This window comes from Lacerta agilis, chromosome 12, assembly GCF_009819535.1.
Source record: "Lacerta agilis isolate rLacAgi1 chromosome 12, rLacAgi1.pri, whole genome shotgun sequence".
Classification (NCBI taxonomy): Eukaryota; Metazoa; Chordata; class Lepidosauria; order Squamata; family Lacertidae; genus Lacerta; species Lacerta agilis.
In genome coordinates, this window is record NC_046323.1 from 22,017,812 (window position 1) to 22,161,990 (window position 144,179).

Consider the following 144,179-nt stretch of genomic DNA (forward strand, 5'->3'; position numbering starts at 1 on the left):
CTGAGAAATATTTTGGTACTGAGTACAAAAGCAAGCAGTGACCCAGGTGGCGCTGTGGGTTAAACCACAGAGTCTAGGGCTTGCTGATCAGAAGGTCGGTGGTTCAAATCCCTGCCACGGGGTGAGCTCCCGTTGCTCGGTCCCAGCTCCTGCCCACCTAGCAGTTCGAAAGCACATCAAAGTGCAAGTAGATAAATAGGGACCGCTCCAGCGGGAAGGTAAACGGCGTTTCCGTGCGCTGCTCTGGTTCGCCAGAAGCAGCTTTGTCATGCTGGCCACATGACCCGGAAGCTGTCTGTGGACAAACGCCGGCTCCCTTGGCCTATAGAGCGAGATGAGCGCCGCAACCCCAGAGTCGGACACGACTGGACCTGATGGTCAGGGGCCCCTTTACCTTTACCTTACAAAAGCAAGCAGGCAATTTCAACTGGCTTTTTCTGCACATCCCTATATTCTTAAATAGTAATATAAAAGGTGTATAACTTCCAACCATTTGAAAAGTTCATTTATTAAATATTCACACAAGAGCATATTTGCAAGTTCCTATTTCCAAATAATACAAGCCACATGCAGAACTAGCAAGTGTTAGGTACAAAATCAAGATACGCTAAGAAGTGTAAAGGAAAGGTGAGTTCTGCTGAAAAGTTTCAGATTCTATAGTTGACTTGTGCCAATGTGAAATTAGACAAACAATTAATGAAAACATCTGAACACAACTACTAATTATTTCCCTCATAACGGTGCCGTGACCATCTCAGAGAGAAATGCTTGGTTTTAATCCCCCCCCCCCCCCCGAGATACAATGGACATTTTGGATTATAGCAGCAGTAAGACTAGACGAGGGACCCAGGTGGCGCTGTGGGTTAAACCACAGAGTCTAGGGCTTGCCGATCAGAAGGTCGGCGGTTCGAATCCCTGCGACGGGGTGAGCTCCTGTTGTTCGGTCCTAGCTCCTGCCCACCTAGCAGTTCGAAAGCACGTCAAAGTGCAAGTAGATAAATAGGGACCGCTCCAGCGGGAAGGTAAACGGCGTTTCCGTGCGCTGCTCTGGTTCTCCAGAAGCGGCTTTGTCATGCTGGCCACATGACCCGGAAGCTGTCTGCGGACAAACGCCGGCTCCCTCGGCCTATAGAGCGAGATGAGCGCCGCAACCCCAGAGTCGGACACGACTGGACCTGATGGTCAGGGGTCCCTTTACCTTTACCTTTAAGACTAGACGGGGTTACACAGAGGAGAAAAATGTGACCATTCTCTGTGTATCTCTCTGGCTATTCTTTTAGTATAACATTTAACAGTTAAAAGTTACAGGTAGGTACCGGTATCTGAATAAGTCTGCTCATGCCAATAACAAACTTAGTTGGTCTCTAAGGTGCTACTGGAAGGAATTTTTTATTTTTTATTTTGATTCAACAGTTAAATCACATTGTAGTTACGTAACTTGGCTTGAACTTGCACTGAATCTAAACCCGAGATGGTTGGACAGTGTTCTCGAAGCGACTAGCATGAGTTTGGCCAAACTGCGGGAGGCAGTGGAGGATAGGGGTGCCTGGCGTGCTCTGGTCCATGGGGTCACGAAGAGTCGGACACGACTGAACGACAACAAAATATATATATTGGCTGAAAAGTAAGGTAAATTTTATGCACTGGGAAACAATAACAGTAAGCACCCTCTGGGATTTACTTCTGAGTGGACACATCTATTATGTATTTTGTGATTTTATGTTGTGCACAGCCCTAAGACCTGCAGGTATAGGATGGTATACACTTTTAATAATAATGTGTAACTGGGGGTAGGCAGACTTCATACTGTAGAACCCAGCCATCTACCAACTGCAGACACACACAAAATGGTGGCTGAAGAACCTAATTTAGCTGTATTGTAGGCAAATGAATGGATGGCAAGACCTGACTCTGATGAAGTGTGCCACCTGCTGGCACTAGCCTCCATGAATGAATCTGCCATCATGGGGCTGAAATAGCTCATTGCAAAAGATAACAAGCAACACGTTCCAGCCAGCTTTCCAACATTGACAGCAAGCAAGACACATCTGGATGAAAATGCAGCTCTCTTTCCTCAAAGTGTCAGGTTTTTCTGTTGAGCAAGCCTGCTTTATTGCTTTACTGCGGGTGGTGTTGTGGTCTAAACCACTGAGCCTCTTGGGCTTGCCGATCGGAAGGTTGGTGGTTCAAATCCCCACACAGGAGTGAGCTCCCGTTGCTCCGTCCCAGCTCCTGCCAACCTAGCAGTTCGAAAGCACGCCAGTACAAGTAGATAAATAGGTACCACTGCGGCAGGGAAGTAAACGGCGTTACCGTGCGCTCTGGTTTCTGTCACGGTGTCCTGTTGTGCCAGAAGCGGTTTCATCGTGCTGGCCACATGACCCGAAAAGCTATCTGTGGACAAATGCCGGCTCCCTCGGCCTGAAAGCGAGATGAGCACCGCACCCCATAGGCACCTTTGATTGGATTTAACTGTCAAGGGATCCTTTACCTTTTTTGCCTATTGCTGCAGTAGTAAAACTTTGAAGCTTTTGCCTATACAGTAATCAAGTGGTATAGAAATTTTTTGAAATAAAATAAATATTCTCCACCTCCCTGGGCTCCAGTTGCTGTGTCACAATAGTTCAGCATAGATTTCTGAATTAAAATTGTAAATGGAATTTTAAAGGATTTTGTATAAAGCATTTTGAGTCTGAACCAATGCGGTGACCATGTTGGTACTGGAAATAAATAAATAAAAATTGTCCAGTAGCACTTTAGAGACCAATTAAATTTGTTCTGGGTATAAGCTTTCATGTGCATGCACACTTCTTCAGATACACTGAAACAGAAGTACCAGACCCTTATGTCAAGTGGGAGGGTGGGGTGGGGGTTTTCTCAGAAGGGTAGTAGGAGATGGGTGATTGACTCAGTGGGTATGGTAAACCTGTTCGACGACTGGTTGGTACTGTGCAAGACCCAAGATCTCACTTTCATCCTATTGGGGTCTGTAGCAATAAATTTCAAAGGGGATATTTATTGTCTCTCATCCAGTGGGATACGCTGGCTGCCAACTGAGGAAAGGTGAGGGGGAGAAACATGAAACCTTCCCTCATAGGAAAGTTTGCCATGTTTCCTCGGAGTCCACATTATTTATCACCGTCCTTCAGAAGAGGACCATTCCTTATCAGCGAAACACTAAACCAAGACAGCAGCTCTCATCAGTGCCTGCCCTTTTAAATCCACATAAAAGTAAAACAGATATGCTCCTTGCCTGTAAGTTGCAATTAACACTGCTGAGTCAACTCTTTAAAACTGACCAAAAATGAAAATAATCTAAAATTAGAGCAAAAAAAGTTTGCATTAGCAACTAGTGTAGTGTAGTGTAGTGTGTTTAGTAGGCCTTTTCCCTTGCTGCATTGTAAATAATTCTCTGTAAACTCCAAGCTTACAGACTCTGAAAGCACCGGTTTTGACCTTTAAAGCCCTTTGCAGCCTTGGACCCTTGTACCTACAGGACCGCCTCTCCTGGTATGCCCTGCGGAGGACCTTAAGGTCTATAAATAGCAAAACTCTAGAGGTCCCGGGCCCCAAGCAAGTCAGATTAGCCTCAACCAGGGCCAGGGCATTTTCAACACTGGCTCCAGCCTGGTGGAACGCTCTGTCTCATGAGACCAGGGTCCTGCGGGAACTGATTTCTTTCCGCAGGGCCTGCAAGACAAGAGTTGTTCTGCCTGGCCTTTGGCCTGGGATCAGCCTGATCCCCTCCCCCTCTTTCCTTTTCCTTCTGTGATGGAACCCCTTTTTGGGGGACTTCCCTGGCTTTTTTCTGGCCCACGTAGGACCAGTCTGGAAAAGTTGGCCTTGGTGAAGTTTTGACATTTTCTCCCGCCCAAACAGTTTTTGATCTGGGCTTCCACTTTAAAGAGGCTGCATTTTAAGTTGTATTTTAATCAATTGTTTTTATATCTGATGTTAGCCGCCCTGAGCCTGGTCTTGGATGGGGAGGGTGGGGTATACCGGTAAATAAAAATTATTATTATTATTATTATTAGTTGATTCAACAAATGAGTCACCAACCTTTTTTGGACCAGTGGGCACATTTTGAATTTCGAGAATGTATTATGGGCACCAGTCAGAAAATGGCTGCTGGGGGGAGGGGTGTGGCATGACACAAAGAGCAGGCAGAGGGGCATGGCATGATACACTATCAGGGAGAGGGCTCTCATTGCTGTCCCCCCACTATGAGGAAAAATATACAAAACTATGCCAACAAACAAGGTGGCAATAGCACAGATAGGCTACTCCCTGTCACACACATAGCACACTTTCACTGGACACAAACCAATGGCTTCAAGTTAAAAGAACACTAAAAACATAAGGAAGAACTTTCTGACAGCAAGAGCTGTTGCAAACGGACTTCTTTGGGAGGTTGTGGACTCTCCTTCATTTGAGGTTTTTACCGTAAGCAGAGTTGGGATGGCCATCTGTCGTGGATGCTTTAGTTGAGATTTCTGCATTACAGAGGGTTGGACTAGATGACCCTTGGGGGTCCCTTCCAGCTTTTATAAACTAAAATATGCATGCCTGATCCTATAGAATACAACTTGACTCAAATGCTTAACTGCACTTAAACCCACGAATTTCACAAAAGACAGGAGACACATATCCACAGCGGAGCACATGAAACCCTTCCGAATCCCTGTTTTTGACATGGAGTGACTTGGTGTTTTATTTATTTTTTACAAGCTTAACCAATTGAGTTACAGGCCAATGTCACACAGCCCATTTTAACCCTTTCCGGAGTGGGTGGGTGGGGGGCTTACCAATGAGTTAGTACCGTATTTTGTTGCTGGTGTTTCTGCAGCATGAACAAAAATAGATAAAAGCCATTATTTCGAGTCAATGGTTTGCCAGGATTAAACTGCCGTCCCCTGAGTCCCGTTCTGCCTTTGCTTGGTGCAACATTAAAAAAAAAAAACAATCCAGCCAGCTAGGCTTCTTCTGGCTCCCCTATGTATATTTACTTGGGAGTAGGCGCCACAGAACTCGGTGTCTTTCACCGCTGAGCAAACGTGCATGGGACTGGGTTGCATGGGAATTCAGTGAGGTCTAGGAAGAGAATCGGGAGCTGGAAGAGAACGGAATATGGAAGGGACCGACGACTTCCTGTCATTGCAAGCGATCTCTCATTGGTCGGGCTCGCGATGGAGCAGCCGCAGAGGAAGGAGCGGTAAGCGTAGATTGCGCATGCGGAAATGCGGGCGCTGCAAAGAGCAATGGGAGCGGGGGGGGGTGTGTGGATTGGTGGGGGAAGAGGTGCTGGAAATCTGATCATTGGGTCTTTGAACTTGTCAGATCAAGAGATCTTCTTTCCAAAAAAAGAGAAAACATTGCATCTTTTAGAGCATGCAGTCTTTCCAGCACTGCGTGGGCGATCAAAAATGAAGGCTGGTTTGCCTTACGCCTATCTCATTTCCTTATAAAATCAGCCCTTGACATAAAAGATGTCAGGATGGGAGAATATCAAGAACGTCACACAAATACCGCTCCCCGCTCCCAAATCTGAAGTGTGCAACATTTAAAAAGATTTGGGCATCTGTAATGAAGGCACAACAATTAACAGCTTCCATGTATTTTGTATGATAAATACATATAATGCAGTATCAGGGGCAGATCCTTGCTTTACGAAGAACAAAGCTGAACAAAAATGAACCATCTTAACAAGGAGGGGGCGGGGATTCAGATGCCAGATGCATGATGCCATGAAATATTTTAGTTTAAACCAGGGTTTCTCAAACTTGGGTCTCCAGCTGTTTTTGGACTACAACTCCCATCATCCCCAGCTATCAGGACCAGTGGTCAGGGATGGGAACTGTAGTCCAATAACTGGAGACCCAAGTTTGGGAAACCCTGGTTTAAAACAAAAATATATTTTTTTAAAAAAAAAATATTGGTAATGTAATTTAACAAATAAGGCTATGTTCTTGGATCTTATTCTGCAAACCACATTCTTCTTGGTTGCCTGTTAGCATCCTACAAGGTACTATTTGATAAATAACCATAAAGTTTCCCCAAACCTGCATGATCAAATGCAAATCACTTAGCCGAGTAACATGCACAAATGAAAGCTTGTCTGCATGCACAGAAAGCAGCAAGTGTGTAGCAATTACCATTTAATTCAAAGGCTAGAGGGGAAGAACCGTAAATTATCCGGTGTTGCAGAAATAAGTCTTTACCAATACAGCTCAAGCCTATCTCTGCAATAACCGCTCACCTGTGTAACTTTCAGCAAAAAATGCTCATCCAAAGATTGAAAAGTATAGATGCCGTGACCAAGATAGCATTTCCTTTCCATGTTCACAAAATGAATGTGATTTTTATTCATGTACCCTGCCACCTAGAAATGTGAAGCCTTCCTTGTCTGTCTGCCCCCCACTAGCCAGGTTTGAAACTGCAGCTGCTGAAGTGGAACAAGACTTTTGCATGACACTAAAATATGGGAGGAGATGGGAGTGTTTTAGGAAGCTATCCTGTCCAGGATGGGTGGAATTAATCTTTGTGCACACAGCAAGCAGTTACTCACACACAACTTTCACCTGCTCACTTGTAAAACTAATTCATTCATACACTCTTAAGGTTTGGGTCCCAAAGCATATATATCTGCAACACCAACACTGTTCGGCAGCACCAAAAGACAGGGAAAAATAAGGATGGGAGCAACAACAGGAGCAAGGAAATGTTTTATTGAAATGTAGGGAGTAAATTCCACATATGAAAACCTTATTTTTTCAATACTATATTTAGAAGACTCAATTGTCTCATAAATGAAACGTTCCATTCTAGCCATTTTATCACTTCTGAGATACTTGATGCATTATAGCTCACTTTGACCAGTTTTGAGAATTCTTGTTAAAACAAAGCTCATGTACTAACCCGACAAGGGAAAGCACAGTAATACTTAAGTCAGTTTAAAAAAAGCTCACATTTACCACCTTGTATTCCAAGGGGCTTCAGACTGTTAAGTTTACCATATCTCCAGTTACAGTAATCTTCCCATCAAGCAGTAACACATCAAATCAATAAAAAGCTTTTCTAAAGATAAGGAATTGGATGCATCCTTGCCTTTTCTGACTGTAGCAATGCAGATGAAAATGTCTACTAGGAAGCTGGTATTTAGTCCAGGTAGCTCAAAAACTTTTCACTGTCCTGTGCACAGCTTCTTTTTAAATTTAGTTGCTATTGTAAAGGTGGCATCTTGAAATTTAAAAACTCTCATTTCAGCACTAGTGATTTTTTTTTTTTACATGAATTTATTTGTTGCTTATTCTATCCTTACCAAGAAAATTATGTGCATACTAGCAGGTAAATCCCTGACATCCTAGTATGCATTTTGGTCCTAATATGCTACAGTATTATTTTTTTAAAAAGTTGTTTTCTCAAAAGATAATGTTGATTTAATATTATCAAGATTGAGATTGAAACAAGTTTTATTTCAGAAACTGCCATTTACCCACCAATCCTAAAATAGTTGAAACCCCATTTCTATGGCTAATGGTTTTGCTGCATTTTATGGAATGCCATTTTAAAAATAGGAGCAGTACAACTCCTGTAACAACAGTGCATTGGGGAACCGGCTCAGTAAAGACAGCAGTTGCATTCATCCCATAATACAATTATAATCATGTAAAGAAAAGGACTGCACTGGTGTTGCTCCATCATCACATCTCTATGCCATATTCCACACTGGTGGTGTCTGAAGAGGTCAGTATGATTAAGAACCATAAGAACACAGGGTTGAAAATTATACCAGAAATCCACATGTATACAACAGGTTCCCCTCTTCAGACTTTTCACTCCACTGTGGACTATGTCAAAGATGTAAAAGATAGTTGAACCTGCACGAGTGCAATCTTGCTCTCTTCTTCACACCATTATAATCATAATATTGGAAGAATACCCTCATATGGACAAGAGAGACTGGCAGGGGATATAATGATTCAGCCATTGTGTGCAGCCCTTTTGCTGTGATTACAATTTAATGAATTAGAATGCATAAAGCAACTGTATCAGTGGCTTGAATGGCCAAATTATAAATTTATACACGTATAATACATTGCTAGTATTTCCATGTGCATGGAAAGGAACTATTCAAAATTGCTATTCACATATACTGACATACCTTGGAAGTGGAACGGAATCCGTTCCGGAAGTCTGTTCGACTTCCAAAATGTTCGGGAACCAAGGTGCGGCTTCCGATTGGCTGCAAGAAGCTCCTGCAGCCCCACTGGACGTTCGGCTTCCAAAAGAACATTCGAACACCAGAACAATCATTTCCGGTTTTCAATTGTTTGGGAGCCAAAACGTTTGGCAACAAAGCCACTTGAATTCCAAGGTATGACTGTACTGTGTAAAGGCCATATGTGAACTTAGGTATACACTTCTTCTGTAATGCAAGGCAAGATAGCATCCAGAAATTTGCTCCACCTGCAGTTAAAGCAGCAGCGCTATTATACATACTGGGTTGTTTCTCATGAAGTCACTGCACAAAATCAACAATTTGTATGTTTTTAGGAACTAGCCCATATTGCATAGAATCATAGAGTTGGAAGGGACCCAGAGGGTTATCTAGTCCAACCCCCTGCAATGCAGGTACATGAATCAAAGCTGCAACCTTGGTGTTATCAGCACCATGCTCTAACTAGCTGAGCTATGCTGTTGTGTTGCACAAATCATGCCAGAGCAGTCTGTAGTATGGCCCTAGGTAAAAACATGGCTTTGTATCCTCTCACACACTTATGCCAAACTCATCTCAATTCGGCATATACACCTTAGAAACCAAATTGCTTTGACTGGAGAAATGGCAATCAAGTCTGGACACTGACCTTCTAGAAACTGAGAAATGTAATATTGCTCATGATCCAGTTGGGTCAAACTTAAAAGCATGCTACCGGAGATTTGTATGGCTGCCTGAAACAAAAGTTAGTTTGTTCTAAGACACAAGCCAAGGAAAGGTGTGGGCAAAACAGTAGGGGCCATGCAAAATCTCATTGCAGTAATTCTGCTTGGTGAACGTTGTGCCAGTGCTTTTATTGGAGGATGCTGTTTTTCTGAAGATTCTTAAGCTTATCGCTGTTTGGAAAACAAGGAACAATAATATAAAACTATTTTATTGATAAGTGTTCACCAGTATTTACAATAAAGTAAATAATATACAGTCTGCACCTTCCACTTACTAAAGAGTTTTTACCTGGTCCCTTTAGAACAAAGTACCCACAAATACTAAAGACTTTAAAGGGTTAAACCGAGGGAAAGATGCATGCACAACAGTCGTATAGAACTACAAAAACACTTGTGAACTTGATCAATCTGCCGTTAGGGTTCACTATTAACTAACAAGTTTTATAAAACACTTTGCCTAAAATGAAGAAAGCAGTACCAAATGCTCTCCTGTAATAAAACAAAGCAAATAGCACAAACTCTTTTTTCCTTTCTGTTTATGCAAAACACATTACTTCAAAAATAATCAAACTTGTCTCAACATTTCTGGTAAGTTATAATCATACATATATAAAAAAGGGGGAGGGGGGATAACCCAAACAATTATTGCGCTTCATCCTCTGGGCATGAATGCCAGGTTAGTCGTTCTTCATAAAAAGCAATTACAATCTGAGGGCATTTAACATTTGCTTCTTTGGCGAGCACCAGGTCTGCTTCATCAGAATCTTTCCTGTTTAAAGAAAAGAACATGCATTCAGGATTTCGTGAGCCTCCAATCTGAAGTACCACTACTTGACCTTTTCAGTAGTAGTTATGCACACAACTCAATCCTAGACATATTTATGCAAATGTTTGTCTGGTATAACGCAGCAGACCTTTTTTCTCAGGCCAGTATGTACATGATTATCATAGACTTATCATTAAAAGGGTCAAAGGAATTCAGAATTCCTGCTCCAATTATTCAAAGTTTGCTTAACTGAGAATCTTGGACAGTAGCAGCTCTTCAAAGGGGGGGGGCATACTAAGTATCTCTTCCCATTTGTAACAAAACCTTATTTGCTGTTCACTTAGTATCTTATACCATCAGTTATGCAGTCAATTGTAACTGAGAAGTAAAGTACTCAATAGTAACATTCAGATTTCTGAATGTAGCTGCTAATGCTGCAGAAGTAAGTAGGACTTTGTTTCAAGAACACATGAATAAAACTGAGCTGCATGTGTGTACCTATGCTCTTTGGAGTAGAAATTCAGCCTTAAACTGTAACAATTTAAATAATCATACATAAAAGTATAGTTTTTAGTGATAGGGCTCTCTGCAGTTTAAAGCCTAGTACTAGTTAGTTTGGTACTAAACAGCAACAAGAGTGCCCTTGAGTTTTCTACACTCCTTAAGTAGTAAAGGACCAGAATTATCAATGCTCAGAGTGAGGACCAACCCAACCACCAATAGTCTTTACTATCAGTCAGTTTATAACAGAAAAATTATTTTCTTTATCAAGGTCAGTCTAAGACACATTTTGCACTGTTGCTGAAATTTCCATTCCACCACTTACCATTTCATAAGAAACATAAGTTCCCCACTACTGTCTGTGGCTCCAATTATTCGCTCAGGATCAAGACCTCTTGCAAATCCCCTGGGTTTATCAACCTGTTTGATTAAATATGGAGTAACATTTAAATACATTCCAACTATTGTAGAAAAGCTGCCACAGAACACATAAATCTCCTCAAAGGTCTTCCAGAATGTCAGGGAAAAAATTACACCAAGCTTTTAAGTTCTTTTACCCATCAATTGTTTCATTTCACTTTCCATGAACATACTGATAATTTCACAGTACTAAAGAATTAACTTTCTGCAGATTAGAAGACATTTTAAGAAACTTTTCAGACTGAATGTTAAAGAGGCTACCAAGATGTAACTTAGTACACGCAGCTTGCAAAACTGGGCTATAACAGCCCTTAGGAGATACTTAAGTTTGTGTTCATCACATGTTAAAAGCTGCATGGCTAACCACTATATGATTTTATACCAACCTTTGTTCAAGGAACCGAGGATACTTTACATCAGGAATAGGGAGCCTACAGCCTTCCAGATTTTGTCGGACTCAAAACCCGTGTCAGTACTGCCATCATGACCATTGGACAGGATGATAGAAGTTGTATCCCATCCACCAGGTCACCACCATGTCTAGCACACCTGCTCCCCCACACATGCAGGGTATCTTCCAAACTCCATGAAACAGGTTGGGATGAGTAGCATGGCTGAAATGGCATTTGAACCTGGGTGTCCCTGACCCTAGTCCAACACACTAACCACTACACCTCATCAATGTATTTTAGGAGAAATCCAAACACCAAACAAACTTACAGAATCTCTTTTTTTCTTTGATTTGCTGTCATCAGACTCACTATCTGAAAGAGATTTTCTTTTGGCGCCCTCTGTTTTTTCTTTACCAGCTTTCTGGGAACTCAGAAAAGCTTCTATTAACTCTGGACAATCCAAGTTTTCTTCTGGTTCCCATGTGTTATCGGCACTGAAACAAAATTCGTGAAAAAAAGAATGGAAGTTATTAGAAATCTGGATCAGGTGGCCAAACACTATAAAGTAAAACAAACCACCTTAACAAAATGCTAAATTGTGCTCAGCTATTAAAGACACTGAAGTCATATTTCTCTGCTATTTAATTTTATGTGGGCCAATGGTTACAACAGATTCTGTAAAAATATTTCCAACCTACTTGTGCACAATCATTTGGACTTAAGATTATGGTTATAAGCCTGAAAAATTGTCATGGGCTACCCAGGTGTAGACAGTAAGGTTTGTTAAATGAGCTGAATTATTATTTCAGAGTCCACAAATAGTAACATAAGCAATGCTATATAGGTCAATTGAGCCCTATAATAATGTTCAGTTTGCAAACATGCAGAACTGCACACAAGAACAAAGATAAGTTTTGGATGTTTCTAGACTTAGGGTGAGTTTCTAGTCTTTCACAGTGCCAGAGAGAAATGAATCAATATTCTTCTGTTCCTGGTAAACTGGATTTTTGTTTTTAAAAACCATGGAATGCTTACTTTGATCTATGCTGCTATATTGCTATTTATAGTAAAGAAGTAGCATGTTTAGCTCAATAAATAAATACAGTCATACCTCGGGTTCGCAACCTGAGTGTCCACTGTAAGTAAATAATTTTTTATTTGTACCCCACCCTCCCCGGCCAGAGCTGGACTCAGGGTGGCTAACATAAAACTAACACAGTATACAAAGAACATAAAAACAGGCAATCAATTAATTAAAATACATCTTAAAATTAGTTCAGAGCAAATTAAAATCTGGACAGATGACACTCCATGGGTAAAATTGAGAGTGGACAAAGCAAGGTTCTAGGAAAACATATGCTTGTTAATTATGCATAACTAGGAGAGACTATGTTACACTTTACACAACCTTGCAAACTAGATGGGGTGAGAGAAGAGGTCTTGCACTCAACAAGAACCAGTACACTAAGAAACATTTTCAACAAGATGTACAGAATTGACTGAGAAGAAAAAAGCAGATTATTTTTGTAGTTAAGATTTGTAACCTTTTCTAAAGTGACTAATGTGTGTTAACAAAGATGGCAGCATGGTTCTTGACCACATTAATTCAGTTTTAATTTCTAGTTCAATCAGCAGCTTTTGGATTAGTTACAGTCGGGTGTTAAATGACACATACTGCCAATAGTGTAGGGAGGCATTGCCATTGGTAGCATGGGCTGAAGAGGCATCCACACAGCCAGAGCTGTTTTTATTTTTTACTGCAGCCCACCACACGGCTATTATTAATTTAAATCATTTCTAAACAGGCCAGTCAGAGTTTTACAGGGAAAAGCGATTCTTTTTGGCTACGTGAGCCTTTCAAAATGTTTTCAGCTCTACACATGGAATTGTGGCCTACACCTCCAACCAACCAAGCACTAAAAATAGTAGTTATGGATGAAGCTCCTTACTCAGTAAATCCTTTCCATTTCAAGAAGTACTCAACCTTGCCATTAACTACACGCCTGTCCAGGACTTTCTCCACAACGAATTCCTCAGGTTCTGTTTCTTCAACTTTTTTGCCTTTGCCGTTCTGCTTTTTCCCCATTTTATGCTACAAAACAAAATCATTTGAAAAGATGTATTTTAATAGTTATACTGCTATTCAATTCTAGGTCTATAGGAATTAGATCCTCATGGAAAATTTCCTATTTTGCTCAGTGAGAGAACAAATTATTTTAAAAAGAATCCTTCTGGGTAAATGAAGTTAATTCCAAATATCTTTTGCAATGAATTATAAATCCTTTGGTTTGAAACAATAGTTTGCTATTTTGTTCCAAATAGCTTATTGCCATTTGCTTTGTAAGGATGGTTATTAAAAGAGATTGTATAACAAGTAAGCTTTAAAAATGAATTTGGGGAAGGCACACAGAAGATAGAAGGATGAGCTTCTTTAGCTTTTTAAATTACTTGCATACATGTTAGACCAATAGTCTTCAACTTTTTCAGACCTGGGACCTACCTTCATCTGAAACATGCATTTGGGAACCCATTTCCTAAATTTTACTACATATGGCAAAATTTTCACTTTATATTGTGGTAGTGCTGCTGCTGCAAGCCACCTTCAATTAGTTAGCAACCCAGTAGTGGGTCTTGAGCCATCAGTTGAAGACCAGTGAGTTATATATGCCTTGTTAATAGCAATTCAACAACAACAGTTAATAGCAGCTTGAGCATTTTTCAGATGCTAAATCAGAAACATTTATTTAACAATTACATCCATGCATGATTTTGACTTTCATTATGGACAGCAAATCATACATGTGCAAAAACATACTTGTGCAAAAGTTTCAGAGTTGCTCGTGATAAAGCTAGGTTGAAACTTTGTGTTTACCATTCACTAATAAAAATGCCTATTGCATTGCTGGAACTTTATAAATCAAGCACAGCACACTTTAAATATTTAAAGTTTGAAAATCACTTTAATTTAAACTCCACTTAACAGCCAAACATTCAGATAACAAAGTATTACATCCACATCATCCTCAAAGCATTCCAACTTCAATAATGCACAATTTAGTGTAACAGGATTATTTTTCCAAATTTCCCCTATGCATTGGCTTGAAACCAGTATGTTAGTGTCATGCTAGAAGTGCTGCAGTTCAAGAGTCAAGTGCAGAATAGTGGACAGAGTTTTGGAAGCACTCCTTAGGCAGTGTTCAAAACTCCCATTGTCCTAGGTGCATTTTGTGACAGGCAAGTTCATTAGTGCATGCAGTTTTTGAGCTCTGGGCACAGTACTGCGCCTAAGACTTCACATTAAAACTGCAGAGTGGAAGGAAAGAAGGACCTTTTTCTGCCTCCCCACTTCCAGCTACTCTCTGAAGATTGGAGAAGAGACCCTCTTAAGAATATTAGGGGGTGGGCAGGGGAAGGACTAGACCAGGGGTGTCCAACCGGTCAACTGTGATCGACAGATCGATCCCCAGATGATTGTTGTTGATCAATCGCAGGATCCTTATTGCTCGCGTTGTTTAGAATCATGTCTCCGCTGTTAGCAGCTGTGGTATTGTTGAGCAATTTATTTTAATTTTGCACACACAGAAGTCTGACCTACTCCTCTAAAAAAAAGCTCAACAACTTTGACCTGCCCCCCTAAAATGGGTATATCACTTCCAGTGCACCCCCCCAGGAGTAGATAGCAGTGTCTTGGGAGTTGGACGTCCCTGGTCTAGACCATGTGTAAAATTAATGTAATATTTTAGCTGCAGTTCATTCATTTTCAGCTTTGTATTATTGTTATAAAACGTGACCTAGATATTCTGTTGTTGTGCCAATAACCTAAGATGCCCTTTAGCTCCTAGCTCTCATTTCTCAGTTTCTAACACTGTCCTCAGGCATTCAAAATAGCAAACATGGGGTGAGAGCCCAGAAATGCAGGAATATCAACTCTGGGATTTAAAATCGGATTTGAAGAATGGACTAGAGTAATTTGGAGATAATGTACAAGGTGTTTGGAAGAGTTCAGCAAAGATACTTGGGGACAATGTTTTGGTTTTTAGGTACCAAGGAAAAGGTGACATTCTGCAACAAGGAAAATGTGACATTTTGACAGAACAAATTGGTGTGAGGAAAGAAAGACCTGGACTGGGAATTTGCTGGGGGCAAGACTGGTGGGAGATTAAGATGGGAGGAGGGAGAAAGGTGAGGAGGGGGGGTGGGGTAAGGGAATCTATTTATCAGGAAGGCTAACCATGGTACTCCAACGTCAGAGGGTAATAAGCGATTTGGAGAAGGGAAGAAATATTTAGGCTTTTTATGATAATGTGTTGATTATAATTTTTATTTTTAAGGTAGGAATTAGAAGTAATAACAGCAATAGTTTTACTAAGTTAAGAGAAAAAAGGATATAAAAAGTTAAGATTTGAAATATGATTTTATGTGATAATAATAAGTTGAATGATATAAGTTGTACAAGAGGTTTATCTGAAGATTAAGAAGTATGGTGAATGATTGTTAAACTAGTTACAAAGTTACTAAAGTAGATTAGAAATTGAACGCAGAAGAGAGAACGGGGGAAGTCCCCCTAAATAAGATTTGAAATAAGAATTTAATTAATAGATGTTTCTGTGTTGTGGAGGTATGTATTAGTTTTCTTTTTATTTTATTGTTATTAGTATTGTTTATTGTATTTGTTTGTGTGTTGATTGAATGTTTTTATCTGTTGTTTTTTTGTGGAAACACCAATAATATTTTTTTAAAAAGCAAACAAAAAACAAAAAAGCAAACATGAGGAAACCATGTTGTATATTGATTACCACAAACAATCCTTTGGAGAAAACTAGATTGAAGGAAGAAATGGCCACAATTCAGAAATCCCAAATTCTGTCAGCTCCATAATAATATACAGTGGTGCCCCGCTAGACGAAAATAATTTGTCCTGCGAAAATTTTCGTCTAGCGGGTTTTTCGTCTAGCAAAGCGGCAATGCAAGCTGCGTTTTCGCTAGATGAAAAAAAAGACGAAAAATTTTCGTCTTGCGAGGCAGCCCCATAGACTTTTTCGTCTTGCGGGGCTGCCTTCCGCTAGACGAATGCCTTCGTCTAGCGAGGCATTCGTCTAGCGGGGCACCACTGTACTTGCTTTACTTGAATGCCAGATGGCAAATGTCTTTTGATACTCATTTAAGTGTCAAAAACAGCTTGACAGAGGTATGATACAGTGGTACCCCGCTAGACGAATGCTTCGCTAGACGAAAAACTCGCTAGACGAAAGCATTCGTCTAGCGGGAGGCTGCCCCGCTAGACGAAAAAGTCTATGGGGCTGCCTCGCAAGACGAAAAAATTTCGTCTTTTTTTTTTTCGTTTTGCGGAGCGCGGCTCCCATTGCCGCTCCGCAAGACGAAAACCCGGCTAGACGAAAATTTTCGCGGGACGAATTATTTTCGTCTAGCGGGGCACCACTGTATAGGAAATCACCTATTCAAAATGAGTATGGCAGAAATGAAAAAAAATACATATGTACAAGCACCTTGCACATAATATGCCCAAACAGGCAATGTTAATGTCTCTTTCCCTCCAAGTGCTACCAAGATTACCAATGGAATGTGAATATGTGGAGACAAGTTTCCAGCAGACAAGACTGCCAGTGTGGGGGGGTTGTTTCCTCCCTAACTATGGGAATTTCAGAGATAGTACAAAACTAGCAACCTACTTGTGCAGTTATAGTCATATCCCTGAAAACATTTGGAATAAAGCACAAAAGAAATCAAAAGAGTTTACGAATAAATGCATGCCATATGACTAATTAAGTCTCTGCATTGACACTCCCCACATCCAAGAGAGTATTTCCCACCCACCATTTGAAATTCAGCTTTATGAAACGACGTGAAAAGACATTTGAAATTGAAATCAGAGGACATTTAAGGCTACAGTATTATCAGAAGTTAGGTTAAGATAGGATACAAGAAGTTTGAATTGTGTTATGTTTATTTGTATTAGGAATAAGATTATAGGTATGTGATGTTTATGATATACTGTATATAGATTAAGATTAGTGGAGAAGGAAGAATTTACAATGTTATAAAGTTACTATAGTTAATTAGAAATGTACGCAGAAGAGAGGACGTGAGGGGGTCCCAAAACAATGTGATGAATAAGATAAGAATAGGTAAATAAGTGTTTGTTTATTATGTTTTTTGTATTTGTATTTTTGTAGTATCGTAGTTTTGTTGTAGTGTTTTGTTTATTTTGTATTTGTTATTTTTTGTTACATTTTGTTAAAATTTAATAAATTCTTATAATAAAAAAAGAAATTCAGCTTTATGTAGCTTTATACAGCTGACCATTTATGTCCAATCTTGCATGTGAGGAGGAGGCATACACCAGTCTGTCAAACAAACCTACAGTATTTTAAGCTCTTGGCGGGAGTGGAGGGATATGCAATTCATGTTATCCCTTCCTTAGAAACCATGCACTGATACAATGAGTTCTCAATTTTCAAATTGCACCCTCAGTTAAAAGCGCAACTGTTGATCTAGATTTATTTCTTTTTAAAAAAATACTCCCAGCATATTTTTAAGCAACTGATGCAATAATTAAAATTTATGCATACCAATAATGACACACCATTGTACAATGTAAATATATATTATGTAAGACCTATACTGTAGATCAGTGTTTTTCAACCACTGTTCTGTGGCACACTAGTGTGCCGCGAGATGTTGCCTGGTGTGCCGTGGGAAAAATTGAAAAATTCAAGAGAATTACTTTATATATAGTCAATATAGGCACAGAGTTAATTTTTTTAACATTTTCTAATGGTGGTGTGCCTCGTGATTTTTTTCATGAAACAAGTGTGCCTTTGCCCAAAAAAGGTTGAAAAACACTGCTGTAGATAGATAGGTGAAAGCAAATGGAAAAAGCTGAAAATTACTGAATGGGGACATTATCTGTTTCCTCCTTCCCCCCTCCCAAAGGAAAATTTTGGGGGAACACTGAAAAAAAATCTATTATCATCGCTTTGAAATTAGTTAAATGCATCAATACTTTTACAGGTGCAATCCTATGTGTGAGCAGGAAGCATCATGATGAGCCAGAAAAGGAATACAATACCCAGTGCTTACTAGGGCAAGAGTATGCATTGTTAGGAGTTAAGCACTCCTTCAGGAGCTGTAAACACTTGCAAATTTCTAGGTTCCCCAAAAGCACTGTTTTGTGAAACTCAGAATTTTCTTTCTGCATGGAATACTGCTATCACGAATGATGGGAGAATCATGCAGACACAGAAATAAATTTGTTACTTTACAACCTTCACAGCCTGTTTGAAACTGGGTTTTTTAAAGCTTTAGTTCACAATTCAATGGAGATCCAACTTTTTTTACAGCTCCTGAAGGAGTTTAAAACTCTGAAATGTGAAGAGCAAGAACAAAATAAATAGTGCCAGAACTATATCCTTTCTCCTCACCTCGGAGTAAAACCAAATGGGTGTGTTTTCTGCATAAACATTCATTGGATTGATATGTAATTTAATAAATACACTAAATAGGACAACTGATAGATCAATGATGAATTTTATGTTCTTAATAGGCTGAGGTTTGATAGCAAAGCCAGTATTGTGTCCATATTTAACCCATCCCCACTGAATTCCATTTTTTCAAACAATAAAATGAGTATTTTTCCTCTACAGTTCAAATTTCTAGAAATGCTACATCTCTAGATTTACTTATTGAATCTTACAGACACAACTAATTTTACTCTTGAATTCCCATTGCCACCTGTCTTAAGAGATCACTTTCCTCTCTCAGGAACTATTTGATAATACTCCTAGTTCAGCACCTTCTAAATTGCATGCCAAGGGCGAATCCTGCTTCAAGAGAGGGGCTGACGTGTACCTTGAAACATGAAGCTACTATGTTGGCTGCATCCTCCATGCTTGGTGGAATGAGGCGGGGCAAAGTCATCAATGATTCTCTCCTCTCTTTAGTATGTGCAGCAAAACATTATCCCAGGGAAAAAGGAATCGGACTGCATGATCGCAAGTCCCTGAGTGTTGGCTGGCCTGGCCTCAGTTACCTAGCAGAACTCTAGGATTCAAGAACCTAGCCATTCTACTCGCAGGTTAGCCACAATTTTATGCAGACTTGCATGGAAGTTTGCCTCATCTAAGTCAGTGGGACTTACCACAGAGTAGATCTGCACAGAACTGAGCTGTTGGTACCTCACCTTGCACTGTAATTCTGCTTGAGGCCAGAAATTATCCCTAGTGCTGCTTCCCCAGCTCCAAAAAATGATGGGGACAAGATACCGGTACCCAAAAATGCTTCAGACGCCCAGTGCTACTCGGGGACACTGACTTACCTTCCCTTCTGGCTGCAAATGTGGAAGGGAGGAAAGTAAGAATCCATTTGGGTGCTAGGAACCAAGGCACTCAGTGTACCTTTGTTACCATGTAAATCATTCTAGTTTTCTCCAGCTCCAGAGGTAAAAGGGACTAATTTGTGCAGAGGGTGACACACACTACATCTTGGAGGGCCATAGCCATTCTAACGATCACCTTCAACTAGGAGCTAGAGAAGCACATGGATCTTCCCTGAAGTTGTGTTAAGCTTGCAAGAGTGAGGAAGGATGTCCATTATGTCAGTGCTTCTCAAACTATCTGGTGTGGTGGATGGGCAACATTTTCCATTTCCATGTGCCAGGGACCAAGAGCTGATCAAGGACCACCACTTTGAATAGTACTGCATTATGCTACAAAGTTAACTAAAGCATGGGAATTCCCAAAAATATTCCTACTGCTTAGAAATGCAGCTTCATCCTTGACTGAGTGAACACAGGTAACAAGGGGGCAGGCCACCATCCTGTAGTTGCAAAAAACATGTGCCAAATTTTCAAGGTGCGGATCCAGGAAGCACGTATATATTTATCATTTTAAGTGTAAGAATGAAGGGTGACAGTTAATTCAGAAGGAAAAATATAATTAAGCCTAATTTATGCATTGAAACTCTGGAAATTAGGGGGAACCAGGGACCTGCCTCTTCTGCCCTGTCCCCACTGCCCTCCACACATTGGAGGACAAAGGTCTGCAGTACTTGTGCTCCTCATGTGCAGGTTTCTAAATCACATTACACCTTACACAAGGTGTGGAGGCTGTGCACCAGTGCAGGTATCAGGGCCAGCAAGTGTCTCACTCTTCCCTTTGCATGATTCCATCAATCAAAGGGTGTTAATGCCTGTCAATTAAACCAAGACCTACAAATCTGACCTATGTCAAGTGTTTTAGTATGTACTGGAATCATGATCAGTTATATTAATATAAACTGGAACTGGCACTAGATGCCACCACATGCCCTCTTTAATAGATTGCAATCTACCACCCACTCAATACTATTTCTTCAAGTGAAACATACGTATTACCTTTCTAAAACAGAGGTGAGGAATTGAATCATTTATCAGGCTTCAATAACACACTGCTACAAAATTTTACCTCAAAGTGGTTTCCAGCAACCTTACTTGTTGATATCCAATGTAGCCATACTCAGAAGATGCACTGAAATCAATGGATTTAAGTTACTTGAGCGAAATGAGTCCAAGTCATTTGGATATCACCCACTTTCAGTGTCTGGCGTTTTTTGGAAAACAATGCTGGGGAGGGGAGATGTGGATGTATCTTTTTACACAGAGATGCCAACTTAATAAATCTGAAGAAATACGGTGGTAAAATCCTTACATATTTTAGGTGTTCATGAACTTACCAATGTAGATTTATTGGTGGCCATTTTTATTGCAGACTTGCTGAGCTTTTACTAGAAAAATGCATGACAAAAGGAATGTTGCATTACTCAGTGAAAGGCATCTCTGTACAAGTATGGTCCTTCTTCTATCCAGGTGATGGGGAAAAAACTATTTCAAGTACATTAATAGAGTATGAAGTTAAGCCTCCATTATGCTAGGTATTATTTGGAATAGTTACCTACAATACATGATGTCTTTTCACTAGTCAAATCTCATACATTCTGAGTTAGCACTTAAAAAAAAGTTTGAATGAAATTGTTATTTTGAAAAACTCTAAGACATGCTATAATGAAATAAAATCTTAAACTGTAAGGTATATTACAGAATCCTGAATCCATTTGTATGTACTTAGATCAGTGGTAGATGCAACCATTCAAGAAGATTCAGGATTAGTCTATTAATCAGCAGTACATCTACTATATAGGCACCTTTTGACACATAACTTTACACATAAACTGTATAATAAAACATTTTGCCAATTGCAAAACAAACATTAGATACATAAATACAAAATACTTTCTCAAATCCTGCAGTTCTGATTCATGGCGTTTCCTCTGCAGAGCTATAAAAGTAGCATCACAGCCATGAGATTCAGCAAAGCAAGCGAGACCAACCTCCTCCCCCGCAGCTCTCTTGCACTCAGCAATCCTGAGCGTCTCCCACCCCCACCTTGCAGGAGATAAGAAATCATAGGATAATTTCAAGACAGGCCGATCGTGCTTCCATTTAGGAGAAAGGAAAGGAAAGAAACCCGGAACGCGAGAGGAACAAAGGCCTGTTGCAAAGAAATGAAAGCTAAAATAGGTCTTAATAGCACGAGGTGAGCGCGCAAGGCCAGGGCGAGCGCGCATGGGGGAAGGAAAGCAGACCCAAACGGGCCTCTCCCATCACCAAGAACATGAGAAGGCAAAGATGCAGGATCGTCTGCGGTGGAAAGCGCCATATCACGACTTCCCGCCGCCTCCTCCTCCTCTCTCTTCGACGAGCTTGAAAAGACACCGCCACGCTTTGACCCCCACCTGCAACCCGAACGCCACCCCCATCCAAGGCATAGAACCTTCATCTATATCTATAGATCTGTATTTAAAGAAGTCCACGCCTCTAATCTCTGCTTTGTTCGCGGCCTATGCCTCTTCCTCCCCTCACCATTTGCTGACTGTTTGTTGGATTTTTTTTGAGGGGGGAAAAACCGGGAGCGAAGTAAGAAACAGCCCCTGGCTACAATCCACATTAAGACACCAACTAGGGAGCAAGCGATTTTTAAACTCGTGTGAAGGCCCGAGGCGGGGTGGGGATGCGTGGTCATCGTCCTCTTCCCCCACCCACACCTCAACCTACAAACAAATAGCCCCCAAAGCGGGTTCGCGGGTCCGAAAGGCCTAGCTAGTTAGGAGCACTTGTGGTTTTTTTTTTTTTTTAAGGCCCCACAAGGCGGGGAAAGAAACTGCGGCGGCCAAAACCTGAGGCGGGAGGAGCGGGGTGGGGAAGGCAAAGCGGCCACGCCTGAGCCTCCCTCAGAGAGTTACATAAAACATAATCCTAATAATGAGGGAAAGGGGAGGAAGAGAGGCGCCCTTGTCCCCCCCCCCTGTCCCGTTATTCCGAACGGCCGAGTTAGAAGAGGGGAGGAGGAGAGAGGAAAGTGAGGGGGGTGAAGAAAGCGAAAGATACGGACTTCCAGTGGTGTGCACAGCGGCGCTCTGCTCCCGCGAAGTCTCCTGGCTCCCGGCGCGCACTGAGGCGGCGGCAACGGCAGCAGCTACATCTGAGGGGGCGGGGAGTGCGCGCGCGAGGCGGAAGGGCAGGGAGGGAAGGAAGGAGGAGGGGGGCGGGGAGGGAGCCGCAGCCAAGGGCGGGAGCGCGGAGGGGGGGGGTGTTGGGCAGGCTTTTTTTCCCCTCAGCGCCGCTGCGCGAGGAAGCAGAGGCTCCGCCCTCTTTCGTTCCCGCCCTTCGCTGCTGCGCCGCCGTCGACGTCGTCACCGCCGCCGCCGCCGCCCGCGCAGTCGTTAGCCGCTTCACACACTTCCATTGCTGCTGCTGCCGCCGCCGCCGCGCCTGCAGAGGGGGGCTCGCCTCAGGCCGCTTCAGAAAAAAAGACCGCAGCGATTTTTGTTTTTTAAAAAAATACCCTTTCGCTTCCTCCCTTGCTTCTCTTTGCTTCCTCAACCGGCCGAAAATGCCTCGCGGAGATCGGGAGAGCGACTGGGTGAGTGAGGTAACGGACGGCGTGGCTCAGTAATGGCCGACCTTTTTACACTCATTGTGTCCTTACGGGGTTTCCGAGCGGGCGAGCCTCCTGGAAAGCCAAGGCGCTAGAGAGAGAGAGAGAGAGAGAGAGAGAGCGGGAGGTGGTGGTGGAAATGGCGGGTGCTGGGAAGAGGGTTAGATTTGGTCTCGTGGGTTTTTTTTGAAGGGGCTCAGGAGGATATTAATGGCGGGCGCCGTTAGCCGCGCGCTTACGTTAGATACTTTTGCCAGGACCTGTTTAATACAGCACTGAATTTGAATACCATTAGCGACAGGGCTTTTATTTTCCCCCAAGCGACAAAGGAAGCGCTTGAGGGGGCGGGAGGAGAAAGCGCGCTCTTTTATACCGTTTGCGCCGCTAGGTTAGTGCTAGTTGAGCTGATTTAAAAGATAGAAAGCGGGGTGGATGGGGCCTTGGTTAATTATACTGTACTCCCCTTTTTTGGCGCGATTATTAGTCTTCGTGGATCTTCGGCCATTTCCGGACAACAGCAATGGGTGGGCTTTTGTTGCCTTCATCTCTTTCCGGAAATTATCGAAGGTGCTTTTTCGAGGTTCGAGTACTCTTCGGCCGAGGCCGGACGTTGCCGGCTGCGTCCGGAAACAGTCGGAAGGCCTCTCTGGAGATGACTGCGCATTTTGGGTGTCCCTTTCAAAAACATCTCTCGCCATGATAAAACGGCTTTGCGTTACCTCAGGTTAACGATTGTTTAAGCAAAAAGCAATGCAATGTGGAAGAGTGCTCGATTCCGGTTACGTCGCCCCAATTTTGTGGTTTCGCGTATTTAAAAAAAAACAACCCTGGGGCGGCAAGGATGTGTGAATTTTTTACTACGTAAGAATGAGGTCCGCCATTACCAGAAAGACGGGATGGCATTCTCCAACCGCGTTACGCAAAGCACGTAGCTCCGTTACGTTAGCGGGAGAAACCTAAAGCTCGGATGTTAGTCAGTTTGCGTGGAAGGGATTGCGGTGTAGTGGTGCTGACGAGTGCGTGGACTAACTGCGGCACAATACGCCAGTAGCGTAGATACTTGAGATGACGCAGAGTCCGTTAACTGGAATACACTTGGTGGCGCAGTTGGCGGCGCTTGTTGCCTGCTACTGAAGACGTTAGTGTGGAAGGTTCTGGAAGGGGCGACAGCACTTGAGGCGGGGGGAGGCTGTGGCGGCTAAGTAGTTACGACAAGTTGGGGATCTTCCCCCCCCCCCAGATAGGATAGGGAGAATTATGGAGGTCAGTAGTTTTTTTCCATTTCCAATCTATCGGAAAAGGACTGAGCCGTATGTACAGTACGGAAAGGAGGGAGCGAAAGCCTACAAAGTGAAGGAGCGACTAAAGACAAAAGGCGGGTTCCCTCGCCGTCCTCCCTAATCTGATGGGGGAGAGGGAAGCGCGCGTGCGCAGCAGAGCGGAATGCTGTAGCCTTTCTTGGCCTTCTGGGAACGAGCCCCCTCCCGGTGGTGCTCGGCGCCATTTTCTCTCAGCCCGCTGTGCACCTCGGGTTCTCGGAGCCGTCACATGGCGGAGCCATCCTTGCTGGAGAGGCGGAGGAGTAGCCAACCCTATGGCATTCTTAAGTTCTTGAAGGGTGAGCAAGGCCTATAAACTCGAGTCTGCCTTCCTCATCAGGTGTTTCAGATCGTTATATTAAAGTCGATAAATCAAAAGAGTTTGCCTCAGCAGACATGTTGCCGCTTTGGGTCTTGAAGGCTTAAACGCAGCGAAGCGAAGCGGCCTTATCGCACTTAACAAATAGCATTAGTTTGCCTCGGGAACTTTTTAAATAGTACTTCTGGGAGTGTAGTAGAATCTTAAAGGGTACGTGTTGGGTAGTAGCGCACACTCCCTGCCAATATCCAGTGGCATTAGTTGCAGTTTTTAGGTACGGGGCTAAATGTAATGTTAAATCCCCATGGCGACCTTTCTAGGTCTGACCCACAAACTGCTTGGACAACCCTTGTTTCTCAACCCTGTTAGACTTTGAACAAGTCGATAAACATTCTTTTTAGGGATTAAATGTAAGGAATGCATAACTTAACTCCTTTATTTTCTAATCAGTCTAGAATATTTTGTCGACTTCTATTCTGTTGTAAAACCAAAGTGTGGTAAAGCTTTAAAAGTATGAAAAACAGTTATCTTAACAGTAATAATTTTTTTCTTGCTTATGGGGTCCTTGAAACACATCGAGAACTGAAAATAGTTCACATTTTGTAAAAATATTTAAAAGATATGGGGCTGACTATAATGCTGTTTTTCTGCTCAGCTGGCGGTTATTTGGCCCACCAATTAGTTGAGATTATCATCCCTTATTTTATGACAACTTTTCTACTGTAGTTATGATTTATTTTAGTATGAATTAAACATGGTTGCAGTTTTAAAATAAAAATAGGACAGTTTTCCTCACATACTATCTGAAAATTTTCATTTCAAATAGGCAAATGGGGAGAGGCAGCAGGTAGAAGGGAGGAAAGAGTAAATAGATGACAATGTGGCTGGCCAAGTGTAAGGGAAGGATAAAAAAATGGAAGGCAGCAGGCAAAGTGGACAGTTGTACAGTACTGTATTGGGATTGAGAGAGGAAAAGAAGCACCTGGGATGTTCCTGTGCATTCTTGGCTCCTCCTCTAAGTGTGCCGCCCCCCAGCTATGAGTTAGGAAGCCTCTCCAGAAGCTTTTAGTAGAAGAACACTTCACACTATCTCAGAATATCATACTGCCTTTAGGAACTGGACAGCTGCCCTGTGTGCATGTGCCCATGTAGGTGGAGGAAGTTTATTTTAAATTTGTATATGGCCCTTCATCTGACAATCATAGGCAGTTCACAGCATAACAATACAAAACCAGAGCACAATATACATATTCAAGCAACAATAAAAACAAACAAATAACCTTCATACAAAACACATTTAAAAGGCCACAGAATGTTCAATCGGCCAAATACCTGGTTACAGAGAATTGTTTTTGCCTGCTGCCTAAAGATATATAATGAAGGCATCAGGTGAGCCTCATTGGGGAGAGAATACCCCCAAATGGGGAACCATGGTCTGCTCTTGTGTTGCTGCCCTTCCAAAGCTGGTGGGAAGTTTTCAAAGAATGGTTGGGTGGTCATCTGTCAGAGATGGTTTAGCTGTAATTTCCTGCATTTCAGGGGATTGGACTAGATGACCCCTGGGATCCCTTCCAACTCTATAGTTCCATGATTATAGGACCTCGTGGAAGAGGCACACAAAGAAGGGCCTGAGATGTTATTGTAGGACTTAGGTTGGTTCTTATGGGAAGAGTCAGTCCTTGAGGCTGTGCACCAGCAGCATATTGCTGGCAATGTACTACAAAGCTCTGTATGACTCCACCCAGAAGTTTTGTAGATGTTATTAAACACTATAGGGGATAAAATTGAACCCCAAGGAAATTACCATCCAAGTAGGAGCCAGAACCACTGCAAACCGGTGCCAGCTACCCCATCCTGGAATTTCACTCAAGAATACTATGGTTGATGGTACTGAAAGCTGCTGAGAGGTGAAAGCGAATTAACAGGGAAGTCTCCTATCTCCTGACAGAGATCATACAGGGCAACAAAAGTATTTCTTTGCTGAAAGTTGGCCTAAACGCTGATTGAAATGAATCGAGAAAATCAGTTTCCTGCAAGAGTGCCAGGATCTAGTCTGCAACCACCAGCTCAAGAACCTTGCCCAAAAAGGGGAGATTTGCAGCTGGCCAGTAATTAGTTAGATTTTCTGAATCCAGGGAGGGCATATTAAGTAGTGGTCTAACCACTGCTTCCTACTAGCAGGTAGGGACCACCCGTTTTCACAAGAAGGCATTAATCACCTCCCTGAATTGAGTAAAGATGGCGGGATGAAAGATGAGTGGGTTAATATTTATTAATTTGAGAATAGAGAGCAAGGTGATTAGAGAAGGAAGCTAGTGTTGGAGGAAGTAAGTTTATAGAGCAAGGAGAAGTGATGAAATAATACTATTCTTTACAAACTGATGGATATATGAATACTTTGGGAGGCATCTTTTTTGGGCCAGGAGATACAAACTAATGTGGCTCTGTTTAGAGACTAAATCAGCAAATCCTGCCTAAAATGGTAATGCTAGGGCATGTCAAATCCAGAGCCAGTGTTTTTGACTTGAGGAAAGCTGAACTATGGAACTCAATCCCACAAGGAAATTACTGTGTCAAAAAGTATAGCAAGTATACCAAGAGGATCACATGTAAATAAATAGTGATGTCAATAATTGCCAGTTGATTATGGCAGCCTCTTAGAATCATTGAATTGTAGAGCTGGAAGGAACCACAAGGGTCATCTAGTCCAACCCCCTGCAACTAAATCATATAGGACAGATAGCAATCAACATCTGTTTAAAAACATCTAGGGAAAGAGAGTCCACCACCTTGTGGGAGTCCATTATTAACTACTCTTGCTCTCTGTTCTTCCTGATGTTTAGTCAGAATCTCCTTTTTTGTAACTTGAATCCATTGCTTTGGGTTCAGGTCCTAGCCTCCAGAGCTTGAAAAAACAAGCTTGGTCCATCTTGTGACTGCCAGTCCTTAACCATTTTGCCCTCTCGAGTGGGACATTGGGATAGAAAGAACCCCTGAATTGGCAGCTTGTCTTGTACTAAATATCCACATAATAATTGTTGGAATAGCATACATAGAAACACAGTACCATATGTATAAGTTTGTAGTGTGTGCAACTATGTAGCAGACTTCGAAAAAGAGTAGAGAAAAATCTGGCAGTGTTTCTTACTGCAGTTTTGAGAAACCAGGAGTATGAATGGTTACATCATTGTGAAATGGGGAAGTATTCTAAACTCCTGAATGTTATTCCAGTGTCAGGGTGATGGAGATGAGAGTCAGACCTTTGTTTGGCCAGAAAGGCGACCTCATGTAGTGCTGTTTGGCAGGGAACAATAAAAATACAGTGGTACCTTAGTTCTCAAACTGAATCCATTACGTTCCAAAACCAAAGTGTTCCAAAACCAAGGCACGTCTTCCCATAGAAAGTAATGCAAAATGGATTAATCTGTTCCAGACTTTTAAAAACAACTCCTAAAACAGCAATTTAACATGAATTTTACTATCTAACAAGACCATTGATCCATAAAATGAAAGCTGTAAACAATGTCCTGCAGTCACACAAGCAGTAGCTGAACTGGGTTCCACACAGTAACAAATACAAAACAAAAAGGCAAAATAAATAGCAAAAACAGACAGACCTCGGTGTAACACTAAAAACGGGCGTGTGGTGCTCAAATCAGAAGCATAACACTCAAAACAGAGCACGGTTTGGCTTGTGAAAAAAGTTTGCGAACTGGAACACTCACTTCCAAATTGTTTGAGTACCAAGGCATTTGAGAACCAAGGTACCACTGTACATTGTTAGAGTTCACGTGGTTGCTTTTGAGGAGGTTTTTATTTGCCACAAATGACATAGTGTGTGTTCCAGAGTAGAATTTCTGAGTCTTAGAATACATACTGATCAGCGCTTGAAGCCATATTATCAGAATGTTAAATTGTGAGGTCTATAGGTTCACATCATACCTGGAAAATCTTGCATGATTCTCAGCTCTCAATATCCCCCCCCCCCGGGCTGTAAATAATCAGAAAGATTAGCTACGACTATTTTCTAGTTTGTATTAAATCCTAGGTTTCTTTGGTAGGCATCAAGTTAAAAAAGGCTTCTCTCATTTGTTTCCTAGCAAACATAGAACCTAGATTATGTATTTTGTCCAACTGAAGTGCTTGACCCACATAGAAAAGATAGTGTCCCAGTTATTGTTGGATATATAAAATCTAGTATTAGAAAGTGTTTAGGAAGAAATTGTATGCTATATTACTGGTTTTTTCTTCTTTGAATTAGAGGGAAAAAGAGCAGTTCCGCAAACTATTCATTGGTGGCTTAAGCTTCGAAACAACAGAAGAAAGTTTGAGAAACTACTATGAGCAATGGGGAAAGTTAACGGATTGTGTGGTAAGTTGTGTGCATTAATCTTTGTTTGCTTTTCGATAGCTTTGGGTATGGGGGAAATTAATCTGGGGGGAAATAGGCAATATATTCTGGTTGCTAGTCTGGTCCTCTTTGAATCCAGATGCATTGGAAGACAGTATGTTGGATGAAACCATGTTTGGTTCATTAGCAGCCATAACTGTCTGAAGAAGTGTGCATGCACACGAAAGCTCATACCAAGAACAAACTTAGTTGGTCTCTAAGGTGCTACTGGAAGGAATTTTTTATTTTATTTTGTTTTGACTATGGCAGACCAACATGGCTACCTACCTGTAACTGTCCTTAAAAGAGCAGACTACTTTTTCCTTTGTGCTGAAGTGTGAGATACACTCTTCAGTGGTTATTACTGTATTAATAGGCATTGATCACCCATAAGAACAATTGCATCTTTTCTGAGATTAAGAAGTTTAGTTCCTCCTTGAAGCTAATGGTGCTTGTATACTATTTTTAGCTTTAGGTCTAGAATCTCTTTTAATAATACACATAGAAAATGTTATTTTCAGGTAGTGACAGGTTAACGTTACAAAGCTTTCCTGATTCAGCCATTGATTAACATAGCTTGTGATTTTTAAAATCAGAAAATGGAAACATTCAGTCATCACTATATATGAAGCCTATAATTTCTCTTCCATGAAATATTGTCTATAACTTAGAATATAGGGGAGGGATGCAAACACCTATTTTTTGACATATCAAAAAATTTTCCCATTGATATGTTGACTGTATTTTCTTTATAAAAGTTTTCATGGGTTGCCGTGTAGTATGACAGACATTTTAGAAATATAAACCCATATCCACATAAAATTAGAACTATTAAATTGTGCCATTGGGTATATTAGTGTTTCTTTTTTGTACCTATGTTGCACAAGTACTTATTCTGAAAGAGGAAATGTTTCATCTTTTTTTTTACCATTTCAGATGGGTGTTGTGTGTATTATTGGTTGTTTTTTCTGAGCCACAGCAGCCATCTTTGTCATCTTGACAAATATTTTTGCAGCACACCATGTTGTGGGTCAAGGGGTGAGGAGCCTGTGACCTTCCAGATATTGTTAAAACTACAATTTGCATTAACTCTGCCATTGACCATGCTAGCTGGAGTTGAAGAGAGTTTAAGTCCAATAACATGGAGAGCTACAGATTAGCAATCCCTGTTAGCGGCAGTACTATATGGTGACAACCTTTGATAGTTTCCAAACTCTTTCCCTCGGCTATTTCTCTACTCAGTTATTTGTTCAGACTTCAATTCTCAAACTACATTTTTTAGGGTACAGTTGTATTTCTTCTTAGCAACTGCTTAGAAAAGTAATTGCTAAACAGAATTATTGGTGATAGCAAAATGTGTGTGGCAATAATTGTATAGTAATTTAGAACTTAATAGTTGAAATGCACAACCTTCATCTTGTAGGTTATGAGAGACCCTGCAAGCAAACGTTCACGAGGATTTGGTTTTGTAACATTCTCTTCCATGGCTGAAGTTGATGCAGCAATGGCTGCCAGACCTCATTCCATTGATGGAAGAGTAGTTGAGCCGAAAAGAGCTGTAGCCAGAGAGGTAAGTTTTATTTTGTTTTAGGTCTGTGATATTTTTATCTCTTATCTGTGTCTCTTAAAGCAGACAATTTTATATTATTCAGAAAATGTTTTTGCTGCTGGGTGTAAAATACTGCAACTTGGGAGGACACACATGCTCATTGGCCTAGACCCATTTAGCAATACTTCCTTAATCTGTGCTGAGGTACGGATTTCATGCAGTGACTTTTCTGTGGCAGGTCTGAAGCAGTTTATTGAATGTTGGCAGCGTGCAGCTGAGGAAAAAGCTCAGTTGGTTACAGCATGGTGTTCATAATGCCAAGGTTCGCATGTTTGATCCCTGGATGGGACAGCTGCATATTCCTGTGCTGCAAGGACCTGGACTAGATTATCCTCAGGGTTCCTTTCAATTCTGTGATTGTACAACAAAAGCCAGGGATCTAAAGTTAATATATTTGATGATAGAAACTGAGCGTTGGCATGGCATATTGACTCAAACTTACAAATGGGGAAACTCCTAGTTCAAGTCTTGCCTCTGCTGTGAACTCAATTAGGCAAGCCACTCAAACCCCAATATATAGGGATAACGAAACAATTTCACAGGATTGTTCTCAGCATTGCAACATGCTAATGTACGCGAAGTGATCTGAGCATTCTTAAAATGTTTATGAATGTTACATTTTGCCAAAATTATAGGTCATAGCGATAACAAAAAAAGACAACTGCTGAAACGTTCCTGAAATAAAACAATAAAAATAATCCGCCTCATACTGCTTAAGGTGTCAGTTTCCTACACTATTATTAAAATTTTCTTGTGTTTATTTGATGCAGCAGAAATGGAAATTGACAGTTTTCTCATTTTTAGTTATTTATTAACACCAGCAACTAGAAATTCAGGGTTTTGTTTTTGTTTGACCAACAATTAACTAGGCAGTTTTGCTAAACTTATTTTTCAAGGAATCTGGAAAACCTGGAGCTCATGTAACTGTGAAAAAATTGTTTGTTGGTGGAATTAAAGAAGATACTGAGGAACATCACCTTAGGGACTACTTCTCGGAATATGGAAAAATCGACACAATTGAAATAATTACAGACAGACAATCTGGTAAAAAGAGGGGCTTTGGATTTGTAACTTTTGATGACCATGATCCAGTGGATAAAATTGTATGTAAGTAAATATTATTAATAATCTTTGTCACTGTTAAATATGTACCCATGTTTGGGCCTGGTTCTATATATCTGTATCAGCAAGCAAGTCATTTCAGGATGTAGTGTAACCACTGCAGACTGCCATTTCTTCTTACATGCATGTATGTAAATTGTATACCATGCTTATACTGTGCAAGAAAATGGTTGTCACTGTTTTAAGCTGGCCTTGGTAGCCAAGTTATCAGTGTTGCTTGCCAGATTGTGATATGGCAGAGGTTTTTGGATCTCTTCTGCTGAGCAGTGGCAAGAACATCTTCCACTTTCCTGCAGGAAGGTGTCATGGGGGACCACACACACCTTTCTTGTTGAAAGTATTCACTGCCTGCTGAACAACAAACTAGAACTGGGCTCTCCTGCCTCTCTAGGAGGAAAAAGTGGTGTGGAGTGTTCCTGACCTCAGGTTTATGAAAGTACTTCAAGTTGCATGTTGAGCAAGTAATCACATCATTTCCCTTTTATTCTGGGCCGAGCCACCCCTAACTTTCCTTTGAAGCTCAGAGATTGGGAGTGGCAAGGATCTCCACACAACTGCTAGGACGATTACTGTCTACCTCTGCAGCTGCAACCTCTCCAGAAGGCAGTGGCTATTTCAACCTTGGCAAGCCCACTGAACAAAAACGTAGAAGGCTGGCTGCAATCATATACATTTTTTTTTCCTGGGAGTAAGCATCAATGAAGAGTGGGATTTCTGAGTAGGCATACATAGAATAATTTCTGGGCCGGGTTTATATTTTGTACTAGTGTAGAAAGTCAGTGTATAAAATTGAATTTCACCATAGTGTTGCAGTCTTTGTTAATGTTTTATCTAATTTTGAACTGAGACTGCTGTGAGGGATTAGATTAAAGTTTGTATCATTTGTTTATTCCCCCCCCCCCATATTTTGTGAACACAGTGCAGAAATACCATACTATTAATGGTCATAATGCAGAAGTAAGAAAAGCTTTATCTAGACAAGAAATGCAAGAGGTTCAGAGCTCAAGGAGTGGACGAGGAGGTATGTTTTTCAAATTGCATCGTATTTACATTAAATGTTTTGGAAATAGTATTGTAGTTAACTTTAGCTGATGAACATTTTCAGGTAACTTTGGCTTTGGAGACTCGCGTGGAGGTGGTGGAAACTTTGGACCTGGACCTGGAAGTAACTTCAGAGGTGGATCTGGTAAGTCAGTTCATCAGTGATCTTTGTAAAGCACTAAATAAGCCCACCTCGCCTAATCTGTTACAGTTTTTATGGCCCAGGGTTCCATAAAAAAGAACACTATCTGTTACGGTGGTCTTTTCCTTATGTGAATATGATATGACCAGCAACAATTAATGTTTTCATTTTTTGCACTAGGTAAACTAATAGGAAAAACTTTGTTTTTAACAGATGGCTATGGAGGTGGTCGTGGATTTGGTGATGGATATAATGGATATGGCGGGGGACCAGGAGGTTAGTCTCTTTAATTTGCTTAGGAAGACATAGTATGTATGTGTGGTCTAGTGGAAATGGTATAAGCAATTAAATTTTCTTTATGGTCCAATTAGGTCTAAAAATACTTAAAATCAATGTAATTGCTATCATACACCCATAATCCATTGTAAACCATATAATATGCTGTAATTCAAATAGTTTTCGTTTGGAACCAAATAATTCCTCCAAATTAGTGATGGAGGACCTCTAGCCTCCAGACCCAATAAGGCCCACGAGGCTTCCATGTACATGTGTGTGTATTGCACCTTGGCAAGCATTGCTGATTATCGGCACTAGCAAAGCCATGTGCCTTTGTAAGCACCAGATTGTGGCTTTATGGTTTGATTTCCAGACATGCGCATAATTTTATTGCAAAGTGCAATTACATAATTGTATCAAGTGGCTTGCAGGATAGCAGCATATATTGATGTTTCTATCAATTAGGGTTTTGTCAAGCAGTAGCCCCCATACTATGTCACACATTACTTTATAGAGGAAAATCGTGGTATAAAAGTTTGTTTCCAACAAAAATTATTTCTTTAAAAGGATATGGTCGTGGCCATAATACTCTATATAAAATATAAGTTCAACTCTGGTATAAGCTGCATGTTTACTGAGACTTATTTTGCAATAGGTGGCAATTTTGGAGGCAGTCCTGGTTATGGCGGAGGAAGAGGAGGATATGGTGGTGGAGGACCTGGATATGGCAACCAGGGTGGGGGCTATGGAGGCGGCTATGACAACTACGGAGGAGGTAATGTTGGAAGGAAATAGAACACTGGGCCTTAGCTTTAGTCCTCTCTGTCATGGTAGGAATTCGGAAGTATTTCTGGTGGCAGAGTATGTCTTTTTATCAAAAAATTATTTTAGGTGCTGTGGGGGATAATAATTGCCTGAAAGGCAAGATAAAAACACATTGCTCTTGAAACTGGAACACAAAAGGTGTTCTGAAGTGTTTGATAACTACACTGTCTAAAAATGTTTATCGTGGCTGATCTAAAGGCTTGAGAGAGTATTAAAAAAACATTGCAGTCCATGTGACAGCCAACAGCGTTCTATATAAGTCGAAGGCATGTTTTGTGTGTCATTCTATATTCAAAGCTAGCATTTTGATTATTCAGCATAAACTTTTTATTGATTCAGGCAATTATGGAGGAGGAAATTACAATGATTTTGGAAACTACAACCAACAGCCTTCAAACTATGGTCCAATGAAGAGTGGAAATTTTGGTGGAAGCAGGAACATGGGAGGACCATATGGTGGAGGTAATACAAAAAGTTAAATAGAAAAGTATCTACTCCCCCCTTCCCACAAATCCTGGATTTGCCTTTAGGAGAGGAAGAGGGTCATTGCTATCTTTTCCTAATAGCATCCTGGTGAGTGATGGTTGGGCTTACATAGTGTTGAGATGGTGGGAGGGTTTGCACCCTACAACCCACTCCCATTGTAGTGCTTTATTTTTCCCTATAGGCGTGAAAGCCGTTCATACATAGTAGAAAGTCAAAAGGTAACTTGCAATTGAAGTGGACTGCCCCAGCAATTAAAAATCAAACCTATTCCTACCCGCACAACCCTTTCTGGAGGCCTAGTTGTGGTCATTCCAAATTGTAGCAGATTTCTGAGGAATCTGTTTTGCCATTTGCATACATTGGTCTTTAAACTACAACTTCCCCCACCCCCTATAGCCATACTGTCCTGGGTTACTGGGACTTCTATTCCAAAATAAGTGGGAGTGGATCAGGTTGTGAAAGCCTGACATACAGTGATACCTCGCCAGACGAGTGACTCGCAAAACAAAAACGTTTTGCATTTTTTTTGTAAGGCCGTGCTTCCTCTGACCGCGCTCCACAAGACGAAATTTCCGCTATACAACACTCGCGGAACGAATTAATTTCGTCTTGCGAGGCACCACTGTACGTGTTGTACAGATTGATCTGTGTCTCCTTGAAAAGGGCAGCTACCCCACACCCCTGTTGAGACAGTTCTAAGACGGGAATATACTTTAAGAGTTGTGTTTGTTAGATTTAATTAGAACTGGTGAAAGATGTTGAGAGCACTAATTGACTTGTAGAATTGAGCAATTTGGGTGATTAAAAATAAGATTTTGATGAAGCTTGAGAATGGCTGTTCATCTGTTAATTTTATGCTTTCCATTTTAACAATACAGGAAACTATGGTCCTGGAGGAAGTGGAGGAAGTGGGGGATATGGAGGGCGGAGCCGTTACTGATCTTCTGTAAGCTTTTCATGGGTGAGTGTACATTTTTAAATGCTAAAATTGCAGTGTTTCTTGACTTTAGCTGCAGGGGTAAAAGCTTTTTAGGATATTATCTTTCCTTTAAAAAAGAAATTGGGTAGATGGATAACTTCATAACCTATTTTTTTACTCTTTACTTCTGTTGAAACAGGCTTCACTGTATAAATAGGAGAGGATGAGCCCAGAGGTAAAAGAACAGCTTCAGGTTTTCGAATAACATTGTTAAGGAAACTTATCTCAGTCATGCATAAATATGCAGTGATATGGCAGAAGACACCAGAGCAGATGCAGAGAGCCATTTTGTGAATGGATTGGATTATTTAATAACATACCTTACTGTGGAGGAAGGATTGTAAAAATGCCTTTGAGACAGTTTCTTAGCTTTTTAATTGTTGTTTCTTTCTAGTGGTCTTTGTAAGAGTGTAGAAGCATTCCTTTGATAATGTTAAATTTGTAAGTTTCAGGTGACATGTGAAACCTTTTTTAAAGAATTTTCTCAAAGTTTTGAAAAGCTATTAGCCAGGATCATGGTGTAATAAGACATAACGTTTTCCTTTTAAAAATTTAAGTGCGTGTGTAGAGTTAAGAAGCTGTTGTACATTTATGATTTAATAAAATAATTCTAAAGGAAATGTTGTGTAATCTTAGATTTATTTAAAATACGTTGTAAATTAAGGCAAGGAGTGGGTAGTAGAAGGTCCCACAAATACTACAAAGTCATTGTTGTACATGTAAATGTGGTCAGATAATGTTTTCTGTAAATCACCAGGTTTAAAATACCTAGATAACTTAAGGGATATCTCTGCAAGGAGAAACACCTTTTTAGATCTTTTAGATGCTGCTTCTTCAATGGCAAGGAAAGGAAATATCCCCAGCGAGGTACTCTTCCAGGGACACAGGTCTAGTGCAAGAGAACTCTTGAGAACGGCACTAAGTTCAGCCAGTCTTAAAAAGCTGTGCTGTACTTCTGCAGAGCTTTAACTACAGTAGTTTTATAAGGATGCCAACGAGAGCTGAGGGTGTAGAGCAAAATAGTTCTAAGCTTCAGTTAAACTTCTTTAGGTAAGATCTTATTTACTTTTCCTTTCTTAATATTCCAAAAACAAGAAACTAATACTATATGACAGTGTACTGTTTCAGTATAGTGGTATATTATCTAGTTTAACATAGCAATGAACCAAGTTAACAATTGTGGTTGAAAAATTTAAGATTGCTGTTTTTGTTTGTTTCTTGGGATATGGGTTTTTGTTTTTGCTATTATATTTTCATTTATTTTAACTTCAGCTGCTTAACCTATCTTTCCCCCTGCTGGAATCTAGCTTTATGCACCATGGACAAGCAATAGACCTGCTGAGCAAATGAACCAGCCAAGTGTCCATTAAAACTTTGCAAGGGTCCCATCCCTGCTATGGTTAGTTAAAATGGTATGTTGCAGCTCACTTACATGGTACAATTTCATGTTTTTATCCTTCAATTTTTTAAAAAATAAACACCTTAAAGGTGGGTAGGAAAATGGTGAACTCTTAGGTATTCAGGGCAGCTGAAATCTTATTTTTAAGAAAATTGTCTACTGTGTTGTCTGAAGATGCTTATTGTAGAACTTAAAATGTAGGAATAATTTTACTCATTGGTTTATAGCACCCATTCTTGTGTGAAAGTTGTATACAAGAAATTAATACATGAGGTGGAATTTTTATGACTTGGGCTAGGATGCTAATTTGTTTTTCTTGCATATTTGTTGAAGATGTGTTAAATGTCAGGTTCCTTTGCCATTATTTAATACTGTTTGCTATGTATTGTTGCTGCAATTTAAAGAGTAGCATATTGTTTAATTCTGCCGTTGTAGCCATAGGCATACCAGCCACAGCTTTTTCAGCTCAAATATTTGTTTTTTAAAGTTTGTCTCTGGTACAATCTGTACACTAAAAGGTCTTGACTTGCCTCATCTGGATTATAGCCATTTGCTGAAGTTTTCCTGTAGGTGATACAAAGAAGCATACATGATAAACTTCTTCAGATACTTTCTTTTTCTTTGGCAGGAAGGTGCCAGCTGCAGGTAACTAATGAAGAAGTGGTCAACCACAGAAACTTCAAGAAATAAGATTTTTCTATGCTCATCACAAAATAGATGGTTTTGCTGGTTTTATAAACCCTTTTTAGGTTAAATTAATATTAGTGCAGCCTATTGTAATGCTTTTTAAAATATATAAAACTATAGTAGCAACTGTTCTGAGAATTCAGCCTGAATAGGAAATCAAAATTAATGTTTTAAGACAGCACTGTGTCATATTTTTTATAAGTGATTAATAAACTTTTATACAAAAATATTTCTAGTCTGATAACATTTTAACATTTCAAACAGTTAAAATATAAACCATACTACTATATGATGCTTCAGCATAGAACATAGGAACTCTTTGAGCGAACACACAGCATATTTTATGGTATTCTCATAGTCAAGATCCAGTTTGGGTGCTGATTTAAAATGGCTATGTAGCCAAAAAAGACAGCTGCAAGTAAGAGGGAGGTATCAATATGCTGTGGGTACAACGTCAATATCTGTAGAAGTAATTGGTTAAGTGGGTCAACCCCTTTTCTGCACTCCATTCCCCAGTGTGGCCTAAACATGCTCATGGGTTGCAGAATGTGGCGTGGTTGGCTGAAGCACTGAACAGAAGCGAGCATGGGTAAATGGTAAACTTGGCCAAGAGTCATTTTAGGGTCTGAAAATATAGACACTGATTTACTGAACCTTGCATGCACAGAAACACATTTGAACAACTAGAATGTTGTTATAGATACAGTTCTTAAGCACTGACACAATGTTGGGGAAAATTATTAAAAAGACATTGCCTGTGTGAATCTTGTTTTTAACACTATATATTGCAGTAAAGCCCATGGTTTTCTTTAAAGCTATGTATGATCTCTGTCTGAATATTCTTGCATATCTGAGCAAGGATTTATTCAAAAGGGCATGTCTTATTTTTGTGGTTAAGGGCAACACTCTGACCCTCTTCAAAAACAAAATCAAAGAGTACTTTTGCACGAACATGGTGTTGGAAAAGTTAACCTACTCTATTTGTTACACTCGTTATTTTGATTGTAAATAAGGAGCTGAATTTAACGCAGCTCTTTTGTAGAGTGAAAAGTTTAAATTCCAGGACTCTGCTACCAGGTGTACTGTGTAATACATGGCTGGTTATACTGCAGAAGTTCATTGGCATGTTCCTCTAAAAATAAAATAATTGCAACATATCAGAAATCGCTAATAATGACAACAGTAAGCAAACAAACACTTTATACTACTATACAAAGGTAAAAATATCAATTTAAACAAGTTATAAATTTAAGGAGTCCATTCAAAATTCTATAAAGTGCAAGCTCTACTTGCATTTCAATGCATTCAGTTAAGTGGTCATTTTACATTTCATGTGGCAATTAATTTGCTGTTTTGCTTGTAAAATTGCAGGAAAGCAAATCTATTGATTACTTTCCATTTCTATCCATTGATAGGGCTGCATTTGTTTTCCAGAACACTCTGCAAGTATAACATTTAGTACTGGACACAAATCAAGACAGTAAACATAAATATACTTTCTTGAGCACAAACCCTATTCAACAGATTTCTGAGTAAAAATTAATAGTAACACAAGAACCCAGATAAATTATGCAAAGATAGGCTTGATGCATACATTCAAATAACTACCTTATCAAACCAGATTAGCAGGTCAGTACAGAGTTTCTGTTTCCATTCACTGCTCTGGTTCGCCAGAAGCAGCTTTGTCATGCTGGCCACATGACCCGGAAGCTGTACCCTGGCTCCTTCGGCCAGTAACACAAGATGAGTGCCGCAACCCCAGAGTTGGACACGACTGGACCTAATGGTCAGGGGTACCTTTATACCGTGTCAAAAACCTGTTTGCCAATGGGGGGAAATGTGTTATTCACGGGACTTAACCATGATTTAGTATTTGCCTGTAGCGGGTAGAAGGATTGTATACAAGGGTGGTCCATAGCCCCCCTTGTCATGGTCAGATCACTTTTTGGCGAAGTTTGGACTTCTGGCAACAACCTCAACACTGCAAATGTGGGGAACCAATTTGGATGGTGCATCTGTGTAGACTAAGGGAACCAAATAGGTTCCTGACTGCTCTGGGGATTTTCCAGTGGATAGAGCCAGTGATCCTCTTGAGACCCTGGTCTCATTGTGGAATGGGGATATTCATTCCCAGGGCCTGCACTACTAGGTTCGCTGAGGAGCTGCAGGCAATGAAAGAGGCTGGAGCACAGACGATGGAAAACACTTCAAAGCTGATCAAACACTTGTAAGCTCACAGTTTTGTCTACCAAGTAGCAGTGAAGACTGCAAAGAACTTCACAGCCAGCACTGTGTCCTTGAGCTGTTACTGCAGGTGAACTAGAGACTAGCTACCAGAAGTGGTGGGTGGTTCTCAGAACACTCAGTAGCACTTTGTCCAGCACTTCAAAGGTAACGTCACTTGCTCCGTAGTGCCATAGGTGTAGCAGTTTTTGTGTCCAATGCAACACCACATTTTATGGGATTGATTTCAATTCATGTGCCTTGTGGAACTGAATAGGCCTTGGTCGCCCTGAGGGGATGATCTGTATCAAAAGCAGGTGTGTGGATATGGATAGCTCTGCTCCATCTCGGTCTGTCAGCAGCTGTTGGTACCAGTGGCCACTGAAATGGCTGCCAGTTTCCAGACCAAGCTCACAGCTCTGACAATTTACAAGGCCCTTGACAACATGGTTACAGGTAGGTAGCTGTGTTGGTCTGCCGTAGTCAAAACAAAATAAAATAAAAAAATCCTTCCAGTAGCACCTTAGAGACCCAACTAAGACCAACATAGTTGCAGGATCTCTCAAGCACTATCGGATCCATTATAACCCGGCCCAATCACTGAGGTCTTTGGGAGAATCTTTGCTGGTGGTTCTCTATTTTTTGGATGCATGGCTTGTGAAGTTGTATTTCGTGAAGCGGGCACAAGCCTGCGGAAATCACAACAGATTAGACTGGCATCCTCCTTGAGAAACTTCAGGCACATTGTTAAGACTACCTTGTTCTAACAGGCATTTTTAGGTAGTGTTTGGTCTTATGTTAACTATTGCTCGTGGATTTTTTTATGTACACCGCTTTGGATTGTGAGTAATCAAGCGGTAGATAAGTTTTAGGAATAAAGATAACTCATTTTCAGCATTTAAACTGTTGTCTGGTTCTGGCTCTGAAAGAATGAAGTTTTAAGTTACAAGAACTCCTCTGCCTCCCCTCATAATTAGCAAAGCTGAATAAATTATGCAAAACAAATATGCAATATGGTTTAACCAATAATTTATTCAGATGAAGAGAAATCTTTGGTCAAGAACTGATTCTATTAGGCCTGTGTTCAGACCTAGAGCTTGGACATTTTGTTTATAGTACAAAATTATTATTTTGGTGCACAAGTCTTAAAAATATTTTGATAATGTGGGTAGTCAAGGTAGATCCTTACCAAACTTTATTTTTCCCTGTGTAAACTAACTGTGAATGTCACAATATTTAAGAATAATTAAGAAACATCCCTTTCCATTTCAATAGCTAAAGAGAAATATTTTCTATCGTGCCATTTTTTTGGTTGGATTATTTTGTTTCAGTTCCAGTTTGATGGCTTTTCCAGGTGCAACCAAAACACTGTAGAGAGTATTGGCTTGGGTTAACAGGTCTTCCTTGGTCATCTCTTAATCTACTCAAAATGTCCCAATAAAGATCATTTAGTTTTTGTTTTATATTGCTAATTGATCTATTACACTGGGCTTTTTCCTTCTTGAGCTTTTCCTTTTGTGCTTGAAGGTGACACACCTGATTTTCAAGGTTCATAATTGCATCTAGTTTACGTTTGCGGCAGTTTTGAGCAGCGACTTTGTTTTTTCCTCTCCGCCTTATGTCACGTATGAGTGATAGCTGGTTATCTGTCAAGTAGTATTTTGATAACATGTTATTGAAGGAATCAACAGGCAGAGTCACAATATCATTTACAGAGAATGGAATTCTCAGGGCTTCTGCACGGTATTCGTCACGGCTTTGGTTTCTCTCTGTGTTATCTCCATTTCTACTTCTGGCTTTATTTGATTTCTCTGGCCACATGAAGTAATATTCTTCTGGCACACAGTGTGCCAGCTGTTGTGGGATTTGGCTGTACGTGTGATCATGCAACACATCTACAAACAATTCTGCACTGAGATCATAATTGCTTTGATAATCTGTGTGGTAACATTTGCTGTATTCTACGCAGCAGCCTCCTATAGCTAAATCATCATAGGTGGCAGATTCAGCATCACTGTCACAGGTAAAAACAAGGGATGAATTGCTATGATTTAAATCCAAAGACAGTCCAGAATCTGAATCCCGTTCTTCAAAGAAACAGGAAGCTTCAAATCCATGTCCATCCAGGCTCAAGAACAGATCCTGGTTTGTTAGATATGTACAATTATCAGATGCAAAAACCCCAAGCATGTTGACACCATTCATTAGTGATGTGTGAGAATCTGTTAATGACAGATTCTCCAGTATCTCCAAATTCCTTCTCTCTGCATTTACTGTTGTATTGTGTTCTGATTTCACCATTGTAGCATCATGAAGACTAACATCACGGCTAATAGCCTGAGTCAAATTAACTGTATTGTGGAAGTTTGACAGGTTCATACCTCTGCAGTTGGTAACAGGCATGGTATTTCCCAACCAGTGTTCCTAAAAGAGGGAGCAAAATGAAAATGTTTTCTAGGTTATGTTGACAAAACCTTGCAACTCTCTCTATGGTTAAATAGTTTCTAGCCAGTTCAACAGCAGCCTTTGTATAATTTAAAATGTGTTCCCCCCCCAATACTTTAAACACAGAGAATGCTTTCTGCAAATACCAGCTGTTAAGAAAGCATGTGATCACTAAAATGGCAGCCTGAAAGAGTATTGGGGAAAGCATAAAAAAGAACCCAATAAGATGCAGTAGTTTGTCTGCTATCTACTGCAATACAAATTGGAAAACCACCACTACCCACCTCTGCTGAAACAGGAGCAGCTTGAATTGTTTTCCTAAAAATTAATTGTGCGCAACATAGAGGCACGAGTTTCACAGCCTACACCGTGGGTAGGCAAACTAAGGCCCGGGGGTCAGATCCGGCCCTATCGCCTTCTCAATCCAACCCACAGATGGTCCGGGAATCAGCGTTTTTACATGAGTAGAATGTGTCCTTTTATTTAAAATGCATCTCTGGGTTATTTGTGTGGCATAGGAATTCGTTCATTTCCCCCCCCCCAAAAAAATATAGTCTGGCCCCCCACAAGGTCTGAGGGACAGTGGACCGGCCCCCTGCTGGAAAAGTTTGCTGAACTCTTTAGTCAAATTGAGGGGAAATGAATGCACCCCTAAGTCAAATGCTACATTTCATTCACTACAAATTCATTTTACTACAGTACTTTAGCTTCCATGGTGTAAGCAGAGGCTTCTGTCATAAACCTAGAATGGAGTCATAGAAATCTGGGAAATGGTTTAAAAACAATTCTTCAGATTCTACTTCAGCAAATCACACTTTTTGAAAGCAAGTAAATGGTAAAGGGTGGGAAATGGTGCAGTTCAGTTGTAGAATTTCTGATAAGATCACAATCTGAGAGTTGCTTTTACTGGGTTATTGTAGAAGCATGCTTCCAACTGTTTGAGATAGTTTACAAGCTTATGTGCAAATTGCAACTTATTTTCAGTCAGTGATGCTGGCAGTGGAAAATAACCTTCCAACGGGAAAGTAGAACCAGTAGTGCTTCTGTAAGCCTGTTGTAACCGCCCCCCCCAACCCCCCACAATTAATAGACATTTCTCAATTGTTAATAGAAAGTTGTACCGGTAATTAGAATTGTAAGGGGGACCAGGAAAAAGACACCACTTCAAGCCACAGGAGATTTATACATCTGCAAAACTCAAAATTCTAAATGTGCCCAGGGGCCTCAAAGAGGCTGACAACCCCTTTATCCTGTTCTCAACTGCCCTAGGAACCAACTGGCTGACAGGTGGTATATAAAATGTATTAAGTAAATATGCATGTCAGTGAGTGACAGTAACATTTGCAAACAACAAAGCATGCTATCTTCGTACCAAGTTAACTGGCCAGCAGTACATGCGTGAAGAAGCACTATAGGATAGCACATTCTGAGATGTTGTTCGCTGCACACACACAGTGGATTCAGACAACCAGGAGTTCATGTGACAGCCAATCAAAAGCTTACAACAGGACCCAAGAACTGGGCTGCTGTCTTCCATCTAGCACAGGGGTCGGCAGCCTAAGGCCCATGGGGGTCATTTAACCGGCCCATGGGCTGCCCCTGAACTGAGCCGGCCACTTGGCGAGCCGTTGTGCTAAATCAGCGTGGCGTGGGGACTCGCTTTCACAGCGCCGGAAATCGCATCTGCGCAGACACTTGGCCCACAGATCTCTGCTGGAGTGAACCAGACCAAGCGAGGGAAACATTGCCAACCCCTGACTAGCAGTTGAGGCTCACCATTCCATTAGATTTTCATGCAGCTACAGAGAAAGTGGTAATACTTGCCCTAATAGTTTGATAATTACAAGCTGCCGCCACTAACGTGGCTTTTTGTTTTTTTTAAATGACAAATTGTAAAACTTTAGTAAGCAGCAGTTATCTGAACATGCTTGCCTTCATAAATTCATTGTTTATAATGGTCAGAAGTGGAGTCTTTTCATACTAAAGCTCTTTTATGATTTAAAGCAAAACGACGTCAACTTAATAACAAACAGACGTTAAAGAGCTGACCACAAATTTGGGGTTGGGGAAAATAATAACTGGTGCAGCAAGAAGTTAACGATCTCTTTTAAGACATGGCAGGTAATTCTCACAATGGTATTTGCGAATATATACATTTCAAAAATGTTCATAAAGACTTGCCATGAGTAAATCAATATTTGAATCAGTTTTCAAAAGCACTAATATTGATGGCTGGGGTTCTAATTTTCCTTCTGTGAATGGAACAGAAGTCTTGTTTGTGGAAAGAGACTTTCCTCCCTCCCCCTTCTTTCTGCAGCCCCCTGAAAATGTACCCCAGGGAGTTTGAGGGCCCTTGGGATATGAGGCAGGGGACTTGGTGAGAATCTCCACCATCGTACATGAATGGAAGAGCGACTTAGGATCCCAGGCAATGGACTGAATTCAACGTGAGTCATACTCAGTATAGAACCATTGACCTTAATGTGCAAGACTACCAAAACACTACTAATTTCAATGGGTCTATGCTGAGTAGAACTTAACCGTATACAGCCCAATACAACTTCTTTCATGACTCTCACCGAAGAGCTGGAAACTGGACTCAGCTTCTCTTTCCAATCCACTTGGTCACTTTTATCAGTCTCTTTACCCTCTTCCTCCTCTTGAGCTTCTGAGTCTTCATCTTCCATAACGTAACAGTGTCCCAAACATTCCTGGCTCGCTTTTAAGTCTACCTCCTGTAAATATCGGGAGAAACAGGAAACAATAATAATTTTCAGCACTGTAATGTGTCAGCAACCAGCATACTAGGAAATGACACACATCAGAGTAGTATTTTGTTTCTCTAGTAGTAGTTCATCAGTTGCAGCCCCTCAACCCCTAACCCCTTTCCTGGTAAGTCAATGACACACACACTGTCCAATAAGCTCTTTTGCATGTGGCCACCAGCCCTCAAATGTACATTTTTCAGGCAATGCTGTAACGCCAGACAGCAACAAAAGATTGGAAAAATATATATTCACTCTGTCTTGCATATAAAACATTTAAACTTGAAAGATTTGGTTCCATCTGTGCTCCATTATAGTAGGCATATGTTTGTATTATTGTGGGGGGGGGGGAATAGTACGTGAAATCCCATCTCACTGTTCTTTATGCACCTGTTTCCATGGTTAGACCACAAGGGTGTATGTCAGCTGCAGTTTTAAAAAAGTTTTAAAACCATGGTTTATCGTACAAACTGCACTTAAGCCGATGGACATTCTGCATATGATCACAGTAACTATGGTATGTTTGGTCATAGGCTGCTTTCCTCCATCCTGTCTGTCAAATCAAATCAAATTTTATTAAACGGTCACAGACCAAATCGTCCAACGGAGCACACACAAGACAAACACACGAAAAAACAGCATTTTGAAATTAAGATCTTAATAAAATTAAACGTTTGCCTTTGCCTGCACATTGTCAATGGATAGCTTATATTTCCTGCGTCTAATAGCAGAAACGCAGAATTTGGCAACATTGATCGTAGTCTCGGAGACCCTGTCTTCTACTAGGGCTCTCAAGCGTTGGGATTCTGATTCATTTTTAAACTTGTGAAGAACTGGGGTAATAAAAGTCTGTCGTAGATCCTCGTAGAAACTGCAGTGCAGCAGTATATGCAGGTTTGTTTCCACCTCCAAGGAGCCACATGGGCAAACACGTGACTCATACGGTTTGCCTTCATACCTACCTAGCAACAGGGCAGAGGGCAACACATTGAATCTGACCAAAGTGAAGGCATGTCTATACTTGGGTATTTGTAGTTTGGTCAGATAGTCTGCGGGTGAAAACCCTCTCCCGAAGTCTCTTATTGAGGTAAGTTTTTCCATTTTGCTCATGTGACACTGCAGCTCTGTGTCCCTAATGCGTTGGAGCACTTGACTTTTGGCTCTCTCATAACCTGCTGCTATCAGAATCTGCGGGGAAAGTCCCAGGCTTCTTATCTTGCCAGAAAGGGAAGCTTTCCAGTTGGAATGAAAGGTGTCTACTAGTGTTAAAGGTGCCAACCCAGCCGGGAAAAAGATGAGTTTTAACCAATAGTGTATCCTCATGATCCACATCCGCGCATCAATAGGTAATTGTCCGACTTCAAGGCGGACAGCTGTGTTAGATACACAGGGAGGGACTCCCAATAAGGAACGATAAAATTTTGTTTGGAATGCCTCCATAGGTGCGAGATTTTTGAAACTGCAGATCTGGGAGCCATAAGTAAGTTGTGGCAGTATTTTTATGGCAAAAACCTGAGAGGCTGCCGGAACGTATTGGCCCCCTTTCCCGTAGTAGAATCTTATTAGGGCTTTGTTAGTCCTACCTGCGTTGGCAATGGCATTATTCATCTGGTGAAGCCATGAGCCCCTTTCCTGAAAAGTTATTCCCAAATATTTGAAAGTTGTTACTTGATCAATAGGTTGGTTGTCAAGTCTCCATTTGTGTTTTCTTCTCTTTTTTGAAAACACCAAGATTTTGGATTTGCTGTGATTTAATACTAGTTGTTCGGCTTGACAGTAATTGGAAAGTGATCTCAAAAGTTTCCTTAAGCCGACGCAGGAGAAAGAGAGTAGAACGGCGTCGTCTGCATATAAAAGCACCGGGAGGGACACATCTGCCAATTTAGGTGGATGAGCATTTTCTTTCACCATATTTTCTACTAGAGAGTTAATGTAGAAATTAAATAAAGTTGGCGCGAGAACGCATCCTTGTTTGACTCCATTGCAAATATGAATTTCTTTGGTTAGATGACCTAATCTATCGCATCTTACCCTGGCCCTTGTGTTTTCATATAGGCCACGAATAAGAAGCAATAATTTTTTATCTATATTTGTAGCGTTAAGCTTTTCCCAGAGTCTTTCCCTTGGTATTAGGTCAAAAGCAGATTTGAAATCTATGAACGCTGCATATAAAGATCCTCCTTTTCTTGAGTATTTGTCCGCCAGATGTTGGAGTATCAGAGCCTGGTCTATGGTTGATCGGTTTGCTCTAAAACCAGCTTGTGCTTCTGACAGGATGCGTTCTCGATTCATCCACTCAACCAGTTTATCACATAAATGGGCAGCGTACAGTTTGCTAACAATCCTGTCTGTCTCTCCAGCTTGACATCCCTTAAGACAGAGGTTGGCAAGGTTTACCTTGCCTGGGCCGGTTCACTCCAGCGGAGATCCCTCCGTGGGCCGGATTGCGCACCCACCCACCATTTCTAGCATCTGTGCAGACGCAATTTCTGGTGCCGCAGAAGCGAGTCCCAGTGCAGCACTGGTTTAGCACAGCGCACAGGGACTCGCCAAGTGGGCGGCTCGGTTCGGGGCCAGCTCGTGGGCTAGTTAAACGACCGTCGTGTGCCGCTTGTGGCCCATAGGCCTTAGGTTGCCGACCCCTGCCTTAAGACTTTGTAGAAGCCAAATGCTGGCATTGCCTCATTGTGCCAACTTAGCAAGAGCAAGGGTGTGGCATTCTTCAGCAGTAGTTGTCAAACCCATTCCCATGCCGCTAAAGAAAAATCCACTCCCTTTTGCAGCTTGGAGGAGGTCTTCCACTCCGCTCTGCAATCAGGGTTTTTTTTTTTTTGGTTTTTTAATTTCCCTTCTCTCCAGCATGTGAATTTATGCTTTGAGTTTAGTAGGCATTCCTCCTCCCTCTCCCCAAGCCCTCTGCTGTTAGCAGGGATTTGAAAGGACTGCTTTTAGAAGTGCACGCTTAAGTAGCTTCATCAATTAATTGCAATGACTGTAAGGAACAGAACCTCATTTTGAACCGCCTCCCGCCCTACCTTGACACCCACTCTCCTCTTCCAGGCTTTTATTCCTGTGCTTCATTGTTAAAGTGCAAAGTTGCTGCTGCTGTGAGTCCTACCTAATTGGAGAAAGTATGTTTGCTTCAAAACAACGCTTCACCACCCACATCTCCTCCTCCCCTATATACTCCACAACCCTTAATGTTTCTGTTTCTGTTAAAAGACAAAACCTTTTGCAGCAGTGCAAGTTGGTCTGGTACATCCCCAAGCCCTTCTCAGCTGCTCAAGCCTACAGCACTGTGAACACACTCAAAATGTGTTTTTGCAAGAATTGTACATGAACATCACATAAGAGATGTTGCTTAAAAGAAATTTACCAGGAACGGATATTGCATCAAATGTAAGCAGAGGAGAAAATGTATGTGTGTCTGGTTTGCACGTCACACTAAGCCAAACCTTGGTCTCCCATTCTTGGTTACAGCTTGTGGTTAGCAGTGAGTCCCAGTTCAAGCGGCACCCGAAGCCAAGCCATGGCTAGGCTTTGCAAGGTGCAGCAGCAAAAAGAACCAGGGAGGAGCAAAGTAGATGCAAGTTCCTCTCTGGAAGCCCACACATTCAAGTTGCAAAAGCAAAGCAATGGCTTGGCTTAGTGTGCTGAGTGAACCAACACCTCTCAAGCAAGTGTGCTTCTGGGTGAGCAGTGCTGTCTGCTTCAGGAACACACACCAGTGAGAGAGACCTCACTTTCCACCAGTTCTCACTTTGCATGACCTCAACAAAACACCAGTATCAGAATCAGTGGCAGCATGCCTTGAACCAGGTGGTTCTTCTGGCCCAAATTGCACTGGTGGCCAGCAAACTTAGTTTTGTGTGAAACAGGCTGGGCAAATCTATAATCACAGTGTCTAGATAAGAATGCAAACAGCTTCTAAATAGGCATTTTGTTTTCTCCAAATATAAACTAGGGTCAAGCAAAAGCACACGTCACTGGTGGGGAGAAGTCATAAGGGCTGTGGTGAAGGAATTTTAACCCATACTTAGTTTATATGTTTAAAAAATGCCCTGCTCATCCATCCTACCATTGTGTCTAGCACTGGTCCAGGGCCTGCACAGCCTCTCCTGATTCAGATGTGATGGAGAAACAGAGCTGAGAGTCATCAACACATTGATGGCACCTTGCCCCCAAATGCCCAACCACCATTCCCAAGGATGTCAAATGGATATTATAGAGCAGCACCCCATAGCATAATTTCCTGGGAGCCAAATAGCACTTTCCCAATGCTGCTTTCTGGACCTGGTCCTGTAGATAGTACCGGAATCACTGTACCACAGTGACCCCATTCCCATTCCCTGGTGCTAGTTGAGGACAATGCAGTAGCGAATGGTACAGAAAGTTGCAGTGAGGTCAAAAAGCAGGAGGAAACTCACACATACCCTGTCCCTCTATTTGTAAATGTCATTCATTGGGGTAGCCAAGGCAGACTTAGACCCATGGCCAGGCCTGAACCCAGGAAATCAATCAAAATAATGTGTGTTAACCACAAATGCTTGCAGGTTCCCCACCACAATTCTCTGCACCCACTCCCCCAGCAAGCAGGTATTTGCAACTGGCTGATAGTTATTGCTAATGCAATGAAGCATTGGCCATGCTCTAGGCCCAGATAATTAAACCCCCTCTGCTAGATTTAATAAGCCCAGAAGGGTTAGGGGTCAAGAGAATGCAGTTTCAGCATACGACCTTGCCCACGTTAGCCACCTGCATAAGCTGAAACCAATCTCACCAACTCTGGCACTGGGTACTTCATCTGGAACTGCAACGACCACTGAATCAAGGCCACTCCGAAGTCAAGTAACTTTATCCACAATGAAAGCTGCAAAACGAGCCTTCGCAGCTCACACTGCTACATGGTAGACACAATTATGTGCCCTAGCCAGTGCTTGGTCGGTTTCAGAATGAAATTAGGAGAGCACTACTTACGCTCTAGCCTGAGTCTAGCTTGTACAGCCTGAAGCTCCCCAGATTACCAAGGAGGCAGGCAGGCTCCGCAATGCTGGAGAAGCCATTCTGGAAGTTTTGTGCCAACTGCACATCCGATCTCACCATTCCACAGTGAGAGCGTCAACAGGATCATCAGCTTTTTTCACTGGAAAATCCCTGCATTCAGGAAGACATCAGGATCCATTAGACTGAGGGCGGGCCATCTAAACAGGCCCACCACCTCCCTTACACCCTGTGCATCTTTTAGACACTCCAGCTGAAGTTCTCAAGAGAAGTTCGGTGTTAACTAGAATTGAAAATTAGTCATCTTTTGCTCCAGTGCTCAGATCCCTCTAGGTTAGGGTGGAGAAACTAGTTTTACAACTACCTACGGAAGTAACAGATCTTGAATCATAGCCAAGTAAAAACAAAATTCCATTACAAGGGGGGGGGGACATTTATCAAAACAGAAACAGTAGGCATTTTAAGTCATGTGGCAATGAACTGAAAGTCAGGATTAGAATTTTTATTGCATCTCAAAACCTACTTTTTGCAAAGGCATTGGTACTTGCACACACTTCTCTTAAGAGTTCCTAAACCGAAAAGCTAAGACAATTATTATGCTCCTAAGAGTATTACTCAACCGAGTATTTGTCAAGAGCAAGCTGGATAAAATGGTCTAATATACTTATCTCACGGTCAATTCTGCACAAGCTGCTTTTAATGAAAGAATCCCCACCTCTTTTCCTATGGCTACAATTGTATGCTCTTCTACCTGTCAGTAAGTGTCACGGTGAACAAGCAAGCACATGTTTGAAACCTAAGCCTAAGGCTGAATAATTAAACCTGTTTGCAAATGTCTCGCTGAAGTCTATTGGATCTTGAAGTATGCAAGCACATGGCATGGGATTGCAGCTTATATTGCAGTGCTGTTGAAACCCTTTCCAACTAAGGGTTGCATTCAGCTTGAGTAAAAAACAAAGCTTTGCTGCTCAAGTACGCCTTCTTGCAAGCTTCATCTAGGCATCTGAAGTACTATCTGCAGCATGTTGGAGACCCTCTTAGTCTAGACCATCATTAAACCTGTTTGATCAATGCCTATTCGTGTATGTAACCTCCAAGTTCAGAGGGGCAGGAGGCCACTAAGTCCCACTTGCTGAGGAGAAGACAGCTGTAGCCTTCAAGCCCTCCTTGTTGGTTTTGTGGAAGCACCTCTGCTGCTGGCTATTGTCACAAGCAAGGATGTTCATCTGTGGTCTACCAGAGCTTTCCTTACGCACCTCTTGTGTACTATTTGTGCTCCAAGGATTATTCAGGACAGAACGTGGAAGAGAAATCAAGTGTGTATTCTTGCTGACAGAGGTTTTTACATTTGCAGTACAAGCTAATATAACCAAATTCAAAGTAGATGCAGCATGCACATTTACGTTACGTCTCCTGGACAGTAGTGTCAATATTACTGCCCACTAGATACAACATAAATTTGCATTACTAAAAGGTGGATTACACAACACAATACAACACAACGAGCAGTCTTAAGCACCAGAGGATTATCCATAACCATATACTGAAACCACAATGTCAAGGAACTTGGACTATACCTTCTTACCTGGAAGGAAATCTTGTTGAACTCAATGGGACTTACTTCTGAGAAGACGAGCGTAAGAATGCATTATTAGAATCTACCACACTCTAAGTCTGAATACTTCAACTATAATTTTTGGTGGAAAGTATAAGAAGGGATATTACATACACACCATGACCACCATCAAATATATAGTAAAGCAAGCTTAAATCCACTGATTTAAATGAACTAAAATGTGCCTCTTTCTGCAAGGGGAAAAGCTATCTTTCTCTTCACAGTTATTTTAGCATTGTTTGCTCTTTTATTTTTCTTATTTTTAAATGGCTTCTAAACTTTTGTCTTGTGAATTACAGCTGAGAGACTATTCGGATAAACTGAAAGATACTGTGCTCTTGCATCAACTTTAAATATACTTTGTTCTTAGCAGGCTTAGGACCAGTGTATAAACCTACACTGCTTTCCAGTAGCTACATTTAATTACACAGCAGCAGTGCTGATCTGCAAGCTCTTAAGGTATTACATTCTCTTTAATCAAGCCATTATTAAAAAGCAAAAACCATTTCTCATTAGTGTCAATGGGGAAACTCCCCTTTCAGTGAGAGTTGGAGCAATGACTAAAGGTATATTGCTTGTCAGAAAGCAACATGCAACTTTCAGAACAAAAACGAAAAAAGAAACTCCTGTTGATGTTTACATAACCAAATAAAGACGGAACTGAATGTGCAAGCAGGTAAACTGAAAAACACTTCTGGAAGAAAAATACAGGTGAAACTCAAAAAATTAGAATATCATGGAAAAGTCCATTTATGTAAGCAATTGTTTTCATTAGCTGCTGGAGTTTAATATATGAGATGGACTCATGACATGCAAAGTGAGATATGTCAAGCCTTTGCTTGTTATAATTGTGATGATTATGGCGCACAGCTGATGAAAACCCCAAAGCTGAGATTGTTAATTTGGGGTTCTCAGCAGCAGTACGCCATAATCATCATAATTATAACAAATAAAGGCTTGACATATCTCACTTTGCATGTCATGAGTCTATCTCATATATTAGTTTCACCTTTTAAGCTGAATTACTGAAAGAAATGAACCTTTCCACGATATTCTAATTTTTCGTGTTTCACCTATATGTGCAGAAACAACTGTCTCCTCATCCTACAAACTATTCTGTTAAAGAAAGGCCGCTTGGGTGAATGTGAACCAGCAATCTGAAAAGGTAACCATTGTTATTTCCTAGGAATGTGTACTGCTGGAAGCTCCAACTTTGTTTTTTGTATGGTAATGAGATGCCCACACATTTTTAAAAGTTTATGAGCAGGCATGTCCAACAGGTAGATCGTGATCTATCAGTAGGTCACTGGATGTCTGTGGTAGATCACCGGTAGATCAGTGGCTCCCCCCAAAGAAGCTAAAAAAACTTTCTCTCCACTAAAAAAGCTCAACATCTTTGCCCTGCACCCCTAAAATGACCTGAATCACCAAAAATAGGGCTTTCCTTCCTAAAAAGAAAAGCTCAGTGTTGCTTTCCTCTTCCCCAAAGAGGCTCAACAACTTTTACATGAACCCCCCCCCAAAAAAAAGGGGGTAGATCACTGCCAGTTTTTAACTCTGTGAGTAGATCACAGTCTCTTGGAAGTTGGCCACCCCTGGTATATTCTATAGCATCACAGCTTTATAGAAAGACGTCTCTTATTTCTGAATTTCAGCGCTCATCAAATTCCCAAACCCACAGTGCAGTGCACACTTTTATTTTGGACATACGACTAAGACTGTTTTGGACATCATCACCAAGACATCACTGGGAGTAAGACCCACTGAGAGTTTGAAGAGTTTGTAAGAGAGACAGCTTTGGATCCACATTTTCCCCAAAGTAACAGTAGTATGGGGGATGGAAGAGGTAATACAAGGTGTAAAGAAAAAAATGGAAATGGTCTTAAGATGCCTGAAGGATCAGAACCTGAACAGCTCTCTCCCTTCCCAACCCTACAACTTTCAGCACAGAGACAATTCTGTTCAATGCCCAGGACCTCTCCAGCAGTTTTGGCAACACCCTGATATATTTCATAGCAACTGGAAAAGCAGCTGGGAGTTGCCTCACCACAGGCACTGCTGTTATCATAAAGAGAATCTGAGCTTACGCCTTGGGACCTGTCTGTCTAAACGGTCTCACCCCGTCTCCACACATGCAGGAACAGGGATAAGTTGTGACACAGAGGATAAGGCTATCCATGGCTTCTTGTTGCAATGGCTATAGCTCAGAAGATGTCATGTGACAAAGGTCTTTGAGAGCAGAAGCAGTAGGGATTATGGGAATTGTAGTCCCAAACATCTGGAGGGCTGGGGTTTGCCTATGCCTGATCTAGAATAGATGACTCATTCCTTGTACAAATATTCTATCAATTACAGGAAGACACACGGAGCCAGGAAGGATAAATACAATGGGCTCAGTGTGCTCTCTAGCCTAGTCTAATCATCTTCTGTTTTTACCAGGCATCCCCAAACTCGGCCCTCCAGATGTTTTGGGACTACAATTCCCATCATCCCAGACCACTGGTCCTGTAAGGAGTTTGGGGATGCCTGGTTTTTACTTTGCTCTCCTCCGTTATGTGTTTGTAAAGAAATATGTTTAACTCAGTGAAGTTTTACTAAATTTACGTAATGTGAAGACTCTGTGTTTTGACTTCGCTGCGTGACAATAGATGCAACTTCCAGGCAGACTAGTACTTTACACAGCAGAATGTTTCTTTGCCAGGTTTTGTACAAGGCTACGTGGTGCCGTCAGATCACTGGTCCACCAAGTGCAGTGCAACCCCCCTGCCAGCAAGTGCGGTGCAATCCCCCTGCCACCCACGCTCTGGGTGGAAGCATTTCCTAGTTAGCCTTTCCCACCAGACAGAGGAACAAGGGCAGGTGGGCAGTGGCAGAGAGCAGGCAGGGGTGGGGCTGGTGCGCGTCCCAGGGGCATGGCGCGCGTTCTAGGGGCGTGGCACGCCGCCTGCGGGATGCCCAGCGTGGGTGGGGGGCAGCCACGATGGAACCCCACCAGGATCGCGCTGTTGGGGGCGGTGCGCTCTTCCGCCCCCCTCTTCCTCCGCCAGTGCAGGTAGGTCAGTTGCAGCACTTCCATCCCTTGAAAGACTACCCAGCTCAAGGGGTCATAAATGCACCACTTTATTCTTGCACTGTCAAACTGATCTCCCACATCTACCAAACTAAGAGAAAAGTCTTGTGCTTTTCTCTTACTTTGCAAGCCCACACACAGTATACATTTCTCTCTCTCTTTAACTGATGGGAGATAATACATGAAAACTGGGAAAAAAATTAAAAATTTTTTTAATGATCCTCGAGGTCCTTTTGCTCACATCGAACCTGCATTTAAACCCAAGTCCTTCATTATTGGCCTGCAAGGGGTAATGGTCAGGATGTCAAACTAGGACTGGACACTGGAGGAAGACACCAGGGTTCAAATCCCCACTTGGCCACGAAACTTACTGGGTGAGTTTGGGCCAGTCACTACCTCTCCGCCTAACCGATCTCATAGGGTTGCTGTGAGGGTAAAAGGGGGAGCCGAAGAACTACAGTATATGTACACCACTTTCGAGCTCTCCGGAAGGGGGGGGGGGGAGAGAGAGAGAGCTTCGTTTAACTACGAATTCGCAGCAAAACTTTGGCATGGGTTTGGAGGGGATTTGGGGCATTTTTCGTTTTTAAAAAAAAACAAAGCTGGGGAAAGTAAATGCAACAAATAAATAAATGCAACATGCAAAGGAGGAGGAGCTCTTGAATGAAATATTGGTTTATCGATCACCAGCCGCGGGGCACGCACACTATTTGAATGGCAATGCCCATCAACCGGGGTGGGGTGGGCGGGGTCGAATATTTTATGCAGGGAAGCCAAAGGGCCCCCTAGGAGCTGGCATATTTGGATATGTGAAGAGAAGGGGGGGGGGGGTTCCCGTCGGCTCCTAGCCCTTACCTCTTCTCCACTGGGGCGCTTGTTTCGGACTCCTCCAGAGGAGGAGGCGGCAGCAGCAGCAGCAGCCACCGCTTCGAGTCCCTCGCCGTCGCCTCGCCGCTGCAGCCATGGCGGCCGGCCGGAGCAAGGGAAGCCGCCGTGCGCTGCCTCCTGGCGGCTGCGCTTCCCGCCTCCTACGAGGTCTGCGCGGGACAGCGGCGGCGGCGGCGGCGCCACTTGCTGCTGAGGCGCCTCGCGCTCGCCCTCCCGCGCTATCCAAGCGGCCACCCTCGTGGCGGGAAAGCGACGCGGCGTCCCCAGCGCTCGCCCACTTCGCGCGGCAGGAGTTGCTCGGGAGCGGCCTCCTCCTTGCTTGTTGTTCTGCAGCCCGTGCAGGGGGCAGGGGGCGAACTCCCGGTCTCGCCGGGCAGCGCCTCCCCGGCGCTTTCAGACCGCCTCTTCCTCCAGCGCTGCGCCGAGCCCCAGCGCGGGAACCGGGACGACTGGAGGGACCCGGACTCCGCCGCCTCCGCCCCGCCGTCTCTCGGCTCCTCGCTGTGGCGGCTGGCGGCGAGCGCACGCGGGGAAACGCCGCGCCGGGTCTCGGGCGGAGGAGCAGCGACCAACCGCCCGCAGGCTGAGCCAGCCCCGTTTGGAGGCCGCCAATGAAGGTTGAGACGGTGCGGGAGGAGGAGGACCTGAGCACGTGTGTTTAGGCCTGTGTGTGAATTGCCGGCGAGGCGGATGGCGGAGGAGAAGGGATCGCAGAAGGGACCCCCCAGGGTCATCTAGTCCGACCCGCTGTAATGCAGGAACGTCGACACCAGTTTGAAACCACAGCTTAGTTGCTGCTGCCCCACCTGGGGAAGAGAGTGTCATGAAGCAGGTTGAAGCTGCAGCAGGGCTTATCTGTAGGCTCTGGTAGGATTTGGGGAACACGCCCCTGTAAAAAAAATCATTGTTCAGAATAGTGGTTTGCAGGACCCACGAAGGAAGTTAAGAACACAATGCAACCCAAAACAGTAACAGTTAATTGTACATTTGTTCCAAGTCCAATAATTAATTAATCCAAAAACATAGATGAACTTGATCCAGCGAGACCAGCTTGTCAAAGTCTGATAGTTATTTGCACCTCCAGAAGTCCCCTTGTAGTAATAGTAGTAGTAGTAGTAATAATAATAATAATAATAATAATAATAATTTATTTATACCCTGCCCATCTGGCGGGGTTTCCCCAGCCACGGCAGCTCCCAACAGAATATTAAAAACACGACAGAACATCAAACATTAAAAACTTCCCTAATCAGGGTTGCCTTCAGATGTCTTCTAAAAGTCAGGTACTTGTTTATTCCCTAGGTTAACCCACTGCCCCACCAGGGGGTGGTACCACCCACTTTGGGAACCACTGGCTTAGGGGGTGATCCTTCACCAGGGGTGAAACTAGGCTTTATTTCACCCGAGTGAAAGAACTAGTTTGGCAAACACACACACACACACCCTGCCCAGGCTGGGAGCCTCAAAACACCCAGCTAGCTACCCCATAGCTACAGCTTTGCCTTCCTCCTTTTAGAGTACTCCAGCTGAATCCATGGGACCTAAAGATTTTCTTTACTTTCCAAACACCCTTCACGGAACTCGTATCCTCCAGATGTTTTGGGCACTGGCACCCATCAGCACGGGACGCGGGTGGCACTGTGGTCTAAACCACTGAGCCTAGGGCTTGCCGATCAGAAGGTCTGCGGTTCGAATCCCCATGACGGTGTGAGATCCTGTTGTTTGGTGCCTGCTCCTTGCCAACCTAGCAGTTGGAAAGCATGACGTGCAAGTAGATAAATAGGTACTGCTCCGGCAGGAAGGTAAACGGTGTTTCCGTGCGCTGCTCTGGTTCACCAGAAGTGGCTTAGTCATGCTGGCCACATGACCTGGAAGCTGTATGCCGGCTCCCTCGGCCAATAAAGCAAAATGAGCACTGCAACCCCAGAGTCATTCACGACTGGGCCTAGCGGTCAGGGGTCTCTTTACCTTTACCCATCAGCACAGGCACAGCCTTCTTTTCAGCACCACAACTCCCAGGCTTCACCCACCAGATGTTTGGGCTGATATGGGCTAAGGACAATTCTTATCCAAAACTCCTGGAGGGCACCAGGTTGGAGAAGGCAGCCTAAATGTAGCCTTCTCAGTAGTTGTCAGTGGTTCTACCTGTGACTACTCACCTCCACAGGAAGAAAGGCCTGGTAACTCTATTGTTTGGATGCTGTTGTGAAGGCAGAGCTTCTCAAACTTTCTCATAGTCTCATAGAAACATAATGGCAGATAAATCACCTTCTAGTGCTGTCTCTGCATGGGGCAAAGCCAGTCAGATGAGGCTTGGGGAAATTGCTCAACTGATGGCAGTCTGAGAGTTCCTTACTTGGAAACGGTCCAAGGTGTTTTTTGGTGTGTGGCTCTGACCTCTTTTGTCAAGATCTTCCTTTTCTGTGCTTGTCATTGGCATACAAAACACGGTGACATTTGTTTCAAAAAGAGATTGGTACTTGTAGGAGGAGGGGGCACCATAATCGTTTTGATGTGGCTGTTCCTACTCTTGCCTGTAAGCCTGACTCATCATGTCATTGTGTGAAACAGGAAGAGCCCAACAAAAAGAGAGCAGGGCTGCCACTAGCATTTACCTTCTCAGGTTAAAGTCTCCTGGGAAAGAGGCTTAGCTCAGTGGCAGAGCATCTCTTTAACATGCAGAATGTGACAGGTTCAATCCCTGGCATCTCCAGGTAGGGCCCAGAGAGATCCTAGTCTGACATCCTGTAGAGCTGCTGCCAGTCAGTGTAGACATTATTGAACTAGAATGGACGCATGGCCTGACTCAGAAAATGAGGGTTGCCATGTGTCCTCTTTTTTCAGGACATGCCCTCTTTTTTTTTCAGGGGTAAAATTTGAGGCAAATTGCATTTATTTGCTTTGAATGGCCGTCATACCACCTTCTTTTTCTGCTCTTCAAAATATGGCAACCCGTGTTGCTGTGGATTTCCCCTCATTGTGAGAGACCTTAAGGGACATACGCATTTAAAAGGTTACTTGGAGAAAGAGAACATGCTGCTGCTCTGTCTTATTACCGGTAATTGTACCCAAGTTGTGAGAGCATTGTGTGGATGCGTGAAGGAAAAAGAGATTGCATGTCATAACTATCGCAGAAGACAGGTGAATGGAACTTAGAGAATTATTGCATTCCACAAACCACATCAACTGCTCATATTCGTTGAGTCGTAGATCCTAGATTAAGGATGCCTAACCTGTGGCCTTTCGGGGGTTGCTCAACTGCAGCTGCCTTCACCTGGGACTATTGACCATGTTGGCTGGGCTGATGGACATTGAAGTCCAACATCTGCAGTGCCACATTCTAGCCACCCTTGTCCTAAACAGCTGTAGTTTCAGACCACAGGATTGAAGTATAGCTACAGCCAGCCAGCTGTCTCTCTGTGGTGCCCTATAAATACATTGTGTGTCGGTGTGTGTCAGGAATAGGGACAACGCAGGAGCTTTCCATCTTTCAGTGTTTCAGTATGGCTTGATAGCTGGAATGGGGAGACCCAGGTTCAAATCCCCACCTGTCCTTGAAGGTCACTTGGGGTGACTCTGGGCCAGTCATTATCTCTTTGCCTACGTACCTCACAGGGTTGTAAGGATAAAAAGGAAAGACACACGCAACAATCTTTGGAGGAAGGCTGGAAGTAAAACGTAGCTATTCTTAATATTAATAGTCCTAGGAAATAGTGTAATTGAGCCAACCATTGCCTGCCCTGTTCACTTTAACTAGATAACTGTATGATGTTTCGAGAGAAATCAGTGCCCGCCGTTGTCAGTAAGGCCAGCAGGGTAAACAGTTCTTTATGCTTGCAGCACCATAATTGTGGATCAATTCTACCGATCCTAACACATGGCCTAGGGCAGCTTTTCCAACCTGATGTTCTCCAGATATTTTGGACTACAACTACCATTGGCCATGCTGGCTGGGGCTGATGGGAGTTGTAGTCTCCTGGAGCGAGAAGATCGCGATTACAATTTTATTGGAGGCTGAGTGGCAGGAAGGTAAAGGACCCCTGTACGGTTAAGTACAGTCAAAGGCGACTGGGGTTGCGGCGCTGAGGGAGCCAGCATTTGTCCACAGACAGCTTTCTGGCTTTCTGGGTCATGTGGTCAGCAGGACTAAACCACTTCTGACGCAACGGGACACCGTGACGAAAGCCAGAGCGCACGGAAACACCGTTTACCTTCCCACTGCTGCGATACCTATTTATCTACTTGTGCTGATGCGCTTTCGAACTCCTAGGCTTGCAGAAGCTGGGACAGAGCAACGGGAGCTCACCCCATCACGCAGATTTGAACCGCTGACTTTGTGATCAGCAAGCCCAAGAGGCTCTGTGGTTTAGACCACGGTGCTACCCGCTCCCTCTCCCAGTACTATCCAGGTGTAACTCAAGGGTTCTTCCTGCTGCTGTTGCCGCCACCCTCGTCCCTGGAGCCTTCTGTCTCTGCTGCAAACTCGGCTGCAGAGATCCGGTGCTGGTCAGTTTGTCCCAGGCTGGCTGACTGTTGGCAAGGGTGGCCTTTTCTTACTGTTGGGAAGCACAGTTGCTCCAAATATAGTTAGACTGCATTTGTTCAAAACTCTGATTTATATTTAAATCAAAATATTACATAAAATACCCAGACTGGAGGGGGGGGGAGAACAGTTTCAGGTTGTGAACGGACCTCCAGAACGAATTAAGTACTTAACCCGAGGTAAAGGTAATGGTAAAGGGACCACTGACGATTAGGTCCAGTTGCGGATGACTTTGGGGTTGCGGCGCTCATCTCGCTTTACTGGCAAAGGGAGCCAGCGTACAGCTTCTGGGTCATGTGGCCAGCATGACTAAGCCACTTCTGGTGAACCAGAGCAGCGCACGGAAACACCGTTTACCTTCCTGCCGGAGCAGTACCTATTTATCTACTTGCACTTTGACGTGCTTTCGAACTGCTAGGTTGGCAGGAGCAGGGACCGAGCAACGGGAGCTCACCCCGTCATGGGGATTTGAACCGCCAACCTTCTGATCGGCAAGCCCTAGGCTCTGTGGTTTATCCCACAGTGCCCCCCAACTCCCTTAACCTGAGGTACCACTGTATTAATCCAATCTTTGTATTGAAGCAGAACAATGGGCACTGCGATCCTCTGCATGTTTACATGGACAAAGTCCCATCGTGCTCAATGGGGCTTGTTTCTGAATAGGACTGCAGCCTTAAAGGAATTTACTTCTTGGTGCTGCCACCCCCCAAATAAATTGAATATTGGGACAAGTTCAAACTATACTTCTTAGAGAAATGAAAGATGCTGAGGGCTAGTTCCCCCCCCCCCGCCCCTGACTAACCTCAGCAAACCAGGCAAAGCTCATGCTGATTTAGTAATTTGTGCTATCGTGTAGAGGTGATTAGATGCAGTCTGATGGCAACTCAATGCACATTCAGAGGATTGCGCTAGCATGCTGGAAAACTGTATGCTGAAGTCTGCATGTGCTGCTGGTGTTCATTCACCCACACCTCTGAGGCTGCCAGAAAACTAGAAGTGAACGTGTGAAGATCTGCCCTAATTCTGGCTGAAATACTGTTTTCCTGCTTAATATTTATATTGCAAGTTAGACAGACAGACAGACAGACAGACAGACAGACAGACAGACAGACAGACCGGGGGGGGGGATCACATGAATTCACCATGCTACCTTAACTCATATTGTGCTTCAAATTCATCACCCACATTGTGCTTGAATCAGTACATTTTAAAATCCTTCCTGATCTGCAGAGCTTCCTGAGAATCTTATCTGTACCATTTTGTATCTCAGCTTTGGACATAGATTGTGTCAGCGCAATATAATTTTTCATATAAGTCATGAACAACAACAACAACAACAACAACAACAACAACAAAGCTGAATTATAGTCAGCATAAAAGATTCAGGGAGACCTCTACTGGCTGACATTGTTAATCACTGATATATTTTAGGCTGCAATTGTAGGCACACGTATCTTGCTTGGACTTAGTCCCACTGAACACAGTGGAACTGGAACCATGCAGAGGATTTTGCTGTTTGAACACATGTTTAACGGTACAGGGCTATCTTTCTAGGAATCTTGAAAGAAAGCAGGAAGCATCTGTTAATTTATACTTCGCTTTTCATCGGACATAGGAAGCTGCCTTACGCAGAGTCAGACCATTGGTCTATCTAGCTCAGTATTGTCTGTGCTGACTGGCAGAAGCTTTCCAGGATGTCAAGCAGCCCTGCTTGGAGTTGCTGGGAATTGAATCTGCAATGCTCTGCATGCTCAACTAAAGTCCAGTCCAGTATTGGCTCCTAAGGCAGCTTACTATTGAAATCCACCATACAACATGATCCAATATAAATACACGTGTGCATGTCAGAGGAAGAGGGGAATTTATCATCGCACTGTTGTAGCTTCATAGTCTGTCCACACACACATCCTGCTTAGGTGAGTCATGAGTTGTTCTTGCCAGTGCCTATTTTATTCCTTTGGTGCATTTTTAATTGAAGCCCATTGCTAGACCCTTATTGGTTTCAAGAAGAAGAAGAAGAAGAGGAGGAGTTTGGACTTGGCATCCCACCTTTCACTCCTCTTAAGGAGTCTCAAAGTGGCTGTCATTTTCCTTTCCCTTCCTCCCCCACAACAAACACTCTGTGAGGTGAGTGGGGCTGAGAGACTTCAGAGAAGTATGACTAGCGCAAGGTCACCCAGCAGCTGCATGTGGAGGAGCGGAGACGTGAACCTGGTTCACCAGATTACAAGTCCACTAGTCTTAACTACTACACCATGCTGGCAATAAGTGGAAGCATAGTAGAAAACAAAACATTGTCTCTCCCACTTCTCCATGCAGTGAGTAGGGACAATGATACAGGATTTACATAGTTTTCATTAGATTCCAGATCATCTAACTTGACCAGAAACCATGAATCTTTTGCCCTTATCCCCAATGGCTGGGTTTATGAGCCAGTAAGATGGAAATCAAGCCCTTTGGTTGTGTATAACCCATATATTCTGATAATTAAACTCCATGAATTCAGCGGGATTTTATTCCCAATTAAGCATTATTGGATTGTAGCTTAAAAGCCTTACAAAGCATTTTGTTCAGAAGGGATGAACTGTGAGGAGTAGATTCCACCCAAGGGAATGATAACAAATATATTGATTGGATTAGCAGGGTAGGATTTCTCTTGAGGGGCATTTGCGTTTTTACAAATTCTTCTCAATTGCCTATGTACGTTGACTAACTGTGTAGTTCTCGTGGCAACATATCACCAATATTTCCCTGGCAAAAGGGATGTGCCTTACCAGACAAGTCCAACCCCACTCCAGCTTACAATAGTATCAAGAACTCCTACATTTAGGAAAAATAGCATGTTATTTGTAGGTAGCTGCTTTCTTGAAGGAAAATATGTTGTGATAGTTTCTAGAAGGCTTTTTGTTGTTGTTGTTGTTGTTGTTCCTTCCCTATAATGACATTAGTCTAGCGGGTGGGTGGTAGGAAGATTTTAGGATTTCCCCAGATTACTGTTTATGGAGCATTTAACCGCAAAACTGATACCAAGGTCAGACTACGTCCAGGGTTAGTAAATTCGTTTGTGGGGGAAGTTGTACGGCAATGAGCATTCATCCTGATTTGCTTCCACAGTGTTTACTGTCTTCCGGCTAATTATTTCTTCATCCCATACTTTCCCCTGTCACTTTCCTTTCTGCAAAAGGCAGTGGATTTGCTGTAGCAGGGTGACAGAGTGCTTTAATCCACCTCAACGGCGCAAGCCTAAATTTCCGGTATGCACTTGAATCCTTCCCGCAAAATACTGATAGTCTGGAGGTGACCTCATCTTAAGCACACCAAAGAAGAGCTTATATGGAAGCAGGAAGTTGATAATATTCTCCAGATTGCACTAAACCCCAGTCAAAGTGAACATCAAAGTGCTTCTGGAGATACAAAATGAGTGGGCATTTAGTCAAACTGCCCTACGCAAATGATGTATTTCGTCTTGTGTATTGATTTTCCCTGCTATTGGAGCTACCTGTCAGATGTTGTTTCCCCCCCCCCTCCTGCTATATAACAGAAGACAACTAACGTCACAGATTTAGTGGTATGAAATGATAGAAGTAAAGGGAAGCCAGATTCCTCACCAATCTACAAAATAAGGAGAATATATGCAGTATGACTGAACCAGATTGCTTAGTGGCGGTGGGTATTTGGTTCATACATAGCTTGTTGCACCTGGGCAAGACATTGTTCCATGAAGAAGAGCTTGTTAATGAGGTGGGTGGGAGGATCAGAGATACAAGGTCAAGATGCCCTTTTGTGCCATTATGCATCTTGAGATTGAGTAAAATTTACTTGTAGTAATACTGTAATGTGTTGTTAGTTTGAGATGACATTATTCAGAGCAGTTCCCCTTGGATTTAGACAATGTACGGTAATAGGATGTTTCATTTTAAAAATAATTTAAGAGAGTGCTCCTGGTGCTTTGAACTATAACAAACTGCAAGCCTTTGTTCGCTGAATTGGAATGTAGCTATTTAAAGGTGACCCCCAAATCTACAATTATAGTTATAACACAGGTTGGGTACTTGTAGCCGTCTAGATGTTGTACTCCCCAACTCCCCATCAGCCCTAGGCAGCATGGTTAGTAGTTAGAAAGGAAGTCCCAACTACATCGACTGAAGGGACACAGATTTTCCATTCCCGAATTATGAAAAGTTGCGAGCAAGCTTTCAAGTTCTCCATAACCCTTTGACATTAAGCAAAGCAACATGTTAAGATGGAATACGGGAGGTATTTTGCAGGTGTTAAAAAGTGCAATCCTATACAGCCAGGCGTGGACCACCTTTGGTGCTCCAGATGTTGCTGAACTACAGCTCCCATCACCTCTGACCGTTGGCTATGCTGGCTGGGACTGATGGGAGATGGGGGGTCTTACTGCATCTGGAGGGCCAAATGTTCCCTACCCCAACCATACAAGTGGACTAAGTAAGTCCCATTGAGTTTAATGGTGTAAGTGTGCATCGCATGGCGGTATTCATTAGATTAGAAAGTGCTAGATGCCAAACATATTTCAGAATGCTCTGTGGATGTGGGATGGCTGTTCTCCCATGTTTTTGAAGATGTAAACACTATCAGTGACTCAGGTTTGTCACCAGCCCTAAGCTGGACAAATACAGTAGGTCTTTTGGAAAGTGTGCAGAAAGAAATAAAGAGAAACAAGATAGCCTTTGAAGAGAAACATGGCTGTTTTTAAATAAACAAAGCTGGTAATTAAATTTTTAGATGGTGCACTAAGTAAAGAGTCAATAGAAGACAATTTGGGCAGTAATGCCCAGTGGTTGAAGCTATATCCTCAACCCCCCCCCCCCCGGAATATCCTCAGGTGATATACGTAGGTTCTCCCTTCTGTGTGAAGATTTATCTCCTGGATTGCAAAATTTGGTAAAGTTATTAAAAGGTATGTGGCAAACTCATTTGTTGTTCTAAACATCAGATATCCAGACATTAAAACTGAATTAATATTGACAGCATTAATTAATACCCTCATACTGCAGGCACAACATTTGTTTGAGAACTTTCACCAAAGCTTCCCTAAAACGCATTAGAATGCCCCCCTTCTAAATCAGTTCTGATTATTTGCTTTCCAAATACACATAAGGATATCAAAATCTGAAACTAAACAGGCAGAACCAATTGATGACATCAAGACAGTATATCAAACGACGAGTCTCGAAAATGACTAGCCAATAAATCCGTTTGACAATTTAATTGGTATAATTGATAAAATCCATGTAGTTTTACCAGGGAGGAAATTAAATTACCCTATACAAATCAGATTGGAATTTAGATTAGAATTTTCTGGGTCAACTTGGTTTCATGCAAATTGTGTTACTGGTAAGACCCCTTGATTTACAATACATTTGGGAAACTCTCTCATCAGAAGTATATTTGTTTCACTTATCATCTCATAAGCTTCTATGCAGATTACTGGCTCAGATTTCTTATGCACCAGCACAGTACCAACACTTTTAATCACAAAAAATATGCAAAAGTGGTTCTGTTTTTGTATATGAAGGACTATGACCAGACTCCAACCCTGAAGTAGCAAATTAATTTGCAGCAAATGGATCAATCTTTAATTGCCTTTGTCCTCACAATAACCCTGCCTCACTATTATTCCCAAGTCAGAGGTGGGAAACGAAAGTTGATAGTGACTAGAATCTGAAGTGGCAAATTTTACACATACACACACTTAAGAGTAAGTCTCACTGAATTTAGCAGAGCTTCTGAGGGGAAAAAAATTCACAGGATTTTGTTCCACTGCTGAGCAGGTGGAACCACAGTCAAGATTATTATGTGCATGGTTCTGCACTGATCTTTGGATCTTCTACTGAATGAATGAATATACTTTATTCGGTCACAGACCAGCATAAAACAGGATATTTGCATTTATAAAAACAATATAGAAAATATATGTTTAAACGGGTACTCATTACATGATGAGGGCATACTCAACATATCCAGCCCGACTTAAACCATATCCTTAAAATCACTGATTAAGCATAGATATAACTAATAAAAATTAGACTCGGTTATCGGTTCTATGAGATAGGCTACTAAAGTATAGCTCCAACAGTATTTTAGGTCTCTATTTAAAGTTGATTTACATCACCGACCTGTATTGATTGTAGGAAGTTGATGGGGAAAGGCTGGATCTCAATGGTAGATGCAAACAGGCCCAGGTGCAATTTCTGGCATCTCCAGACAGGGCTGGGGCAGACTCCTTCCTGAACTCCTGGAAAGTTGCTGCCAGCCAGTGGAGACAATACTGAACTAGATGGATAAACTCAGTCTAAAGCAGTTTCCTATGATTACTAAAACCACTATAATTCTAAGCTGCTAGGCTTTCCCCTAATGCCTCCATGTAGTCACACCATGTATTTACAAATCTATTGCGGGTGGCTCTGTGGTCTAAACCACAGAGCCTAGGACCTGCTGATCAGAAGGTCAGCGGTTCGAACCCCCGTGACAGGGTGAGCTCCTGTTGCTCGGTCCCTGCTCCTGCCAACCTAGCAGTTTGAAAGCACATCAAAGTCCAAGTAGATAAATAGGTACCACTCCGGCGGGAAGGTAAATGGCATTTCCGTGTGCTGCTCTGGTTTGCCAGAAGCGGCTTAGTCATGCTGGCCACATGACCCAGAAGCTGTATGCTGGCTCCCTCGGCCAGTAAAGTGAGATGAGCACCGCAACCCCAGAGTCGTCCGCGACTGGACCTAACGGTCAGGGATCCTTTTACCTTTACCTATTGCATCTACAGTATATCCAAACTTTCATGCAAGTAGCTGAAGGCATATGTGGTTTCCTTTCCTTACAACAACCCTGTATGGGTAGGTTAGGGTCAGTCAGAATTTGTGACTGGCCTAAGGCTGAGTGGGGATTTGAACACAGATCTTTCTTGTCCTAGTCTGACACCATACCCTCCAACATTTCCCCCCGATGAAAATAGAGACACCCTATTCCATAATATTAATAATAATATTTTATTATTATTTATACCTCGCCCATCTGGCTGGGATGCCCCAGCCACTCTGAGTGGCTTCTGACATATTAAAAAACATTAAACATTTTAAAAAAAACTTCCCTATGCAGGGCTTCCTTCAGTTGCCTTCTAAAGATTGCATAGTTACTTATCTCCTTGGCTCGGGCGTCACATAACTCCATACCCTCCAACATTTCGCCGATGAAAATAGGGACACCTGAAGGAAAAGCAGGACATTCCAGGATCAAATCAGAAACTGGGATGGCTTCTGTAAATATGGGAATGTCCCTGGAAAATATGTACACTTAGAGGGTCTGCAACACTCTGACCACCATGTTAAACGAAGGGAAAGAAAGCCATAATTTTCCATGAACAAAATTTTCTTTCTTTTTTTTAAAAAAATATTTTTATTATGCTTTTTCAACGTTACAATTAAACAAAAACATCAAGAAAGAAATTAAACAAAAATAAAAATTATAAACATATTACATTTCTTTGTCATTATTTTGTCCTTATCTGCACTTACACTCAGCCGAGTATTGTGACTTCCCTCCCCTCCAACTTTGGTTTTTTGTCTTCTCTTCGTTCTTATGCTTTGCTTATTCTCACGTTTCCATTAATTTATATATTTTGCTTTAAGTTTAAAAGTATATTACACTGTCACAATGCAAGTATTTCATCAAATCCTGTTGGTGTTACCATATTTTTGCAATGATTTTTTTAGATATCCAATAAATTTACTCCAATCTCCTATAACCTTTTGATCACTTTGGTCTCTTATTCTTCCTGTCATTTTGGCTAATTCTATATAATCTAATAATTTTACTCTCCAGTCTTCAATTGTTGGTAGATCCGGTGTTTTCCATTTTTGGGCTAACAACATTCTAGCTGCTGTGGTGGCATATAGAAACAGCCTCTGGTCTTTTTTTGCAACTTCCTGTCCAACCATACCTAGTAAAAAGGCTTCCGGTATTTTATGAAACGTATATTGTAACATCTTTTTCAACTCATTATATATTGATTCCCAATATTGCTTTACCTTTTCACACCCCCACCACATATGATAAAAATCCCCATCTTGGGTCTTAACACTTCCAACACTTCTTGCTTCCTGTTCTATACATTTTTGCTAATTTTGTCAGTGTTTGTCAAAAGTGTTTCTGCTCTTGAAAACATTATCGATAGCAACCAGGACAACCAGGTATGCTGCAGAGAGTAGAAAGGAGAGAGGAAGAGGGCAGATATTTCCCAAATGTTCCTGTTTGGTAGAACATTGATCTGCTTTAATATCAGATCATTTGGTAATGTGAGAGTGTAGGAGAAGAAGAAGAAGAAGAAGAAGAAGAAGAAGAAGAAGAAGAAGAAGAAGAAGAAGAAGAAGAAGAGGAGTTTGGATTTGATATCCCGCTTTATCACTACCTGAAGGAGTCTCAAAGCGGCTAACATTCTCCTTCCCCTTCCTCCCCCACAACAAACACTCTGTGAGGTGAGTGGGGCAGAGAGACTTCAAAGAAGTGTGACTAGCCCAAGGTCACCCAGCAGCTGCAAGTGGAGGAGCGGAGACGCGAACCCGGTTCCCCAGATTACGAGTCTACTGCTCTTAACCACATGGGGGAAGAATGGCAAGCTGCCTTTTATGAGGTCAGACTGCTCATCTCTCCCAGTGTTTTCAAGTCTGCCTGCCAGCCGTTGTCCAGGGTCTCTGGCAAAAGCTTTTCACATCAGCTGCTACCTTGATCCTTAAGGTGAAGATGATGAGGACTGAAGCTGGGATGCAGAGATGCATGCAGAGCATGTGCACTGAGCTGTGGTCCTTTCCTGGCATTTTATTGGTCGGAGAATAATAGCTATTGTTATTTATTACATTTAATAGATGCATTTCCTTGCTGCAGGCAACTTGGAGCATCTTTACAGAAAGGAAACAAAACAAAAAACCTCATACATTCAATAAAAAAACGAATTTAAAAACATCCTTCTCACCTCAGTTCTCTGCCTCAGGGACTTTAAGGAACCATTTTGACATACTGTAGTATGTAAACTTGTTTGACCGTGGAATCACATGCATATTTACTCAGTCAGAAGTAGGTCTCACTTTGCTCTTATTCCCAGGAAAACATATGATTTCACCCTGAATTTCCATGCCTCCATGTCTAGAGATCGAGAATAGGTTGTGTGTGTGTTTTGACAGAGTGTGTGTTTAAAAAGTGACATGAGAGAGATTTTGCACCCCAGTGTGTTTGCATAGATGTATTTTGTCCCATTTGCTGCCTGATCAAACGGGCTTTGAAAAATGTTGAACCGATAAAGTGTCTTGTGCACATCCTGCAAAGCCGAAGCAAAAGTTAATTGTGTACATGCTACAAACAGCACTCTCTCTTTCAAACCTCAAGATAGTCACGTCATGTTAGCAACTTATCTCATTACAGCTACAAGATTCTCAGAGGATATGGTGAGATAACCTTGGATTTTATGATGCATGGCTACCTAAACTATAGTGTGTGAAACATAGCCCATAGCTGCATGTGCAGTGCATGTACGAGCACTGATGTGCACACATTTCATTTATTATTGGAGCCATTTCCCACATGCACTTCATCAACACAGTATCCACGGTGCTGGTGGGGTTGCCAAATGATCAGAATTTTACCAGATCAATTTGTTGAAAGAAAATGGAAAATCATAGGGCCTGGGCGTGAATCCAACGAAACCATTTCCCTTCCAGAATGAAGGGAGGTAACTTAGGAAGCAGAGTTTTTTGAGAGCAGAAGTTGGCAAACCTAGTAGACAAGTTTCCACCATCAATCTGGATGGCCTTGATCACAGGAAGTATATATGCCTCAGAGTGCCTGCTGAATTTTGATTAGGTTAATGGAAGGCCAGAAATAATAATAATAAAGAAACCCATAACATATAAAGTATTTCTAAAACACCCCAGTGAATGGCTGAAATCTCAAACAAGAGCATGACAAATGCCAATAAAATGGAATATATATATATGTGTGTGTGTGTGTGTGTGTGTGTGTGTGTATATATATATATATATATATATATATATCGACCTAGAAAACTGAATGCTCAAAAAATGTACATGCCAAACAGTCGCTTTAAAAGGAGATCGTAAGAAATATTTGTGTGAATAGGCTTTTAGATATCCTTGTGTACATGCATTGGGAGATTCATTGCGCCGGGTTTTTGAGAGTTCTGATCTAAAGCACATGGCCTCACACTGAAGTGTAATGAAGCAAACATCAGAAATAAATTACCGTGGTTGCAAGAGAGATAGAGCAGACAAACGAAATGAATACAGATTTCATTGTATGAAGCAGGGGCGCACCCCCCCCCCCCCGCTTTGAACCTATTATCCTACCTTTGATAGGGAAGGGGAATCAAAACGACCAGAGAACTTTGCATTCAACACTTATATGACTCTGCATTCCAGCTGTGCAGTCATATTGTAATAAAAATGTTTGGCTAGTCATTGTTATGCCAGTGCTGTTTAGCAGCTTGCTTCCAATATTGCATTACAAAAATTACATATTTCATATAATCAGGCCTGTCTCTTACTTAATCATCCTACACTACATATAAATCTTTAAAATGGACAGGTCCATAAATCACATGCATTTTTCATTTGGCTTTTATTTTTAAGCCAGGCAGATTCTTATTTAAATTGCCCCATGAATAAATCTAATAAACCTTATTCACTTACATCATCTCAAAGTTTAAATCTTGTTCTGACTGAGGTCATAAGTGAAATCAGTATTGAGGGCAAAACTAGCAGCTGTAACAACTGTAATAGCCCACCAAATTATATTAAAGGGCTCCAATAACATTAAAAATGAGGAAGAATTGAATTACCTTATTCAGGCATGTTATGCTGAATCAAACAAATATCAGACTCTACCAGAGATCCTGAATGTGCATGCACTAAATTTATCACATGCCTCAGTTTAATTACACAGACTCAAGCCACCTGCTACTACACAATGGAATATGTTACAGAGTGTGTCAGAAATGTGGCGAATGTTAACGCTCACATGTAAATGCTAACAATCCCTGGTGAATCCTGTGAATGCCTGAATACAGATACATATTTTTCCTACTTTCCAGGCATATTCAAGTGAATGCTGACATGGGGTTGTATCCAGCATTAGACATGTTCAGAGTAGACATTAATGGGTGTGATGAACTTCCTGTAGGTGCATTAATTTCAGTGAGTCTACTGTGAGTTGGACTTAGCAACACAGAAGGGTTGCATTTTTATATATTCTCAAATAACCATTTTGTGCACGTGAAAGGGAAGTTTAGCCCCTCCCACTCAAGCGCCCCAGTGTCAATCTTTTATGGTTATTTGTAGCCCTTCTCAAATGTCATTCTAGCCCAATTTGTTCCCTTAACTGCATCAACTTGCTCCTGAGATTGTGATCACAGCCAATCAAGAACAATATTGTGATGTGTGATGGCACCATGATGCCAAAGTGAGGCTAAGAAGCACTGCTGTGGGGGAGAGCCACATTATTGCCACCATTGTTCACATCGAAAGGGATGGCAGAAATCATCCCAAACAAGGATGCTTTTCGTAGGGAGGTTAAAAATGTTTGTGGAAAGGTGGTCCTCTCCCACCATCTTCCGATTCTGCTTCACTTTTGCTGACATTCACATTTAGGTAATGATAAATGTTCCTTGGTATTTTCCTGAGTGTTAGAAACCCACAACATTCCTCTTGTTATTGATAGAGATGAAAGCATTTGTCAATTTTGGTTCTCTCTCCTTTGCTCATTTTTCCAATCTGAAATTAAATTCTTTGATTTTTTTTGCGTCCGTTCTTCCACATTTTAGTGCAAATTTCTCCCAATAAATACATTTTGCATGACACTTTGTACACATTTCAGCAAGCATTTTCACCCAATTTTTAAACCTTTAGCCATACACATACAGAGTTGTTTTCCATTTCAGTGCACAATTAAACAATTATACACTTAACAAGCCAGAGTTTCCCCACCTCTGCTTTATTTAATTCCACCTACGGTAGCAAGGCTCCTCAACCTTGAAAACCGTCACGTTGGACATTCAACAGGTGTAACTTTTCAGAATATGGATTAATTGCAGGAAGCTTAGAGTGGAATTCAGGTTTGCATCAAGGCAATTGTTCCACCAGGGCAAGTATTTCAGCTGGGCAGACAGAATCCTCCTCCACCTCCTGTTCAGGGGGTTATCTTGACCTCCCCAAGCCAATTTGGGAGGGGGGCTGATACATGTCAGAGGAGGAGATGAGGGAAAGCCCCATTGTGCAAACAGAAGTTACTGAATGCCCCCTTTCCTTGTTGTAGTTCCTCATATCATGCAGTTATTGAAGACAAAGGAACACCCCCCCCCCCAAAAAAAAGGGTGGAGAGAAGGAGCGATATGGTGTTTTTTTCTGAATTTGTCATTCTCAATGCATGGTTCAAATACTTGATTACGAGTGGAGGGTAATTCAGGGAAATGCAGAATGCCAGTTTTTCACTCTGATCATAAAAGTTCAGCTCACATTTCAAACCAATGGGTGGAAGTAGATAAAACGCTCCTTATGATCTGATGAAAAATCCTTGAAGAAGAACGAATCAAACAACCACAATGATTTCCTTTGTGTTGTGTTGTTCTGCGGGCTCTTTCACTTAAGGCTGAAATGTTCCTCGTGCCTCCATCATCATTGTTGCCATGATTTGAAAATAAACAATTCACATTTAAAAAACAACTTAACATGGGTTTTTTTTTTTAAATGCAACGCTGTTGTGTGTTTTTGCAGAAAATTATCTCCCTCTGCCTCCTTCTGCCTTGTTACGTGTGCTTGCCTCCATTTGAAACCTGGGAATGGCTATATGGTAGGCATGGCAAATGTACTTGAATAGACTTACTGTTTTCCACTTGCTTCCTTTGAAGTACAGCTTGGCAGGCTTTGCCTGTTTTCGTTGCCAAGAGATACAGCGCTATGTGTCGTGGTTTGTGCTGTGCCAATGGGCTATAAAATTAGTTTGGCCGCTCATGACTGGTGGACTCTCTGGGTCCAATCTGTTAGAAGAAGTGATTAACATTTTTGCATTTCGGTGATGAAAAATGTTTATTCAAAGATGGAGATGCTGGCAGATTCCAGGAATATGTGGTTTTCCTGCCTAATTCTCCCAACTTTTAATAAAGTCAGGTCAACTTTGGAAGGCTGCTTTAAATACTTGTTGTTGTTGTTCAGTCGTATCCGACTCTTCGTGACCCCATGGACCAGAGCACGCCAGGCACCCCTATCCTTCACTGCCTCCCGCAGTTTGGCCAAACTCATGTTAGTAGCTTCGAGAACACTGTCCAACCATCTCATCCTCTGTCGTCCCCTTCTCCTTGTTCCCTCCATCTTTCCCAACATCAGGGTCTTTTCCAGGGAGTCTTCTCTTCTCATGAGGTGGCCAAAATACTTGGGTTGTCCATATTAGGCTCACACCCACACCATATACCGTATATACTTGTGCATAAGCCGACTTTTTCAGCCCATTTTTTGGGCTGAAAAAGTCGCCCTCGACTTATGCGCAAGTGAGGTGGGCGGTGGGGAAGGAAAAGCAGAGAGAAAGAGCTTCTCTCCGCTTTCCTCTTCCTCCCCCCACCCCACCGGGAAATGTGCAGGACGGGGGCATCTTCTCATCCCGTGCGTTTGCAGCTGTCTGCGAGGTCCTAGCGCCTCCAGACACAAGCTGGAAGGGTAAAGATGCCTCTGCCTCCACTCAGCAGCAGAAAGGCACAGAATGGAGGATCGGAGAAGCACTGCACAATGCTTCCCCCTCTGTCAGTTGGGGGGGGGAGAGAAGTGGAGAGAAGCTCTTTCCTGCAAAAGGCACAGGACAGGATCAGAGAAGCAGGGGGCACTGGCTTGCCAAGGGTTAAAAAGGATTGAGTGGGATTCCTAGAGAGGTCAGGAAATACCAAGCCCACCTACAAAAGGAGGAGGGGGCCTTTGTCTCTCTCTTCTGCATGTGCTTCATCCCTGGCGCCTCCTGAATCCAGTGAGTCTCTGCTCATCTTGCAAAGGGTCCATTGGGGAGAAGAGGGGGGTCCCTGGGATGAAGGGGAGGGTGCAGGGAGGACCCCCAAGTCAAGGAACAGAGGCTCTTGCCCCCCTCCTCTCTGCAAAGCCCAGGAGGAGGCAAGGTCACAGGAGCTCTGCAACTCTTATCTTCCTTTGGATCCATTCACAGCTTGGCTGTTTGGGAAGGGAGGGTTCTTTGGGGAGGGAAGAAAAGGGCCTGAAAATAAACCCCCTCACACTCAGGAATCAGTCCCATTTATTGATAGAGGTTGTAGGGGGATGGAAATATTGGACATAAAATACACCAAAGAAATAAAAAGGAAAGCCTAACTGTTGGAAGAGGGGAGGGGGCAAATAAAAGAAAGCGCTTATTCCTGTGGTGCAGAGTCAAGCCTATGGAACTCCTTGCCCCTGTTTTTCTTTGAAATAAATATTCAAAAACATTTAATCTACTGATGTCTCAATTAATGTAATTTTATTTATTTTTATTTTTGAAATTTACCAGTAGTTGCTGCATTTCCCACCCTCGGCTTATGCGCAAGTCAATAAGTTTTCCCAGTTTTTTGTGGTCAAATTAGGTGCCTCGGCTTATATCTGCGTCGGCTTATACTCGCGTATATACGGTATTTCAAGTACATGACTTCTTCAAAGGAATCCTGGAAATTGTAGTTAAGGGTGCTGGGAATTGTAGGTTTGCCAAGGGTAAACTAGGAAGGAGACCGGGCAATAGGCAATAGAATGCTAGGCTGTATATCAATAGGGAAAACCAGTTAGTGGTGTCATGAAGGCGTCTGGCTTCAGATTGGCCTGGGGTCTTTGCAATGAGAATCAGGATCTAAAATTCCACACCTTGCCTCTGATAAGTGACACAACAATGCAGGTAATTTTAAAATCTGGATCTAAGAGTCTTATGCCCTCCATTCCATCCCTTTCAATTGCCATGCAAATTACTTCACCCAATTCAAAATGTGGCAAGCCAGCCATATTGTGTGTAGGTTTTTTTTTTGGGAGGGGGGGTGACCTCCTGGTCTTCTGCTGGAAGGGCCCCCCTGAACATCCAACCCCGAAGTCCTGATGTCGCCACTGCACAAAACGAAGGCATAGGCAGTAGGGAGGGCTTGATTCATATTAGCAAGACCACCATAATGACCTACACAGCCAGTTATGTTCCCTCGGGTTTTTACTGATTAAAATGAAGGCAATCCACCGGTCTTCAGTTTTGACTGCTTTTATTCCAGAACTCTCTGCTATAAAGCAGCACAACTGCAAGCTCGTTCTGTGTGAATCAACGTGGAGGTTTTGTGCAGCAATGGCCAAGCATCTACTTAATACATCTACTAATAGTCTGAACGATTTCTGAATCGGACGAGGGGGAGTTTGCTCACCCCCCCTTTAAAACTGGAACACACTTTGCCATAATGACATAAGGATATGTCTAAAAGTGATCATTAAGAGAGAACAAAATTATATTTTTATGATTATTTCAGAAATTTATGGTGCACTTTTCTTCCACTTGACTTCAAAACAGTTAACGATAGAAAGCAGGGATCGCCAGCATGGCATTTGTGGGCACAACGACATCCTTTTTTTAAAATAAGAATTTATTGAGTTTTAAAGAATACAATAAAGAAAAAACATACAAAATACAAACACTACAAAACAACACAACAAAACAATACACAAATACAAAAATACAAAATCAAAATCAAAACATAACTTCACAAAAATACAAAAATACATCTATTTAATTATTCTAAACTTATTTAAATCTTATTTAAGGGACTTCCTCACATCCTCTCTTCTGCGTTCATTTCAAATATACTGTAGTAACTTTATAACAACTTTACATTCTTCTTTAACAACTAAACTTGCTTCTTATCTATCATCTTATATTTGTAATCTTATTCTTAACCAAAAATTCACTACGTTACAATTCTACCTACTTATATCCTATTTTCATCTAACATTTTATTGCTGTCGCCTATTATCTGCACTGATTTCAATTTCAAATCTCTATCTTTTCACGTTTTTTCAAATATTCTTTAAATTTCTTCCAATCTTCTTGCACCTTCTCCTCCCTCTGGTCTCGGAGTTGGGCACAATGACATCCTTGAGGGCTTCCCCCTAGTGCCTATGAATCCTCTGAGCCCTCCTCTTGTCCGCAACTCCATCTGACTTCCTCCGCGGGATGGCTGAGAAGCAGAGCGCCCTCCTTCTGCGGTTCTGCTAAGGCAGGCCAGCTCCACCAAGTCTCCCCTCAACTACCATCTGAGAATAGCCATTCCATCAGGAGTGAGAGAGACAAGAAGCAGGGCTCACTTCATCTGCTTCTCAGGAGGCTCAGCTACACCAAGCACCTCCTGCCCCCTAACTGCGCTGGTGGGTTGTTATAGGGACAACTGGCTAGAAATTGGTGCCTGAGTTCTGATTCTGATTTTCCTCTTCCCTCCTTGTCCCTTTCCCCTTGTGTGTTGTATATTGTGGATTGTACAAGCGTGCAGGAAAGGACTGTCTTGTTTTCTTTGTATGTAACCCACTGGTTTCCGTGGGAGAGGTGGGAGCATGTGCTTAATGGCCTCCCACTGAAATCAAGGGAACTTCACTTTTTCTGCATTGTGCCCAATATTTTATATCATTTATTTCTCTGGTTTTACTAACTAGGCTTTGCCAAATCCATTCTAGTTCAACAGGCAGAAGCAATTAAAGAGGGTAAGGTTTAAGGGGAAAATAATGAAGTTTCCCCCTCCATAAATTATTTTTTTTAAAAAACAACAACTAAGAATTTGCAGTCTTGTAATGGTTTTGTAATCCACCGACCTGACGTACGTTGCTTTATCTTTATGAAGGTGATAAAGAAAACATTACATCGTGCACTTGATTATAAATTCTAATTTTACGAGGATCAAAAATTGCAGACTTGCAAAGCTTATGTTCATGTTTATATGCCTGCATGTTTAAGTGCCAGCAGATGTTCCCTGATCAATAAAACTCCCTTTATATACATTATGCTGAAGTGTCCTTGCTCATAAATGCAGGCTGAGAATATTTCACTACAGTTTGGCTATGAATGATGATAATCAACGATAAAGATACAATACAGATTGCTACTATGGCGACTTTTATTTTGGCTCAGGAAATAAAAAGTTATTGATTTTATCCACACCATTGAGACGAGCACTGTGATTTAGACTCTGCACTGCAGATTTATGGAAATAGCAAGTGGCTAAAATTAAATGTGACGGGCACGCTTGACTGCAGGGAATCTTTCTATGCAACCCAGATGCTCCTGATGGATATTGACTCCCCCCAGCGAAGTGTCATTGACTCATGCAGCTTGTGTTCTCTGATAACTAGAATGACACAGAGACTCATCTGAAACTTGCTTGGGAAGATCAGGAGACTTGTGGATTCACTTGAGTAGTGTCTCACGGTCAATGCTGCCAAAGGCATCTGGCAGGAACAATATAATACCCTCCAACATTTCTCTGATGAAATAGGAACGTCCTAAGGAAAAGCGGGATATTCTGAGAACAAATCAGAAACTGGGATGTCTTCTGTAAAGCCGGGAGTGTCCCTGGAAAATAGGGACACTTGGAGGGTCTGCAGTCAGGGGCGTAGCTAGCCGCTGGGCTGCCGGGGGCGGCAAGCCAAGCGGCACCCATGGGGGCGGGGCGTCGCTCCGTGCGCATGACGTCATGACGCATGCACACGGAACGACGCCTCCGCCCGGGCCAGTTGGCCCGCCCCTCTCCCGCTGCGCTCTGTGAGCGGAGCCGTCCCGGGTAAAGGAGAGGGGTTGGGCCAGTGAGGTGGGGGGTCATTCCCCTCGCTGGCCTGCCCCTGTCCTTCCCCCCGGGCTCCGCTCCCTGAGCACAGCGGGCAGGGAGCGGAGCAGCGGAAAAAAATCGCTGAAAGGGGTAAAGCCCCCTCTTTCAGCGGATTTTTTCGCCACTGGCTGGAGGCGGGCTGGGCGCTGCTGCTCCCGGGTGACGGAGGGAGCGGCGGCGCGTGGGAGTGGTGGGAGGGGCCGCCGCTTGTCACCCCACATGCCGCCGTTCGTTCCGTCGCCCCGGGAGCAGCAGCACCGCACACACTGTGCGCTGCTGCTCCCACGGCAACGGAGCGAGCGGCGGTGTGTGGGGGTGACGAGCGGCGGCCCCTCCTGCCACTCCCCACGCACCACCGGTCACCCCATCCATGCAGCGCTGCTGCTCCCGGGGTGACGGAGGGAGCGGCGGCACATGGGAGTGGCGGGAGGGGCCGCCGCTTGTCACCCCCACCCTCCCCTGTCACTGGGGGCGTACCGCCCCTACCGCCCCCCCCAGCGACGCCCCTGTCTGCAGTATCACAGCAGATCCTCAAATGCATGAGAGATGAAAATAGGATGTCTAGAATTCTGCAACCTGAATGCCCGTGTTCCAAAAACAGACATGTTCCCGCCAGTTCTGTGCATCTTGACCCCCCCCCCCCGTTTCAAAAGAGAGAGAGAGAGAGAGAGATTTAAAGCCCTAAATAGCCTCGGCCCAGTATACCTGAAGGAGCGTCTCCACCCCCATCGTTCACTGAGGTCCAGCGCCGAGGGCCTTCTAGCGGTTACCTCACTGCCGAGAAGTGAGGTTACCGTTACAGGGAACCAGGCAGAGGGCCCTCCCATCAGATGTCAAGGAAATAAACAACTATCTGACTTGTAGAAGACATCTGAAGGCAGCCCTGCTTAGGGAAGTTTTTAATGCTTGATGTTTTATCATGTTTTTAATATTCTGTTGGGAGCCGCTCAGAGTGGCTGGGGTATATATTATTATTATTATTATTATTAGGTGTGTAAAAGCCCTGTTTTGAATAGGCTATCTAGATGAAACCAAACAATGACAATGACAAAATGCAAAGGCCATAATCTAGTGGTGGTGTTTTCTTTTTCTTGCAGCTATTTATATTTTAAAAGTTTTCTACAGTTGCTTGACAACTTTTGGAAAAAAAAAAAACCCTACAGAAAAAAATTACATTCTGTGCTCAGCTTTCCTGTTCCTCATTCTCCTATATTCAATTTCTCATTTTTTTTTATAAAAACCAACCAGATAAAATGAAGGGTCTTGGTAACCCCCCAAAAATGTGCTTGTGTTTGTGTGCATGCAAGCACACAGACATATATCCTTACTGTATATGCAATAGTTTATACATCACAGGAAATGAAAAACAACCTTCTGTTTAATCCATTTCTGCTTGCTGTACTTCTAAGCCGTTATCCTCACATTTCTGTGGATTTTGCCTCAGGGATTGGCTTGTTCCATGACACGCATTTGTGGGCTGCCTTTACTATTGGTCCACATCGGAGGCAGTGGGTGTGTTCACCGATTTCCAATGTAGAGCCTGCTGAAGTTTGCAGTTAACATTTCCTTCAGCAATGCCTGATTGTCATGTGCCTAGATAAGGCTAGCAATGCTGCCATCTAATGGAAATGGAAAGTGTTTATTTATGGGCTTTTCACATGATTATTATACAATAGTACAGTAATCCACTGATCACTCATAAACATATTAGGCACAATATTGATAAATCAGGCAATGTGATACTTTTAAAAAGCATCTTGGTGAAAAATGCCTTCATCCTAGGTCACATCCACACCACACCTTCAAAGCACATGAATCCTGGGAACTGTAGTTTGGTCTGTGTGCTGATAATTGCAGCTAGGTGGTGTGAACTACAGTTCCCAGAATTCTTTGGAGGAAGCCACAACCGTGGCATAAGAGTTCTTTAAATGTATGATGTGGATGTGAGCAAAGACGCTTGAGTTCTGAACAAAATGGTTTGATGTAGGGATAGCCAATGTGGCGCCCTCCAGATGTTGTTGAACTACAACTCCCATCAGCCCCAGTCAGCAAGGTCAGGAATGACCTCTGACCGTTGGCAGTGCTAAGGGTAAACTCACGGGTGGAGGTGACCCACGGAGGGTCTCTTTCCCAAGGACTCTCCAACATCTCAAACGGGCACTCCTTTTGAAAGATCAATACATATCTAGAGATTAGATTGCAAAGCTACTTACCCGAAAGGTCTGGATAGCACAAGATTTCACGGATCAAAACCATGACCTTGGATTGTGCTAGAAAACAAATTAGAAAGCAGTGCAATTTCTGGAGAAGATGATTAATTGAGAGGGCTAACAGAAGATAATTTGTGGGTTATTGGGAAGGAAGGAATAAACATTATCATGTGTGGAAAGCAAAATACCATGAGCTCTGACTATAAGCAGAGTGCATAAACTGAGGGGCAGCAGGAAAAAAACCCCAAATCAGCAGCTGCAACTCTGAACCAGACTTACTACATGACTTCTAGCAATGCTGAGGTTTTTCAAGACGTTCCTGGGAATAACTAGGAACTGACTGCTACATGTGTGCCTTTCAAATGCAAAAGTATAGAAGTGCACAAAGGTCTGACTCATGCAGCCATTTTTTACAGCAAGCTTTCTACGAAGGCTGTAGCACAGAACTTGTTGCTGTGTTCCATTTTCTAATTGCATGGCGCAGTTAATTATATACTCATCCACAACGAAAGCAGCTCTATAAATGATAGCCTAAGGGATTTTCTGTGGTTATGTTACACCGAACCCACCTATCAATTTGTTCTATGCGAACACATGGTTGCCATCTGTGGGCTAATGGGGTTGCCTCCTATTTGGAACGGCACCTAAAGAAGAGGGAGTCTTTTTCTTTCCTCTGTCCAAGTGTCTTTTGGGCCTGGCGTGAGGTGCTCTTTCTTCGGCTGTTTTTCCCAAGCTTTTCCTAGGAGTAGCTGGCTGTGCATTTCAAGGAAAGAGTGTAGAAGCAACAGCAAGGCTGACTGGTTGATACAGCAAACCTGTAACCTTTTCAATGAACTATGCTCCTCAGGTCTACTTTCTAACATCTGGGCTAGAACTCAGGACTCAGCTACATTAGTCAAAAAACAACAGTTTGAATTTGTTATAAACATGCAACACCAGATGGCGACAGAGAGCAAAAAAAGTTTCCATTCGATTTTTACATAGCGTTCCCCCCCTTTTGTTATAACAATGTAATTTCTGACTTATTTATAGTGTTTTTCCCCTGTGTGTAGATCCACCCTCACACTGTCATCTCGAAGAAAATAGTGCTTCAGTTGAGCATGAATTGAAGGCCTCTGTGAACTATATTACCAATATTAACATGTCTCTTTTCTTCTGCATAGCTTCACCTCACCCCCAAAGGCATACTCCTCCATTGTCTCCCAAGACAGATGGATGCCAACCATTAGCACTATATGAGCACTGATAGAACACACCAGTGCTTTGCATGCAGAAGGTTTCATCCCATCAACTTCTAGTTTAAAGGATAAAGTAGCAGGTGTTAGATACAAATCATATGCAGCTGCCCATGCAGGGCTTCAGCTTGCAGCCTTGGCATCATCAGAACCATGGGTCGGCAAACTAAGTCACGTGGGCCGGATCAGGCCCAATGGCCTTCTGGATCTGGCCTGCGGAGGGTCCGGGAATCACCCTGTGGATTGCCAGCACGCACGTTCTTTCCCTCTCCCTCACATGGTGGCGGCGCCTCCTCCCTCCTCCCTCCTGGCTTCTCCCCGCCCTGCCTAGAGGAGGAAGGGGGCTGGGCTTTGTTGGTGCCAGCAGCGCTCGAGTGGCCGCCATTTTAAGCAGCCCTTCTACAGAGCCCTTTCCTACGCCGCTCATCGTCCCCCCGGCGACACAGGTAAGCAGCCACCAGGGCTTGTCCGGTGCTGTGGAGAAGGGAGGGAAGAGTCAGGGGGGTGGCTTATAGTCCGCCCCCCCCCAAGGTCTGAGGGACAGTGGACCAGCCCCCTGCTGAAAAGGTTTGCTGACCCCTGATCAGAACCATGCTCTAAGCAACTGAGCTATCCATACTGAAATACGTACAAAGGGCCTTTGGGAAAGTTCAAAGTTGTTTACAGTAACAATGCAGTATGCCGGGACTTTTTGTCAGCCAGAACTCGCTGGAGCTCAGTTCCGACTCCTCTCAGGTGGGCGCCATTGCTATTCTAAGAGATTGAGGGGGGTGAGTCCGTGGTGAGTTCTGGCACCTCTTTTTCAAGGAAAAAAAAAGCACTGCACGACACCTACATCTTGTGTGCATAAAACTTGCACCAGTTTCATCTATACATGGGCAAGGTAGGGATTCTCATAAGTAGCTGGATGGCCCCACAAAATTTCTGAAAGCATCCTTACTAGCCCCAGAGCTGACATGCCAAGCAAACCTTGTCCCAAAAGCTAGGCTGAGTGAAACCTTAAAAGCTCATTTCGCTCCTGCTCAGCACTTCAGCTCTGGGACTGGTAGAGATGTTCCCTCTCTGCCACCTCCCACTGGCTGCCTTATAGAAGGCAGGCTGGCTAGCTGTGGAGTGTCTCATGTTGTGGAATTCCCTCCTGAGAGAGGTTGGACTGGTTAATCTTCTGTCAGCAGACTAAGAGCTTCCGGTCCAGACATGCCTTTGAAAACTACGGTGCAAATGGTTCTAAATGTGTTCTGATGTACCATATTTTAATTATTGCTTTTAACTAGTTTTTTTATTACTTTTATAGTGAGGTTTTTCAGTGTTGTAAGCTACATTGCTAGGCCCATCTTCTGACTTGGTATGAAGCAGCTTCTTCAACACATCCTCTCTTGGATAGCTCAGTCAGCAGAGCATGGGACTCTTAATCTCAGGGTCGTGCGTTCGAGCCCCACATTGGGCCAAAGATTCTTGCATTGCAGAGCCATGGGGTCCCTTCCAACTCTACAATTGTATGATTCTGTGTTCCACAGAATCATATTTTGCAACCAAAACTGACGAACATTTTTTTTCTTTCTGAGAAAGAAACTCAAAAGTTAAAATTAGGAACAAGAGTCTCTTGTTGCATGCAACATAGGCAGCAAGAAGAAAGGCAAGGAGTAAGAGTGGAGCTTTGTGAGCATTACTTTAAATGAATCTTCATGCCTATTTCACCGGAGACAATTTATTAAAAGAACATTTTATCATAATGAAAATATTGCTCTTGGAATGATGGGAAGGTCAATGTCAATTTCAGTTACCTGCCTTTTTAGTTCAATTCACTCCATAGATTGCAAGGGGAGCAGCTAATTTTGTTTTGCAAAAGGCTCTGTTTCCTTCCCAAGATAAATAGATATTTTCTGTGTCGACTCTAATGAGTTTTCTCTTCCCTTTCCTTTTTTTAAAATTTGGGGTGCCTCATCAGAGCCAGCCAGAGCAATGTCCAGGTGTACTGCATTGGCAAAAGGATGAGAACGTACAGTTAACAAAAATAATAACTGGATATGAGAATCCTATGTCGTCATATAGGACTTCTCATTTCCATGTGTTGCAAGAGCCTTGTGACCACCAGTCCAATTAACTCTGGCAATCTGAGCCAGTGGTTTTCTCAGAACTTCTGAGGAACCCTGGGGACTCCTTGGAAGCAAATCAGATGTTTCACAGAGGGAAAATCAACAATGGCATCCAAGCTTCCTTAAGGAAACCCACTCTTCCTAATTAATTGTTATTGTGGACTTGCTGGATTTCCCCAGGGAGAGAATTCCAAAATTGAGGTGCCACAGCAGAGAAGGCCTCGTTTCAGATTCTCACCCAATGGGTTTGATATGAACCAAGAACAGGGACCAGGGCTTGAGAAGATGGTTCTGAGAACCTAGGACTTTCCTGGTCATTACTAGCAGCTTAAATTGGAACCAGTATAACTGATGTAGGATGGGAATGTGTATATCGGATTCAGTCAAAGTTCAAATCTCGAGGCAAGGTTGGGTGCCTCAGAGGGATTTGGGGCTTGCCAGAGTTGAAGTGGGATTTGCCCGAGGCTACACAAGTAAGACAGCATCTTAAAAAGCAAAGACATCACCTTGCCGACAAAGGTCCGTATAGTTAAAGCTATGGTTTTCCCAGTAGTAATGTACAGAAGTGAGAGCTGGACCATAAAGAAGGCTGATCGCCGAAGAATTGATGCTTTTGAATTATGGTGCTGGAGGAGACTCTTGAGAGTCCCATGGACTGCAAGAAGATCAAACCTATCCATTCTTAAAGAAATCAGCCCTGAGTGCTCACTAGAAGGACAGATCCTGAAGCTGAGGCTCCAGTACTTTGGCCACCTCATGAGAAGAGAAGACTCCCTAGAAAAGACCCTGATGTTGGGAAAGATGGAGGGCACTAGGAGAAGGGGACGACAGAGGAAGAGATGGTTGGACAGTGTTCTCAAAGCTACTAACATGAGTTTGGCCAAACTGCGAGAGGCAGTGAAGGATAGGCGTGCCTGGCGTGCTCTGGTCCATGGGGTCACGAAGAGTCGGACACGACTGAACGACTGAACAACAACAACACAGGTTTTAGCAGGTGATCCAGTCATTTAAAAAACAAACATACAATAATCAACTAAATGCAAAACTGTGACCAAGCCTACCATATTAGGAAAATGCTAGGAGAGGGGGAGAAAGAGCAGTTTGCGAAGCTGCAATTTATGTCTCTAGCTTAAGGGAAATACATGGATCAGGGTGGGTGTGGAAGGGAAACTCCTTTATGACTGACAGATGTAGCTTTTAATCAGAGGGAATGATTTTACCAGTGCACTCCAATCAGGGAAGGGAGAAGCTTTGAAAGAGCAAAATGTATGTTATCTGCGTTAAAGAAAATGCCGTGATCAGGAAGCAGAAGGGAGAGCTTCTTCATGACTGACAGGTGTAGTTTGTAATCAGAAGGAATTATTTTCCACAGAAAACAAATCCCCTTTAGTTCTCCCCATCCCAAAATAAACTTCAAAGATGCCTAGAGCAAAAGTCCCGGGGCCTATCTGTCTGCAATTTTGCAGCTTTCTTCCCTAGGGGCAGCTCTTTCATGTCTGCAATTTTCGGACCAGAGGAGATGAAATGGTTTTGTTTTTATACACACCAAAAAAACCTGAAATGGCTACCCTTGTATGGAAACCACTGCATCTGTCCTGAAATTTGGCAGGATTCAGGCCTTGCCTACAGATTCAGGGAAGGCGATAGCTACGGATGGGAGAGAATTTCAGTTCCGTTCACACTGAAAGGCAAGCTTACAGTACCTAATCTGCACTTTATAGTTTATACAATATCCAAACAGAAACACAGCAACCCTTTGGAATCTGCACTACTCTGAGTTTTGCAATGCAGTTCACCAGCCAATATGTACAAAAGGGCACAAAGTGTATTCCAGGGAATTGAAAGAGCAACCAATGGGAAGGGTTCAAACTGAGAGAACGAAAGCGGAGGGTGGAAGGCGATTGGGTAAAAATGAGGAAATGAAAGGGTACAATCTAGGAAAGTTCATTTTGAGCAAGTAGTCCACTAAGGAGGATGCATCTGGAGGTTAGCTTGGGGAAATGGCCTTCCAGAATGGATTTGCCTTTTGAGAACAATATCTATGGCTTGAGGCTGTCTGACTCATCCTAGAAGTGCCTTCTGTTCTATCTTAGTTTGCATCTGCAATTCTATGAGATTCCCAATTGGCTGAAGCAACCTTTGGAGGTTTAAGCCTGCATCTGATGATCTTCTGTTTACTAATCAGTCATATCATTATTGCAACCTAGTTTCCTTTGGAGGAACAAACTTTTTGGATCCCTTCTGACCTCTGGCAAGTTGGTCAAGCAGAATGAAAGAGGGATTAGCTCAGGGGTAGGCTACCTAAGGCCTAGGGGCCGGATGCGGCTCAAGCACCTTCTCAATCCAGCCTGCGGGAATCAGCGTGTTTTTACATGAGTAGAATGTGTCCTTTTATTTAAAATGCATCTCTGGGTTATTTGTGGGGCCTGCCTGGTGTTTTTACATGAGTAGAATGTATGCTTTTATTTAAAATGCATCTCTGGGTTATTTGTAGGGCATAGAAATTCGTTCATTTTTTTCTTCAAAATATAGTCTGGCCCCCCACAAGGTCTGAGGGACGGTGGACCGGCCCACAGCTGAAAAAGTTTACCAACCCCTGGATTAGCCATAAGAAATGAAAAACCATGAGAAATGAACTACAAGGGTTGGGACTCTTGTGGTCATCCACCTTAGCCAAATTCGTTTTTGTTTCGCTTCTGAACACAAAATGGAGACCACTGGCAAAACCCACACAGCAGTACCAAACAAGGAAGTACCAAGGACAGGTCCTTCCCAGTAGTGTCCCCACACCTTTTTGAATAACCTTTCCCTGGAACTGCATATGCTGCCCTCCCTCTTTGTTTGGAGGATTCTGAAGTATTTTTATTATTATTATTCCAGTCTACTTTTGGGTAATATTAAGGAACAGAGGTTTTATCTCCTGCTGCTATCTTATTTCAAAACTTAATGATTCGTGTACTGAACATTTTCTAATTGTTTTTATGGTTTGATTGTTTACCAGGTATTTTAAAGTATGCTGTAATGTCCCGTGTGAGGGTTTTTACACAGGAAAAAAAATCAGACTAGGAACCTAGTAAAGAAGTACCGGTAAATAAAAACATTTCCTAATTCCCAATAACAACATTGCTTCATCATGGTAGGGAACAAGAGATACAGTGGACACTCAGGTTGCGGACGTAATTTCATGCTCTTTATTCAGCTCATAGTAGTAATGAATGAATCTTTCCCCAAAACGTCTGCTATATATACATTATTTACACAATGTGCCCCATGTGATTGGCTAATTCCGGGTTACTCCTGTAGGCCAATCAGGTTGCAGATTCACTTCCACCTGGAGCTGGATTGGGTGGCTCCTGCGAACCAACCAGACTGCTGCATTCTGGATCCTATTGTTCTGGGACTAATCAGACTGCTGCATTCTGGATCCTATTGTTCTAGGACCAATCAAACTGCTGCATTCTGAATCCTATTGTTCTAGGATTCACCTCAGTACATTACACGTTTCTTACCAAAGCAATGTATTTCCATGTATGCACCACTTAGTCAAACACTAGTAATTGTGGAGGAGTAACTAACGAAATGTATTTCTAAGAAACTGGCAAGGCAACCTCTGTTCCTAGAGCTGTACGGAAGTAAAGTGTTTCCAAAGTGCAGCTGTGAATACAACTGAATAAAACGGCTATCAATCATTCTCTCTGTTGCTGCACGTTCCACACAACTTTCTTCGTAACTATCATGGGAATGGATATAAAACAGTAGTGTGCAGCTTCGAAAGAGGCGTGGGGGAAAATCCCAGCGAGATGCCGCGCTAGAAGCAGCACCACTATTGAGAAATGCTAGCAATGTTTATAGGGGAGGAGCCATAGCTTAGTGGGCCCGCACATACATTGCATTGGTACAGCAGTTCCAGGTTCATTCTTTGCCAAGCTTCTCCAGTTAAAGGATATGTGGGCAAGCTGTGGCCCAGGGGCCACAAGCAGCTCCTGACATCACTTTATGTGGCTCCCAACATCAACTGAGTTGGGTTTACTTCTAAGTAGACCTGCATAGGACTGGAAGTTTTAAATCTGAGGTAATCATGGTGAAGTTGAAGCAGGTTGGTCTTCATTTCAGATTAATTGATCCAGATTAGTACTTCTTCACACAGAGCAAAGGGAAACATTCTGCAAGGATCTTGCCATTTTTGAAATATTAAAGATGTTTCACAAGAACAAGTGCAAAATCTCCACTGTGTTTCAATACATTTCCCTTCCCGCGAAACCATTCATAAGTTAAGCAACGTGTTGCATTTGTAACATCAAAGGCCCTTTTCGGGTTTTATCCAAGTTTCAAACAATGAACTGGTGTGTTTTTTATAAAAGCTCAGTCAAATGGGCATTGTGTTATACCTTTCATCATAATGCTGCTGTTTAAAAAAACCCCAAAGACAATTCTCACATTCAGATTAAACAAACACTTTGAATAAAGGACAAACTTGCTAGACAGGATTTTGGAATTACATGTGCAACAATGGGCTCTTACAGAGTGTGAACTTGTGTTCGGATCCATTGATTCTGAATATACAAAAGAAAGGAGGAGTGGTGATGCGGAAAAACTTTATGATGTTCATTGAGAGCCAGCAGAGTGGCTTGTGTGTTACAAATTTGGGTTAGGAGATTATGTCAGTTCCGATTTCTCTCTCGTTTCTCCCTTTGGCCATCTTAAATTCAGTTCCCCACATTTCCATACCAGTTTGCAATTTATTTATTTTTTTAAAAGTAATTGTGTAAATTAATCAGCATCATAGTACAAATTTCTCCTAATACAAACATTCCCAAAGGCAACTTTTTCCAAATACGCACATTTTTGCAAAGCAGTTTCCCCAAACGTGATGCATTTTTGTATGTCCCCCCCCCCTTTCATCCAGTGCATTTTAAAGCACAGATTACACTAGAACAGTGTTTTTCAACCACTGTTCCACGGCACACTAGTGTGCCGCGAGATGTTGCCTGGTGTGCCATGGGAAAAATTTGTTTATTTGATTCCTATTCAAGAGAATTACTTTATATATAGTCAATATAGGCACAGAGTTAAATTTTTTAACATTTTCTAATGGTGGTGTGCCTCGTGATTTTTTCATGAAACAAGTGTGCCTTTGCCCAAAAAAGGTTGAAAAACACTGCACTAGAATGTGCATTTCTGTAAACATTACTTGCCTGGGGAGCTGCATGGCAAAATTCAGCGTATTGCGAATTTCAAAGGATGCTTCTGTCTCGTAGAATCATAGAGTTGGAAGAGACCACCAGGGCCATCTAGTCCAAACCCCTGCAATGCAGGAATCTTTTGCCCAATGTGGGGCTTGAACCCACGACCCTGATATGAAAAGCCTCATAATCTACCAACTGAGCTGTCCCAGTTCATGTATTGTTTCAGAAGGTGTGAATTAGGTAAGCTCACCTTTAAATGTGAATTAAATTTCTCTCTCTTTCCTAGTTCCAGAAGGACTCAGGTTCAAATCCCCACTCAAAATACAAAGCTTCGCTGGTTTGAATTTGGACCAGACACCAGCTTTCAGTCTAATTACCTAATTAACTTTTTCACAAGATGTAGTGGTCCTATTTTTGTGTCTCCACTCGTTTCTCTCGGACCTTGCTGCAAAACCCACCACGGACTTTGGGGCTGTAATGGCTTTACTTTACAAGTGCAGTAGTCATTCCTCTGTCTTCCATGGGACAATGTGTGAACCGAAGATGTTCTCAGGATATAAATATCTTGGAGAGCACAAGAAGCAGATTGTACAGAACGATTTTAATTAGCCGCAGTTCTTTGAAATCAGTTTCACAGCTAAAATTCTCTAACACATTTAAAAATATTTGCTCCCCCCCCAAAAAACAGAGTGCAACCTTATATAATCCACAAGGTTTATTTATTTCATCTTGTTACTTATGAACAATCTTATTCTTTAAACATCTACCTATTTACATCCGACCCCCTTCTCTTAAGATTCACATCAGATAACAACAGGTATAAAATAAACGTATATAAGAGAGAATTAAAATATTCCGTGTGGCAAATATACGTAAATATAAAGAGGAAGGATCTAAAAGATTTTCCTGGGAACTTTTGTTATGCCAAGTCAAACCATTGGTCCAGCTAGCTTGGTATTGTCCACAATGACTGTCAGCTGCTCTTCAGGGCTTAGAACAGGCATAGGCAAACTCAGCCCTACAGATGTTTTGGGACTACAACTCCCATCATCCCTAGCTAACAGGACCAGGGGTCAGGGATGATGGGAGCTGAAGTCCCAAAACATCTGGAGGGCCGAGTTTGCCTATGCCTGGCTTAGAATTATAGAGTTGGAAAGGAATCCAAGGGTCATCTGGTCTTGCAACACAAGAATCTCGACTAAAGCATTCAAGACAGAATACAACAATCGAACCATAGTCTTTCCCAGAGAGCAATGGATTGAATGTGGGTCTTTTGCAAGCAAAATACATGTTCTACAACTGAGCTATGTTCCTTCTAGAGGTGCAAAGTGGGTTAGAAGCAAGATCTCCATATCATATCAAGCAGGGCAAGAGCTAATCAATTAGCCGCACTTCTAGTCCCCCGGTATCACAAATGGTTACTCGTATCCTGTGTCTACAGCAGGAGTGGAGTAATTTTTTTCCTACAAAGGCCATTGACCCATGGGAAGAGTCAGTGGGGGCTGTAGCTGATGTTGGATGGAGCCAAATATGGGTAGAGTCTACAGCATTGCAGGGTTCTATTGCACTCTCATGACGCCGACACCCCCCGTTTCTTTCTCTCAGAACCAGCCCATTTCTGGGGCCTCGTGAAATTAGACTAAGGACCAGAAGCATCTCATAGGCCAGGTGTTCCCTATGCTGTGTCTACAGAATGTTGCCCTGTTCTACAGCCCAAAGGGGGAAAGATCTTCCTCTGGGATTTTGCTCCAGCTGCCTTTGCAGCACTTTTGAAGGCTACCTGGGACAGTTGTCTTTTCTACAGTTGCATCAAAGTTGTAGAACTCCTCTGAGGAAGTTTGCTTTTCCCAGTTTCTGTTTCCATTTAGGTGGCAAGTGCAGGTGTGCTGTTTCAGAGGAACTCAGGACCTTCTGAGTTTGAGGGAATTTTCCTGCTTCTGTTTTGCATTTTGCCTGTGCCATTTTGTTTTATTTATTGTTGAGCTTTTTTTCTAGTTTTGCCCAAAGTTGTTGAGCTTTTCTTGCTAATAACAATAACAACAACAACAACAACAACAACAACAATAATTTATGAGGTCTTTTAAATAAAAATTGCCAGCATCTCCACTTCCAACATGGCCTCCATACGTCCATATTTTCCAGGACACTTCCACCTGGGCACTGTTTCCAGTTGCCAAATATCTGCTGTGTCTGGAAAATTACAAAGGTATGGCAACCCTATTCACCCCTTCTTCCATGATAAGGGGGTGGGAATTTTGGGATTCGCCTCAGGTGCCAAAATATCTTGGGCCAGCCCTGCTGAAGGGGCAGTCTTGAGAGGTTATCAGCTAGGGCAAGGTTCGGGTCTCTTTAACAGCTGTGCCAAAAACAGAATTTCAGCAAACAGAATTTCAGCATCTTTTACTTCTCCCCCAGCTGTCACCATGAGAGGAATCACATCGCTACCTGCTCAGCATTTCCTGTACTACTTAACTCTGACAATACAGCTGCCCGTCCTCTATTGCACTAATTACTCTCTTAATCTGTAATCAACAACTACAAATAACATAGCAATGCCAAATTAAACCTAAGAAATTCTTCCAATCAATATGCATAATTTTATCAACACGTATTGTCAACTTTTAGAAAACAAAAGAGCTAAAATTAATTTTAATGTACTCTCGTATTGATTCATGTGGATAATGGAGTATTCACTGAATGACCTATATGCCATAAAACCTACACTTTAATAGCAAAATTAATTTCTCAGCACAAATAGCTCGGAAGTTCCTTTTCACCAGAAGCAGGAATATCTAACTTCAACATAATATGGTTTTTCACATGCACTGCAATGCATTATCACGTATATTAATTATCATCATTGCTGCCGCCACCTAATAATTCAGATTCAATATAGAGTTCTCTTTAGTTGGGTTGCTTATCCTGAAAGGTTTAGCTATTAATCTTAGTTGACCTGTGTGTGGTGATGACTATATTTGTATTCATAGTGTGAGATATGGTGCATATATGAAGAACAGGGACGCGGGTGGCACTGTGGTCTAAACCACTGAGCCTCTTGGGCTTGCCAATTGAAAGGTCGGTGGTTCGAATCCTCGTAAAGGAGTGAGTTCCCATTGCTCTGTCCCAGCTCCTGCCAACCTAACAGTTCAAAAGTGCGCCAGTGCAAGTAGAAAAATACCGGTAGGTACCACTACAGTGGGAAGGTAAATGGCATTTCCATGCACCCTGGTTTCTGCCACAGTGTCCTGTTGCGCCAGAAGCATTTTAGTCATGCTGGCCACGTGACCCAGAAAGCTGTCTGCGGACAAACGCTGGCTCCCTCAGCCTGAAGGCGAGATGAGCGCCGCATCCCATAGTCGCCTTTGACTAGACTTAACCGTCCAGGTGTCCTTTACCTTAGCTTTACCTATATATGATGAGATATTATGATGCTGTACTGTAATTTTAATAAATTTATCTTCTCCTTCTCCCAACAGTTTATTGCACTGATATAGTGAAGCTAACCAGGACAACCAAAGCTTCAGATAAAATACACCTTATGGTTGCAATCCTCTCCTCATTTATGCCCAGTTGTGTCCCACTGATTTCAATCTGTTACAGGAACATGCACCACTGATCTCAGGATAGCAGCCTTGGCTTGGAGTGACAGAGGTAGACTAATCTCTGGAAAAACAAGTCCCAGCATTTATTTATTTGATTGGACATTAATCCTGGAGACATTATGTGAGCCTTTACTGATACCTTCTGAGCTACCTCCTTGTCTCACTGAAACACAAGACTCAGCAAATGGATTGAGTTTCCTCGGCAGCCAAGGACCCTCCCAATTTCCAATTCAGAGAAATGGGCGACAGAAGGAAGATGTGTGCACAGGACGCTCTAAATTGCTACAGCGCCCAACGTGGTCTTCAGAAATTCCCTGAATCTGGCATTGCTGTGTGGTATTTGGGGTGGGGGCGAATGGCTGGAGAATATCTGGAGAAAACTCTTCAAACTGACCTTTTTCTAGGTGGCGGAGAAAAAGAAGCACCTCAGAAATATCGCTTCCTGAGAAATGTTAGCTCCGCATTGAACACAATAGGTTTCCTCCATAGGAGTGTGCTGTTAGACTGAATCTGGCATTCCTGTGGAGGAAAGAAAGCCTATTGCGTTCAATATGGAGCCGAAGTAAAATTTCTCAGGAAACGCATTTGCTTTTGAGATCTATAGTATATTATAGAAATATAGTGTGTGGGCAGTGCAATGTTCTGTGGAGGCAACCTAATATGTTAAATGCACTGGCCCTTACACTAACTCTGAAGTCGACAAAATAAGAAAACACATTTCCATTTAGTGACTGACCTCAATCTCTGAATGAGGACCCCTGCGTGTTGCATTAGCAAGCTGGGCTCCATCACACCAGCACACACACACACACTGAACAGTCTACTGAAATATTGATTTTGGGGCTGCACACACACAGAGTGTAAAATCAATATCCAGTACACATAGCTGAGTGGTTACAGTATAAAGGCCAACTCTGTGGCATTTGTATATACGGGCCCATGCCCCAATATTGGGGTGCGGTCAGAAAAAAATTGGGGGGACGAAATGCAGGCAAGAAATGGCAACATCTCAGGTGCAAAAGAAGCACAAAGAAAGGCAGGAAAATATAAAGGCGAAAAGAACCGCATGGAAAAGAAAAGGGGAAAAAACACAAAGTGAAGGAGAGTCTATATGAAGACAAAGGGATGGAAGGAGAGGAAATAAAGGTGAGAAATGCTTTCTCCAAAATTTACCTTCACATAACAATTTCATGAGATGAATATTGGTATGTAAGGCTGTAATTTAGATCCTGTATTCATAGGCTGATTCACTTATATTATTGTGATGTATGTCCGCGTTGGGAGCAGCAACTAGTAACGATGATAAGGATGACACTGAAATACTTTGAAAAGTCAATACATGCGGATTTCTCTGGAAAGGTCTTTTGTCGTTTAGATACCCGGTAAATGCTTCCACCTGTGTTTAAGGTTATGCACATGAACTGTCGCAAGCACATGAAACAGAAACATTGCGGCAATGCTCCCCGATTATGCACTTGCTACTTCCTAATAGGTGTAAGGGAAGTGATTTGGCTCCAGGGTCAACTTCGGCGTTTAGCCTTTGTTCATTCGTGTGATCCCAGTTTTTAAACATATTCAGTTCTTGCTGAGATGATGATCACTTTATATTCTACATGTTTTTTTAATATATTTTTTTAATACTAGGCTCATAAAACGGTAGTGCTGAGAACCATATATACTACCCTGAGCTGCTTGGATGCAAGGTGGGGGAAATGAATAAAGATACAGGATAAAAATAACAATATTTAAGTACTATAATGTACATTAACTAATGTATTAAGGATGAGAGAAACTATGTAGAAAGCCATGGTGATGGCAACTGACTTGCTCACTTTTTACAAAGCAACAGACAAATAAGTGGAGGATGGGTTTTGTCAATGACTATTAACCATAGCAGCTAAATAGGAAACATCCATATGGAAAGGCACTATATCGCTGATCGCCAAATGCTGGCTAGCTAGATGCATCTTGCTGTCCACTGTTGGAAGACAAATGAACTGGGCTACATGGACTTTGACCCAGCACAACAATTCTCATGGCCTTAAACTCAGTGATCTTTTACTTATTTTAATTTGGAAAGAGGGGGCCTGTGAACAGAGCTGGCTCAATACATTATGCCACTTGAGGCAAGCCACAAAATGGTCCTGCCCCAGGGAAGAAGGGGTGAGTGAAGATCTACATCAGGAACAAGGGTGGAGGGAATCAAACCAACTTTGCCCAATGGTTGAACTGAGAATCCAAGGCTGTCTTGGGGGGCACTCCGAATCATGTCAGACAGGACACCCTAGAGGGCAGTCCCTGCCATTTCCTCCCTAGGGCTGGGAGGAGACCAAGAGTGCCTCGTATTCAGCAGGAGGCCATTGTGGAGGCGGCATTACACAGTGGCCTCTCGGCAAATGTGGTCCCCCACCCGGGGGGGGGGGATACAGTAGTGGAGGGGCTGCTACTGTGGCAGCAGTGGCGGGCAATGCATTGCTTGGGGGCTGGATCTGCTGCCTTGTGGATCCTGCCAACCAAGGCAGTTGTTTCACTTTGCCTTGTGGGTGGGCCAGCCCTGCCTGTGAACATTTCCCAGGTGTACATCTTCCCCAGATTTTGTTGGTGTTCAGGGAGAGCTACCCCTTGACAATGGCAAGGACCTTTGATGGTATGGAGAACAACTGGCATACGTTCCCCTGGCATACGTTCTTGAGCCCCAAATCCCCAAAAGTGTCATTGTGGGCTGGGGGTAAGGAACTGGGTTCCACTACCTTCTCCAACTCAGGATCCTTTTGGTTATGAAGGGGCAAGCTGATGACATCAATTCACCCTAGCTCAGATCTTTCTAGGACTTGGAGCATGCATGGAATTGTAGCACCTCCTGTTGGAAAAGGGGGATCTCTTCAATTTGACCAGCTCTCAGTAATGGCAGAGGCTGCTTAAATACACAGGCCCTCTTTGCTCCAGCTCGTGCTTGCGATGGGAACTGGCGACAGCAATGCACACTCTGGCCTGTCAATATTTCGTAGGAGGGATTCAACCACATACTGCAGATTGAGGTTGTGCACAATTAAAGTGGATGAAAGCATCTGTCATCCTAATCCAGGTTTTTTTTTTTTTGCAGTTCAGAACATGACAGGGAGAAGTATGGGATGAACCAATGAATGATGGGAAGATGCATAAACACTGTGCAAATGTACAATGATGAATGCTTATTGTCAGATAAACTACCCACCAACAAATCACAACCAACACTCAATAAATAAAGGCTGGGCATATTCTCACCTCCAATGAAGAGGTCATCTGCAGGAGACCAGCAACTGCTAAGAGGAAAGGCCAGCATCTCAATGAGCTTGCTGTCAATCAGCCTGATTGTATGCACTAATACTGATGCTCCCATGCTGACCAAATACACTAAAAAGAATCCAAATAAGAACTGTGGCCAATTTTTTTTAACCAAACATACGTTTACTCGTGAGTAAATCCAAATAAAATATCAATTCTGTAAAGAATTGCAGTCTTAAATCAAAGGTAGTTTCATATTAGAATTTCCTTAAGAGTCTTTTAGAAATTGATGTCAGAGCTTCTCCGATGCGTGTCAGATGTAAACCAGGGATACCAGGACAGGGCCCCGTTTCGGCATGGATGCCTTCTTCAGCTGGCAGTATCAAATAATATCAAATAATATTACATAGGTCAGAGTACATCAAGTTTCAGTATTTTAAGTTTCAGCATTTAAGATTTTACAAAATCATTATTAAGCAGCATCAAGCGGGTCATATCAAAGTTTTAAACAGAATTTAAAACAGAATTTAAAACAGAATTTTAAACTGAATTTTAAAGTTTCATTCACTTAGTAAGATTTAATTCAACAACATCAAAAGAATTATAGAAAGTTTTAGAGTATCGTACTTATGTATGAAACAAAGTAGCTTTTTATAGTATTATAGTATATACTCATGCTGACCAAAACATAGCAAAATTTATTTCAGTTCCTAAAGAAGAACATTCTGTTTGCTCCTTAAGAAGTTAAAAGCTGATGTTTGAGAAGGGACTAGGCATCTCAAGGGGATGAAGAACACAATCCAATATTGGCAAAGGGGCAAGCACTGCTTGCAGATGAAAACAGGAGGCTTTCGCAAGAGCTACCCAAGTGTCTTATGCCCTGCTTGGAAGCTGAAAGAAGCCTCTTGGGTCCAAATCACATCTATTGGCAGACAGGGCAATGTTCCTGGTCAGTTCTCCTCAATCCTTCAGCGGTGTTTTCCTTGTCTTTTGGTTATTCTGCTCCTACCTGCAGGGTTGGTACCAGAGAATAGTGTTGGGGGACTCGTGCCCTTTCCCTTTGTGCTTGGGGTTCGAGTCTGTCCCCACATTCTGTTCAACCTCTGTATGAAACCCCTGGGAACTGGGCTGCAGCTCTCTCGCTTGCTCTTCATTTCACCTGAACCATAAGTCTGTGCTGGTGCTGGACAGATGCCTGGATGCAATGATAGACTGGGTGAAGGTCAATAAACGGAGCTTGAATTCTGACAAGACAGAGGTACAGTGAGTAGGTGGTTCTCAACTTTAGGAATTAGGGAGATGGGATATTATGGATGTGGCTGCATTCTCCTTGAAAGAATGCGTGTGGCTTGTGGGTTTCTCCTCGATTCAAAGCTGTTGCAGGTGGCCTCAGTGGTAAGGAGTGCCTCTGCCCAACTCTGGCTGTTCTGCCAACTCTGGCCATTCCTGGACCAGGATAGCCTAGCCTCAGTTATCCATGCTCTGATAATTGGATCTCTCACAACTGGACTGATGCAGCATCCTGTATATGGGCTACACCTGAAGATGGTTCTGAGGATACAGCTGATACATAATATGACTGCTCAGCTGTCAAATGAGGGGCAGTAAAATGAGGACATTAAAACACAGCATTGGTTGCCTGTAAGCTACTGGGCTCAATTCAAGGGGTTGGTACTAGTACAGCAGTTCCCAAACTTGTGTCTGCAGCTGTTTTTGGACTACAGCTCTCATCATCCCTAGTTAGCAGGACCGGCGGTCAAGGATGATGGGAACTGTAGTCCAAAAACAGCTGGAGACACAAGCCATTCATAACCCAAGTTATTAAATGAGTATCTCCCACAATACCAAGCAGCCCATGCTTTGAGATTGACCAAGGAGGCCCTGCTCATAATCCACCCATAGCCTAAGGTGCAGTGACGATGGCTGGAAGTGGCTCTCTAGGATTTTGTGCAGGATTCTAGCTCAGCCCTAGCTGGAGATGCTGCTGATTTAACCGAGGACCTTTTGAATGCAAGAGCACTGAGCTACTGTATAGCCATTCCCATCATCAACTGATCCATGTAATCCAGAGAGCAAGAGATCTGCTGTAGAATACCCACAGAAGCAGGTTTTCAGACAGCTTCTATAGGAGAAGGGGAAAAGAAAAGCACTGAGTCAGTAGCAGCTAACTTGACCCAAGGGAAATTCCTTTCTGACCCAAAATGTAATGATCAAACAGACCTTGAATGTCAGCAAAACCTATTAGCCAGGCATCTTCAAAGGAAATTATACTGGTGCTTAAGTCTGTAAGGGTAAACATTTCCATTTATCACGTAGGGCAGATCAGGATTTTTTTTTTCTCTCCACTGGTGACCACAGGGAGATATATCAGGGGCATAAGGCTAAAGTGATCTTGCACAAGGCATTGCTAATCATTTTCATGAACCTCGTTCCCCAAGCCTTTGTTCATTTATATCTTTAAATCCTAATTTGGGAATTGTCAGCTCTTCATTTTTATTGATTCCTTTTATATCCAACCCTTTCTCCAAGAAGCAGAGATGTGTATGTGGTTCTTCATAGCAGCAGGCTAAGATGAGAGCTCTAAATTACTGAGAGAAGGCTCCAATCTATATAGTCAGAAGGCTCCTCAGAAGAGATGGAGATAATTTTAGACACTGAGAGGACAAGTGGCATACTCCAGAGACCCAGGTATTTTTCATCCTCTTTTCATAACTTTGAAGGGATTCCATCCACACCTCCAAGATGCCTCTATCAAGCCCTAAAGTTGTACCACACCATAGATTTAAAGGGCATTTATACATACTACCAAAGAATCCTGGAAGTTGAAGTTTACACCTAGCAGAGCTACACCCTTAACAAACTACAGTTCCCAGGGTTCTTTGGGGGAAGCCATGTGGTTTAACTGTAAGGTGTGGATGTGACTTTTTTGGTCTAGTATTTGAATTAGGGATGAATAACTTCAGGTTCTTCCAGTATTTTGTGAAAGGGATTCAAGCACCCACCGGAACTTTTGGTTTGTGCAATTAAAGCGGATTAAAGCACTCCTTTGCCCTAACACAACAAATCCACTTAAAAAAACCAAGCAACTTTTTGCTGCCATTGGAAATGCACTGAAAAGTATGGGATGGATGGATGGATGGATGGATGGATGGATGGATGGATGATTAACAGGAAGAAGTGTAAACACACCACAAACAAATCAGGATGAAAGCACATTGCCTAACTGCTCCGTAAACAAATAATAACAAATGCTCAATGAAGAATGGATATAGTCTAACCACTACAGTAAGCTTTGTGCAAACAAATCAGGATGAATGCTGGATAAACAGATTGGCTGGAGGAGCCCTTCTTCTTTCCGAAGAGATACTCTGTTCACCAAACTGAAGTCCAGATAAATAAGCTGATGTTCTCAATCCTTGTCTACGTTTATATTAATTTTGGTGCTTCCTAAACTTAAGGCCTATATTGCTATGGAATCCATGAAAATGGACATAGCAGCTGCATTACAGAGAACCCCCACCCATAAATATAACATTAAGGTATAGAAAAGTTCTGTCTTGTAACTTATCCATCCCTTACTAATGTAACTGTGAGAGCCAAGCAAAATTGTCCCCAAAGACAGATTTAACCTATAGGCCACCAATTGGCCATCGCAAATATGGGACCAGTTGGCCTGCTTCTACGTATCCTTGGAAGTTCTTGCTATGTTAACTGATGCTTAGATGTGCAACATCAGACAATGAAATAGCTACAACAGTGTAGATGCATCCTCTGTTCCCATGATAAATGGGTCACAGCTCCAACCTTCCAGAAATCTTTGGTCTCTTAAGGTAACAACGTATTGGTCAGCTGCTAGTTTCAAATACTGCTCTTACACTTTGGGCAGAATCACTATCAGATGAATTTTATGGGTTGCTTGCAGGAAACCGGCATCTTCTAAAATACGAGAACGCAGCTGTTCTGTCACTGTTAGGTTTAGAAGCCTTTCATGAAAAAGGATCTGATAAAACATTTCTTTTAGATTGGCGACAGTGGCTTTATTGAGACTGCACAGTGCTTTGAAGGGGGGGAGCCTGGATGTGCAGACCAGAAAGGGGAAACTGCAGCAAATTTGTGCAGCAAGAAAGGGAAGGGCAGGAAAGCCTTAGAAAGCTGTAGCTGTGACAACTGTAAGCCTGGTTTTGTGCTAGCATGTCTGCTCCTTAAGCTAGTTTGAAAATGAGTGCACAAAGGCGACTTCAGGGTGTGGTAACGAATCAACTTACTCTGACGGTTTCATTGGGGCCTTTTGAGCAATGCATATTTATGAGCTAAGCAACCCTAGAAAACCATTGAGAAGAATTGCTGATTGGTCATTGGAAATCTTATCCAAGCTAAGCATTGGGCTTAAACCTATCATAGCGACAGCTGCGTAGACACGGTTCAGAAGCTGGCAGACTTATGTGTGTTCATGCAAGTCGAGTTAACATTGTGCTTGCTGGAAAACGCCTTACCTTGTATTAATTGTTTTGCTACTGTTTAGCTCAAGATGAGGGTGAAGATTTATACCTACTTTGGCTCCTTTTGTGTGCAATGCCATCTCCCAGCTGCTTTACGTTACTGATATAATTTTACTACTTGAGGGCTGCAGTTATCAGTCTTATGCATCCTATTTATCAATGAAGACCAGTCCCCCAGCAAAAATCTACATTGCTATCATACAGTCAACACTCCGCGTAAGACCCTCTTTTTTGTCACAGTGCCTAAAAACACACTGACCAGACAATTGGGTTGTGGCAGCTGATTTGATATAAATCAGAATTGTTACGCACACCTTGCACTCACAGTATGTTCTGTAGGTACATGTTGTTTCTTGGGGGACGGCAGGTTCTAACTTTGCAGCTATTTAAATATGTGCAGCCCTGGTCCACCAACCTGGAGTTGTCTTGATCTAACTGAAGATAATTCCATTAACTTTAAACTATTGCAAACCTACGCATACTTACTTGGAACTGAATACAAAAGAATGTGAGAAGAGTTGGGCTACACCAGACCAAAGGCCTATTCTATCTGGTCCCCCAATAGGACTACTAGGTGCAAATGGGAAACTCGCAAGCAGGACAACAAATGCAACAGCACACTTCAGCCCTTGTTTCCCAGCATACTGCCTTTGGTAAAGGTAAAGGTACCCCTGACCGTTAGGTCCAGTCGCGGACGACTCTGGGGTTGTGGCGCTCATCTCACTCTATAGGCCAAGGGAGCCGGCATTTAGCCAGCATGACTAAGCCGCTTCTGGTGAACCAGAGCAGCGCATGGAAACACTGTTTACCTTCCCGCCGGAGTGGTACCTATTTATCTACTTGTACTTGGACGTGCTTTCGAACTGCTAGGTGGGCAGGAGCAGGGACCAAGCAACGGGAACTCACTGCCGACCTTCTAGTAGCCACTGATATGACTTATCTTCCATAAATTTGTCTAATCACCTTTGACAGCTGTCCAATTTGACAGCCACCATTACATCCTGCGGCAAATAATTTAACTTATCTGTGTGCTACATGAAAAGGTAATTCTTTTTCGCAGTCCTCGATCTCCCCAACATTTAGTTTCAATGGATGATCCCATGTTCCAGAAATAGGAGAGGGAGAATTTCCCCCCTCCCCATCCGTTTTCTCCACACCATGCTTAATTTTACATATCTCAGCCACACACCCCTTCGTTTACTTCCCTTTTTTCTTAGCTAAAAAAGTACCAAGCATTTTAACTTTTCCTCATAGGGTAGTTATGTTCAGGCTGGACACCCAGCTGGGCTGAGGATCAGAGTGGAAATTTGCAACTGCTCCTTTCTTGGTTTACTCCTTGGTAAACAACAACTACGACAAGCCTCAAAGGTTAACACATGCATAATTCCTTCCAAGCTCAGGGCCTCCAACTTTAAACTTGACGATACACAAAGGTGCATTAAATACAGTATCTATTTACTATGTAGAGTTTCTATGTGTCTGCTTACAACAGGGTAACAGTCGCCCAGAGGTGGCAACTACATTGAGAAGTGATGCCATGCTGCCCCAGAGGGGCCAAGGCCGGTTATGGCCTCCTGCATTGGCTGCCTGGGTACTCTGGCATGCTCAGATACACTCTTGTTTTGATTAATACCTCATACAATCCAGGGACCGAGACCTGCTATTTGAAACAAACCCTTGCTCAAACGTCACCTTACTTGCTTGCTTTCCCAGCCACCTCAACACACCCCTAAGATGCCATTACACCACCTCAGCACATTCCCACTGGGGTGTGTGTGTGCGCGTTACAAACTGCTTCCCATTCATGGGAGGAAGGAAGACTAAATATCTAATAAATATATCCTCTCCTAGCTTCTATATGCATCCTACAATTCAGATAACCCCCTTCTACCTTTTCTGAGGGCATTTCGCTTTGCTCGCTATCCCTTACCCTACTGATCCCGCTGAGTGACCCTAATAATGTCATTTCCTTCACCCCACCTAAGCCGCCCATTGCAGCTCTGCAGGGCAGGACAACCTGGCTGGGGGGGGGGTTCCCCCTCCTTCTACCGGGGTCCTTAGGTTTCCTCGAACTCCAGGCACACCCATTTCCCTCCCCTCCCCTCCTTTTCTCCCCACCCCATCCCCACCCTGCCCGCCTTCACGACCCCCTCCCCGCCGAGGACAGCGCACCGCTTGGGACGGGGCACGCGCACTCCCCCCTCCCGCCCCATTCCTTTCTCTCTCCCCCCCCCTCCTCCCCCAAAACTCGCACCCCCAGGTGCTCCCTCCCTCCGCCTCTCCCCGGGGTGGGCGTGGCCGTGCTGCTGGCTGCGCTGCCTGAGAGAGAGCGAGAGAGAGAGAGACTCCTTGGCGCGGAGCAGCGACAGCAGCCGTGACCTCCGACCCCGCCCTCCGCCAGCCAATAAGAGCGCAGCTCGTCTCCGAACCCAAAATTTCCACGTCGGCAAAAGTCAAGATGGAGCGGGGCTCGCGGGAGCCGGGCGCGAGCGAGCGAACAGCAGCAGCAGCAGCAGCAAGAGGAGGAGGAGGAAAGGGAGAGCGGCAGGCGGCGGTCGCCGACTGCGAGGAGGAGGAGGAGGACGGAGGGAGGGAGGCAGGCAGGCAGCGGGGTGCGGTGCGGTGCGGTGCGGTGCAGGCAAGCAAGCAAGCAGGAGGAAGAGGCGGCGGCTGCTGTTGCCGCCGCCGTTGCAACCCCGGAGTGGGAAGTGGGGGCGCTGCCTCCGCCAGCAGCCGCGGCCAAGATGCGCCGCCGCTCGGCGCTGCACCAGCCCCTTCCCCTCTCTCCCGCGCTGGGGTGTGTGTCTGGGGGGACGGGGGACGGGGACGACGCCTGCCCGGCCCTTCCCTCCCTCCCCTTTTTGCACCGGGGGCCGCTGCAGTTGGCAAGGACCTGTTGAGTTGGGAGCTGCTCCAGGTGCAAAAAGGGGCGAGGTGTGTGTTGGGGGGGGGGAGAGAGAGAGAGAGACACGACGGAATTGCTTGCCGTGTCGCCGCCGCCTCCTCCTCTGCACCTTCGCGTGGCTGAGGGGTGGGGGTGCTCGCTTCCTTCTTGCACGGGCAGGGCTCTCTTGCCTGCAACGACGCCTCCGCTTCTCCGTGCATGCTCGCAGCCGGGGTGGGTGGGTGGGGGTGGGTGGCGGAGGCTCCTGCCTTCGGGGGCTTCGCGCCCGGGCTCGTGCATATCCGGATCCGTTGGCCGAACGAGACAGGTGGGCTTCCCCCTCCCTGGACCAGGCTGCAGAACCTTGCATATAAGGGAGTTGGTTTCTCTCGTTTGGTGCAAAGGGGGTGTTTTAATGCTTCTGGGTGGGTGGGTGTGTTGTGGGGGAGCATTGGTAAGCTTGCATGTGCAGCGTGTGCATTGTACATGGACGGTATATGTATACGTGGCCTTCTGTGATCTTCCCTAGTAGCGCTTTGCTGCCTCCACCCTTTTTTTTAAGGCAGTCCCTGTAATAGGTGCCTGGTGTCCTATCTTCAGCATATGGGGAATGGGCTTTGCCCCTGTCTTGTCATCTTTTTGTTTTCCAGCTGCTGCCCCTTATTCCTCAGCTGGGGATGGGGGGGATGGGGAGGAAGCTGCCAACCTGGGCTGTGCTAAAGGAAGCCTTCCCCCACCCCCAGTGGTGCCAAGTTGGAGAGTACCTAAGGATAGGCCCCTGCTTGCAGCTGGGAATCCAACTGGTGACAAATTTGTTTCCCTCTGTGGTTTTCAGGTCAGTTTCTTGGGAAACTGGAATACTGTACTGTATGCTATCTAGGAACAGGAGCCTGTTAAATGCCAAGTTCTGGCTCCTTGGGTTACCTGATTGTATATAAGCGGCTTGCTTGTTGCCTTAACAGCATCTCTTAATTCCTTCATCCTCCTCTTATTTGGCAAGAAAAGGATGCCTTGCAGTTGACGAAACTCCCTTTAGTGGAGAAAAAGAAGATTTGGCCTTTGGAAGCAAAGTTCTGTGACACTCAGACTCTGATTATGATAGAAGTCAGTGCACTACAGAACTTTGTCTCCAGGGGCTGCAGCAGCCAAGGAGTTAATGCAGCACTCCTGAAACCCAGGTGGACACGTCACTACAAGCTGCTTCCAACAGGGTGGGATGGGAGGGCTTGAAAGCAAATGGGCTGGAAGAGGTGGCACTACTCAGAGTGGTTATGCAAAAGCACCAGACTGTATGCCTGTGTTTAAATAAAGCCTTTGCTCTTTTGAAGATTGTGGCCTCCTAGTTTCTGAAAGCTGAAATAGCACAACATCTGGATATTTAAATGTGCTGTTTTACTGAATGGGGAAAGGTGAATGATACGCTGAGATAAACCGAACTCTAGCTGAGAGCTCTCTTAATGTCACAATAAACTTGGTCTTTAAGGTGCCACAATGTAAATGCTAATAACTGTGCTGGCTGTTGTGTTCTGCAAAATACCTGTAACCTGTTTTATCTAAATGCCGCTGTAAAAATTGCTTTGCTAAATATACTAATATTCTAAAGGAACTAATAGTAGCCTTTCTTACCTAGTCTTTGAACTTGTCATGTAGTTCAGAGACTAGGTAATGAAGGCTACTGGCAGCGCACCGCTTTGATGGGGCTTGAACAGTTTCTGTAGCACTACCTAAGCAACAATCTTATATTTACTTGAAAGAAAGTTGCATAGAACTTGGTGAAACTTACGGTAGATGCATGGATGGATCATGCCACAAGTTTTTTCTTGAATACTTAACATACCAGATTTTTGCTTTCTTAACATCACCCCTTAATTGTATGAAGGATTTAAAGAGTAATATTTAATATGAAAGCTTTTGTTCAGGGTATAGCAGTATGTTGCCACCTATTAGACTGTTGCAGTAGGTATTGCTTTCTTACGGTAAAAGGGCTTTGGAAAATTGATCAGGGTCTAAACCAGGTAACCTTTATTTTTTTATAGACAGAAATATATTTGAAGTGTGAAATATCTGTAAAATTCAAAATCCCCCCCCCTTTTTTGTAAAGGTAAATATTTTAGTAAGAACACAACTGATACTGTGCCTGAATGCAAGCTGTACATTATTGAAAATACAATTAAGTATGTTAACCGCTAGACACTTTGGCTGAAAGATCTTTCCTCAAACTTTAGTATAACGTTAACCCAATATGTTCATTCTGAGACAAAACATGTCCTTAAGACTTAAGTTTTTCCATAATTAAGCAACCTTTCACTTCCAACGTGGAGACTTACTGAGATTTGGCAATAGTGAAAGTAGTTACTCCATCAGCCAAGCTGGGGGAGGGGAAAGTAATTTTTTTTAGCCATAATAGAAAATGTTGCTGACCCTGACCCTTTTCCATCTGCAACAGTCTTTTATAGCCCGTTTCATTTAAACTTTGGTGGAGGGGATGTTGGAGACATACTTTTTTTGCTGAATATCTTTACACCAATTGTTTTCTGCTTTGAAACTTCTTTTCAGAGGAGCAGCAATGTTTGTTTTTACTGCACCAAACAGTATTGTGTTTCCTTAAAAGATTTACAAACTCATTTTGGCACAAGCTTCCCTGGTGCTACAGTCCACGTCTTCAGATGATGCTGTGGGGATCTGTGCACATGGTTCAGGGATGGCGGGCATATATACCATACCTGCAACCCCAGGATGTTGCAGGTGGGTTCATGTGGAGTGTAATCCCCAAAAAAACACCTATGCCAACAGTTTATTGGTTAGTACTTAAGGTGGTGCAAGACTTTTTGTTTATACTTCGAGTGTGGCTTATATCAAATTTTGCAACATCTTGAAACATAAGACTACGTAGAAACACTTCTTACAATTAAAGTTCCACTGTTTGCCTAACATCTGCTTCAAGCTCTTCAAATTCCAAAATGGGCACCTACTTCAACGCTTACAATGGAAGTCTTGCTCAGAACCAGCCACTCTCTTTAAAGCAGTGTGAGAAGAAATGCAACATTTGAAGCAAGATCTCCAGCATTGAATCAGCTCCATAGATTTGATGCCCTTTCAATGTTGCATTTAAGAGGGAACCCCTCCCCCATTTACTTTTTTGAGATAAGCGCAGGATGTGACTTTTGAACAGCGCTTAAAAACCTGACCCGGTAATTTGCTAGAAAACTTCGTTGTTTGCTTATGCCATTGCGGATGTTTTTAAAAATAGCTCACGCTACAGTATTGAGTGCTGCTGCTTCCAGTTTTGGTGTGCATGTTGAAACCTTAAGTGTGTGTGTTTTACTTTCTCTAAACTGCACCTTCTAATGCATTTATTGGGTAACTTCAATAAAGCGTGTGGAACCTGTCCTCTGGTGCAAGTGGTTTGAGGAGTGCAGTTTGCATCTCTCAAGCAGAACATTTTCCAGGCGCTGATCAACTGTGCAAACATGGTTTGGCCTTGTACTGGTGCAGCAGTTGGTAAAATGCCTGTCATTCATCTGCTGCTTTCCCACAATGTGTTTACCTTAGCAGGTCATGTGGTACATTTGCCAGATTTAGAAATATGCTTAAAGGGGCATTTTGATTAAATGTTAATAGCAGGAAGCTGTTTGATCTTAAGGCAGACCTGGAAAAGCCTTGAAATCCAGCTCAAAATTTCGGTGGCATACTTTTAAAAGGCATACCTTTTTTTTTTCTTTTTTTTTAGAATAACCTGAAGATCTTGATAGTTTGCTAATTCAGTCTGCATCACGCAAGAATAATTCTCTGGTAATAACCAATCTGTTTTAAAGCATTCGCTGCCGCAACCCCCCCCCCCAAAAAAAATCTGAACTGTCCCAGCTCCTGCCAACCAAGCAGTTCAAAAGCATACCAGTGCAAGTAGATAAATAGGTACCGCTGCGGCAGGAAGGTAAACAATGTTTCCGTGCGCTCTGGTTTCCGTCACGGTGATCTGTTGCGCCAGAAGCGGTTTCGTCATGCTGGCCACATGACTCTGGAAAGCTGTGGACAAACGCCGGCTCCCTCGGCCTGAAAGCGAGATGAGCGCCACACCCCATAGTCACCTTTGACTGGACTTAACCGTCCAGGGGTCCTTTACCTTTACCTTACCTCATCATCACTGGCCTTGCTTGCTGGGGCTGACTGGAGTTTTCCTTCAGCAACATCTGGAAGGCCAAAAGTCACCCCATTCTGTTACATATGGTGAACAGCATTTTTATTCAGCTGCTATTAAATACTTCTGAATTGTTTCTGCTAGTTCCGTGCTGCAATTTTCTCCTGTGTTTTTCAACCATTCTCCATCAAATAAGGAGAAAAGAAATTGCATTTGGAAACTTGTCAAATGGGGGAGAGAACTCTGGTGGTGAAATTATCACGGTACCAGTGCAGGGTTTTTGTAGCGCTTGCCTTCTGAGTTGGCAGAAGAGTTTTTGTGATTCTTCTATAATTTTTCACCAGTGGTCTGCGCTCTTCAGTCTTCTCAGGTGTCTGTTTCAATTAAATCTCAGGGGAAGATTCCACGAGGGAATCTTCCCATGAGCCTTTCAAGTCTGGAAGCTCAGGCAGCTTGGAAGGCTGCAGAGAGCGGGGAAAATGTTTATTGGAAATAAAAGCGCAGCACCCTCGATCACCTCACAGTAATAAAGTAAGTTTATAGTGCTGGAACCATTGATATTCTGAAATGAGGCAGAAAAATTGAAGCGCTTCTTGCAGCAGAATAAAACTCTTGAAAGGTGGGGAGATTCTTCACAGCACTAATTTCTACAGTCACTGTTTTATGCTGTTGAGTATTGTCCAGCAAGTGCATCTAAAAATCGTCTTATTTTGAGTATGCAGGAACATTTTTTGAGTCAGTTGCTAAATAGCCTTTTTTCCTTAATAAGTGTTCAAAGTCAAGCTGAGGTAAATAAGTGGCTGTTAAAAATCTGGAAAAGCAATTATTCAAAACTCTCTTAACACATTTAGAAATCTGTGCACTACTGTGGGTTGAGTTTGTGAAACCTGTAAGCAATTCCTCATTCTGCATTGAGATCGCAAGCCTGAAAAATAACCAATTGTGAAATGGGGGTTGAGCAGTACTATAAATAGAGAGGAGGAGGAGGAGGAGACGGTATTGGGCAGATCTGAGTGAATTTGGAAATAGCCATTGTTTTTGCTATTTCATGTGCAGAATTAAATGGGACTTCTGCAATGTGGCATTTAAAAAATGTCTGTTCTGATCTAGAGAGCCATAAATGTAAAGGAATCTGAGTACCTGGAGGAGTAACTGCTCCCATAAGAACCTGCCTGTTCAGCTCAGGTCCTGCCCTGGGTGGCTCGCCTTCAGAGGTGAGATGAGTTGGCTACTGGGTACAGATCCTTTTTGGTGGTGGCACCCAGATTGTGGCAGCACCATCCCTAATCACACTTGCCAGGTGTATTGTTAGCATTTTGTAGGTGCCAGATGCAAACCAGATGATTGCCAAAGCTTTCGTAGCATGTGCTTTGTGTACTTCGTTTTCCATCTGCCTTTAGATCTGAACTGGTTGGAGTGCAGCATTCCTTTGATTAAACCATGTTTGCAATTTGGCATCCTGAGAATCTGCCTTCACTTTTCAGAATTCTACTTGGTGTTTGCTCCTAAATGCTTGATGCTCTTCTTTGATTTTGTTCTGTGTGTTTTTTTTTTTTTTTTTGTCTTTGATAATGGAATGTGTTAATGAGAGGGTTGGATGTCATTGTTTTTTTATGGTGTTGCATTGCCAAGTGATTTGAGGGCCCAGTTTGTCCAGAATGACAGGGCTAAGGGAGGATTCTAATAGTCAAGAATAAAGCTTAAATTATTTTGGAAGGTCCTTCGTCCATAAAATGCCAATATCCGATTTCCCCCCTCTTTAACCATCACTATCCTATTCCTTGTCGATATTTGCTTCAAATTTTGAAGTAAATAAACTTTATACACTTTGATTCTTCATATACAGTGAACGCAGTCTTTGTTGGCCTTTTTATTTTATTTTGCCAATATGACAAAAATAACAAGATGAAACAGGCCTGTGGCATTGATGATAAGAATATCTCATCAGTCCTAACTTAAATGTATAGATTAATATTGACAGTCTAAATCAGTCACCCCCAAACTCGGCCCTCCAGATGTTTTGGGGCTACAATTCCCATCATCCCTGACCACTGGTCCTGTTAGTTAGGGATGATGGGAGTTGTAGCCCCAAAACATCTGGAGGGCCGAGTTTGGGGGTGCCTGGTCTAAACGATCTGTTAGCTTAATTTCAGCATGCTTTGGAGATACCTGAGCATAGTGTCAAAATGACTGGGTTGGAGTGTGTATGAGAGAGAGAGAGCAGCAATTGAATCCCAAAACCCTGTTGACGGGCTAAGGACTAAGATGGGCAAGGCCAGGGATCAGACACACACATTTGAATGTTGTTTGCTGTGGTGCGTACAAAGAGCGATGGTGCCTGGTTAGCTAGCTAGTCACAGGCAGGGCCCAGCATTTTCAGACAGTTGCTGTCCAAAGCAAGGAGCGAGATGAAGTAGTTTCATCACCCACGCCCCATTCACCATGTTGCTACATTTTTGAGACACAGTACGGAAAGTACTTTTAATCTTAAGGCAGCCACACAGCTGTGTTCTTCCTGTTAGCTATCAGTAGAACAGGTTGACCCCAGTTAGTTCTGTGTGGCCAAGTTGGGTGGAGTTGAATCTGTGCCTAAAATTCAGGTATGCTGAAAACCTGCTGGTTTGCGGAACAGGCAGCTTGCTTCCTTTTCAAAATCTGAGAGTGTACCTTGTTTGAATATCTATTTGGACATACAGACTGCTTCCTTGGGAGGGTTTTAAGCAGAGGTTGGGTGGCCATCTGTCATGGAAGCTTTAGCTGAGATTCCTGCATTGTAGGGGGTTGGACTAGATGACTCTCGAGGTCCCGATCCTATGATTCTACGATATATGTCAGAATTGATTTATTCTTTTATTATTGATGTGAGCTGACATTCCCCTCCCCCCTTTTTCTATTTTGTGTGTGTGTGTGTGTGTGTGTAATAGATGTAAACATGCGATCAAATCATGTGTTTTCCCCTCCCATGTTTGTAGAACGGGAGACGTCTGCTGTAGGCACAACTGAGTCTGTCTCAGGCTTGATCAGATACAAATTTAAATGCAGAATTTTACACTCTGAAATGCTCTTGAATGCAGATTTATTGGATCTGGGTACTTGAAAAGTAGGTTCTGCATAGGGGTGTTAGTTGTACTTGACACTGAGCTGAATTTTGGGGGGAGATAGTGGGACGTGTGAGACAGCAGGCTCATTCTAAATACCCCCAAGGCAAATCTAGGCCTTCCCAAAGCAATTTGGAACAGGACAAAGCTGCAGATAATGTGTTGGCAAAATATGTAGCATTTTCTCCCCAAGTTTTGCATATAAGGGAAATGCTGGGAGTTGGGGAGCAATGGGGGCATATAGTTTCATGCCTGGCTTCTACAAGGGGCTCTCCAATCGCAATGCTTTTGGGGATGCAGGTTGAATGAAAGCATCAGCCTTTATCTTGGTGGCTCTGTAGTCGTTGCTAATTCTGCAGGTGCTGCTTGCTTGGAAAACATTAGATGCTTACTTCCTTTTGCTTCTGCCACATCTGCACATGTCCAGTCTTGTCTGCTCTGCACTTGGCTTCTGTGAGTTGGGGCCAATGGAACAGAACACAAGTCTGAAGCTGCTTCCCTGTCCCCATTCATCAGAAATCCCTAATATCTGCACCTATTTTTCTCAAGAGTTCACTTTGCAAATTACAGCTACTAGAGGCACTTTTGTCATGTGTCATTTTCATACAAATGGTTCACAAAACCTCAGGCTAGGGAGCAAATCCTTTTTTCAGTCCCCTTTAAAATCAACTTGGAATGTGCCGAGCATAAACCCCCTTGTGTTTATCCTTCTGAAATTTAGCAAGTGTCTTACAAAGTGTCTTACTAAGCCGCCCAGAGTGGCTTGGGGGACCTAGCTAGATGGGCGGGGTACAAATAAAATAATAATAATAATAATAATAATAATAATAATAATAAATACCAAGGGGACCCTCTCCAATGTATGCTATTTTCATACAAATTGCTCACAAAACAATGTGTATGTGTGTGTGTGTGTGAGAGAGAGAGAGAGAGAGAGAGAGAGAGAGAGTATGTGTGTGTGTGTGTGTGTGTGTGTGTGTATGTGTGTGTGTGTGTGAGAGAGAGAGAAAGTTTGTTTTTTTAACCATCTCCAAACCTCCATATGCCTTCTAAAACTTGACCATGTTCATCCTCTCAGTAGGAGCTGCTGCTACTACACACAAATATGGAATAATCTCAAACTTGAAGGGTGCCCAGAACAAACCCTGAACCTATTTATTTGGGGCTTGACAGGTCCACTTAAAAGAGGCTACTCTGTTTGCACGTTTCATTAAGTTCCACCAAGGAACAGTTACTGCCATTTTTCACATGAGAGCCAATGAGCATTCAGCAAGGTTCTGTTTTGTACCAAAGGCAAAGCAGGTGTTCTTCCAAGCAGTCAAAGCTCGATTTCTGAAGCGCCAAATCAAAGTTGGAACCAAATATTACTCTATTTATTCCATAACATTCATATACTGCTTGATTGTAGGGGGGGGGAACCCCTCAGAGCATTTTACAGAAAGAAATAAAGCATTGTGATCATTGCATACCCTTAATTCTGTAATTAGACACCTGTAGAGTGGAAAGTTTAAGGGAAGCAATATAAAGAACAGTGAAACTACGTGTGAAATCTACAAGCTGAAAATAAATTGAAGACACAGATCTCATGGGTGAGGAGAGAGTAAGTCATCACAGAAACTAATATATAAAATCATCTTGCTGGTTTGGCACAGGCGTTTGCAACTTGATCAGGTCTGTTCTTCCTGCTCAAGCACCAGAGGGGATTTCAAAAGCAGAAGATCAATAGATGAGGTTCTGACTAACTTCAACAAAGCTGTACCCAGGTGAAGGAGGATAACAAGCTTAGGCTACGGGGGCTGAAGGATATGAGAATCTCTTAAAAAGCAGAATTGTTTCAACAGGTGGTACCTAGTTCAGATTAATGATGGGAAAGTGTCCAGTGTTTTTCCTATGGCTGTGTCCACAGGGTGAACTGCAGACCCTCCAAGTATCCCTATTTTCCAGGGACAGTCCAGAATTTACAGAAGCCACCCCTGTTTCTGATTGAGAAATGTCCCGCTTTTCCATAAGACGTCCTTGTTTTCACTGGAGAAATGTTGGAGGGTATGGAGTTGTATAACCCCTGAGCCAAGGAGATAAGTAACTAGACAACCTTTAGAAGACATCTGAAGGCTGTTCTGTATAGGGAAGTTTTTTATTGTGGTTGGAAGCCCCCAGAGTGAGGTGGGGTATAAAAAGCACTATTAATATTATTGAATAGGACGTCCCTATTTTCACTGGAGAAATATTGGAGGGTATGAAACTACTGATGCAACTCATGCAAGTGAATGGACTGCTGGCATAAATCTGACCCACGGAGAAGAAAGCTTAAAAAAAGGAAGTAGGCTATACATCTATCAAATTCTTCACTGGTTTTTACCAGCTTCTTGTGGCTCAGTCTATGAAACAAAGTCCCCAAGCAGCTGAGAGCCTCATTCATCCGATCAATGCAGTTGACATTCCTTGCCTATTTCTCTGGGAATCAAAATGGCAGCAGGTTGCACAGCTTTGCAGGGGAAATGGGTACAGATGCAACCAGGGGTGACAACTTGAATAAAATATTGGGAGGGCCCAGGTAAGCCCTGCCCCCACATAATCGCAAAAGACATGCCAAACACACACACACCATTGGAATGGCAATGCCCATCAATTGGGGGGGGGCTGGCCCCCTCAAATATTTTATTTGGGGGGAGGGCTGAAGGGACCTTGGCCTCTAGGAGTTGGCTCCTATCGGTGTAGTAAATTAGGCGCATCAGCGTTGGATTTCTTGGACACCTGCCTTGTGCACCCTCGAGTGCGTGTGCCTGTCTGATAGGATTCACCAGCTCAAAGTTGCTGCTTCGAAATCCTTGATCAGGGCTCAGGAGCCCAATGAAACGCCAGGCCTAACAGAGACTCATTCATCTAATCCTTGACTATATTACAAGACTTACTGTGTTTGTGCGAGATGGTGATTAATTGAGTTAGATGGCATGGCCATTGTGTACTAGCAGAAGTAGTGTTCATCATTGTCTTGCCTAACTATAATATAATCCCCTTACGTTTAATCACGCGGAGCACAATTTGTCTTGATTGAGGAGGGCTGCTTGGCTGCGCTCAGCATTGTTCACCGTATAACAAGCAGGGTGGGATTTCGTACAATGGCCAGATCCTAACTTTCTTTGGCCAGAGCTCAAGTGCCGGCTTGGGCCAAAGAGAGAGAACGGAGATGCTGCAGGTACCCAGCAGCGCCCCTTACCAAGCTATTAGAGGTGATCTCTGACAGGGTGTTGGAGCAACCCAGGATGGTCGTAATTGGCAGCTTCGTGAAGATTGCCTCTGGACCAGCCCAGAGCTTCATGGCCTCCATGATAAGTGGGGCTGACCCAAGTTGCTTTTGTCCAAATGCACAGTGTTCTTGGTGTGGTCTTTGCTTGACCACAGATGGCATGACTGGTGGTCCAGTAATAGGGAGTGGTCAGCCATGCTCAGATGACTGTCTAGTGAAGTTTGGGCTTATGCTGGCTAGAGGATAGAGAGGAATGTGTGTGTAGTAATAATAATAATAACACACACACACACACACACACACACACACACACCCTGCCCATCTGGCTGGGTTTCCCCAGCCACTCTGAGCAACTTTGTACAGCTCTGTCTATTGTACAAAGGTGAAAATCACATTCATTTTTCTGGCACTACAGTTCATTAGCTTGTGGACCCTAGAAAGGAATGTGGCCCTTGGGTGGAAAATGATTCCCCATCCTTGCAATAAAGGTCTCTGTTCAACACCTCCTCCTCCTCCTCCTCCTCCTCCTTGTCCTCCAAAAGTTGAGGGAAGCTCAATGTGGCATGTGGCAAGCTGCCCCCTTGCCAGGTTTCCAAACTGCACCCCTTTCCCCACATCTGCAGTGCAGAGAGCTCATTTCAATCTTTGAATCTTCCGTACAAAAATCCTGAAGTGATGTACAATGATAAATGCGGGTGAAAATTATAACAGTTAAAACAATAAAGGAGAACATTAATAACCAAGGCAACCAGCAGCAAGAACCGTAAGCCCAATAAAACAGGAGAGCAATTGCTTTAAAAAAGGGATATTACCATTTTAACTTGTCGCTTAAATGCTGCCATTGAAGCCTTTCCTGTTTCGGGTAAGGCTGAGCAAAAATGGCCTCTCAGACAAGGGCACCATCGGGGTAGGATTTTGAGGGAAGTGTTGAGCAAAATTCCTGGGCGCACCCTATTCAGCAGGGCTGACTACTACATATTGAAGTAAATGAGGAAGGCTTTAAGTTCAGGGCTGGTCCATCCATGAAGCAAGGTGAGCTGACTGCCTCAGGCGGCAGAATCCCCAGGGGCAGCGGATCCCAATGTCACTCTTTCTCCCTTCCCCCTTTATTCCTGATGTAGATCTTCACTCCTTGTCCCCTGGTGGGGAGGAAGGGAGCCCCTTAGATACCAAAATGTCTTGGGCCAGCCTTGCATAAGACAATTTAAGAGAGTCAGCCTGAGGCAGTGGTTACAGTGTCAGGCTAGAGCTTCGGAGACCAGGGTTCAGATCTCCACTTGGCCACGAAGCTCACCTTGGGCTAGTCATCACTGCCTCTCAGCCCAACCCACCTCACAGGGTTGTTGTGGGGATTAAATGAGGAGAGGGAGTGCCACGTAGACCACCTTGAACTCCTTGGATAAAAAGTGAGATATAAATGCCCTGCTCTGCCCTGCATAATCGATCAGAAGATGCAGCACAGACACACCATGTGAATGGCAATGCCCATAAACTGGGGGGGGGGGAGAGCCCCCTCACATATTTTGTGGTGGTAGTGGTGAACAAATCTCAACCCCTAGGAGTTGGCAGCTGTAGCAGTAAATAAATAAATAAATAAATAAATAAAAACAAATTGAGTTCAAGAGTCTCAAATTGCCTAACTGCAACCCAGCTACCAACATTATCCACATTATCTTGAATATTCTCCAGAGGAGTATGGAAATTCTGCACCATTTATTGAGGAAATCGTAAAAGGTGGGTTATTTAAACACACACACACACACACACACACACACACACACACAAACAACAACCTGAAAATTCTTCCACGAGAATTCCCACCACCCCCCAGCCAAAATGAAGCTTCTCTACTGGAAAGAAGGCATGGGCACCCTGCAAACCCAGGAACCCAGAAGACTATCTCAAAGGTGGGGCATCCTTTATATGTGAGAAGGTAGTCCTTTTAGGTACAAGTTGCATAAGGCTTTAAAGGTTAATAGGGGCAAGCGGGTTATTTTTATTTATTTAATTATTTTGACAGGCTTTATGTACCATTTAATCATCAAAACCTCTAAGCAGTTTACATCAAATATAAACCAAAATTTCTGACAGAATTGGATGATGCGCGGGGGGGGGGGGGAGTCAGCCTAATCTTTTCCTCCCAAAATAAAATCGACAGTTTTTTAAAAAATATACACTATAAAATAAAAAGTACATATTAAAATACATGGCGAATATACACGTCTGGGTGGGCTTGCTGTAAAGAGAAACAGTTTTCAGCAGCCTCTGAAAACAGTACAGCAAAGGCATCAATGGGCAAGGAGTTCCAATGTTCCAAAGGATCAATTTCTTGTAAGCGTGGAACAAAGGTTATGTGACACTTGTAAAAGTGCCTGCTTTGCAAATTGACCTCCCCTAGCTAACTAAGCCCAGAGACAAATTACTAACTTGTAGTGTGCCTACAAGCTGCAACAAAATGTTGCCGTGTGGGGAGTTCAGAATACAGTATTCCATTCCATTTGCCTTCGGAGTTTTCTGTTTCCCTCATTCCCAACAATCTGTTCTACTGAGCCTGCTCAGAAATGATGTATGGATTAATAACTTAGGAATGAATAACTCAGATCCATTAATGTCAATGGCTCTACTCTGAGTATAACTTTGTTGGATACAACACTCTATATATTTCCTACTATGTTTCAGTTGCTGTATTTTTAATGTTCATTTACTTTCCTATAAAATATGTATGAAAAACATTTTGCAAGTCTGTCTCTTTTGCTGTGATTTATGCATTTGTTGAAGCCGCGGTATGTAGTGCTGGACATTGAGGGCCCAAACAGTCTACACAAGTTCCCCAGCAACCATGAGGGCTAGAAACCTATTTTTTAAAAATAAAACACAACCTCTTCTTTACAAGTTGCTGACACACCTGTTAGAATGGACACTGGCATTTGCCTTTCTGCTATTTCCTTGGCTACTGCAATTCTACGTGTGTGTCACATATAGGTCAACAGACAGTTGAAATACAGGCCAAGGGAGATTTGCTCTGGTGTGTCGTCGTCCCCCCCCCCCCAATGTGGTAATTTGATTTTGAACCAGATTTCAGGCTGGCAGATTTGACTTGTAAAATACTTTCTGTTATGTTTTCGTAAAAGTGTTTCATACCAGGATGACTACAAAAAAACTGGTTTAGAGGAGTAAAGGGATAACACTGGGAATTATTAGGGAGCAAAACTTTTGCTGTGTACATTAAACAAAAGGTAAAGGACCCCTGGATGGCTAAGTTCAGTCGAATTCGACTCTGGGGTTGTGGCGCTCATCTCTGCTTTCAGGCTGAGGGAGCCGGCGTTTGTCCACAGACAGCTTTCTGGGTCATGTGGCAAGCATGACTAAACCACTTCTGGCACAATGCAGAGCGCATGGACTCTCCGTTTACCTATTTATCTATTTGCACCGGTATGCTTTCGAACTGCTAGGTTGGCAGTAGCTGCGACAGAGCAATGGGAGCTCACCCCGTTGCACAGATTCAGACTGCTGACCTGATCAGCAAGCTCAAGATGCTCAGTGGTTTAGACCACAGCGCCACCTGTGGCACGTTAAATACGAATGTACGGTGAATGAAATTGAGAGTGAATGAGGTTGCAGGAAATATTGGAGGGGAGCACCTGCTAACCCCCTGCCTCTGAGACCGCCATAATCTGGAAATGTTCCCCCTACCTGTGAGTGGCATTTATACTTCTGAGCCAGAGATTTGTTTGTGGGTAGGAGCTAGTTATCTGTTTCTGTAATTGGAGTAGGAGATTGTTCCCCTTTTTAAGGAACAACATGGGAACTGTCTGTGTCATATCACTGTGAAGAAGATACCACGATTCTTCCCCATTGGACACATGACTTAGGTGCAAAAAGCTCTGTAGCCTAATGTTGCCAACTGAGAGGGGTGGAAGAAATATTGGTATTCAATTTTAATTTGATTTTACTTCTGGCACATTTGTACTTTACCTTTCTTCTGGAATTAATGGTATCTGACTTCTGTGCTATGGCAACATGGCTTTCCTATCGTTCCACTAGCCTCATTTGCGTATCAAAAATATAGCTCCTTGCCGTTTGTATTCTTAGAAAGCCATCTTCGGGCCAAATTGCACATGAAGCTAAGGGTGCTTCCAGATGACCTGTTTATGGAACATTCATCCTGGGCTGGATCTATACAGCTATTAAAAACACTGTGAAACCCTATAAAAAGAAACGTTATAAAATATCACAATAGAAACTCTCTTTGACTTGGCATTTAAGCTCTACAGCACCACCTGGTGTCACATTGTCAGAACACATTTATAACACGAATGTAAATAAGCCCCTGATTTATTTGTAGATGATGTTGGCTGCTTAATGAGAACGCATTCCGATTTGTTTGCAGGGATGTTAGATGATGTGTCAAAGCAAGCATTATCCCACACTTTCCATTGCATGTTCCTGTCTCTTATTACAAAAATTTCGGTCTCTTGCTGAAGTGGGTTTGTTGTGCATGTTCTTCCAATGAGTTATAATTGTGTAACCTAAATTTGTTGGTATGCAATTGAATCCTGCCCCAAAATGGTGGCAGCCTGGAAGTGCACTAAATGTGTTTTGAAAGCACATCAGGGATTTAAAATAATAGTAATAATAACAGAAAGAACCTCAGCATACAGAGAGTGGAGGTTTCTCCATGGCCCTATTGCCATGATTCTGTTCTTGTAGCGAAGAAAGCGCATATTGACCCAAATAGGAGCTTTCTGTTGGTGGCAAGGGAAAAAATATATAAAAAGGAGAATTCCTAGATGCCAAGATCCAAGTCTGGGGCAAGTACTCTTTGGCGTTTTTGCTGTTTTTGGAACTTTATATAAACTGTTTTCAAAGCAGTTTGCACACACTAAAATCATTGTGTTTTCACAGCACGTGCGCCAGCTAAGGGGCTCCACACAATGCCCAGGTCTTCTGTCAACAGGGCTTAACTTTGCTGGTGTCAAAGAAGAAATAGGTATAAAAGGAGAATTCCCAGGATGCAAAGATCCAGGTTTGGGGTAAGTATTATTTGGAGACAGAACCTCAGCGGATATTTTTAATCCCTTGGGTTGCCATATTTCAAAAAGAAAAATTCCTGACACCCACAAAGTTCTTGACTTTTTTTTTTTTAGGAAGACCCCAAACTTGTGGAGCTTTAAAAAAGCCCAAATTGTTGATTTTAAGTCATTTTTACACCCCAAAACCAGGATATGTCAAGAATCTTCCTGACACATAGAAAATCTAAAATCACTACATATGCATGGAAATTAGCATGGAAATATAGGTGGTTAGACCTTTCAAATATGCCCTTCTAAGTTCCTTCCAAAGTTTCCCTCTTCCCCAGCATAGGAAAAAACAAACAAACAAACCATGTGTTTGCTAAGTTTAAAATGGTTTACTTACAAACTCTCCAAGTCAGATTCATGTGCCTTTCCATACAGTGTTCAGAAAAAGTTGCACAGGCAGTAAAACATGGCTTAGTTACAGTGAGGAAATAAGCCAAGTTTTACTGCCTGTGCAACTTTTTCTGAATGCTGTATGGAAAGGCACATGAATCTGACCTAGAGAGTTTGTAAGTAAACTATTGGTATAGGAACTCAAGGGTGGCTTGTAAGTGGCATGCGGTCTGAGCTGCTGCAACCAGCTCAGAACTCCTTGCACATTGAACTTCTCTGGTAGACTGAGGGGAATAAAGCCTGGATTACCTTGTCCCTCCCAAGATGAGCTAAGCCTGGCAGAATAACTTACCGGTACTCTATGGTCTTAACCCATTCATGCATTAGTTGAACTTAAGCATGTTGGCTATAAGAGGCTGATTGCCCAACACTTCTCCCCTAAAGCTAAGAGCAGTATGGAGAGCAAATTTTGTTGGGATTGCAGATAGTGAGGAAAGAGTTAAGTTTCCCTTCCCCACATGCCACAGGCCTGATGGAAATTTCCCACATGCCCCTGATGTGCTTTCCAACAATGCATTTAGCATCACATGCAGTTAGAGCCTCCGTAGCAGTAACAGTAGTAACGGCAAAAACGATTTTATGGACCTTGACTTCCAAGGCAGACTAGAGCATTTCTCATTTTGGAAATTAAGCAAAGAGTCTGGCTATGATCCAGTTTACTTAAATATAGCTCCCCCCCCCCTTTGAACAATACAATGCTTTGACAGTACTCCCTTGAGAACCCCCCTGCCCAACGAAAAGAAATCATATAATCATTCTGTGCTACAGAATTTAAAGACAAAAGGGCTGACATCATCAGGCAAAACTTTAAGGAAAGCACTCTGCTGTGGGGAGGATGTAGGTTTTCTATGGATTTAATTGGACATCTGGAAGTCCTTTTTTTTGAGACAAGACAAATCTGATTAATATCTCTAATACTCCAAAAGATGGAGGCTTCCAAGGCATCTTTCTCTGTCATCCATCAGCTCTTGACATCCTTAGTATTGTATTTGTGGCTGTCATGGGAAAATAACTTGTGCAAACTTATTGCTCAACTCTCTCCAATAACGTTAAGCATAGGTAGCTGGTTTTACCGGATATATACGACTTGGGACTTCAGCAGGGAACTATTTGGAAAATGGTATGCTTAAAAGCCTGGCCCCTCGGTGCGCTCTGCAATAAAATCATTAAATCAATAATCCATAAATGTGACTTCTTTTTAGTCTTTCTATAAAGTTAAGTAGATAATGGCCACTAATGTGAGTTCCACTGCTCTATGCGCTCTGACACAATAGCTTCAGAACTGTAGCAGAAATGTCCTTACTGCATTGACGGTAAACCTTTTCCCTTGCTGGGAATGAAAAACACCAGCAAGTTTAAATTTCCAGTGCTGTGCAGCACAACCTGAGGCATGTTTGCTAGAAGTAAACCCCACTATATGAGGTGGGGCTTACTCCCAGGAAAGTGAGCATAGGAAAAAAGCAGTTGCCTTGCACCAAATCAGACCTGTATTCCATCTTGCTCAGGACCGCAATACCTCAAAGATCACCTCTTTCCATATGAACCTACCTTGACCCTGAGATCATCTTCTGAGGCCCTCCTTCATGTGCCTCCTCCTCGAGAGGTCTGGAGGGTGGCAACACAAGAATGGGCCTTCTCTGCAGTGGCTCCCCATCTGTGGAATGCTCTCCCTAGGGAAGTTCTCCTGGAGCCTTCATTACACACCTTTAGGCACCAGGCAAAAACATTCCTTTTTAACCAGGCCTTTGGTTGATATGTTTAACATCCTATACACTTTTAAAATGTGGCTCTTTTCTGGGGTGTGTGTATGTGTGTTATTGGGTTGTTGTTTTTTATTCCAATTATATATGTTATCATTTCTGTGAACCGCCCTGAGACCTCCGGGTATAGGGCGATATATTAATAATAATAATAATAATAATAATAATAATAATAATAATAGCCCTATACAAGGTCTGTCTATATACAGACTGGCAGGGATGTGACTCCTTCCCAGGCCCATCTGGAGATGTCAGGAGTCGAACTTGGAATCTTTTGCAAGCAAAGCATATATCTACTGCAGAGCTACAGCCAGGGGCACCATCTGCTAGGTGTCAAGCTCTTTTGGAACCTCCAGTATTTTGCAGGGGGGTGCCACCCCAATGGCAGCACCAGGAGAAGGCTGAGCACCAGAGAGGAGGAGCCAACGGCCATTGAAGCCATGCTGGCGCTGCATTGGGGTCTGCCCTGGCTCCTCCTGACATCATGAGTACGAGACTTGTGCCGCTCACAACAATGGCGCCCCTGCAATCTTTGGCACAGGTTGGTGTCTCTGACTACAGCCCATTCTGAAGTGACAAATTATGGCAACGGTCACAATCCTGAAAATATTAGTCACTTCTAGTTCCAGAGCTAGTCATGTGCGTAGCCGGGGGGGGGGCAGGGGAGGGGGACAACTGCCCTCCCCTAAATCAAGGAAATAAAGAAAAACATTTAATTAAAAGTATAAATAATTAGAATACAGTGGTACCTTGGTTCCCGGATGGCTTAGTTGACGAAAACATTGGCTCCCAAACGCCGCAAACACGGAAGTAAGTGTTCCGGTTTGCGAACGTTTTTCGGAAGCCGAACATTCATTTCGGCTGTCGGCATTATTTCTGGGGCCAATCAGAAGCCACGCCTTGGTTTTTGAACATTTTGGAAGTCGAACGGACTTCCACAATGGATTGAGTTTGAGAACCAAGGTGCCAGAATGGATTGAGTTCGAGAACCAATGTGTATTTGAGATTGAAATGCTCGCTGAGGTTGCTTGGATGATGCTGTGGTGCATTCTAGCGATACAACTGGCAGCCCGACTGAGCGATAGGCGTGGCTTCTGCAAATGGACCAATTGCGTCACAGGTTCTGGAACATGACAGGTGAGTATCCTGCCCCCACTACCATAAATTCTAGATACGCCCATGGGACTGGCCCCGCTATGAGGCAAAAGGGATATGGTAACTGCTGTGAGGTCTGGTGAAGTCTTGAGGGGTCTCTTTCTCTCTGTATGTGTAGGCTATGCATGCTAAGCAGTCTGTCCTCTGCTTTGTAAACTAATCTGCTCTCCTCAGGTACAGTGGAGGACATGGTCCCATCAGCAGCGCTGAGGTAAAAAGTCTACTGCCAGCGCCGTTGGAACAGGGGAGAACCTAAGAAGAGACCGATGGATCTGGCCAATGGCCCATCCAGTCCAGCATCCTTTTCTCACAGTGGCCAACCAAATGCCCGTGGGAAACCTGCAAGCAGGACCCAGCTGAAGAGCCCTCTTCCCTCCTGCAGTTTCCAGCAACTGGTATTCAAAAGCATCACTGCCTCTGAATATGGAGACAGAGCACAGCATGGCTAATAGCCCCTGATAGCCTAATCCTCCATGTATTTTTTCCATAAACCTTCCCAGACTCTGCATTCCCCATCTGAGGCCCTTCTTCATGTGCCCAGAGGGCTGCAACACAAGAATAGGCCTTTTCTGTAGTGGCTCCCTGTTTGTCGAATGCTCTCCCCAGGGAAACTCGCCTGGTGCCTTCATTATATATATATTTTAGGCGCTAGATGAAAACGTTCCTCTTCGGAAAGACCTTTGGCTGGTTAATATTCTGTAGTGTCTGTGGGGAGGGCGGGTGGATTATTGTTTTATTTCAATTATTTACTTGGTTTTAATTCTGTATTTTATTATGTGAACTACCCTGTGATCTTATGACGAACGACGGCGGTATATAAATCTTAATAATAATAATAATAATAATAATAATAATAATAATAATAATAATAATAAATAGCCATAATCATTTTTCTAATGCAAGACATCCAAGTTGGTGGCCATCACTGTGAATAAGTTCTATAACATAACCATGAGCTGCATGAATAAGTACATTCTTTTGACTCTTCTAACATTCAACTTCATTGGATGTCTATGTCTGGGTTTTTTTTTTAGTTTTCCCAGGTGAAGGTTAGGAACATAGAAAGTTGCCTTATGTTGCTTCAGACCATTGTTCCATCTAGCTCAATATTGTCTACACTGGCAGGTTTCAGACAGCCCTATTTGGAGATGCCACGGACCAAGTTTGGGACCTCCTGCATCCCAAACAGCTGCTCTGCCATGGATCCGGCAGTTAATGCCAAAGTATCTGTTTTCTCCCCTCGAACATTACCTGAAATCTACTCTCCCGTTGCAGAATGGCCTCATGCTATGTAACTCAGTACCCTTGCGGTTCTACATTTTCACGACTCTGGCAGCCTTTGCTGTTTTGTTTTGTTTTTACATTTGTAACGAATTACCCAATGAATCTTTTGGGAGCAACTGGATGCATCAAAATACCAGTGCGCTGTGAACTAGAGCTGGTCACCCTTTCCTCGATAAGAGGAGAGTGTTCCAAAGGTTTGTGTGTCAACAGCTCCGGTTGGCTGTTTCGTGGGCAGCTCCCGTATGAAATGTCAGATTGGGCCAATTGTGTGCATCACCATGTTAACACAGGGACACAACCGGGGGGGGGGGGATTGGAAAACTCTGAATTCCTATGAGCATTATTCAAACTTGCTTTTCTTGATAATCAAGAAGGCAAGGCAAACAATTCATGACTTCAGCCCAGTGTTTGTTTACCGCGTTTTGATGTTTACTGAGCAGTTGAAATCTTCCCATAAACCCCGGCAGCAGTGCTTCTCTTTTCATTTTGTATTTTTGCGTTTGTCATAGTCACAAGTCCTGCTTTTCAAAAGGAAGTCAGTCAGCTGGTTTCCCTTTTTTCTATCCCTCCCCCAAAGCCCATGTTTCTCTTTCTTTCTCCTTCCCTTTTTCTAACATTGAACCATCTTACTAGACAAGCACACACAGAGCCCACCTACAGGGTTTAGATTAGCACTGCACTGTACAAACAGGACGCGGGTGGTGCTGTGGGTTAAACCACAGAGCCTAGGGTTTGCTGATCAGAAAGTTGGTGGTTCGAATCCCTGCGACGGGGTGAGCTCCCATTGCTCGGTCCCTGCTCCTGCCCACCTAGCAGTTTGAAAGCACGTCAAAGTGCAAGTAGATAAATAGGTACCGCTCTGGCGGGAAGGTAAACGGCGTTTCTGTGTACTGCTCTGGTTCGCCAGAAGCGGCTTTGTCATGCTAGCCACATGACCTGGAAGCTGTACGCCGGATCCCTCGGCCATTAACACGAGATGAGTGCCGCAACCCCAGAGTCGGACGCGACTGGACCTAATGGTCAGGGGTCCCTTTACCTTATACAAACAGGGGGTGCCTCCAGTTAGGGGTGCATTTCAGTTTTTCTCCGTTTCCCCTTTTCCCAATTTTAAGTCCAGCTGCCCAAAATTTGACATCGGTTTGTGACGTTTCTCTCTCTTTTAAATAAAGAAGCCCGCATGAAAACTCATCAACATTTTAGTGTGTCTTTTTTCTAATATTTTTTTCTAAAGTTTAAAACATTTTTTAAAAATAAAATTGCCTAACATCATGCATTTTTGATATGTCATTTCCCACTAATACACACAGTTTTGTGCACAGTTTACCTTGGTTACTTGGCTGGAGAACAGCACTGCTAAATTTGAGGACGTGGAAATTTTGAAGGAGGCCTGTGTTTTGGTACACATATTGTTTCAGCAAGTGAAAACTAGTTAGCTTGCCTTTGAATGTGAACAGAGTCATATTTCTTCCCCCTCACTACTTCCAGACCACCTGCATATTGAGCATTCAACCTAATTGGTTTGCACCAGATTTTCAAAGAGGTTAGATGCCGGTGGTGGCTGTTTATCGATCATTCATTCTGATTTGTTTTCAGGGAGGCTATATGATCTTGCATCGAGTGATTGTCATTCCTTATCCAGTGTGTTTTCCTGCCACTTTCTTTGCTGCAAAGAGTCGGATGGGAGGGTTGTCGTGCAAGAGCAACAATGAACTTTAATTGTGCAACCTGAATTTGCCAGCATGCGATTGAATCCTGCCCCAAAATAGTGACTGTCTGCAGGTGCCCAGGATGGCAGACAACATGATCCAGTAGAGCAAAAGAAGCATGGAACCATGAGATGAGGGTTCAAGTTCCCGTTCCTTGGCGTATGAGCTTTAGTACCCTGACTATAAAACCAAAGTAAATTGAATGAATTCTCATATTTCTCCTCACCAAAAGTACAGAAAATGCAAATATGCATTTCCATTTCCCTAGATCAACAGTAAAGGAGTCTTTTTAAAAATAACAACAGGGCTCTTAAATAGAGAATGTGAACCAGAGCCCATTCTGTAGCATGGTTTTTAAGTCTGTTTGTGTTTGATCACTTATTGTAATGGATTCTTCTAAAAGCTTGCCCCTGTTAACACCAGCTGCCCACTGAAAGAGCCTTGAAGAGCTTGTCAGTGTGTGGATCATTCTGTGGGACGGCAGGTGGAAAGAATTACTGGAAGTAGGCAATCAATTTTGTCAGAACTGACGCTGCTAAGCCTGAATGCTGTTGCACCGTCTGTAGGAGAATCCATGTTTGGAGATCTGTTGCTATGTAAACATCACCCATGGTTAGCTCATGCTATCCTGTATCCATATGGGTGGAACAAATGAGAGTTAAAAAACCAGGTAGCAAGGCCTGAGGCAATGGAAGGGTTATTATTCATTGGTGCAGCATTTGTTTTGCATGCAGAAGGTTGCAGTTCAATCCCTGGCATGACCAGGCAGACCTCAGGCTGAAAACCTGGAGAACTCCTGTCAGTCTGTGTAGACAGGACTGAGCGAGATGGACCAGAGACCTGGCTAACACTAAGATGTTCCTGCGACAAGATTGTGCCTCTCCTGCCCCAATTCCATGCACAAAAGCCAACCAGACGGGCAGCTGAATCTTACATCAACATCTTCAACTGCACGTGATGTTGGTTGATTTGGTTAAAAGGGGAAATACCGTAGATTGGGTAAAATATAAAAAGGACAATTCCTTGGATGCCTAGAGCCAGGTTTGGGGCAAGTACTCTTTCGTGAGAGAGCCCCAACAGAGATTTAAAATCACAAAGCACACAGCTGCAAAGTAAAGCATGGAAATATAGGCTGCTAGACCTTTTAAATTTCCCCTTCTAAGTTGCTTCCTAAGTTCCCCACTTCCCTTAGCATAGAAAGAGACCATGTAGAATCATAGGAGACTCCACCGCACTCCTTGGTAGCAAATTCCACTGCCGAACAGCTCTCACTGTCAGGAAGTTCTTCCTAATGTTTAGGTGGAATCTTCTTTCTTGTAGTTTGAATCCATTGCCCCGTGTCCGCTTCTCTGGAGCAGCAGAAAACAACCTTTCACCCTCCTCTATATGACATCCTTTGATATATTTGAACATGGCTATCATATCACCCCTTAACCTTCTCTTCTCCAGGCTAAACATACCCAGCTCCTTAAGCCGTTCCTCATAAGGCATTGTTTCCAGGCCTTTGACCATTTTGGTTGCACTCTTCTGGACACGTTCCAGCTTGTCAGTATCCTTCTTGAACTGTGGTGCCCAGAACTGGACACAGTATTCCAGGTGAGGTCTGACCAGAGCAGAATATAGTGGTACTATTACCTCCCTTGATCTAGATGCTATACTCCTATTGATGTTAAAAATGGTTTCCTTACAAACTCCTCAAAGGTCACATTCATGTGCTTTCCCATACACCAGCAAGAAAACACAGGCAACATGACTTAGGTTCCAAAATGGTAAGAATTTCTAAATTATTTGTGTAACAAGGATTTTTGTTAGAGGGGGCAGAACTGATGTGATTGGTCAATTAGTTAAGTATTTTTATTATTTTACTCGATCCTGGGACAGCAGCTGCCCCCCACCCCCGGCTACGGCCATGCAAAGATGGCTTGCTTAAGCCATGTGGTCCAAGTTTGGAGCATCCAGCTTAGACCTCCTTACTGATAGGGTTCATATGGTGAAATGTGAGTGTGTGTGACCATAAAGCCTGGCAGGACAGCTTACTCTATGGTCTTAACCCCTTCAAGCATTAATTAAAGTTATTTATGTAGGTTATAAGAGGCTGGATATATCCCACACTTGAAAGCAGCAGGCTAGCTTAGGGAGCACAGGATACAGTGGTACACATATCATTGCCCAGTGCTTGTCCCTCAGCTTCTGCTGCCTGAGGCAACTGCCTCACACATCCTAACTGTAGGGCTGCCACTAGCAAGCAGGAAGAATAACTTGATACAAGGAGAAACATGGAAGGAGGGAGCAGTGCCCAGAAAGTGATTCTATACAGTAGCAAAAGCAAAGATTAGGCGAGGGCCACAAATAGGGCCATCAACAGTTAATAAAAAAGACTATTTCATCGTTGCAAAATGCTCACAAATCATGATGATGAGTTGCTATGCGTGTGGGACTCAGAAGAAGCTGCCTTATGCCAGGTCTGACTGTTCAACCATCTAGCCTAATACTGTTTACTCTGACTGGCAGAGCCTATCCAAGGTCTCATTCAGATGCATTTCACATTGCCTGCTATGTACCTTCTAACCAGAGATACCAGGGTCCTGTGTAGAAACATGTCTTCTCCTGCAGCTCCAGTGCTTTGGTCCCAATAATTACAAATATTCCCCGCCACCAACACCATCCCACTTTTCTTTTCTTCTCACTCTGCTATTCTTCTCTTTCTCATTTTCTTCCTTTGCCTTCTCAGACTCTTAACTCCAAGTGTGACTCAGGCCCAGTTGGGATAATCAAACAAAGGAGAGGAAAAATCAAATGGGTACATCTGTTGTAGGGTGTTGTTTTGTTTTAATTCAACCAGAGCAGAAGAAAGACAGTTCCTCAGAATGGCAATGCTAAATCAGTCCATCAGATTTGGAACAGAGATCTAAAAATACTACAAAGTAGGAGGGAAATGATGGCAAAGTCATTGCAAAAAAGAAAAAAGGGGGGGGGGGAGTCCAAATAAAAAAACACAACTTCAATCTTCTGAAAGAAGAAGAACCAACCCAAAAATGTAACTTGGAAGTGTTGCAATTCAGTACGGCAAAAGATAATCAGGTCTTGCATTTGAGAAATGGCCGTAAGATACATTGCAAATATGAGCAGTCTCACGTTAGTAGGGAAATAATTTATTTTCTCTACATTACATGGTGCAAAAACCAACCCTTTTCTTTTTTGGAAAGATCACATCATGCCTGCATTTGTATTTGTTCTTTGCCCCCTTGGGAAACATCACCTTTCGGAATAGCTGGTGTTTTTTTTTCCTCTCCCCTACTGCATCTACCAAAAAAAAAAAAAAAAAGGGTAATGTGGGGGGAGGGCACACAATTAGCAAAACTGTAGCATATGTGGTAGCATAGTGCCCCCTGGTGTATATTTAAAATCATGGCAAGTGCTTAGACTCCAAATTGTTGCCTGTCCTGCTGATCGAATCGAACAGCTTCCCAAATCGAATTCACAGGGTGGAGCGGGTTTTTTACTGGTTGAATTACTTCCACCACAGAACAATCCAAAGAGGTTTCAATACAATTGCCCACATAGGTGCCAACTCTCTGGGTGCCTGGGCACCCACAAAATTCCCCATAAGAGGCTGGGCACCCACAAATTTCAGTGCCAGGGCCATGCACGATGCATGGCACCCATGGACCCGGGCACCCATGGTCGCGGGGCCAAGTTGGCACTCCTGATTGCCCATAAAGCTGATGCATTCGGAACAGATTCAAAGTCCTCCATCCTCTATATTTTTCAGCTGCTACCCATTGAACCTTCTCGGTCTCTGGGGCATAGGAGCCAACTCCATGGGGCCAAGGTCCCTTTGCCCCCCCCATAAGATATTTGAGGGGGCTGCCACCCCCCATAGGTGATGAGCATTGGCATTCAAATATAAGGAGGAGACTGCAAAGAACCACATCAAAAGCAATGTTTTTAATACACTTCTAAATTACACATGTCATTTCTGTTCACCAGTCAAAGGATCACCGCAGTCTTAATACAGTGGTACCTTAGTTCTCAGATTTAATCTGTTCTAGGAGTCCGTTGAACTCCCGGAATGGTTCAACAACCAAGGCGCAGCTTTTGATTGGCTGCAGGAGCTTCCTGCACTCCATTGGAAGCCACGGAAGCTGTATCGGACGTTTGGCTTCTGAAAAACGTTCACAAACCGGAACACTCACTTCTGGATTTGCAGTGTTTGGGAGCCAAGCCATTCAAGTACCAAGGTACCACTGTAGTTGCAACACAATGTCTTCATCCTGAACCAATCAAAATCATTTGGCTCTTCAGATCAGCCCTCATCATAATATCATGTGATTATATACAACCATTTTTCAGTGTCTTTCTTTATTAGGACTTTGACTAATTTTCCTGTTTGTTAAATGCCTTCCAATGTTCCATTTCATCTGCCTACAAAACAATTCAAGATTAATCACAAATGCCATGCCTAGCTGATTCTCTTTCCATGCATACAATGGCCACCATAGATTCTGACAATTGTTTTTTCTTTCTTTTTAGTGTTCTGAAATGGACGTTCACAATGTACAGTACCTAAAAGCAGCTAGTTCTGTACTGTAAAAGACAGGTGCAGGCCATTTTAGTTTAGCTAGGCCATAGACTCAAAAGAAAATGGAATCATCAAGATACAGTTTTATGAAATTATTATTTTCTCCAATACCTCATCTGTCCTCCACTTATCTGAATGGTTTCTCTTCCCCCGTCCTTAAACCAGGGCTGAGGAACCTGTGGCCCTCCAGATGTGCTGGACTACAGTTCCAACCATCCCTAACCATTGGGCATGCTGGCTGGCGAAGGCTGATGGGAGCTGGAATTCAACAACATTTGGCTCTAGGGTAGGTGATCCATTTCTGGATCTGGCCCCTCAGGCTGAAAAAGATTCACTACCCCCGATATCAAGTACTACAGGTTCCCAATCTCTGCCTTAAACCTGAACCGTGTGCCTACTCACTGTTTCCAAACAAACAAACAAACAAAAAATGCCCTCTATTCTTGTGAATTTTCTTGGGGAGGAATATTGTATTATTCAATCCTCAGCAAAGGTCTCAATTTGCTATTCAGGGTGGGGGAAAATATATATTCTACATGTTGTGTTCCCAGCGCTGAGGGAAGAGGGTGAAGATGTCATAAATGAAACAGCCCAGAGCGTTTTCCATCAAGGAACAAAGATGTCCTTTGAAATACAGAGAGCCCAAAGAGAAATCTGGTTCCATCAGTGAAGCATCGCCTGTCATTTCAAAATCTCCTCTTCCTGACAAACACTGTCACAGTTTCAAAACAAAATAAAACTTGAGAGCTTACTTTGCCAGCTAGCTTTAAAAATATCATTAGATTTCTAATCACTTAGGCGTTCTGATATATTAGTGCATTTCCAGGGGTCTGATGGCACAGGAGGGCAACTTCTTACGTTATTATCCCAATTTATCTTGCAGATGGGGGCAGACTGAGAAACAGTGCAAGGCCTCCTAATGAGTTCATTGCTCAGCAGAGAGTTGAACCGGGGAACATCTATCTCACACCTCAGCACTTGCAACCACTTTGCTGCACCTCCTCTAATTGCATACTTTTTAAAAAAGAAAGAAAGCTACCCATATAATCCCAAGGTCCTATGATCAGCACAGGAACCTTAGATAGGGCTCCCCGTACGTTTCTGAGCAGCTGGTGCTGGCCTTTAAAGCCCTAAACGGCCTCGGTCCTGTATACCTGAAGGAGCGTCTCCACCCCCATTGTTCAGTCCGGACACTGAGGTCCAGCGCCAAGGGCCTTCTGGCGGTTCCCTCACTGTGAGACGCAAAGCTACAGGGAACCAGGCAGAGGGCCTTCTCAGTAGTGGCGCCCACCCTGTGGAACACCCTACCATCAGGGGTCAGAGAGATAAACAACTACCTGACATTTAGAAAATACTTGAAGGCAGCCCTGTTTAGGGAAGTTTTTAATCTGTGACTTTGTATTGTATTTTAATATTTGTTGGAAGCCACCCAGAGTGGCCGGGGAGACCCAGCCAGATGGGTGTGGTACAAATAATAATAATAATAATAATAATAATAATAATAATAATAATAATAATAGAAAACTAGCTTTCTGGGGTTGGTTGATGATGTGTTGTTGTTGTCTGCCTCTTTAAACACATCTATCTATATACAGTGGTACCTCGGGTTACATACGTTTCAGGTTACATACGCTTCAGCTTACAGACTCCGCTAACCCAGAAATAACGTTTCAGGTTAAGAACTTTGCTTCAGGATAAGAACAGAAATTGTGCTCTGGCGGCGCAGCGGGAGGCCCCATTAGCTAAAGTGGTGCTTCAGGTTAAGAACAGTTTCAGGTTTAGAACGGACCTCCGGAATGAATTAAGCACTTAACCAGAGGTACCACTGTACCTTCCTGCCTACCTCCCTATCTGAATTTGGATGACTGACATATGCACCAGCAAATCAAGCAGCTGTTGATCTTGCCCCTCTTCCAATGCACCTCCCACTGAAAACAGCAGATGTGGGAATGGGGTGTTGATGGTTACTGTGGTAGAGACAAAGGGTTAAAGCTCCCTTCCTCCGTGAAATGATCCTGATCTGGCTTCCCTGTTTTCCCGCTGTTGCCCATGTGTTTTGTTTGGTTTCTAACCAGCTCTGCAGTGCCAAACCGCACGAAAAATGTCACATCTAGTTTGGCCCATAAGTTGCCACATTTTTACAGACACAGACACACAGGCTCCATGCCTTGAACAACTGTTAATTAAGGGGAACTTAATTGGTGAAGCCTTTGCAATTCACTTCATCTCCATTCTGGGAAAAGCCTCACCCAGAGTTCCAGGCACCTAAGTACAGAGAGTCAGTGCACTGCCAAGATGATATTTGCCAGCAAATGCAAGAGCGAGGCAATACCTACGAAAGATGATTGGCTGTGTAAACTAAGCGAGTTCATAGAAATGGCAAAGCTGACTGCCTGTATCAGAATGCAGACAAGCCAAAAACATAGACCAGAATGGCAATGCTTTGAAGAATACATGGACAAATACTGTTCCATAAAGAATACGTCAATATGTTTAGATTAAAGGAGTAAAGCGGAAAGAACAACATTATCTAGGAATGTTATAAAGAGATAAAAATCCAAAATCTAAAGAGTGCAATGATTAGATCGAACTTAAAAAATAAGGAAGTCGTGGTGGGGTGGAGGGAAGGGATTGGGGGGCAGGAAGGATTTATGTTTGTGTAAATATTATAATAATTTTGTGTGCTTTTCTTTGGGTAGGATGTACGTTTCTTTTGCTCTTCTTTCTTTTTGTATTAAAAAAAACTCACTAAAAAACAGTGAGAGAGAGAGAGAGAGAGAGAGAGAGAGAGAGAGAGAGAGAGAGAGAGTGCACTGATGGAAATAATGGGAGGACTACTTCAACATGGCACTCGGCTGACTGTTGCATCAGTGCAAGCTTTTCAGGTTACCAGATGAGGCAATTCCCCTCTCCTCCTCTGTGCACTGTTCTCTGGCAGTCTCCCACCTCTACCTGAACCAATTTCAGGGGCATGATGGTGCCACATGGATGGAGGAGTGGGGGCAATTCCCATTTATGCAAGTGAAAGACCTTGCGCAGGGCTTCTGTTGATGGGACTTGTTAGGTGAATCCCATCCCCCTATCTATACATCTGTATTATCAGGGGGAAGCTTGATAATTTCTGTCTTTTAACAATAACACATCCTTATTTAACCACGTCAGAAGGAAAATAGTTTGCTGGATCAAGAACGTAGGTTGAAATCTAATTTTCCGCCTTGTTTTACTTAGTTTATCTCTGGGCAAACTACCAGGTATGTCACACATCTATGATGACATACATTTTCATGAAAGCACCTTTGGAATAGTTGATACAGGATGTTAGCCAGACACATTTCTAAATGGCATTTCCCCTGATATACACATTTTGCAAGCAATGATCCCTAATAGAATGCATTTTTTAAATATTAGTTGCGGATATACCGGTATATAAATCTGCACACACCTTCCCCTCGGTATACAGTTTTGTGCACATTATTTGGTCGAAGAACTGTGTCCCAAAATTCAGAGAAGTACAGGGGGTTTTTTTAGGCTAGCTGTGCATATTGCTTGGGGAAAGTGTGAATTAGTTAAAAGGTAAAGGACCCCTGACAGTTAAGTCCAGTCGTGAACGACTCTGGGGTTGCGGCGCTCATCTTGCTTTACTGGCCAAGGGAGCTGGCGCTTGTCCGCAGACAGTTTTTCCCAGGTCATGTGGCCAGCATGACTAAGCCGCTTCTGGCAAAACCAGAGCAGCACATGGAAACGCCATTTACCTTCCAGCCGGAGTGGTACCTATTTATCTACTTGCACTTTGACGTGCTTTCGAACTGCTAGTTTGGCAGGAGCAGGGACTGAAAAAGGGAGCTCACCCTGTCGCGGGGATTTGAACCACCGACCTTCCATTTGGCAAGCCCAAGGTTCAGTGGTTTACACCACAGCACCACCCGTGTCCCTGTTGTTGTTGTTCAGTTGTTCAGTCATGTCCGACTCTTTGTGACCCCATGGACCAGAGCACGCCAGGCACGCCTATCCTTCACTGCCTCTCGTAGTTTGGCCAAACTCATGTTAGTAGCTTCAAGAACACTGTCCAACCATCTCATCCTCTGTCGTCCCCTTCTCCTTGTGCCCTCCATCTTTCCCAACATCAGGGTCTTTTCTAGGGAGTCTTCTCTTCTCATGAGGTGGCCAAAGTACTGGAGCCTCATGTCCCTATTAGTGATTAATTCACTAATTAATGAATTAGTTAGGTTTGTGTTAAAATCTGAGCTGAATTTCTGCCTAGGAGCACACTACAATGCAATGTTCTGTTGCATGTCCCATTAGTTTACCTACAATAGCTTCTTAACAGATTGACAATGGAAAGTTTTCATGGATTCTAGGTTCAATGCAATCAGCACCCATGTGAAACATCCAACAGTGTGAATGCAGGGGAAAGAAAAGCCATAGGATTCAGTTTCTGTCTGAAGGCACAGCAGCATAACCGGGCAATGCATCTTACTGTAAATTAAATAAAGACTGAAGTTCAAATTCTGGACTGAGCTTCACCTGTCCAATCGTGTTAAGGCACAACATGCCCATCAACACCGAGAAGATAAAATTGTTTCCCATCAGCAATTTGCTCCCCCACCCCACCCCACAAAAAAAAACCCCCACAACCACATGTGGTGATCTTGCCATAGATAATGGTGAAGAAAGCCTCTTGGTTCTGCGCAAAGGACCACTGTGATGAGGAGAAATCTAATTCCAAGTAGAAATCTTTCTACTTGGTTACCACACAATTTAATCCTGACAGTGTACTGGCCTTGAAAAATGATACCCCATCTCTTAAGGATTGAAAGGTGGCAGAAATAGCAGCAATTCTCTGCTTTGGACTAAAGCAATTATGAGCTCTTCACAAACTCAGAGACCAAAATTGATTTTCTTTTCTAGATTATCAAGATGTGGGAGTGGGGAGGTCAAGAAACCTGACCCCGTCTTGACCCAGCAGATTGGATTGTTCTCAAACTTATTCAATATTGAAAGGAACTGTTTAGCGGAGGAAAGTCTCCTTACTCATTCTTTGGTTCTTGAAATCTTAAAGGTATTATGTTCTTCCCCGCCACATAATGGTTCTTCATTTCCGATGATACTGACAGATGTTTGAAGAAGCTTCCTTTCAAAGGAAGAGAAAACGCCATGGTGGGTTTCACTCCAATAGAGGTGTGGAGTTTAGCAGCAGAATATCCACTCTAATGGCACTTTGCATGATCCACAGGCACCATTACTGCCCAAGTGTTCATTCATTTCAATGGAACTTGCTGTGCAAATTCATTTAAAATGAACAGAAGCTAGACAAACAGCAGTTTGTATTGGCTTCTGCCTAGGACCCGTTTTTTCAGATATCCCCATAATGTATTTTATCCCAAAAATCTTTTTAATGCCTTATACAAAGCTAACCTGTTTTGCCACATAATCACTAGCTTAGCAGAGCAGCAAGCACTTTATATCTTGCAGAATATAGCCTTTGTCTTAACAGGGTTTAGCGCAGAATGAACAGCATTAGAGATGGGGACGACTATTATTGTTATTGTTATTGTTATTGTTATCTAAAGCAGTGTTTTTCAACCTTTTTTGGGCAAGGGCACACTTGTTTTATGAAAAAAATCACGAGGCACACCACCATTAGAAAATGTTAAAAAAATTAACTCTGTGCCTATATTGACTATATATAAAGTAATTCTCTTGAATAGGAATCAAATAAACACAATTTTTCCCACGGCACACCAGGCAACATCTCGCGGCACACTAGTGTGCCGCGGAACAGTGGTTGAAAAACACTGATCTAAAGGGATGTTATTTTCCGTGACTTCGTAATTTATAAAGTAGCACTATATGCACTGGCAGCTAAGAAGACCAGGAGAAAAGAACTATATAAAATAGCAGTCAGTTGCAAAGGTGATTCGGACATTTAAGCTGACACATTCTACCTGAGAACCCCTTGCTATTCTATCGTATGCAACAAATAATTTTTAGGAGAAGTGATCGTGGTTTATTATATCTGCAGTGCCTGGTGTTTTTTATGGTTTTTATGCTTATTGTTGCTTTTCTTTTTGTTCCCATTATGAATGATGCCATGGCCTTTGGCTAGTGCAATAAAGTCGTTGTTGATGATGATGACGATATTTTCTGAATACCATTTGGAGTGTTTTCATCCTAGGGGTTGACTCCAGAGAATCTTGCTCCATGTTTATTTATTTTCAGAGAGAGAAAGGATGCATGAAAAAAATAGATAACAAACATCAAAATGTTAGCCTGATGCATAATTTTCTCTGTCATCTTCAGAATAGCCACCACGTGACACCTACTTGTAATTTTTTCAAGTAGAAAGTCTTTGTTCCCATTGTCTAGTGCCGTATTTTTCTGTCTATAAGACGCCCCCATGTACAAGAAGCCCCCTATTTTGGGGGAAGTCGCCAATCCACCCTCGGCACTATCCATGTATAAGATGCCCCCTAATTTTTGATGTCGTTTTTAAGGAAAAAAACCTAGTCTTATACACAGAAAAATACAGTAATTACTGTCTTCGGTTGCAATCCTGACCCTGGCTGCTACCTGGTGGAGGTTAATGCAGTTGTGGGCCACTGTAGCATCTACCCTGCAGTGCAAGTCAGCCGGGGGGAGGGTGGGGAGCAGTAAAAGCACTGCACCAGGCAATTGGACCCATCCTGATGCCATCCTGGCAAGTGAGCCTGACTCAGCCACTCCCCAGCCACAGTGTGATCCATTTTGGGGCTTCCTACCAGTTGCACTTTGGTCTGTGCACACATTTCCTTAAGAATGCTGGAGCTCTGTTCTGGCACAATGTCACTGGCATCATGGGCGTAGCTGCCCCCCCCCCCCAATCAATAAAAATCAATACAGATCTGAGGTTCTTCCTCCCCCCCCCCCAACAAAAATCCTGGCCACGCCCATGACTAGCATCATTCCTCAGGCAGAAGATGGGAAGGCTGGATGAAGGAAAACCATCGCCCAATCTACAGACATCCCATCCCAGCCTGGCGGATTGCCTAGACAGCTCCCATAAAAATGCTATAGAACATTTTTGTGTGTGGCATATATTATCTATTACATAGAACAAGAATAACCAAGGAGCCTGAACCCTCCCCCCCGCCCCCACTTTAATCTCCTCCCAATTTTATTTATATGGGACTCCATCAAATTCTTCCTGCAACTTTTACTTGAAATGCATCTTCGCCTCTTTGTGAAATTCTAACTGTGAAATTACGAAACACTGAGCTTTACACTCACCTTTGTATCGTTGCTCATCCCAAAGGTGTGTTTAAGAAAATTCTGCTGTAATACGTGGAGGACGAGATGGTTACAATTACTTGATATAAGTACTGATATAATGGCTATGATTGAGATAATCTATTATTAGTCTTCGAAGCGGCAATGGATGATGAAGTGACACAGTTCTCCAAGGAAAAGAGATGGGAACCAATGTTGAACGGTGAGGGTTATGTTAGTTAGCCGCTTCTTTCAGAAAAAGAAAAAAAGTGGGGGACACTATGGCAGTTTATCCAGTGGAAAAGTATTGCAGAAGAGCAACTTTCTGCTCACTCGCTTTTTACAAGGCACCTCCATGATACTGTGAGCAAAAACTCCTCCTCACATGTTTGCTCTTGTTCACTTTCCCTGTTCATCTTTAAAGCTCAGGAAATCCATCTTTTTTTTAACCTGTTGGAACAGCTGTGCTATTTCTCCAGGTATAGATGGCCTGTTTGTGTACACTGCTATTCTGGTTGGCTATGGTCTGCATGGATTGCTCTAGCCATTTCCGTTTTTTATGGTCCATCTCGCCTTTCAGCTCTTGTCACTTTAACCTTTCTTTTTCTAAACAGCCTTGTCTTTATATCAGCACCCACACTCCAAGGAAAAAACTGGAGCTGGGCAAACAGGACTGCCCCCGTGTGGATGTTATTTGGAGTCCAGCAGATTGAAAGCAGAGTTGCTATTCCACTTGCGGCTGAAAATAGAGCAGGAATTATTGGGTGCTGCTAAATAATCAAATTGAGGAAGCACCTCCAATTTATTAGTTGCGATTAGTTATGTTGTTGTTGTTCAGTCGTGTCCAACTCTTCATGACACCATGGACCAGAGTACGCCAGGCACGCCTATCTTTCACTGCCTCCCGCAGTTTGGCCAAACTCATGCTAGTCGCTTCGAGAACACTGTCCAACCATCTCATCCTCTGTCGTCCCCTTCTCCTAGTTATACTGTACTGTTATTTTGCATGGCTTAGCTGGAGAAATTATTCTTACTCATTTATACGTGTGTGTGCATGCATATATATGTATATAGGCATCATATTTCTCTTGGTTCTGTTGTGGTTCTGCATTTCATCTTTCTCCAACACTCCCATCCTATGGTGTAGCGTGGGTTGCCAGTGCCCAGGGGGGAAGGAGGGAATGGAGGAAAATGGACAGAGTATGTATGGACATTCAACTGCCTAACAGCATCCATATCACCCAGGAGATTACAGCCACAGAGAAGGAGTTTTCCCTCCTGTCTGGAGATGTTACTTCTTGATTCACATGGCGAAGCCGTTTTCAATGGAGCCCAGCAATAGAAGCACACAGCTGTACCGAGGCAGCACCAGGTGTTGAATTTTTGTGCCCCTAATAATCTTGCACCAAGAGGAACTGCCCCTCTGTGTCCCCCCCCCAATGCTACACGACTGCTCCCATCTCACAACTGGTGGTGTCTGCTGCCAGTCTAAGAGCAACCAACAACCTGAACATCTGCACCAGGTTTCCGTGCAAGCCGGGCAGACAGTTTAAGCTTCCATGAGGCTCTATTGAAGCAAACCCCACTGTGCCATTTTCTCTCCCACGTAAAAGAAAACTGCACCAAGTCCAATAGATGCACAAGAGTAAACTCTGTTACTCAACAATTTGCTCCAGAATAAAGGTAAAGGTAAAGGGACCCCTGACCATTAGGTCCAGTCGTGTCCGACTCTGGGGTTGCGGCGCTCATCTCGCTCGTCTCTGGGGAGACGGCCTACAGCTTCCGGGTCATGTGGCCAGCATGACAAAGCTGCTTCTGGTGAACCAGAGCAGCGCACGGAAACACCATTTACTTTCCCGCTGGAGCAGTACCTATTTATCTACTTGCACTTTGACGTGCTTTCAAACTGCTAGGTGGGCAGGAGCTGGGACCGAGCAACGGGAGCTCACCCCGTCGCAGGGATTCGAACCGCCGACCTTCTGATCAGCAAGCCCTAGGCTCTGTGGTTTAACCCACAGCACCACCGCGTCCCTTGCTCCAGAATAAGTCCATCCTAATTCATAGGAAAGGGTTGCCACATTGCCCAAAGAAGAAATCCAGACAAAGTTGTTGTGGGTCTTTTTGTTGGCATCTGTCTGTCTCAGGAAACAACAAAGGAATGTGCCTTTGATGGTGAAGTTACATTTAAATTTCTTTTAATGATTAAAGATCATTAATGTGTGGTCCACAGTGATCCTAGTTTGTTAATTATCTTGAAATGTTGAGCTGTTACCCAAGGATACATTATGCATCTGTCCAACTGGTTTGCATAGGACACAGCCTCTGTCTGTACAGAAAGTCCTGGGATTTAGACTTCTTTATTATTCGCTGTTTCCAAAGTAGCTGCTTTCAGTTTATGGTGTGAATCTCAGACATTACCCCCTTTCCTGCCACAGTCTTATTTATGAGGCAGAAACCAGATCACAGCAATGAGTGCTTCCTACTTCCAGGAAATCCCCTGAGCTCTATTTTCAGACAACGACTGTGGTTAATTAATGATTTGCCAGCTGCCTGTGCTAATTCTTTAGCACTAATATGGACAGATCAATTGTGCAGCTCTCAGGTTCTGCTTTGCCTTTGAGCTTAACTTAATCCAGATCCTTGTAAATGGGAATCACATTTTAATTGGTTTAACTTCAGCCTTCCCACGGAGTGTAAAGGCCGATCTCAGTTTCCTCATCCCAAAAATGCTTGCTTTGTGTAACACCTCATCTGACAAAGAATTCTGGAGAGCTCAAAAGCTTATGCAGTATTTTGCAATGTTTTTGTTAGACCTAACAAAGCTACCGACTAACAGTGGATTTTGGAGCTCTCTCCAATCACATTGGTTGGTTAAGTCACTTCAAAATAAGAATGGGTTTATTCCTTTTCTTTTTCTTGTCTTAAAAATAGTCAAGCAGTCGTGGACACATTTAGGCCAAGATGTTCCAAATTTCAGGTGGCTGATGTAGCCTCGGATAGGCACACTTGTCAGGTTTGCAAATTTGTAATATCTTATGATGGCCAAGTCAGCAACACAACTGTCTTCTGTAGAAAGTACTGGGATGCAACTCAGCCTACATTGGGGGCTGATGAATCTGCATGGGAAAGAGTAGACTGGACTTTAACCTGCCTTAGACAGATACTCTTAAGATTGCCAACCACATTTCCTACTGTCTTCTTCTTCAGCCTTACCTTAGAAGGGCCAAGCTAAGACATTTTAGCATCTGAAGCGAACCACAAAATGGTGCCCCTCCTGCACCACTAGGTAAGAAGGGATGAGTGAACATCTACATCAGGAACAGTGGTGGGAGCAGACCAGCAGTGCCTCCTATTGGCCAAGAGGCCACTGTAGACGTGGATTTGAGGCAGGGCTGCTGAGCCCACCGCAGCTGCTGCTGCCCCTATGGCAGCGACAGCAGCGAGTGATGCATTCCTTGGTGATGCACACCAGATCTGCTAACTGTGTGGATTCTGCCGCCTGAATCAGTCTCCTCACCTTGTTTCATGGGTGGGCCGGTCCTATCTCCTATGAGCAAAGAGAAAGCATGGCTCTTTGTATCTGTCAGGGGCTGGACTGAGGAGTAACGGTGCCCCCCCTTCTCCTGAACCTTCCTGAGAACAGGAGGACAGTATAGATTTAGAATAGTGGTTTGCAGAAGGACATAGTTCAGAGACTGTAGAGGGGGAAAGCTGGGAAATACTGGAAGAAGAACAGCAGGAAGAAGAAACACCGGAGGAGAGACAACTGACAGACTCAGTGTCTTTGGAGAGCATTCCTGAGCCCCCCACTCCCAGGACTAGGCGTGCAGTGAGAGTAGTAGAACAAAAAGCTCACGGGCAGAAAGCCCAGATCAGCTGGCGCAGGGATGATGTAGGATAAGAGAGATGGAGGGGGTTGGGCTTTACTCGAATCAACGTCATTGTTGCAGTGTATTCTTGCTTTGAGTGTTTTTTTCCTACATCTATTTGCTAATAGTCTGGAGTTTTCCCCTCCATATTCATAGAAGTGCTGTTTAGAGTATAAAATGTTGATCATTGTTTTGCTGACTTCTAGGAAGTCTATTTCTCTTCTTTTTTGTTCTATAAGTTGAAGGAGTTTTTTTAGACCCTGTTTGTTTGTAGCGTGATGAGAGAGTGGTGATGTCTTGTTCTAAATTAATTAATTTTTGAGGATGTTTGTTTTTTAAGCAGTGCTTTCTCTTTTATGCAAGCTACTCTGGTAACCGCTTTAGCAACGTCATTGTCGAATAAGGACTACATTCCTTTGTCTCTCTCTGAGAATACTGAATAAATTATGTGGTAAGGACTCTTCATGTAATCTGCTTCTTTGGCCGCCACCGGGGGAGAGATAGGAATCCCTGAGCCTTGACAGTATCTCTACATTAGTTTGTTAAGGATTTTTCTTATCAAGTGTGTATTTTCTTTAATAACTTTTGCTTTCTTATTTTCCAAACTCAGTATGATTACATCCAGGGTAAAGTATGCTCGTCCAACAGAGATTCAGTGTTTGGTTAAGCTTTTATGGTGCATGTTAACTCCAAACACTCTCCATCTTCTTCTTCTTCTTTTTTTAAATAATATTTATTGATTTTTCCAAAAACACAAAAAGCATCAACAAAAAAACAACTACAAAAGAACAAGCAAAAAACAAAGTAACACAACTACAAAAATACAATACATCAAAGATAGAAAGAAAAAAGAAAAAAACAAAAAAACAAAAATATATCATCTTACCAAAAATCTACTTTTTTCTTATCATCTTTTTCGGACTTCCTCCTGTTTCCCCTTATTTGCGTCCCTTTAGAATATTTCACGTAACTTCCAAATTTAATTTCCTCACATATTTTATACATACTATTATCTCTTTAAAAAATAAAAAATACAACACTTTACCATCTAAAACTATTCATATCTAAAACAATTTCCAAATCTATTCTAAAATCCATATATTCCGTACTCTCCATCTTCTTAACACAATTCCTTTGGCAGCATTCAGGTTCATAATACATACCGTACTTTTTAACCAGGCTTGCAAATAGGATGCCCCATAATCAGGAGTTTCTCTTGCACTGAACATCACCTTTGTGCACCACCCTACTTAAAGGTAAAGGGACCCCTGACCATTAGGTCCAGTCGCGAACGACTCTGGGGTTGCAGCGCTCATCTCGCTTTACTGGCCGAGGGAGCAGGCATACAGCTTCCGGGTCATGTGGCCAGCATGACTAACCAGCATGACGAACCAGAGCAGCACACGGAAACGCCGTTTACCTTCCCACCAGAGGGGTAACTACCGGTATTTATCTACTTGCATGTGCTTTCAAACTGCTAGGTTGGCAGGAGCAGGGACCAAAAAATGGGAGCTCACCCCATCGCAGGGATTTGAACCTCTGACCTTCTGATCGGCAAACCCTAGGCTCTGTGGTTTAACCCACAGCGCCACCCGCGTCCCACCACCCTACTTATTTATCTATTTAAAAATATTTGAACACCACCATTCATAAAAAGTAGTTAAAGCATAAAACAGTTTGCCCATACCCTCCAACATTTATCTGATGAAAATAGGGACGTCCCATCCCATAATGAAAATTTTATTATTTATACCCCACACATCTTACTGGGTTTCCTCAGACACTCTAGGCAGCTTCCAACATGTATAAAAACATAATAAAACTTTAAAAACAATTAAACTTCCCTATACAGGATTGCCATCAGATGGTTTGGGGGGGGGGGTCAGATAACTCATTCCCCTCCAGCATTTCTCGAATGAAAATAGGGAAAGGGAAAGTGGGACATTCCTGGATCAATCAGAAAGTGGGACGGCTTCTCTAAATCAGGGACATCCTTGGAAAACAGGAACACTTGGAGGGTCTGGATTACAACCATACACATATACAACAAAAACATTACTTTTCTGGAGGCACTAATGGAGCTATGTAGTTCTTGGGGCAATATGAAAGAAAACAGCTTGTGATGTGAGAGGCAAATACACCAAAATACTTTTCACATCATAAAATCACACAGATCAGCTTTGTTTACCAGTATGATTTGTCAGAAAAGTCTGTTTACTTGTGTTTTTAACATTTAGCCAAGGGTGGTTGTCCTGCCTTTTAAAAATATTATTGTCTTCATTCTTTATTGTTTTTCTTCTTTTTGTTCTATGCTGGTTTTAATGTGTGTGTGTGTGTGTGTGTGGTAAAAAAAGAAAGTGACTAATTAATAAATAAGAATAATCTAGAGAGATGAAAGGTCGCTGGTGGTATAAGAAATAAGGGAGGTCATAAATTATCTCTTCTAAGGACCAAAGATGTGAAGTGTGGAATACAGGTGTGTCTGTGGAGGAGGTCTGACCAAAAGCCAGAAATGACATTCTCTATGGTAAGCGGGTGGCACTGTGGGTTAAACCACAGAGCCTAGGGCTTGCTGATCAGAAGGTTGGTGGTTCGAATCCCCGCAACGGGGTGAGATCCCGTTGCTTAGTCCCAGCTCCTGCCCACCTAGCAGTTCGAAAGTACGTCAAAGTGCAAGTAGATAAATAGGTACCGCTCCAGTGGGAAGGTAAATGGCGTTTCCATGCACTGCTCTGGTTCACCAGAAGCGGCTTTGTCATGCTGGCCACATGACCTGGAAGCTGTACGCCGGCTCCCTCGGCCAGTAACACGAGATGAGCGCCGCAACCCCAGAGTCGGACACGGCTGGACCTAATGGTCAGGGGTCCCTTTACCTTTACCTTTATGGTAAGAGAAATCCTTTCAGGACCAGGGGTGCCAACTTGAATAAAGTATGGGGGGGGCCTATGTAAGCCCCACCCTAATTGATCACATGACATGGCACATACACACCATTTGAATGGGAGTTATCCTCATGTCTCACAATGCTCCACAGCTCAGTTACTATAGTTAAAAACAACGAACTTAACAGACACACAAAAAAGGTACTGCCAATGTCTGAGAAAGCTCATCCACAACAAATTACCCTAATTTTTTATTAAACAGGTTGAGCAAATTTAGCATGGCATTAAACAACGTGTGGGTTTCTCAAAAATCATAATGCAAAGGGTGAGTTCTCTTTTCTTCATGTCCTGGAAGACAGAATCGCCAAGTACAAAGAGGCTATAATACTATACAAACTTGTATCTGAGCTTAGGTCTCATTGAATTCAATGAGATTTATTTCTCAGTAGGCATGTCAAGATTTGCACTGTAAATTAATTGATCTATACGTTTACCTTGTGTAGTTTGACCAACTATCGAAATGTATTTCAAACAGATTTTAATGGGAGTTATTTACTGGAGCTGCCCCAATAGGCATTTTTACCAACTATGTATTTCTACCATACTGTTCTCCAAATAGTGTAACTTTAATCTCTATTATTAAACTTTTGCATTAACTCTTAAATTAATTAAATAAATGCAATGTGATTAGTTTTTACTTTTTTAATAGAAACAATAAATGCACGTGAAATA

General features: G+C 43.0%; 3 protein-coding genes across 7 annotated transcripts; 1 reads left to right on the forward strand and 2 right to left on the reverse strand.

The window, feature by feature from the left end:
- Positions 1-9,131: 9,131 nt before the first annotated feature.
- Positions 9,132-22,604, reverse strand: CBX3 (chromobox 3). Of its 2 annotated transcripts, XM_033165191.1 has the most exons (6): positions 22,464-22,604; positions 20,749-20,799; positions 12,969-13,111; positions 11,348-11,513; positions 10,533-10,627; positions 9,132-9,709 (listed from the first exon to the last, which is right to left on the reverse strand). In XM_033165191.1, exons 2-6 carry the CDS (start codon positions 20,770-20,772, stop codon positions 9,583-9,585), a joined length of 555 nt encoding a protein of 184 aa, XP_033021082.1. In that variant the 5' UTR covers positions 20,773-20,799; positions 22,464-22,604; the 3' UTR covers positions 9,132-9,582. The 2 variants fall into 2 exon arrangements, with proteins under 2 accessions (XP_033021082.1, XP_033021083.1); XM_033165192.1 differs by lacking the exon at positions 20,749-20,799 and having other exon boundaries at positions 22,464-22,593.
- A 269-nt stretch (positions 22,605-22,873) lies between these two features.
- Positions 22,874-37,784, forward strand: HNRNPA2B1 (heterogeneous nuclear ribonucleoprotein A2/B1). 4 transcript variants are annotated; one of them, XR_004427655.1, is made up of 12 exons: positions 22,876-23,003; positions 28,909-29,019; positions 30,461-30,607; positions 31,543-31,753; positions 32,688-32,789; positions 32,874-32,954; positions 33,165-33,227; positions 33,883-34,002; positions 34,392-34,514; positions 35,417-35,499; positions 36,825-36,929; positions 37,545-37,784. XR_004427655.1 is itself a non-coding variant. In XM_033165190.1 (11 exons), exons 1-10 carry the CDS (start codon positions 22,965-22,967, stop codon positions 35,476-35,478), a joined length of 1,050 nt encoding a protein of 349 aa, XP_033021081.1. In that variant the 5' UTR covers positions 22,874-22,964; the 3' UTR covers positions 35,479-35,499; positions 35,657-36,137. The 4 variants fall into 4 exon arrangements, 3 of the variants coding, with proteins under 3 accessions (XP_033021081.1, XP_033021079.1, XP_033021078.1); XM_033165190.1 differs by lacking the exons at positions 36,825-36,929; positions 37,545-37,784 and adding an exon at positions 35,657-36,137 and having other exon boundaries at positions 22,874-22,994; XM_033165188.1 differs by lacking the exon at positions 37,545-37,784 and having other exon boundaries at positions 36,825-36,991.
- A 3,359-nt stretch (positions 37,785-41,143) lies between these two features.
- NFE2L3 (nuclear factor, erythroid 2 like 3) lies at positions 41,144-55,719 on the reverse strand. The gene is made up of 3 exons (XM_033165933.1): positions 55,578-55,719; positions 44,851-45,006; positions 41,144-42,250 (listed from the first exon to the last, which is right to left on the reverse strand). The coding sequence occupies exons 2-3, from the start codon at positions 44,956-44,958 to the stop codon at positions 41,144-41,146; spliced, it is 1,215 nt and encodes a 404-aa protein (XP_033021824.1). The 5' UTR covers positions 44,959-45,006; positions 55,578-55,719.
- Between the last annotated feature and the right edge of the window lie 88,460 nt (positions 55,720-144,179).

Coding starts and splice junctions, on each gene's coding strand:
- CBX3 (XM_033165191.1), bottom strand. CDS start 20,772: ATGGCCACCAATAAATCTACATTG. Junction 11,514..12,968: donor AAATGGAAAGGATTTACTGA/GTAAGGAGCTTC, acceptor ATTTTGTTTCAG/TGCCGATAACACATGGGAAC. Junction 10,628..11,347: donor CAAAGAAAAAAAGAGATTCT/GTAAGTTTGTTT, acceptor TTAATCAAACAG/GTTGATAAACCCAGGGGATT.
- HNRNPA2B1 (XM_033165188.1), top strand. CDS start 22,965: ATGCCTCGCGGAGATCGGGAGAGCGACTGGGTGAGTGAG. Junction 32,955..33,164: donor TAACTTCAGAGGTGGATCTG/GTAAGTCAGTTC, acceptor TGTTTTTAACAG/ATGGCTATGGAGGTGGTCGT. Junction 34,003..34,391: donor CTATGACAACTACGGAGGAG/GTAATGTTGGAA, acceptor TTATTGATTCAG/GCAATTATGGAGGAGGAAAT.
- NFE2L3 (XM_033165933.1), bottom strand. CDS start 44,958: ATGGAAGATGAAGACTCAGAAGCTCAAGAGGAGGAAGAGGGTAAAGAG. Junction 42,251..44,850: donor GTCCAGTTTCCAGCTCTTCG/GTGAGAGTCATG, acceptor TCCCTCTTTTAG/GAACACTGGTTGGGAAATAC.